Raw genomic sequence first — 144,179 nt, forward strand, 5'->3', positions numbered from 1 at the left:
AAGCTATCATACATGTGTTATAACTTAATTGTTTCATTAATAAAGATTCAAGAACCTATCAAACATTTTGTTTCTTTTTAGAGATGTGAACTGCAAATGACTTTATACATTATTATTTCATTCATTAGAGGTTCACTCACCAGGCAGGGGTGTTGCTCCACCTGCACTTGCTTTTATGACACTGCAAACATAATCATCAAATCTAGCTATTGCCATTCATGCAATGCATCAACAATCAAAGCATTGATGCCAAGGAGGCTCGTTGTTGGATGGAATAGACTCCTTGCCATCAATTATTTAGGTGTTTGAAATGCCATTTCATTTCTCATGTACCAAATTTTCTATTTTAAAAATTTAACTCATAATATTTCATATTCATTGAGTTGACGCTATGTGGCCTATGTGGTGCTAAAGAAAAACATACCTAAAAGATTTGATACAAGAGTTTCTGTATTTAGTTGTATAGGGAGACTCATCCCTTCACTTGAATAGTTTAACCCATCTAACAATTAAATACTAAAAACATAACCTTCAAATATAACTTCTATCATTTGTTCCATATATCAACTATCAAAACATTAATGCCCAGTGGGCGTCTCAATTGTTCAGGCCAGAAACCTAGATGATTGAAAAAGTGACCCGATGGGTTTGAAACCTTTCCTTTTTAGCTAGAATCAGTGCCCATTCATAGAAATATCTAGGAAACAAAAGGATTTATGTGTTTTATGAAGAATTTTGTAGATACTGTAGTCACGACTCCAAGACTCCATAAATGTCCAAAATGATATAGGAGATACTTTTGTTCTTCTCAACCATACATGAGCCTGGAAGAGTTAGCAAAGTTTATGCAATAGGTTGATTAAGCGAATTGGGTGCTCATACATAGGAAAGCATCAATTGGTAATGAAGCATGATATACATGTGGCAAAAATTGCTAAAGAGATTGCAGAGAAAAACTTTGTTCAAAATGACCTAATGGGTGCCATGGCTAAGATTGAACAAAAAATGGCAAAAAAATGTGATAAGCACCTTGATTCCTTGCCTCTTCCTTGATTTCTGCCTCTTCTCCTAAATTGCTTGTGCACGCTCTGTAGAATCTTTGAAACCGGTGGAGATGAAAAAGATTCTGTTGACCTCGTTGCTCAAGCGTATTCACATCCAAATCGATATGCACATGCCCTACGAGCGATATACCTCCCACCCTCTGCGCTAATCTACCGCCTCCCAATTTAACAGAACAATGAAATGGGCGAGCGTTAAACCCTATTTAACAAAACAATGAAATGGGCGGGCGCAATGCCCTTTTTCATTTTGTCATGTTCAATTAAGTGTTGGTCAAATTTTCGACCAACACGGGCATGGATTTTTTTTAAAAAGAGATTTTTCCTTCCATATTGCGACCAATCTAAGACATTTTAATAAATGATCCCAAAATCACCTCAAATGTACTAGTGAATTATTGCTGAATAGACTATCTTCATTTCTTCTCTTCCTTTATTAATTGCCAACAACTATGTTTTTATGCCTTGTTCTTTTCCTTATTTGAACGCATAGTAATCTTCATGGGTTGGAGATCTGGTGTGTCTGGCAGTAACGATACCCACTAATTGAAACTAAAACCAATAGACTGAAAACATATCAGCAGAGACAATATAATTCCAATTCGAATTGTAAGATTTATAGAAGTCACTTCCAACAAATTTTGTAGGATGTGGCCCAAATGAGCCTACGATATATAACGTACATCCTCAGAATGTTCAACCAAAACATCCCATAAAGATGCATTTGATATTTGTAGTGTTCATAAAATTTAGCACGAATCATTGATAATGCAGTTTCGTAGCGTATTATTCGACATCTTGATGTTGCGATAAATTGAAGAATGAAAGCATTCGATGAACTCAATAACAATTTCCTTCAGGCCTGAGACTTCAAGCCCTGTGAAAAGTCCATATTAGAGATTCCAATTGTGTCCCAAGGCTACATGGGTTTCTGCAACGAAATCACCTGTTATCTGCAATGAAAGTTAGGACATTGCAATGAGTTTGACTTGTGAAATTTTTGTAGGTTCAAGTGATTGAACATTTCAACATGACTAACTCTGCAGAGAATGCAAAATGCATACGTTATGAAATGGATCAACATGTACTTCATTGTGTATATTCCCAGGGAGATGAAATATGTTAATAAGTTATTGAACTTTTCATAATAGTTAATGTTTATCAGAATAAAAACCACATGAGGACACTCTCTATCTGCTTACCTGCAGGGGGATTGGCACTATTGATCAAGGACCTGGAGTTTCGTTGGGGCAGGATTCGGAGGGACGCGATGTATTGGGGGAGAGAACAAGCCGGGGGAGCTCCACACCTCCTCCCCTCTGGCACCGATACTATCCATGGAGGAGGGACTATAGTTTAGAGCCCTAAAATTCTATGGGCTTCTGTCTGATCCCTATTCAGTCAAGAAAGGAAATGTGGAGAAATCTGAATTGGCAATCTGTTACTCATGGATTTGAATTATATTTGATGGTGACAATGATAATATTCAAAACCGCAGAAGCAAAAGTTCTAAACTTTGCTTGGGCACCAAGCGTAACAAAACAATAATGCAAATTATTATATTATATTATTTTCTAAATTTTTTCCTTATAAAAAAATTAGTATTTTCTTTAGGTACATCCACCTTATGCTATCATTCTAACTCAGTGTGTTCAATTGTATGCAAAAGGATGTGGGGCAAAGGTTATAAATGGTACATGAGTGCAGTTTTCTAATCTTTGTTCATACATTATTTTTATTTTTTATAATATTAATTTGAAAGTTCATTTAATTTTTTTTTCTAACAATGAAATATTTTTAAGTTATTTTTTTTAAAATTATTTTAAAGTTTGAGTTTGTATTTCTTAATAGTTTGAGTTTGTATTTTTTTTATGAAATGAAAATTTGTATATTTTAAAATGTTTATTAGTTTTTAGGTGCAAGATGCACTAACAATTCATAAATTAGATTTTATTTTAAACTTTATTTTTTAATAATTAGAACATGTTCTTAATTTATCTCTTATTCAACGATTACAACTTTAAACTTTATTTTTTAATAATTAGAGCATTTTCTTAATTTGTTACAATTTTTTTTTTTTGTTTTGAAATTATTAATTTTTTTAAATGTATTTCTTTCAACCCTTAATTTTAATAAGGCTTGGTTTGTTATTCATCTCTCCGTAATTTCTATGCATAATAATATGAATAGAGAGAATTTTGGCTAGAGTCACATTTGGTTACAGGAATACAAAAATGGGAATAGGAATACCTATTCTGGAATACTTATTCTCGAATAGAAAATGGGGTTACGTATTCCTATTCTTGTTTAATTCACCCAAAATTTGATGCGGAATTCACAAACTCAAAAAATTATATTTTCTAAAATAAAAAATTGAAATAGGAATACGTATTCCAATTCCATCTATTTAGGTGGAATAGCAAATGCTCATTTTTTGGCCAAAATTGGAATACATACTCCAATTTTATTCCTATTTCAATTCCAATTTGGTGCATCCAAATAGAGAATTTAAAATTTTCAGAATATACATGTGCCTATTCCACTTGTATTCTCATACAAGTATATTTGAGTATATTTTTCTTGCAATTGTACATATCTTGTAATCGTACTAACCCATGAGACAACATGTACCATCTTTCAATTATACAAAAAAACATATCTTAGAGACATTTCAACTAAATTTTTAGATTTGACCCAATATATATGTCTAATGTGTTTGTAAACATATTTACCTATTATATAAAATTACACACCTCTCATGTCTCCCATTAAATGTTTCTGTGACTAAATCTTAACCATTAGTATTTCGTCCATCACACATGTTTATTTTTCCTCGCCATTAATTATATTCTTCACTTAATGCATGTTTACCTTCTTCTCATAAAATATCTAACTAAAAATATATATTTTACTTATAGCTTTGAAGAAATGAAATCTTCAAGAAGAAAACATCTTTGAAGAACTCCACCTTTAACTACAAATACTCTTTCAAGAAGAGAAACTCAACCATTTAGTCTACACAATTTGAGGAGTTCCAGAAATGATTTCTTGAGGTCTCTAACATAGTTAGTAAGAAACATTTAAGGATCAAGATGAATGCATGTAACATTTGCATTTGATTTCTAATAGTATGACCACACTTATAGCTATTCCATACAAATATGAAAAAATGATTGTTCGTTAATTAGCAATCAGCATGAGCCTTAGACCTATTAGGTACAAGTGTTAGTAATAGTGTTTGGACTCCAAATGAGATCTAATAATAATGTTTATATTCTCACGATTCACTTACACGACTAGGGAAGAGGATCCAGTACTTGAACACCCTAACTTCACGCTTATCAAAATCCTACATAAAAATTTCAAATCGCTTCCAGTTTTTTATAGCAGCTTACTTGGTAAGTCACCTAATTATAACTAAGGTTTCAAGTCCATATCAACGCATTATGATGCCACATCAGCATGCTTTTTTCCAAGTTGTCCAAAACAGCCCAAAAAAAAAGTGAGACCAATGGTCGTGCATAAAGGGTACCCATTGTTGAACAACTGGTGTGGCATCACATCATTGGTTAATTTTTATAACTAAGAGTACATTTTATTCAATTTTGGGTAGTTAGCATAGTACCAACAACCTTAAAGTCACAAAGATTGGTACAATGTTGTCAAAAAAATTGAACATTAAATCAATAAGTGAAAGTATCAAATGAACAACTCCATTCACAATTATTGAACCGCGTTCAAGTAGTGGGTCCTGTCCCCTATATCATCATTCCATTCTTCTATTTACAACTTATAAACACCAATATTACTGAGCAAAGTTCTTGCATTAAACTATGTAAATCTGAGCCCGAAATAACATGAATTTCTTAAACTCGTAGGTACTTACATCTCTTTGCGACCACTGTGATCAATCTTTGACAATGGTTCTTCTTCATCTTCAGGAGAGTCAGTCACATTCTCGCCTCTACTGCGAATTCTTGCATCGAGAGCATCGACAACAGCCTTAATTGCAGCCTCGGGATCAGATTTATTCTGAACAAAAATCTCACATATATCTGCCGGAGTAATACGCCCACCAGACTTCATCCTCTCTTCCACAGCCCCAAAAAGCTCATGATCCTCCAGACCCAAGTAATTGAAAACCAGCTGCTTGAAAGCCTCAAACCCACAGTAAGACAGATGGATGTGCATATCCATCCTCCCACTTCTCAACAACGCAGGATCGAGTCTCTCCTTGTGATTAGTCGTAAAAATCATGATCCTTTCTTCTCCACAGCTCGACCACAGCCCATCCGCAAAATTAAGTAGACCAGACAGAGTAATGGTCGAAGAAGAAGAAGAAGAACCGCGTCGAATCTCGTTATGAGACACAGCCGGCCTCATGCCCATTTCCCTGGCGGTACCCAAATCGACATTAAACCTGCCCATTTCCCTCGCGGGCAAATTGACAGCACAGTCGATGTCCTCAACGACGATAACAGATTTGCTCGAAGTCCCAATCAGAAGCTGACGGAGAACAGAATTGTCGGACACCATGGTGAGCTCAAGATCGCACACGTCATAATTCATGTAGTTTGCAATGGCGGCGATGAGACTAGACTTCCCCGTACCAGGAGGACCGTAGAGAAGATAACCCCGTTTCCACGCCCGTCCTGTTCTTTGGTAAAACTCTCTGCTCTGCAGAAAAGAGTCGAGGTCGTTTTGAATCTTCTCCTTGAGCGAGCGTTGGAGGGCGACTGTGTTGAAAGTGGAAGGGTGTTTGAACGGAACGGAGCTCCATCTTCCACGGCTCTCGATGTTGCTGAACAGCTTCCTCTCCTCGCTCCGCCTCTGCAGGTCGTCTGCGAATCCCGAGATGTGGTCGATGTACGATGATAAAACTCTGGCCTTGTCAATGTTGGAGATTTTCAAGACATTTTTTTTCAGACCCATCTGATCCTTTGCCGCTGCTGCTAATTGGTCTCCTCGTGCGGGCCACTTTCTTTGTTTCGTCGATGTTTGTGTCGACAACGTGCGTCCACCGCAAATGGGCTCCGTGGAATTCGTCATTGACGGAGTGTTGAGAGGGCAGGCTGAATACTGGCTTCGAGTTTCTGTTTGGGCGGGCAATGGAGACGGTCGGTGCATTTGCTGTGGCGTCGAGGCTGCTCAGATAAACTCCCACGGATCGGTAGATTTCGTTGCCCGATCTGAGGGAGAACCCTTCGTATTCAGGGATTTCTATGTTGGAGTATTCGGTTGAATTGTCTCGGTAGGTCTTCCAGAGGTTGCAAAGTTGTTGGAGGAGGTTGGGGAGAGTGTTGGATTGAAGGGAGAGGAAACCCATCATGGAGAGCAGCATGGTCTTGTCTGACTCCATCTGATCTGCAATGGAGAAGATTACCACGCGACGATCGATTAAAGGGTAATAAGATCAGCGAGTATAAGGATAAACCATACTCACAAGACAAACAATCTTCATAGTTTCAATTCGTTGCCAACGAGGGATCTTGGAAATTACGTCATTTATCTTTCTTTGTATTATTCTAATGTACATCAATGGAAACGATGCGAGACCATTCAATTGATCCTCACCGCACAGGTGTTTTCTTTTGGGGGCAATTTCTAGGTAACTCAACGTCTGTTTGCCAAGGGGAATAGAGTGGAAGAGTGCAATAGGCATTTGTAAATTCTTAAAATTTCAAATTTTTCGTTTGGGTGTTTCAAATTGAAATTGGGAATAGGAATACATATTCTAATTTCGGTCAAAAATTAAGCATTATTTTTCTACCTACATAGGTGGAATTAGAATACATAGTCCTATTCCTATTTTATTTTTTCATAAAACATATTATTTTTGGGTCTATGCTCAAGTTTTCATGCGTTATTTTGGTCTTTGTCATTTTATTTTGCATCAAGCCAAGGAATTTTTCATGGGATTTTTTTCTTAGCCATGCCAACCCTTTCCTATAGTGTGTCATAATTGATCTTGTGACCATGCCCTGACAAATAAAAATTGCAGATTTCTAAAATATGCCACAAAATGCCTACGGATTCACTAAGAGGACAAAGTATTTCTTCGCACGACCCAAATTTGTCCATGTATTTCTTTGCGAGAATACCATAGTTGTAGAAATTGATTGCTAAACACAGGTTCCGGAGTGTCGTTGAATTTTTTGGTTCAAAATTTTCAATTTTGTTTAACCAAATAGATAATTCCTATTCCCATATTCTTAATCCTTACTAATTTGGAAGATGAGTAACTCTATAGTTAAGCGCGCTCAGGCTGGAGTAGTACTAGGATGGGCAACCTCTCGGGAAGTCCCGGTGCTTCACCCCTGTGAGCATCACCTAGATTCAATGAGTGCTAAGTGTTCCATTTATTCTCATGAGAGATGGATTCATTTTGAATCACTACTCATGAAACATGGGTCAATGAGTTTGACTCAAAATCACACAATTAAATCCTGATAGCAATATCTCAATTTGACTTGTTGTGGAAATTATCTCCTACTTATCATTAGATGGGTAATTGATTTGGAAGACGGGTAGATTTTTTTATGGAGACCATTTGCTAAATCATTTTAGCTAAAAAAATCTACTAAGAAGTATTCTCTCAAATTTGTAGGGAGAAAGATCTCGGCCTCATCCCTTTACACTCAACACAACTTGATGTATAGTGGGTTCTGTAAGAACTTTTCAATTTCACCAATCAATAGAGCAAGAGCCCATTGATGATGCATGGCTTTTCAAAACCATCAGATAGAATTATCAAAGTTGTCTATGAAGAAGAGATTAAGGGTTGAGCTCACAGTGGGATGATTTTTTCTTCGTGGCTATATAAGTATGCTCAAGTGTGGGTCTGGGTGGCAAGATTACGTAACTCTTTGCCCAGTGCTTCCCTTAGAAAATGTGGAGGTATTTCTTTTCTACGATTATCATTTCTTTATCACATTACTCAAGCATAGGAGCCCTATGATTTTGGATTGGTAGCTTTGTTCTTGTGGTTTATGGCTTTCACTCTCACAATTATTTTCCACCATTTCTTGGCATCAATTATTTGTGAAGGCATGACTCTTTTCCTTTTTGTTGTTGTTTTCACTTAACTATTCACCAACCCTTGTCTTTCAATAAATTTAGATGGATGGATACAGTCCTTTGTCATTATGCAATTTTTTTAATTATGAGTTATCAGTTTTTTTGTGTTGAATTTATTTGTAGACATGAATCATATGATCCTCAGCATTATTTTTGCTAGATTCTTGGAGTAGTGATTCAATAAGAACTTTAGATTTATTCATGCATTTTTAGGATAGAATTATGGATCAACTCGATCTGTGAGTAATAGTATGAAAATTTTGGTGTTAAGGATCACATGCAATCCCTACTTGCAATTAATCTAGATACAAGAGTGATGATCATTCTATCCTTCAAGAGTCATCGAGAGGCTAAAATATTTGGATTGTTGTAACGCCCCGCCAAGGGATCCAAAAGAATTAACTTAAAGTTTCACTAAGTTTGCTAAACATTTTTTTAAATTTTTTAAAGTAAGAAAGTATAACATACACATCAAACACATAGTAGCGGAAGCAATAACATGTAATCATCGACAACCATACATCGCAAGTTACATTTCTTAAAGATCCCAAGACGTTGAGTCACGTTTAAATTTAATTAATTCTAAGTCTAACAATTACCACATACATATGAAAGAATAATCAGAAAGTCCCATGTCCATAATATACATTTGATCCGAATGCCTCTTGGCAAATTAATTCGAAATGCTCAATCATCCACTGTACAAGTCATAGGATATGAAAGGCTTAAAAGAATATACATATGTAAAAATAGAAATACATCAACCTCCATGATACAAAGTACAGTAAAGATATATACAAAACTATTCACCATACTTGATACATCCATACATCCATAATGATAAAACATCTATCATAAAATCTAACCATCCATCATAATAATCCAAGAAAATAGTGAAGATAAATGCCAACCAAGAAAACTCCAGCCACGGTGACCACGAAACGAATCTCAATGGTAAGAGTAAAAAGCACTACCACCCGACCACGTGGAACCTAAATGGTCCACTCCCACCGCGCTGAGGAGATAGTCTCAAGTCCCAAACAAGGTATCAAAACACAAAACACAAGTACTCTCTAAGTCTAGGAAATCCTAAAAGTATACTAACTCAAGGGTTCTAACATAGATAGACATCTAGACCCAGAGACACCACAAAGACACGTAGGAAACCTAATATGCAAGTGGGAAAGTGTCATCGCAAAAGTCACGTAGAAGTTACCCAAGCAATCCCTTAGAAATCTCGGGTCCCTACTGATCTCTGCGGCCACTAGTATCCTCTCGTACTGACGAGGCATACTATGGAATGCAAGGTCGTAACCAAGCGTTCTCTCTACCCCATCCTAGTCTGTACTAGCACTCAAGGCATGGGAGAGAACATACAATTATCTTATTAGGTTCATTTTAATCCCCATTTAGTGTAAATATTTTCACTTATTAAAACAACTTACAATGGGTTACTCCAGGCAGCCTCTTAGGGCCCCGATCCCCATTGCAAGCCACTTCCCGACACTACACATAGATAACCTACCCTAGGCTCATGAAATCACAAATCAAAGAATCAAAATAAAATTGCCTCAGTCCTATACAAGCGACTGAAAAGACATCATAAAAGATAAGCCACAAAACTACATCAGTTCTTCATGAGCAACAAATAATCACCAAATAATAATCATATGACCACGACAGTTCTCTATCAGCAACTGAAGGCATCAATGATAAATCACAAAATCCAATGGTTCTCCAATGAGCAACCAGAAAGTATCCCAATAGTAAATTTTAATACTGATCGAAGACTCCAAAATGGTCGAGTCAAAACATGACATCATCAAGAACATAACCACCACTTCAGTCCTCTCAAGCGACCGAAAAGCAATCCAAGTATAACTGATCGAGACTCAAAAATGGTTATCAAATATAACTGATTGAGACTCGAAAATGGTTAAATCAGGTATCTTAAATACATACCTCTCAGCTTCACACAAGGAAACTGGAAAGCAATAACAAACAGTAAATACAATCATGTCATAGAGCACTTCATCACATTACCATGGTCAGGTTAAGAAAGATCGAGACCAAATCATCATGACATCACATTCACAACCCCGAGCCTCTGGTAACAACCTAAACTGGTCAATACTAGAACAACCCCAAAATACAGAGAACACATAGAAAACATCAAAGTCTCAAAGATTGGATTTGAAAGTATATAATTGAGTTAAGGTAAGGTTTATGTTTCAATTTAATGTCGAATTCAAGTTACTAGGTTTTCACAACTACCCTTTACGATTAACCCATTTCTATAATAACTTTCATTAGATCAATAATCCAAATCTATAATTTAGTCAATTAATATTCATTATTAATTAACTTAATTAAACTAATTTTAATTAAATTAATCAATAATTGCTTGTTCTACTAGTTATCTTAATCTATTCATTAATTAATATTTAACCAAAATTACTAATAAATTAATATTCACAAACTATGTTAAATGTATTATTATTTAATAATTAAATATTACTAAAGATTAAAATATTTATTAATTAAAATATATTAAAAATTTATTAATTAAAAATTTTAAATAATAATAAAATTTGTTTTTTATAAATAATAAAATTATATTAAAAAAAATGAAATAAACAAAACTTTAATACCTACGTTTAAAGCCTGTCGGCTCTGCCGCAGGCCCTGCAACAGGTACTCTGTACCTGTCGTCGCAGTACCTGCGACGCAGGTACTATCGACCATCGGCAGTGGGGGTGGGTACGGGTGATTCCCTTCCCCCCCACTTAAAACATTAATTTATATATATATATATATATTTTTTTTATGAATATTATTTTTTTTATTTTTATTTATAAAAAAAAAATAGCGATTTGTTTTTAAATCATTTTATATATATATATATAGATATATATATATATATTTTAAATGAAATTTAATTTCGTTTATATATATATATATATTTATAAATAAACTAACTCAATTCCTCCTTAATATATAATATATAAATATATTAAAGAATTGCCTCTTTCATTAAATTGGTATAGAAATATAGTCAATCCAAACTTCTAATTTAGAATTTCGGTATTAGATTCAACCCTTTCCCATTTAAATCTCATGTATACAGAAGTTTATTGACAAACATCTGATAAATTTCAATATCGTAATGTTTAAACATTCATCACAGAGAATTCAGATTTACAAACCCCAGACACAAAGAAGACAAGAAAGATAAATGCGTATTTAATCGATAAACAAAAACACAAGACCCTACCTGATCCTGATGCTATTATGAAATCTCTAGGAATTGTAAGAGAATTTGCTCCTCTTAATAACCTTCTTCTGGAAAACTTTCTTGGTATCAGCCTTCTGAAATTCGCTTCCAAAAGTAGTCTCCCAAAAATTCCTGTCCAAAAATGTGTCCCAATTCATCCCTTTCAAGAATGAACCCCCAAAGTTGTGATAAGCAATTTTCTCCTCAAATCGGGGCACTAATTGTGCGTTCACCCGAGAAGACTCTTTGCACAACTGAGTTAACTCCAAATTAACCTTTATTATCTTTTCTTTTATTTTGCATTCATCTTTCATGCACATTAAGTTGATTTATTAAATAACTTTATTTAATATTCTACTTGACTTCTATTTTAAATTAATTTATTACTTTAATCTCATGTGCACTTCATGAAATTAAAATAACATTATTAATTTCTATTATTTAATCTTTTAATTTAATTCTCATATTTAAACTCATGCTTAGATCATGCGATCTAGAATTCTTAATAATTTTATATCTTTCAACTTTTTAAATTAATTTTAGAAACTTAATTGATAACATATTTAATTAATTTAATTAACAATAATATTTAGCATTTATTTAAAAATGAACTCTAAATATATTATTATTAAATTAAATAAATATTATCCTGTTCTAAATTTATCTTTGAACTTTAATTTCCAAATTTAATTCTTTTATTTAATTAATTTCTCAATTAATTAAATATTAAAGATATCATATTAATTCTCCATTAAATTAAATCTTTAATTAATCTTTTTAATTAGACTTAATTAATAGAAAATACACCAAGGACTCATAAAGCAACATATGAAAACCCTACATAGAAAAACACATATTAAACCAAAACAAAAATGGTTATAATCCTGAAATTACATCATTTGATGCATTCGGAGGGTACTTAACTCAGATACATGTCCTAATTATCAATTAGGACAATTGGCTACAGGGTTTAGGAATTGGACTTAAGAGTTTATCTCCCCTCTCTTACCATTGAGACAATGTGATAGGGTACGCTCATCCTGGCAATTCAGGGAAGTCGATACCTGGTACCTGCAACCTGCATAAAATCCACGCATGTACAAACACAATATTCTAAGCTAAATAGACAATGGCAGGAAGTGGTGCATCGTATAGATCCCAACTAGCAGGTGACTACGACTCCCTTCTTTAACCACATCAGAAACACCATACATAAATAAAACAAACACGCACACCATACACATGCAATATGGGGTAAGTATCCATAAGAAGCACATGGAATAATAAACCATCTAACTAATCATCATCGATAACTGAAACCATTGAATAATCATCATACATGCATGAAATATAGAGTACCAAGTAATCTCATCATATAATAAATTGAGTGTAAAACAACATCTGATAATCTCTAAAATAATAATACTAATCATCAAACATAAATTGGCCTAAAAGAGTTTGGCAAGGATGACAAAAATGCGACTTAGGGGCAGGCACTACAATTGTCTAATCTACATATATAGATGATTATTATTTTTCCTTTTGAATTAGAAATGGACAGTCATATGAAAGCTTATTTATTTGAAATTTTATAAATGAGATTACCCTAAGTTGATATGCATTTGTGCTCTTCATTGGAACAAATTAAGAAATAAAACTTGCATTATATGTGTTAGAGAAAAGACATTTAAATTATATGAAATATCTAAAACTATTAATAAGAAATATTAGATCTGAATGCATTGAAGTAAATGTTATCTTGGTTGAATAATAATGATGTTCTAGATTGGAATTCTCATGATCATATGGGGAAAGGGGGTTTGTAATACTACAAGAATGCCCATAATGACATTTTCTTGTTCCCTAAAGCACTGTGTTCAGTAACGAGTAGTATGTGGAACAACCTAATCTTAATAGATTGATAAAGGACTTTCAACTTAGAAAACATTTGATCTTAGAGGAGTTAGTATGTGGAACCTAAAGATAGATCAACTATCATCTGAATGATGCATTCTTGAATCCATAAACTATTTAATTGGCCAATCCTAAGGATGGGGAAGTGTGTTCTCTTATGATTGAATAAAGGCATGAATCCTTATGTCCAACAAAGTCATCATGATGTGGGTATTTGATTAATAGGCCTCTAATACTCTAGATGAGTTTTGTGGTGACTTTGATTGCACAAGGATTGTACCTATACTTTTAAAGCCTTGGTTAAGGTGGTACTCACTACAGGTAAATATTCATTAGTTTGTAGAACTAGTAGTGCAATGTTAGGCTAAGAAGGTCGCTTAGTAAGCAAAGATATTTGTAGGATGATTAGTTATGAAAATTGAAGTTTCTACACCAAGTCTCACATGACAAATAAATGCAAACTATATATGTATGATCTTTGGAAGGGTTGGACTACTTCTATGTGTAAATATTCCAAGTGATTGTTAGGTCCTGATTGAAAGATCCAAGTTAGGGTGGTCAAAACCCCTAATGATATTATTCTCACCCATTGAAGATGTTATTTATCTTCCACACTAATTAGAATGACATTAATGCAATCAGATTTCCACAATCCATGATTTATAATGCTAAGTTTTTGGAATAGATTGTGTGGAGATTTTTCATCAACATTTCAAATCACACTACGTAATCCATCATCAGGAAGAGAGAGAAATAATGACATTCTTAACTAATTTCTTATGATGCTTGAATATTGAAATGAATTAGATAGATTTAGTTTCATGTAAACATAGTTAGTAACTTCTATCTGGTTAGCTAGCGTAGCTCACCTTTCACATTTATGGGAAGTGAAACGTAGTAGATTTGGTTATATTGTTATTCTATAGTCTTCCTTTTCTTGTAAGAAAAATTATTTCCTAATTTTCTATTATTATTCTGAATATAATGTGTGCACCTTTACCAAGTGTGTCATCACTAGTTTAAGACATGTAGGAAGGATTGGGAAACAGCTATCCAGCTAATTAATTAGACATCATTGGATGCCCATGCTCCCTTTATCATATCATAAACATGGCCCCATTTTCCATCCTTTTCCACCGACTGGGCCCTCGCATCTTGTAGTGCCTGCCCCTAGGTCGCATTTTTGTTATCATTGTCAAACTCTTTTAGGGCTAGTTTTATGTTGATGGTTAGCAACATTGTTTTGAGACTATTAGATATTATGCTATGGATTCAGTTGATATGTGATGAGATTACTTAGACTCTACATTTCATATATGCATGATGATTATTACATTATTTTTAGTTATTGATTAGTTAGATGGTTTATTATCACATGTGTTTTCTTATGGATACTTACCCCATACTTGCATTTGTATGATGTGTGTGTTTGTTCTTGGATGGCATTTCTGATGTGGTTAAGGAAGGGAGTCATAGTCACCTGCTAGTCGGGATCTACACGATGCACCACTTCCTGTCATTGTTTGTTTAGCTTAGCATACATACATACATACATGTATGTATGTATATATATATATATATATATATATATATATATATATATATAATATGTACATGCATGGTTTTTATGCAAGCTGTAGGTACCGAGTATCGACTTTCCTGAATTGACAGGATGAGTGTACCCTATCGTATTATCTCAATGGTAAGAGAGGGGAGATAAATTCTCAAATCCAAATCCCAACCCTTTAAGCCATTTGTCCTAATTGAAAATTAGGACAAGTATCTGAGTTGAGTACCCTTTGAATGCATCAAATGACGTAATTCATGATATTAACCCTTTTGGTTTGATTTTGTATGTGTTTTGCTATAGTGGGTTTTTTGTATTTTACTTTATGAGTCTTTGGTGTATTTTCTATTAATTAAGCCTAATTAAAGATTTAATTAATGGTTTAATTTAATAGAAAATTAATATGATATTTTAATATTTATTTTATTTAATTATTTGAGAAATTAATTAAATAAAATAATTAAATTTGAAGATACAAGTTATAATTTTAAAGTTGGAAGGTGATAATATTTATTTAAGTTAATAAATATTTTATCAATTAAGTTTTGAAAATGAATTTAAAAGTGGAAAAGATATTAAAATTATTAAAAGATTCTAGATTGCATGATGTGTGCATGTGATTAAAATATAAATATATTAAGATAAAACAAGTGGAGTTATTAAAGTGAGTGCATGAGATTTGAAAGATTAATAAATTAAATTGAAAAGAGTAAAGTGAATATTAAATTAATTAATGTGCATTATTTTAATATTCATTCACATAGGAGTATGGAAACTCTCATGAGTTGTCATGTTGACAACACAGGAGTTTGCACTCTAATTATGCACATGTTGTGAACAACACAAGAGTTAGTGCACAAATTAAGCACATGGTGTCTACAACTTTATGACTCATCTAGAAGGTTGGAAAAGACTCATGCTTAGTTGTCAACACCTTCTGGTTGTTTCTAGAGACATTTTAGGTGCTTCCTGAGAGTTCTTTATATTCAGGCACTCCTAGAAGCTTAGGGAGAGCGTTTGGGATCGTGTTTGGAGGACCCGAGAACGTTGGAGAAGGAAGGAGCTTGCTCTGTAGATTCTGAGGAGAAGTGATTTAGCATCAGTGTTCGGGTATACACTTGTGACTTTTCTTCTGTTATTTCTGCTTCTTGCACTTCCTGTCTTCTTCGTATCTTCTGAATGCTTTTTGAGAATTTCCATGTCTTGGTTGTATGCATTTTTGTTGTGGGTAGTTAAATTCTATATAAGAAATTTTCATATGCATAGATCTGAGGAAATTATGGGGTTAGGGTTTTCAGATGCCTATGGACAACCTATTAGAAGGATCAATTAGGCAAATCTAGAGAACAATCATTAAAGAGAAAATTCTTAATTTATAAAATTGAAAAGCCCTATTTGTTTTTTAAAAAAATTATGCAAGCGTTATTGTAAATATTTTCCTTGTTTAAAATATATATATATATATATTTTTTCAAATATGCATACATACATACATACATACATACATACATACATACATACATACATATATATATATGTTTATTAATTAAATGTTGTTGTGTTTATAAAAAAATTCTGCGTGTGTATATATATATATATTGGAAAATCGAATATTACATCGAAGTGGGAAATATGTTTATAAAATTTGAATTGTGTTTCGCGACTAAGAATAGCCATTTTGAAATGTTTTTTTTTTTAAAATGATTTGGGGAGGGGCGGGCAGTCACATCCCACCCCCACCCCCGATGGCCATTGTCCATGACAGTGGACCCGTCGGCAGTCATTTATGAGTACCCGGTGGCCATTGTCGCAGCAGCCCTCCCATACGGGACGGAGCTGCAGTCACAGCAGACTACGATTCATTTTTTATTGCAAAGTATGGCATAATATAATGTGTATTGAAACATATGTTATGTTTTATGATTCGATTTTTATATAATGAAGTTATTAAATATTATTTATTATATGTGTATATATATGTATGTATGTATGTATGTATAATATTGTAATTCAATTTTTAAGAATGATGAAGTTATTGAATATTAATTATTATTATTATATATATATATATATATAATATTAATAAAATTTTATTTAAGTAATTAATCAAGTCAATAAAATTTCAAATAAGTGATATAGTTAGAATTTATTAATTAACTTAATTAAATTTAATTTAATTAAGGCTAATTATTAGAGTGTATGCAATTATTGTTATCAATGGTATTGGGATTTAATAAAATTGCACATTGGCTTATTGGGAATCAATGAATTAGTGGAGATCAAATTTAATGGAAAAGAACTCATAATTTGTTGAGAAAATTATCAAATTATAAATTTAAAGATTTAAGTTATTCAAATGCTTACCTTAGTCGATTTTAGAAAAGAGTCTTCTCGCTTGAAATATTCATTAAGCTAACAATAAAGTAATGAAATTATTAGATAATTTAAATAATTGCAAATTATTTGATGATTAAGTTATGCGATAGAATCTTAATTGAAATGATTATCGATAATATGAATTTGTTAAGGAAATATTAGTATTCATTGAAAAGAATGATGAATGTGGTCATTATAGATTTATTAATAAGATTTCCAATATAACTTGTTATTAAATAATAAAAAATCATTATTGAACAATTAATATTGGAGAATTGGATTATAGTTGACATTTAACTTACAAATTATAGTTAGTTATTAATCAACTGATATTCATTGGGTTGTTGGTATGGTTATGTAATTATTAATTTAATTAATTAATTAATTAGAGTTAATTAAATTTAATTAATAATTAAGTTATGTAATAGAGTTTTAGTTGATATGATTCTTTTAATGAAGTTGTAAAGTATCTACATCGAAGTTGATAAGTCTTATTCTAATGACTTGAATAATGACTTTAGATATTTTAATGGTTATTAGTGATGATTTAATTATTATAATGATTAAATTAAGAGACCTTAATTTTAGTAATGTTTAGTTGAGTTTTAATTAAGTATTGTTAGAATGATAAAGAGTCATACCTATTTTTGTTATTAATTGATTTAATTAAGATTAATTAATAAAGTGAATAATACTAATTAAAGGACAATGAAGATTAGTGTAATGAGTAAATATTTATCCTTCAGTTATTCTTAGAATGTAATTTTAAATAATGGAAGGATAATGTTATCAAGGAAACAAACGGGTTGACTTGTAGGTCAAATGATTAATCTTATATACTTGAAGTATACTTGCAAACTAAAACTGAAACCTCCACACTTAATTCAACTATGTGATTTTAGTAAACCAAAACATGTGCTTGCATTGTGTTTTCTCTATGCTTCTTGTTTTGGGGTTTTGGGTTGACTATATTGTTGACCAATTATAGGATGTCTACCAGAGGCTTGGGGGTTATGATTTTGATGTCATGATGATGTCTTTTGATCTCAATTCTTTATAAACTCAACCATGGTAATGTGATGGTATTCTCTATGAGATATTTGTATTTATTGGTTGTTATTCCTCATCAGTCTTCTTGAGTGAAGCTGAGTTATATGTATCTGAGACACTTGACTTAACCATTTTTTAGTCATCAATCAGTTATCCTTGGATTACTTCCCAGTCGCCATGATGGGACTAAAATGTTGATTTATTTCTTGATGATGTCATGTTGTGACATGTTTTGACTCAACCATTTTGGAGTCTTCGATCAGTATGATTTTGAGATATATTTTGGTTATTGAGAACCAATGGATACTTTTGATTATCAGTGATACCTTCAGTTGCCAATAGAGAACTGTTGTGGTCATGATTATCTATGGATGCTTTTCATGTGCTCATGGAGATTTAATGCTCTTATTGTGGATTATCTTTTGGTATTTTTCCAATCGCTTGTATAGGACTGTGGTGATTTTGTGATTTATGATTCCATGAGCTTAGGGAGGTTATCTACTTGTAGTGTCAGGAAGTGGTTTGCAATGGGGGCCGAGGCCCTAAGTGGCTGCCAGGGTAACTCATTGTAAGTTGTTTTAATAAGTGAAAACATTTACACTAAATGGGGATTAAATGAACCTAATAAGATAATTGTATGTTCTCGCCAATGGCTCGAGTGCTAGTACAGACTAGGATGGGAGTAGAGAGAATGCTTGGTTACAACCTTGCATTCCATAGTATGCCTTGTCAGTATGAGAGGATGCTGGTGGCCGCACAGGGATCACTAGGGTGTCGGGGTCTATTGAGAGACTGCCAGGGTAACTCTAGCGTGATCCGTGTGATGACACTTTCCTACTTGCATAGTAGGTTTCCTACATGTCTTTGTTGTGCCTCTGGGATTAGATGTCGATTTGTGTTGGAACCTTTGAGTTAGTATAATTTTAGGATTCTTGGACTTAGAGATTATTTATGCTATGTGATTTTGATAACTTGTTTGGGACTTGAGATTGTCTCCTCAGTGCGGTGGGAGTGGACCATTTAGGTTCCATGCGGTCATGTGGTAGTGCATTTCACTCTTATCATTTGAGATCCGTCTGAGACACCGTGGCTGATGCATTCTTTGTTGGCATCTATCTTCATGGATTATGATGGTGGACATGTATCCTCACATTGATGATTTGCATATGTTAGATGATGTTATCTTATGCTTTACTTGCATGTTAGATTTCTTTATGCATATGTAGTAGCATGTTTTAGGAGTGACATTCCTACTATGTCAATATCAATGATCTCTTCGGTGATTTGGAATGTTACGCATGGAGGGATGGCTAGGGCCCACAATGGTCTAATGATGCTATTTACGATTGAGAGGAACCATGCACTTAGTTAGTGATGTTTGTGATTTATGGTTATCTGTTATGATGGATGTTTATATCTTTTTTGATGATGTATCATGTATGACATGTGGTTTCATTTTCATCATGGATTTAGAATAGGATGATGTACTTCATTTTTACATGTGTATATTCTTTTAAACCTTTCGTACCCTATGTCATGTACAGTGGATGATTGAGCATTTCAAATTTAATTTCCAAGAGGCATTCGGAACAAATGTGTAATTTAAGAACATTGGACTTTTCATTATTATTTTATGTGGATGTAGTATTAGATGGAAACATAATTAGTTATGTTAGATGTGATTCAACGATAAGGGATTCTTAAGAATGTAACCTATTATGTATGTCATGTTTACTTTCACTTGAATTGTTGCTATTGCTTCCGCTATCATGTGAATGATGCAGATGGATTTACTTCATGTTTCAAAAAAAAAAAAAAAAATGCTACCAAACTTAGTGAAACTTTAGGTTAATTCTTTAGATCCCTTGGCGGGGCATTACACCTCTCGCCTCTTGCCATATTTTTCCACCTAGATGTTCAGGATGATTTGTGTTTTTGTTTTGATAAATTATTTTTGTTTAGTAAAGGTTTTTATTTGTTTAATTTTATTCTAGGCATTTTTAATTTCTTGTTTCAAAAAATGAACAAAATTTATGATATTTTACAAATTTACTAGTTTTTTTAGGAGGGCCATTATGTATGGACATTATTGGCTTGTTTTTTCCATATAATGTTTTTCTTGATTTCTTTTTTTTCTGTTTTCTTTTTCATTTGTGGTGGAGGAATTGAAATTAGATTACTTTCTTTCTATAATTATATTTTTATTATTATATAAGTAATAAAATTCAAAAAAAAATTAAAATTAATTGAATATATATATATATATAGTTTTGAGGTATATATTTTTTTATAGTTTTATTTTTAATAAAATTAACATTTTTAAATGTAGAAAAAATTGCATAGTTAAATATATTAATAATTTTAGATACTTCATAATTTTAATTAATAAAGATATATAATAGATTTCGAGAATGCACTATGAAGAATTTCATTATTACTATATTATATTAAGATTAATATTTTTAATTCAAAGATAATAAATTTAAAAATAATTATTTTAAATTATAATGAATCATAAAAAGAAGATAATAAATTGTTTTAACTTGAAGTTTTTATTAATAATTTACCTATTTAAGTTATAACATAAACACTTCCAATTCTATTAATTGATAGAGTACTTCTAGTCAAAAGAAATTGAGTTTAAATTGATAATTGATATTTCTATACTTAAGTAATAATATATTAATTAAATAAATACAAAATATATCTTTACTTTTGTTGTCAAAGTTATATTAGTTCATTTTAGAAATTAATTTAATATGTTAGTTTTGATATTTAGAGTTTAAATTGATGATATTGTTATACTTTAGTAATAATATATTAATTAAACAAATATAAAATATATCTATACTTTAAAACTTGTTGTCAAAATAATCTTAGTTCATTTTAGAAATTAATTTAATATGTTAATAGAAAATTAAATATCATTTAATGATCACATTCAAAAATTAAAAAGTAATTAGTCAAGACCTTATAATATAACATTAAATTGTAAATTTCTTATATGAAAGGTCCTAGGTTCAAGTCTACCCAAGTTTAACTAGTAATATAATTAAGAAGTTATTAATTATCTTTTGATCAAAGCCTTATATGAACTAATTTAATGATTATGTATATGGATAAATAACATCAAAGTAATATATAATATCAAAATAATGATCTGAGCTCCTGGTACAATTATGATACCCTTTTCAATGCTCTTAGGTGCCATGAAAATGGATTACAATCCAAATGAAAATTGAAAGGTTTCAAATATATGCTAATATCATGATACATCTAGCTCACTTCAACACATATGAATTAGAATAAGGGTAATTTGAATGGTTCGTATCATTATTAGGTCAAAGATTTTGGGATTCGTTGAGATGAATACAGATAGGATAAGGCTAAATTTTCTTACCATGACATAAAAGATATGATAAGTGATATATTATTTTGATAAACATGATCTAATCAAATTGGCACAAAACAACATGGGTTTGCTATTTTTACTATTAATAATTCCCCCACTTTATTAAGCATGAAAATATCACGAGTTTCCATTATAATATACAAAAAAAGGTTAAAAGATTCACCAATGGAATCAAGTACTTAGGATCACCTAGCTAGATAGTTACCTTTGACGAGATATATAAGTAAACAAAGGCATGTATAGAAAGATGCAAGGATGGTGAGTCATAGCTATTGGATCATGTTAGTTAACAACATAATCATGTTAGTTAACAACATACTGTTGGAAATATAAGATGAGTAACTAAGAGGGGAGGGGTGAATCAGTTACCACAAAAATGAATCCCAGATCCCTTAGATGTCAATACAAATCAAAACTTTGTGTAAATTGTATTCTATTGTTACTTGGCAAACACACAGGGACTCAATTTATACTAACAAATGATGTAACTCTATAATCACTGAAATAACTTAGCAAATGCTTATCATTAAAACCTTAAGATACTATCTATGATTAATCTTACTTTAACTTAGTTGCATACACATAAAAGAAATAGCGTGAACACAATTGACACCAAGATTTAACATGAAAACCCAATTTGGGAAAAACCACCAATTGCAACTAATTATGATTTTCACTCTTCTGAAGTGAGCCCTATTAGGAACCAACCTTGTTAAAGGTTACAAAACACATTGTTAGGTGTGACTCTGTTAGAGGATTTAATCACCATGTTAGGAGTGGCCTTGTTAGAGGTCTTTAGACACTTCAATAGAAATGCCACCTTGTTATAAGATTTACAAATAGTTGTTAAGCCAACTTTGTTAAGAGATTTAGATCACTACTACAATGGTTAGAAGGTAACAATGAGATAACCTGATTTCTAATGCAACTGAATTGTTGATTACAAATCTCAATTTTGGCTTGAATACTTGATCTTTCTTGATCAAATGTATCTTTGAAAATCAACAAGGATATTTTTCTTATCCTTCTAATTCACTTCCTCTAAGCACCATCAAATCTTCAATCATGTTCCACACATTCAATCCTCAACTTGACCTTATATTTATATCTTACACATTATCAAGTCAACTTGAATGCAACTTAGAATAAATAATATTCATCTCTTCAATCGGCTAGAACCAACAAACTATTCAATTAAACTCAATTTACCAAAACAAGAAAATCCTCCATTAGCCGACCCTGCTCGATAGATAGTAACTCAAAGTGATTTTCCTATGTTAACCAACTAAAATTAGTTAACACTACATATTCACAAAGTTCCTCTAGTAACTGAGTCATCTCAGTTAACACTGGTTTCATCCAACATCTCCTTCATTAACCGAGTGAGCTTAGTTAACACTCAACTTCTTCAAACTTTTCTTTGTTGCTTGAGTGAACTCGATAGACACTATCTTCTGAACTAGGAAAACTCTAGAATGCTCGGCAACACAGGAAACTGTCTTCAATGCCCGAGTGAGCTCGGTATACACTAACTAGTAATGATATGACATTTTGTGTAACATGAAAGACAATACACAATTAATCAATTATTTCCAACAATCTCCCTCTTTGGCATTAATGGAAACACAACATGTCATAATGCAATGAAATTTTAGAGCATGAATTAAATAAGGAACATATCCTTAGTTTCATTCTAATTCTCATCCATGAGAACTCCCTCTATTAGTGTGAAATCCCTCTACCTTTAGTTTCTCCCTTTATCAACAAAACTCTATCTTCAACATCTTCTTCTAATAGCAAACTTTGTCTTTGATATCAGACCAAGTTCATTCTCCCTCTTTGACATCTTTTTTTTTATGAATGACTGAACTTTCACTTTTAAGAATTTTTTTGTAATATGATAGTAAACTTCTCCCTCTTTGACATCTCATGCCTAAGATAATATTTAGTAAATTTCAATGTACCTTATGTACGGATTTATTTACAAACATGCCCTTGCCAATACTACATCAACTGACTGATCTTTAACATGCTTTGGTTGAAGCATCACTAAACTTCATTTAGTGAGCTTTAGATAGGGGAATGACCCCTAACTTACCTCTCAAATACATAAATGCATCCTTAGGTAATGGCTTCATGGATATATCTACAATTTTTTGTTTAGTATTCACATATTCCAATCTTACCTCTTTATCTTGTACCAATTCTCTCAAAAAATGATATTTTATAACAATGTGTTTTGTTTTGGTATGCATCACAGGATTCTTTGATATATTAATTGCAGTGGTGTTATCACAGAAGATAACCACTAGATCCTTGATTTCTATCTTCATACCTACCAACAATTGCTTGAACCAAACAACATTCAAACAATTAACTACTACCGCCACATATTCTGCCTTTACTGTGGACTAAGAAATACAATTTTCTTTCTTTCTTATCCAAGACAGTAGTCTTTTACCAAGAAAGAATGTTCCACCATTGGTGTTGTTTCTATCATCAACACTTCCTACCCAATCAACATCTGTGAATGCTTTCAAATTCAAATTGCCTCCTTTTGTGTACCATAATCCATAGTCTTTAGTACCTTTCAGACATCTCATGATTCTTTTGATTGCCATTATGTGGCTTTCTTTGGGATTTTCTAAGAATCTTTCCACCATACCTACTGCTAATGCAATATTAGGCATTGTGTGCACTACATACTACAATTTTCCAATCATTTATTTGTATGTGGTTTGATCTATCTCCTTGGAAATCATCATTTTTGGAAAGCTTATGTCTAGTAGACATAGGATTTCCAACTGGTCTTGAATCTTCCATTCCAAACTTCTTTAATATCTCCTTAATATATTTGGATTGAGTAATGTAGATACCATCTTTCTTCTTCTTGATTTGCAATTCAACAAAGAATTTTATCTCTCCAAACATAGACATCTCAAATTATTTACTCATTTCTTCTAAAATGCTTTGTACAAGTTATCATTTCTTGTAAATAAAATGTCATCCATAAATATTTCTGCCAACACAATCTTCTCGTCTGGTCCTTCTTTGATATACAGACTGTTGTTATCATTTTTCTTTGAAAACCAACTTTTATCAAGTAGTTATGATGTCTTTCATACCAAGCTCTAATAGCTTGCTTGAGACCATACAATATTTTGTGTAATTTTTAGACCATATCTCTTTTGCTAGGATCTATAAAACCTTTAGGTTGTTCTATGTAGACTTCCTCGTTAAGAATTCCATTCAAGAATGTAGATTTTACATCCATTTGATAAAATTTGGATTCTTTGTGAGCTGCATATGCTACTAAAGTTCTAACACTGTCTAATCTTGCAACATGAGAAAAAGTTTCATCATAATCAATACCTTCTTCTTGAGAATAACCTTTACAAACTAACCTAGTTTTGTTTCTTGAAACTTCTCCATCTTCATTTAGCTTATTTCTAAAAACCCACTTTGTGCCAATTACATTTTTATCGTTGGGTCTAGGAACAAGAGTCCAAGTCTTATTCTTCTCTATCTGTTATATTTCCTCATTCATAGATTCAATCCAACTTTCATTATCCAAAGCATCTTTAACATTTCTAGATTCAAATTCAGCAAGCAAACATGTACTTTTTAATTTGTTTCTTGTCATTGTTCCATCTGACTTGTCTCCAATGATCTGATCAAGTGCATGATGCCTTCTGACATGTCTTGCTAACATAGGTACTTTAGATTTGGAGTTTGTTCCACCAACCTCTTCATGATCTTCTATATTAAGCTCAGGTCCCACTGTTTATGACTCAGGTCCATCATACTTGGTTTGCTCTATCAACAACTTGGTAGCTTTTGACTGTGACTCGAGTCCTTCAAACTATGACTTAATTTGCACTAGATGTAACTCGGTAGCTTTAGGAGATTTTGAGGACTCGAGAGGTGAAGCTTCCTGACTTCCAGATAGATTTGATAATGTATCATGTTCATAATACACAAACCTTTTGTAATCCTCATGTTCTTTGCTACTTTCCTCTTCACTCTTTTCTACAAAGTTATCAATTCTCACATGTGCACTTTCTATGATTTTATGAGTAGGAAAATTCAAGCATTTATATGCTATACTTCTGCAGGAGTATCCTAGAAATATGCCTTCATCACCTTTGACATCAAATTTACCTTTCTTGAATTCTTTCAAGATATAAAATTTGCTACCAAATACTTTCAAGTAACTTATATTATGTTTGTAGCCATACCATAGTTCATAATGAGTTTGATTTTAGTCTTTCTTCAACCATACTTTGTTTAAGGTATGAATTGTAGTACTGGTTGCATCCTTCCAGTATTTGATTACAACATTCTTTTCTATCATCAATGTTCTCGCACAATTCATGATGGATCTATTCCTTCTTTCAACTATACCATTCTGCTGAGGTGTACTAGGTTCTTTGCAATTTTTCCCTACTCTTGCCAAATACCACTTAAATTTTTGAAATGCTTCAAACTTTTCTTTTAGATACATTATAGTCATCATTCTAGAATAATCATCAACAAAAGCAATGAAGAACTTATCTCCACTGTAACTCTCTATTCCAATAGGTCCACATAAGTCTGTATGTACAAGCTCTAAGACTTCTTTAGAATAATAGTTCTTGCTTTTGAAACTAGTTTTTCCCATCTTACAAATTTGACAATTTTTGCATAGACCCATATTAGGTTTCCTCAAGCTAGGAATACCTCTTACTCTTGTGTTTTTTCTTATCTTGACCAGATTATCAAAGTTCACATGCCATAATATTTTGTGGCATAACCATCTTTCTTCTACTTGAACAATAAAACATGAACTTTCACTAAGATCTAGGTAGAATAGATTACCTTTTTCTTGTTTGCTAGGCCCAACTAGATTACCTTTTCCATCGAGCATTTTGGCCTTACCATTCATGAATTCTACCTTGAATCAAATTTTATTCAACTATGCCACACTCAGTAGATTATTCTTTAGTCCTTCAACTAAATAAGCATTTTCACATCTAAGTTTATTAGTTAATAAGATACAACCTTTTCCCTTTATGCAACAAGTTTCATTGTTTCCAAATATCACACTACCACCAACATAATGTTCTGCATGTTCAATTTTTATTTTGTCTCCAGTCAAATGATATGAGTAGTCACTATCTATAATCCATGTATCATTTTTTCTAACATGAGAGATAAGTGCTATTTTATCTCCTTCATCATCAGATTCATCTTTTATAGCAATATATACCATTTCATCTTCACTGTTATCAGAATCTTTAGCCATAAAAAAAGATTTCTTACCTTTGGCCTTGTAGTCTTTGTAGTTCTTGAATTCCTTGTTTCCTTTGAACTTATTTCTTTTCTTTTCCTCTCTGCTTTCTTTGTTGGGACATTTTGCAATGATGTGACCAACTTCTTCACAAGAAAAATAGATTAGAGGAATCTTACCTTTGTACTTTCCTCTACCTTTTGGAATATTTTCTTACAAGTAGGGCTTCAAAAACTTCAAGATCACTCTCCAAAATTTCTTCCTCTTCTTCACTTTTTGATTGATTGGCTTTTGATTTCTTACCCTTTTTCTTGAGTGAAAGCTTGGCTTCAAATGCGGACTCAATACCTTTGGAACTAGGGACATAGTTATTATAGTTATCCAACTCAAAAGTTGTCAATCTTCCAACTAGAGTATCCAAAGTTATATTGATATTTGGATCACACGTCATCTCTTGAATAGTAGACACTCTAATTGCATAGATAGGAAGAAGGATTCTGAGTACCTTTCTTACAACTGTTTTGTCATCAATGTCTCCTCTAGATGCTTGGATTGCACTCATGCTTGCTTTAATTTGCTCAACATATTTTTCAATGTTTTCATCTTCATCTGATCAAATCATCCTCTGAGACTTCCAGCTTTATTTCTTCTTACATTATCATCTTCTCCATATATGGCTTTCAATTTGATCCAGATATCATAAGTTGTAGTGCAACTTTTCACTTCATCAAATTCAGCATAATTAAGAGCTGAAGCAATGTCAATCATCATGATGTTATGATTTTTCTTTTTATCAATTTCTTCAACTAATAATGTTCCAGTAGGAGTCTTTTATTCACTATCAAGATATTTACAACCTGAATCACTGATAGTTGCCAAATGTAACCTCATAAGTCCTTACCATGCTACAAAGCTTTCTCTATTTAACTTGAGAATCTCTCATCTGTAAGACATCCTGATCTTTAGCTTAGGTCCTTGAAACCTTCTTTACAAGCACCAAAAGCTCCAATACCAATTGTTGGAAATATAAGAGGAGTAACTTATAGGGGAGGGGTGAATTAATTACCACAAAAATAAATCTTAGATCCCTTAGATGTCAATACAAATCAAAACTATGTGTAAACTATATTCTACTGTTACTCGACAAACACACAAGCACTCAATTTATACTAACAAATATTGTAATTCGGTAAATACTGAAATAACTCAACAAATGGTTATCATGAAAAGCTTAAGATATTATCTATTATTAATATTACTTTAACTTAGTTGCATACACATAAAAGAAATAGCATGAACACAATTGACACCAAGATTTAATGTGGAAACCCAATTTGGGAAAAATCACCAATTGCAACTAGTTACTGATTTTCACTCTTCTAAAGTGAGCCCTATTAGGATCCAACCCTGTTAAAGGTTACAAGGCACATTATTAGGTGTGACCCTTTAGAGGATTTAATCACCCTATTAGGAGTGGCCTTGTTAGAGGTCTTTAAACACTTCAATAGAAATGCCACCTTGTTAGAGGATTTATAAATAGTTGTTAAGCCAACTCTATTAAAAGATTTAGATCACTGCTACAATGGTTAGAAGGTAACAATGAGATTACCTAATTTTTTATGCAACTGAATTGCTGATTATAGATCTCAATTATGGCTTGTATACTTGATCCTTCCTAATCGAATGTATCCTTCTAACTCAACAAAGATATTCTTCTTATCCTTCTAATTCACTTCCTCTAAGTATCATCAAATCTTCAATTATGTTCCACACATTCAATTCTCAACTTGACCTTATATATTACACATTTTCAAGTCGATTTGAATACAACTTAGAATAATTAATATTCATCTCCTCAGTCGGCTAGAACAAATAAACAATTCAATTGAACTCAATATTCCAAAACAAGAAAATCATTCATTAGCTAACCTTGCTCTGTAGATACTAACTCAAAGTGATTTTCTTGTGTTAACCAAGTGAACTCAATTAACACTGCATATTCACAAAGTTTCTTTGGTAACCGAGTGAGCTCGATTAATACTAGTTCCATCCAAAATTTCTTTCATTAACTGAGTGAGCTCGGTTAACACTCAACTTTTGCAAACTTTTGTTTGTCACCCGAGTGAACTTAGTAGACATTGTCTTCTAAACTAGGCAAACTCTAGAATGCTCGATAGACATAGGAAATTGTCTTCAATGCCTAAGTCAACTCGACATACACTGACTAGAAATGATATGACATTTTTTGTAACATCAAAGACAATACAGAATTAATCAATTTTTTCCAACACATACAAATGTAAAATTTTGCAATTAGAGAAAACATAAAGAGACTTGACATGACAAAAGTTTTCTCCAAAAGAGAGAAATTAATTAGCTAAAAGAAGAAAGAAGAATGACTAAATGTGACTCTTTCAAGATTACGCTTTTCATCAAGATATACTCAATAATATTTTCATAAGAGAGAAAATAAGAGGCTTTGTAGGACACCCCCAATGTTTTATATCATGTAGTAATGGACAACTATTGAAGGTAAAAGGTTGTGCAATGCATGCAAAAGACATTCCTTCCTCTAGCAAAACATAAAACTAAGTATAGATGTGGAAACCTTCCCTTTCTAGATAGGAATTGGTAGGAGGCAATATCAATGTGTATGATGATGGTGTTTTTGAAATTTACTCATTTATCACCATCTTTGTATAATATGATGAAATAAGGTACCATAGATATAAGGAAAGACATAGATATAAGGAAACGGGGTACCATATATATCCATCTTGGGAGGGTCATCCCATTGGGGCTCCTTTGGAATTTCCTATGAAGATTAAAGTAGTGAAAGACTTCTCTCACCATGATGTAAGTCCTCCACTAGGTTTGAGTCAAGTTCAACTTATCAACCAACTCCTGCTAGCTAATAAGGGAATCACCCTTGATAGTGTCTACAAAACATCTAATTCCTTTATTAGCCTAGTTTTGGATAGAACATCCTAATTCCTTTATTATTAAAAGGTTATTGATTAAAAGCTAAATACATAATAATTTAATAATAATCTTACTATCATAAAAGTGATATGCTTTTTTTTAATGTGAAATGTATCCTTGCCCATGTCTTAGCTCGATAACCAATGACCAGTATCCTGGATACCTGTGTGAGCTAAGGTAGGACTAGCCCCCTGCTAGATGAAATTAGTCATCTGCAAGATGTTGTGCCACTTAAAACTTGGAACATATTCAAACCCTAGACCATGGGAAACTACCCACAACCTCAAGTGAAATCTCTTATCCATGCGCTAGCTATAAAGTGATATACTTACTTGAACACAAACTTAAATGCACTAGATAAATTAGTGAGAAAGAAAATCACATGAAAATCATGCCATGTAAATATGCCACCAATACTTCAATGACAAAAATCTCAAAACTCAATACAACTTCACATGCTCCAAAGTGATAAAATATGCAATTATTAAAAGCACCTAATTTAACTTTGTGGATAAACATAAATTTCTATAAAGAAAGTGAAAGTTAAAATAAACACTTATATAAATGACAACCCTAAATTCCTCCAACCAATAAATGCTAAAAAACTTGTGCTCATGGAAAAAAAATTATTTCTATGAAACGTGCAAGGGTACGAAGTCGTCACATTTTTGGCAACATAGCATTGATCCACATTTCATGAGTAGTGCTTCACAAGAACCCTTCACTCATGTGAATGAATTAAATACTTAGCATTCCTTGTGTCTAGTGATGTTCAAAGAGGTGAAACACCAAGACTTCATGAAAAGTGTCCCGTTCTAGTACTACTCAAATTTAAATGCACTAAGAGAAAAAATTTCTCTAAGATTAACCCCACTTTTCTTGCAACATCATTTACCAATTGATAAATCAAATAATGATAATAAATGGATGATGTAAGATTCCCATTTTCAAACACAACCCTTCCACCAAAATGAATTAATAATAATAATAAGTGGACAATTTAAGAGTCCACTATGCAAAATAAACTATACTTTCCCAAACATATAGGTAGTTTCACAAGCAAAAAGGAGCAAATTTCCAGAGCCCCCCCAATCGAGTCCTCTTGCAGAGATGGAGCCAAACAAGACAATGCTATGGTTGATGATGGGTTTGATGTCCTTGTAATCCAATGGCATCCCTTCCTATCTCTGCCAAATCTACAATCTCTAAAATCTCTACAGAGACAATTTGAGTGCATATGCCCACATAGAAATCCCCAAATTTGAAGAATCCTCCATGAGATCTTCCAACGAGATATACTTCTCCATGGGACTCTATCTTAGCAGCCTCAAAGCAATAGCAAGCACCCCAAGAATCTCAATCTCTCACCCCAATCGAATCAATAAACCAGCCTTCAATATCCCACCTGAGCACACAATCAAATACAAATTCATGGGGATCCAAGTATGGTGCACACACTAGCTAAAAATAGAGGGCCAACCCTATAGCAAGATTGACAAAACACACAGAAAGCTAAAAATGCTAAAAAGAATGTCACGTCATTGAATGCTAAAATAAAAAAAGTCAAGCATCTATGAATTTAAAAGGTAATCAAGGATAACAGGTTGTTAACTTAAATTACAACTCATCATACATTGTTGTTCGTAAACTTGAGTATACAATAATCAAAGAGAATTTCAGTGTAAAATTAACTTGCTGATTTTGACGTGAAAATACATTACAGCATAAAACTATGGTGCAAAAGTACCATGTATATGTACATCATATGTTCTTCATAAACTTGAGCAATGATACATTACTAACTTTTAAGTTTACAATATCTAGTAATCAGAATTTCATCAATAGATTAATATCGTTCATCATCACAAAGATGAAGTTATATGACCATATGATATGTTCTTAAAATTGACAAGTGTTCTGAAAGTGTATCTGATCTCCAAATCCCTCGAATGTCATCCTTCTGCTATTTGAGAACAGGAGTGTGGCTCAGGCACTTTTACCTCACCAAGCACAGAGTGTTTACTCCCTCGGGATCCTTCCTAACAATGAGGAATACCTCGACCCTAGCACGAGAAGCCTAGCTTCCCAGAACAAGACAGATTAGATGGATCTAGTGCAGTTGTGAAACATACTATGTGCATCCATGTGCCTAGCATCCTAATCATGGAAAGTGGCAAGGAAAAGAAAAGAACACTACACATCTACCCACATGTAGTGAAAGAAAATTTGTAACATAACTACCCACATGTACATTTCTTTATTCTATGCATATCTACACATGTGCAAAAATATAAATAAGCATAGTCACACACATATGCAAATGTCAGAAACAACATATTAAAATGCATAAATCAAATGGCTTGGCCAAGCACTGAAATTTGTCAACAATATTGAGATAGAAACAAACCATAATGAATCCTATTCTCAGAATTTGATAGGGTGAGAGAAGCAAAAAATGATGCATCCATCTCCACCCTCCCCATTTGCCACAATGCACCCAACCATCAAAAGAATAAACATTGTTACCCAAGAATAGCACAAATTTAATTTAACATGGAACAAAGGATTGTTCAATTTTTTTGTCTACCTCCTTGAGACAGAATCTCTCTTGAACATTCTATTGAAAAAATTGGAAGTCCAAGTTCATACAATATCAACATTTGTTTGTATAGGCATGTTGATCATAACATAAAAATTTTCTCAAGAAAATATACTTTACAATAAATTTTATTTGCAAGAAGTTTATCATTTACAAGTCAAATCCTAAATGAAACATGACCAACATTGTAAAGAAATGACAATCCAAAAATTTTAAATAACAACTGCACCGCATACTCATACCATTTAGTATATGACATTCACCAATAAAAATATAAGAAAGAGTTCTTTAAGCATTCCTTTTTTTATTATAAAACAAGTTGTACTAACTACGTTAAATCATTGATTAAGATTATCATGATATAGTCTTAGTAATAATCCATGGATGTAATCTTGTGCTAAGTTTAATATACTCTCAATAGTAGGGATTTATCAATTGACAAAATCTATTCAAGCTCACTGTCTGCCACAGAAGAAAATTCTTATAATAAATTTGTTTTCATATCCATGGTTGGTTTTGACTAAAAATCTAAACAGAGTTTACTAGACTAAATCATATAGGTTTCCATGATTGACAAAATGTCAAATAAAAGAGAATCCTTCCCAATATTTGTTAGCTATTTTTAAAAAAAAAATAAGCTATAGTCCTAAGAACTTCTCCTCATAGTAATACGATGTCTTACAAAATCCAGCTTCTAAATAAAAAAAAACAATTAAATCTATCTTCCAAACGTAAGCACTAATGTCTCAAAAACATGGAGGTTTCACATACAACTGGACAAAAAATCATTTAATGCAAATATATTGTTGGTTTGAACACGTAACTACAAAAAGAAATGTAACAAAACCAAAGCAAAGAAACAAATTGACTCCTAGTACAAAGGAGTGTGTTGCTAACAGAAGATATGTTTTTCTAAGGAAGTCAAACATTTCATGGAAATGAACACATGATTTTATTTAAAATGGAGATAGATTACTAACAAAATCGGTGGATAAAATAAAAGAGATCTAATGGAACCCACGATAAAGGTGGAAGACAACTAGTACAAATACTCAATTTTCATTCCTTTCAAGCACACAAGAGCAGAAATTAAATCATGACTTCCACATATTTTTGTTCAAGTAGAAATGTTCATACAAATTTTAGTAATAAATTTTATTCCTTTCAGCACATATACACTCAAAATTAACTAACAAAGAACAAGAACAATAAAAGAAACCTAGAAATTGTTGAAATCAAATCTGCCTAGTAGTCACCATTCCCCAACTCCTTCCTTCCCCTTCATTATTTTCTAAGGCTTAGCAACATCAACCAAGTGCAAATTATTTCGTGAACTTAGTACTTCACCTAGCTCCTAATGTTTGTAGCCATCCATGCCCTCTTAGTTCTCCCCTTTCTCCTTAACTTATTTCTTCCCTTGTACTTGATTTGGGTATTAGTATTAAAAGTCTTCTCCTCCACTCCATTTCTTGTAACTATTTTTCCCTCCAATTGAAACCTCTATTCTCTCCTCAATCTCCTCCCTTAGTTATAAATCAATATCATTCAATAATCACAATCGATGCAAGAATCATTATAATTTTGTGTGTGTGTGTGCATGTGTGTGTGTGTATATATATATATATATATATATATATATATATATATATATATAAAACTTAAGCAAATGCATTCCTCAATTACTACTTCAAACAAAGTAATAAGAATTACTTCTATATGATTATGTCTATTAATTAAACAAAATAGCATGTCGCATTAAATCAATTCATCATAAAAATACTAAGTGTGTATGTGTGTGTGGTTGTGAGACCATTCGATGCATCCCCTTACGAGAGGCTAACCCTCTCTACCTCAACCACACTCTCATCCCGTCGATCCTACATCCACTGAGACACTCACAAATAAGATAGAGTTAGTATCCCTCATGAACAATTAAATCGATATTGAAAACATCATGAATATCAAAGTAATATCACACACATGAATATCCACTATGCATCACCATCATCACGAAACATAACTTATACATTATCATTTAGAAATTCATTACTTTTTCATAAAATAATTTTATAATCCTAATCATGATTAACATAGAAAGATATAACCAAAACTTCCAATGCATTAATCATCCATTTACTCACACTATTAATCACATCATAAAATAGTAGTTAACTTAGTCATCATCTAAATCCAAGTTATAACTAGATTTGACCAAGTCAAAAGAAATAAGGTTGCCACATAATAGCCACATAGGAAAAACAATGAAAGTCATAAGATGGGTTGTGGCATCCCTCCCCTCTAGGAAAAGACATCATCCCGATGCCAATCACAACAAAATTAAACACACAAACCCAAAATTGAGATCTAACAGAAATAAAGCAAATTATTCAAAAAGATGGGGAAAGGATTTCTATAAATCCTCGGCATCCTTCCAAGTGGCACTATCCACACCAAATTGGTCACATTGGACCTTGTGGGATGTTCATGTCTCGTACCCTGATGGTACGTTGCTCAATGAGTCGTGTGGGCTGAACTACCATCACCCCTAGATCATGTACCTACAATGCATGCTAGTCAAGCACATGAGATATCTCAGGATGACATAACTTAAGAAAAGAAACATGGAAGAAATTATGAATATAGGCTAAAGTAGGCGACAGAGCAAGCTAATAAGCAATTGGGTTGATAACTTTTAAGACCTCAAACGGGCCGAAAAATCTTGGGGCAAGCTTTGAGCTCTTGCCAAATGAGATTGAACTCTTATGTGGTCTAACTCTCAAAAACACCTTATCCCCAATCTGGAACTATTGGAAAGTGTGTTTCTTGTCTGCATAACTCTTATGTTGATTTGTTGCCTCTTTCAGCTGACTGTGGATTAAGATTTCCTGATCTTCCATCTCTTTTAGCATCTTAGGACCTACAATAACCTTGTCTTCTACCCTATCCCAACTAATAGGAGTCTAACACTTTCATCCATAAAGAGCCTCGAATGGAGCCATCCCCAAAGAAGAATGGTAGGAATTTTTATAGGAAAACTCCACCAATGGAAGATACTCCTCCTATTTCTACTATTGATCCATGTAGTACATGCACAACAAATCTTCAAGTGCCTGATTCACCCTCTCAATCTGACCATTAGTCTTAGGGTGGTAAGTTGTGCTGAAATTCAAGCGTGTACCCAAGGTGGAGTTCAAGGTTTTCGAAAACCTTGAAGTTGTTCGGGTATCCCTATCAAAGATGATGGTTTCTGGAATACCATGTAGTCGAAATATGTCTTGGACAAACTTTCTTGCCAAAATTGGTGATTTGTCCTTAGACTACTAGGAATAAACTGGGCAACTTTGGTTAATTTGTTGACTACAACCAAGATGACATCATTCTTGTGTCGATTCATGAGGAAACCCTGAACAAAGTCCATGCTAATAACCTACCATTTATATTGTGGAATATCATGTGGGTACAAAAGTCCTTCCAGATGGACATGCTCAGCCTTGACATGTTGACATTCCAAACACTGGGCAACATACTTTGTCACATCCTATTTGAGTCCTGGCCAAAAGTATAAAGGTCTCAAATCAACCATCATCTTGTTTACCCCTATGTGCCCTAAAAATGGAGTGCAATGCATCTCCTCAAGAACAACTTTACACAACCCCTCATGGTTGGGAATATAAATCCTATTCCGGTACTTAAGCACACCATCATCATCAAAAAAATAATCATCAAATCATGGATCAAAGGCATCGGTGTCCAAAACTAACTTCACCCATTCATAATGGATATCTCTAGGAAGGTACTAAAGAATATGCTCCCTCACATGAGTTCAAGATGAAGTGATAGTGGTGATATGCCTCTTGCAACTAAGTGTGTTCGCTACCCTATTCTCTTTGCCTTTAATATACTCTATGCCAAAATTGTACTCACTGAGGAATTCAAGCCACTGCCTTTATCTAGCATTCATATTAGGTTGACTAAAAATATATCTCAACCCTATATGATTAGTCTTAAGCTCAAATGGATTTCTAATAAGTAATGCCACCACATCTGCAAAGCATGTACTATCATAGCCAATTCTAAATCATGAGGACCATAATTCACTTCATGCAATTTGAGCTTCCTAGACTTGTAGGCAACAACCTTACCATCCTACATCAGTACACCCCCAAGCCCATCTCCTGATGCATTTGTTGTGACAACAAAGTGTCCATTAAGATCTGATATAATCAAGATAAGAGTAGTAGTAAGCCTTTGCTTAAGCAACTGAAAGGCTTTCTCACATGTTTCTGTCCACTCAAATCTTTTACCCTTGCACTGAAGAGATGTAATCAATGTTGCTATGCTAGAAAATCCCTTAACAAATTTCCTAAAATACCCAACAAGACCCATAAAATTCCTAAGTTCACTTACGTTCTATGGAGTGGGCCATTCAAGGATAGTTGTAATCTTTGTAGGGTCCACTGCTATGCCATCAACTGATAAAATATGCCCCAAGTGGTGGATCTCCTTTTGATAAAATGAACACTTAGAGAGTTTCCCATACAACTTCTTCTCTCTCAAACACTATAGAACTATGTGCAAATGCTCTTCATGCTCTTCCAAATTCTTGGAGTATATTAAAATACCATCAATAAATATCTCCACAAATTTACCGAGATAGTCTCTGAATATGTTGTTCATCAAATTCATGAAAGTGGCAGGTACATTTGTCAATCCAAAAGGTAAGACTACAAACCCATAATTCCCATACCTTGATCTAAATGTTGCCTTAGGTATGTCTTTCTCCCGAATCCAAAGTTGGTGATATCTAGATCTCAAATAAATTTTAGAGAATATGGTTTCTCCCTTCATTTGATTAAACAATTCATCAATTCTTGGGAGAGGCTACCAATTCTTTATGGTTACCCTATTTAGCATGTGATAATCAATGCACAACCTTAAGGTACCATCCTTCTTCTTGATGAAGATTACAGGAGCTCCCCAAAATGATACACTAGGTCAAATGAAACCTTTATCCAAGAGTTCCTATAGCTAAGTGTTCAACTCATACATCTCTATGGAAGTCATGTGGTAGGGAATCTCATATTGTGGTTCTACTCCTGGCACAAGGTCTATGGAAAAATTGAACTCCCTCTTAGGGGGTAGTTTGGGCAAATCATGGGTGATCCTCTAATCAAGGTGGAGTCTCTTCTAGATTCTTGACATGAGCAAAAAAAACTGGAAACCCTTCCTCTTGGCCTTCTTCAATTACATTGCTGAAATTTTCCTTAATTGTAATGGTCGTTTGACACGATTTACACTCACTGAGTGACCTATGTCATCGACACATTCAATCACCTTATCTTGATAGTTTACTAAAGCTTTATGCTCACTTAACCAATTGATACCTAGGATGACATCATATGAGCCCAATGGCGCTACACATAGGTTGACCTCTATTCGAAAGCTAGGGAGTTCCAACTCACTAAAAAATAAGCATTTCTCTACCTTGTGTTTGGTCTTGTTACCATATTCTACAATCCAAGGTTCAGCCATAAAACTAGCTCTAACATGTATCTTAGCAACTATCTTAGGATCTACAAAGCATTCAGTAGCACCAGTATCTATAAGAATAGAAACAGGGTATTCAAAAAGTGTACCAGTCATCTGAATAGGAGTGGCTTGATAATCTACTTGCCTATGATCAACTACAACATGAATGAGGTGTTGTGGAGGAAATTCCTTCTTGGCAGATCACTATGGACACTTAGTGGAAAAATGTTTACCGCCAAAAATAAAGCATCCTGTCCTAGGGCTTCACTTGTCATCATTCTTGTTTTGATCACCTCGGTTGTTTCCATTCCTTCCATTTCCATTTTTGTTATTTTGGTTCTTTTTGTTGTTCTAGTTTCCCTTGTTCTTGTTTCTATTAGAATTGTCTTGTCCCTTATCCTTCATGTTTCTGATTTTTTTCTTTCAATTTCCCTTTTGTCTATTATCTTGATAAGACCTATTATCCTAGAACTTTCTTTTATAGTTCTAGTTGGAGGATTCAGATGAGGAAACATCCTTCAACCTCTATTCCTACTTAAGGACCTTACGTAGTGCAAATTCCATGGTCTTAGGCTCCTACATTTTGACCTAACTATAAATCTAAAGTTTCAAATCCATCACAAATTTTTGGGTTCTAAATAGTTCATAATGTTAGTATTGTAGAACATACTTCACCAAATGACAAAAGAACTCATGATACTCTGTGAAATTCATGTTTCCCTGAACTAGCTTGTATAAATTTGATGATTTATTGACATAGAATAGTTGTGGTAACCATCATTTGTGAAAGAGTTGCAAAAATTCTTCCTATGTTACCTCCACATGCTAATATTTCTTTTCAGCCATCACATTTTCCCACCAAGTAGCTACCTCACCCATCAGCTGAAATGTGGCCCAAGCTACTCTAGATTTCCCTGTATAGTTTCAAACTAGGAAATATGTCTCCATGCTGGTAATCCATGCCTCGGCATCTTACCTAGAAGTTCAACCATGAAATGTGGTTGGAGTCACCTTCTTGAGATCTTTTCTCAAGTTAGTTGTTATCTATACCCTGTCAATATTAATAAGAGCAACCCAACAATCAACTTCAGCCTTCTACTCTACTTCAAATCTCCTAAGAGCCTCAGCCAACTATTCATCCTCACGTTTCTTCCTGAGTTCCTCCTCTTGTTTACGCAAGGCTTCAGCGCGCTAATCTTCATCATGCTTCCTTGCCTCCTCTTTAGCTTGTCTACCTCGAGTCCCATGCTCAAGGTTATCCATCCTTTGACCTTGTTGTTGTAAAAAAACCTCTTGGTGGGTCAATAGTGTCATTATCTGATCTAACCTCTCATTAGATTCCTCAGCTCATGCACCACTCTTGGACCCACTTCTACAATTAGCTCTTGTGGCCATGATGGTAAATTAAACACCTGGCACACATTGGCGCAAGTTGGCATAGTAGCACAAGGGCCTAGGGCTAAAACATAACTCTGATACCATATGTAAGAACCAACCCCACACAAGATTGCCAAAACACACAGAAAGCTAAAAGTGTGAAAAAGAATGCCACGTCATTGAATGCTAAAATAAGAAAAGTCAAGCATATATCAATTTAAAATGTAATCAAGGATAATAGGTTGTTAACTTAAAGTACAACTCATCATTCATTGTTTTTTGTAAACTTGAGTATACAGTAATCAAAGAGAAACTCAATGCAAAATTAACTTGTTGATTTTGACATGAAAATGCATTACAGCATAAAACTATGGTGCGGAAGTACCATGTGTAAACTTGAATAATGATACATTGCTAACTTTTAAGTTTACAATATCCAATAATCAGCATTACATCAATAGATGAATACCATACATCATCACCAAGATGAAGTTACATGACCATATGATAGACCTCTAAAAATTGACAAGTGTTCTAAAAGTGTATCCAGTCTCCAAATCCCTCAGACATCGTCCTTTTCCTATCTGAGAACAAGAGTGTGACTCGGGTGCTTTTACCTTGCCAACCACAGTGTTTACTCCCCCCGAATTCTTCCTCACAATGAAGAGCACCCTAACCCTAGCATGAGAATCCTAGCTTCCCAGAACAAGATGGATCGAATGGATCCGGTGCAGCCGTGAAACATACTACGTGCATCCATGTGCCTAGCAGCCTAATCATGGAAAGTAGTAGGGAAAAGAAAAAAACACTACACATCTACCCACATGCAGTGGAAGAAAAATTGTAATATAGCCACCCGGATGTACATTTCTTTATTCTATGCATATCTACACATATGAAAAAATATAAATAAGCATAGTCACACACATATATGCTAATGTCAGAAACAACATATTAAAATGCATAAATCAAATGGTGTCACCAAGCACTAAAATTTGTCAACAATACTAAGATAGAGACAAAACATAATGAATCCTATTCTCAGAATTTGACAGGTTGTGAGAAGCAAAAAATGATGCATCCATCTCCACCCTCCCCATTTTCCACAATGCACCCAACCATTAAAAGAATAAAAATCATTACCCAGGACTAACACAAATTTAATTTAACGTGGAACAAAGGATTGTTCAAATTTGTTGTCTAACTCCTTGAGACAAAATCTCTCTTGAACATTCTATTGACAAAATTAGAAGTCCAAGTTCATACAATATCAACATTTGTTTGTACAGGCACATTGATCATAATACGAAAAATTTCTCAGGATAATATACTTTAGAATAAAATTTATTTCCAAGGAGTTTATCATTTGCAGTTCAAATCTTAAATGAAACATGACCAACATTGAAAACAAATGATAGTCCAAAAATTTTAAATAACAATTGCACCACATACTCATACCATTTAGTATATGACATTCACTAGTAAAAATATAAGAAAGAGTTCTTTGAGCATACATTTTTTAATTATAAAACAAGTTGTACTGACTACGTTAAATCACTGATTAAGATTATCATGATATAGTCTTAGTAATAATCCATGGATGTAATCCTGTACTAAGTTTAATATACTCTCAGCAGTAGGGATTTATCAATTCACAAAATCTATTCAAGCTCACTGTCTGCCATAGAAGAAAATTCTTATAATAAATATGTTTTCATATCCATGGTTGGTTTTGAGTAAAAAACTGAACAGAGTTTAAATCCATATATGTTTCCATGGTTGACAAAACGTCAAATAAAAGAGAATCCTTCCTAATATTTGTTAGTTATTTTTTTATTAAAAAAAGCTACAGGCCTAAGCACTTCTCACAACAATACGGTGTCTTACAAAATCCAGCTTCTTTTACAAAACAATTAAATCTATCTTCTAAACATAAGCACTAACCTCCCAGACACATGGAGGTTTAACATACAACTGGAAAAAAATCATTTAATGCAAATATCTTGCTAGTTTGAACACATGACGAGAAAAAAAAAATGTAATAAAACCAAAGAAAAGAAACAAATTAACTCCCAGTAAAGAGGAGTGCGTTGCTAGAAGAGGATACGTTTTTCCAAGGAAGTCAAAATGTTTCATGGAAATGAACACATGCTTCTATTTAAAACAAAGATAGATTACTAATAGAGTTGGTGGATAAAATAAAAGAGATCTAATGGAACCCACGACAAAGGTGGAAGATGCCTAGTACAAATACCCAATTTTCATTCCTTTCAAGCACACAAGAGTAGAAATTAAATCATGACTTCCACATATTTTTGTTCAAGTAGAAATGTTCATACAAATTTTAGAAATAAATTTTATTCCTTTCAACACATATACACTCATAAAATTCACTAACAAAGAACAAGAACAATAAAAGAAACCTGGAAGTTGTTGAAATCAAATATGCCTGGCAGTCACTATTCCCCAACTCCTTCCTTCCCCTAGACATTGTTTTCTAAGGCTTAACAACATCAATGAAGTGCAAATTCTCCCCTGAACTTAGTACTTCACCCAGTTCCCAACGTCTGTAGCCATCCATGCCCCCTTAGTTCTCCCATTTCTCCTTAACTTATTTCTTCCCTTGTACTTGATTCAGGTACTAGCATTAAAAGTTGTTTCCTCCACTCCATTTCACATAACTATTTTCCCCCCAATTCGAACCTGTATTCTCTCCTCAATCTCCTCGCTTAGTTATAAATCAATGTTGTTCAGTAATCACAACCAATGCAAGAATAATTATAATTTTCAATATATATATATAACACCATTGTTATGTTTACAAACAATCAACAACAAGGAAAATACATTTTTATTCGATTTCTATGTGCTTGTCCATTAGCATAGTTTAGTATTGAACATTATTCGCATATATATCAAACACAGTAATAAGAATTACTTCTATACGATTATATCTATTAGCATGTCGTATTAAATTAATTCATCATAAAAATACTAAGTGTGTATGTGTGTGTGTGGCTAGGAGACCATTCGATGCATCCCCTTTCGAGAGGCTAATGCTCTCTACCTCAACCATACTCTCATCCTATTGATCATGTATATACTCAAACATTCGCAAACAAGATAAAGTTAGTATCCCTCACAAACAATTAATTCAATATTGAGAACATCATAATATCAAAGTAATATCACACGCATCAATATTTGTTGTGCATCATCATCATCATCATGAAATGTAACTTATACATTATCATCTAGAAATTCATTACTTCATCATAAAATAACATTATAATCCTAATCATGATTAACATAGAAAGATATAACCAAAACTTCCAATGCATTAATCATCCATTTACTCACACTATTAATCACATTGTAAAATAGTAGTTAACTTAATCATCATCTAAATCCAAGTTAAAACCAAATTTGACCAAGTCAAAAGAAACAAGGTTGCCACATAATCGCTACATAGGCAAAATAGGGGAGTGGCAGAGATAGGGGAGGAAAAAGGATGAAGAGAAAATGTGTCATGAAAGTTTTGAACAAAGACAAGGCAAAGATATTAGCTCCATATATTGACCACATTTCAAAATATACAGAGGATGTGCAGAGGAGTCAAGAGAGGAAGCTTTTCAATAACAATGGTAGGTGAAAGTATTCACAAAAGCAATAAAAGCATTAAGTGGCATAATACCAAATGCATTCTCCCCACAATTTTCTCAAAAGCATGCATTCATTTTCTAACACATAAAATGATAGACAAATTAGGACAATTTTGGTTAGATATTGGTCACCGAAAATGTCTCACCCATTAAAGTTGATAAGACTACAAGCCAAAATTATTTCGATGACCAAAAATATTGAACACAGTAGTGGACAATAATTGTACATTCAACCACAATGTTTTTTTATCGATAAAAGGCCAAAGCCATTAATTTGTATATTTATTATTTGAGAAATGACATACAAGATCCTTCATTAAAATAGGCACTAATAGGAAAGAACAGAGAAGAAAACCTCTAGTCTTGCCTGGGACCGTAGTCCAATATTATTACAAATTTTAAAAGGGGCATACCCTAGTTTACAAAGTCTCAGTCTTGGAGATCTTTATATTTATAATAGAAATACCTTTGTTACAATAAATCTATTGATGGCTTCCTATCATTTTGAATTTTAATGATAGAAAGATTACAAGATGAATATTGAATTGCATTTAGTTCTAAAGAGGGATCAAGCAGGGGAGAGAACAAAAAAATCCATACATGTCAGTGAGTGAGTGGGAGAGAATACTAGAGGAGGCATGATTTTATAACCCTGTCAATGACCTGCAAATATAAAGGAAAACTCTACTATGCTGCAAAACCAAATTAGTTCCTAACAAAACAAGTTCATTGATACCAAATCCATTTGAATAGTAGACAACTTCCCAGTTTTACCTTTTAGTTATGTTAGACCATTCCTGGGTTGTGAATCTATCTTTTGGTTGGAAAGAAGGCAACAAACAAACAACCTTCACAAACATGTTATCCTTGTATAGCAGTATACCTTTTCACATGATGAATGCATCTAAAATATAATAATTAAAGTTTATAGTAGTTGTTAATATAAAATAGTATGTTGTACTCCCTAAAACAAAATGGGAGGTCATTAAAATTATAAGATTGTTTAAAAACTTAGAACATAGCCTAAAACCATAGATCTTGGTCAAAGATTTAGCTTTGATAGTGAATTTAACTACTTCAAATCTTCCTCAACCTCCTTTCGCAATTGTTGGACCACTTCCTCCATTGCTTCATCTTCCAAAACTTCATCCTCTGCTATGTAATCTTCTACCTAGTTAAAATTGGTTGGGTCAAAAACCCCATGATTATGGGCCAAGAAGCTCAGATTTCTTGCAAAGATCGGTCGAGTTGCCTAGAAACCATCTTCATCTTTTGTGAAGATGATTGGATATGTAGGGGCTTTTTCTCCTCTGATATAGAGCATCCTATAGTTGGCACCTGATGGGATAGTTAGGTCCTCCCTAATATTTCATAATGCTTCTTCAAGACTAAGCTAAATACTTTGAATAAAAATCTTAGTATAGAGCTCCACAACCATATCATTATCATCATAAACATGGCAGGCTATGGTTGTAAACATTTTCACTATGTCACAGTTTGATCTCCATTGATTTGGGCACTTGATGTATTGTTCTCCCAAAACCCTCATGACTGCCCTTATTATAACCTTATTGCTTTTGATCAACATCAACCTTAATCGTTCTGCTTTGATTGGTTCATCAAAGCCATAAGCCTTGAATTACAACATAGTTTAATGGGGGTGTCCATCTCGTACTAAATTCAGAGAGAATGCATGAAAAAGACCCTAGTTTGAGGGGTTAATCTATCCTTGGTATTGAAAGTTAATAGCTAAACTAATAAGGTTACAGATTCACGTGTTAATCACAAACTTAGGAATAATCTAAAAAATCTAAAAAGGTTTCCTAGGGGCAGAGTGATAGGTAGTGGCGGTGAAAGGATTTGAAAAGACCAATGAGTCAGATCAAGGGAGATTCCTCTATGTCAGATAAATATCTTTTCCATATCTCAATACCATTAGTACCTTCAAAGCAAGATCATTAGCTAGGGTGTTGCCTTCCCCTAAATGCCAGGGTTCAAGTTACCAGGGCATGTAAGACTACTACTATCGATAATTAGTTACAGAGACTAAATATGATTACCAGAAAAACATGCAAGATAGATCAAATGAAGATAAGGCCTTTTTTATAGAGGATACCCTGATCGAGGGATCTAGAGACTACTAAATATTTCAAGGCAAAAGTTTCATGATTGCCAACTGTCGCAAACCTGTTGAGTTATTTACCATACTCTTCACTGATAATGATAACAAGATTAAATCTAAAGATAAGTGAGTTTAGAAGGGAATGAAAAAAGTTGATAAAACTTAGGATAAAATTTAAATGCAAGGTCAAAATTTTAAGAGTCTTAGTGAATTATAGTAAAAATTAGAAGAGGCTGAAGCCAAGATTAATTATTGTGCTTTGTGATTAATTATTATTATTTATTAAGCACGAGCGAAAGTAAATTCAAACCCAAGAGCTCTTTGACAAGAGGCTCACAATTTATCATTGTATTGTAGGCTCCTGCCTACTCAACCACAATGTTAAATACTAAAAATTACAAACAAATAATATTTCTCTACAAGATGTTGAAATTATTATGTAAATACACCTAAATGTGAAGTAGAATTTAATTTAAATAAAGCATTAGGAAGCTTTATGGTGTAAAAAAGCTTTGAAACCCTACTGTACACTATGAGGTCCAATTAGAATCGAATAAGAAATATTATCATTGTAAATAGTAATAAAAATTTAAAAAGGCATATAGGAAGTCACCAAAAAATAAAGTTTTCCTCTTGGCCACAATTAATAGAGAAAAGAAATCAGCATAGATTATTTATTTATTATGTATTGTGATTAATTATTATTATTATTTATCAAGCTTGAGTAGAACCGAACCCAAGATCTCCAACATAAGAGGCTCACAATTTACCATTATGTTGTAGACTCTTGCATAGCATGGATGTTATAGTTACCTGTGGCATGAACTACTAATAATTTGAAGGGAGGCTCTATTTTTTGGAATAGAGGTCCCATGAGAATTGTTTTGGGGGGCTAAAGGATAATTTAGAATCTTTTCCTCCAAAATAGGAGCCCCTATTTTTCAGCTCTCTTAAATTGAGCACATGAAAAAGAGTTAGGGCGTAGGAAAAAGTTGTACCACATAACAAGTTATGCCATTTTTTTACTTATTTAAAATATTTAAATTCTTCTCAACTTCCACAAATTTAGAAACTGAAATTTGATACATGGCTCCATGGGACACCAGCCCATTACTTTCTCAAACATATAGTTTCCCAAGCACAAACGAGCAAATATCCAGAGCCCTCTAATTGAGTCTGCTTGAAGAGATGGAGTCGGATAGAACAATGCTATGGTCGATGATGGGTTTGATGTCCTTTCAAACCAATGGCATCCCTTCCTATCTCTGCCAACTCTACAATCTCTAGAAGCTCTACAGAGACAATCTGAGTGCATACACCCACATTGAAATCCCTGAAATCGAAGAATCCTCCATGGGATCTTCCAACAAGATATATGTCTCTGTGTGACTCTATCTTAGCAGCCTCAAAGCAACAGAAAATGCCCCAAGAGTCTCAATCTCTCATCCCAATCGAAACAGCAAGCCCGCCTTGAGTCTCCCATCTGAACACAACAACAAAGATGAATTCTAGGGGACCCAACTATGGTGGATGCACGAGCTCAAAATAGAGGAAAAACAATGGAGTGACAGAGACATGGGAGGGAGAAGCACAGAAAGAAAATATGTCCTAAGAGTTTTGAACAAAGACAGAGCAAAGATCTTAGCTCCATATATCGACCACATTTTGAAGTATGCAGAGGTCATGCAGAGGTGGAGCCAGGAGAGGAAGCTTTACAGTAATAATGAGAGACATCCAAGGTGGAGCTCGGTGGTGTTCAAGCATCTGTCCATGTTCGAATCCCTGGCCCTCGATCTTGCCCTGAAGAACAGGGTGAAGAATGATCTCGACTATTTTCAGCAAAACAGGGAGTTTTACTGAAGAACGGGGTGAGCTTGGAAAAGGGGGTTTCTTCTCTACGAGCCTCCTAGTATAGGAAAATTGAGCCTCATCACTGCCCTTGCAAACTACATGAATTATGATGTTTATGATCTCAAGCTCACCAAGGTTTTGGACAACTCTGTTCTTCATCATTTGTTGATGGGGACGTCGAGCAAATCTATTATTGTCGTTGAGGACATCAATTGTGCCGCAGATTTTCCCACCAGAGAAATGGGCAAGTTTAATGTCGATTTGAGGACCGCCAAGGAAATGGGAAGGAGGCCGACTGAATCTCACAAGGACGGGTATAGTGGTTCTTCTTCGACCATTACTCTTTCTGGTCTGCTGAATTTTGCAGATGGGCTGTGGTCGAGTGATGCAGGGGCATCATGAGATTAGCAATTATTCAATTATCCAAGATTCTATATGCATTTCTCATAATTTATTTTAATTGTTGGGTTATGTCTTAGTTATAAAATGATTGTTTTAATGATGTAATCAGGGGGACAAACATTAGTGTCATTGATACAATAATGAGTTGTTTAGAAGTTAGGGTTAGTTGAGGAGCCAGTTATGGGAAGTTATTGGGTCTATTTAGTCTTTGCAAAGTTATATATACAAGGGAATAAAATCTTTGATAGTAGGAGGGTAGGATAGGGAAAAATAAGAGGAATGAATGAGAATTGATGAATAGAGAATGTAATCTGAAATGGAATAATGAAAAGAAGAATTAAGTTTCTGGTTCATATCTTGTGGTTTCTTCATTTTCACAGTTATAATTCTCTGTTTGTGATTCTCTGTATTGTTATGAACTGAGTATATTAGAAAGCTTTATCATTTACATTTTCCTTCTGCTATGTGCTCTGCATCAGATTGGTATCAGAGCACAGTAAAAAGTCTGGGAAGAAGATCTAGGATTTGGCAGGTTGAAGGTCCCTTGTTGATGCTTGGAGTTGAATTATCCTCTAAGAGTGTTCCAAGGTGGTGGTTGGATATCTAATGAACCCTAGATTGATTTGAGAAGATGGTTTTGACAAGGAGTGAAAGAGAAATAATTAAGGTGTTGAAAGAGTACTTGTACGAGGATAAAAAAGAGAGAGAAGAAAGAGAAAGAAAGAAGAAGGAAGAAGAAGCAAGAAAAAAATAAATAGAATGGATGAGACGAGAGGAGTTGACAAGCCTAAGAAGGATTTTGGAAGAACAAGAAGAAGATAGTTACAAGAATCTTAGAGAAGAGTTAGATAAGAGTATTGCAAAGTGGGAGAGGATAGCATTGCTTTTGGAGCAAGCAATAGATGAAGATGAAGTTGTTGATGAAAACAAGGATCAAGAAGTGGTACACATTCCATTGGAAGGGCATGTACAGCAAATGAATGCTAGTGTAGAGAGTGAGAGTGAGAATGAAAAACAAGAGGTTGTTGTTGAACCTTGTGAGGAAAAGGTTCTTGCAGATGAGGAAGAGTTGGTGATAGGTATGGTTGAAGAAATAAATTGCTTGGATGATGGAGCTGTTGACAAAAATGATCAAGACAGAATGGACATAGTCCAAGGATTATAGGCTGAGGAGAAGACTATTAATGACAAGGATGAAGTATTTGTTGATCACTGTTATGCTCTAGAGATATATAAATAGGAAGAAGATCAGATTGTGTATCAAGTTGATTGGTATTTTTATGCAGGTGATATGCGGCTGGCAAATGTATTTGTTCTAAAATTCCATAAAGCTATCATTACACATGCCAAGAAGGGCATTTACCCTACAGATTGGAACCAGCATGTTATGGCAAGTGGCATCAATTCAGTCATCATTGTGATACCATATAATTGAAAAATCCGGAAGAAGGTCATAGCAATTCAACGGGACTTGAATTTTTCTGTCCCTGGAGTATGATGCAGGGGCATCATGAGATTAGCAATTATTCAATGATCCAAGATTCTATATGCATTTTTCATAATTTATTTTAATTTTTGGGTTATGTCTTAGTTATAAAATGATTTTTTTAATGATGTAATTAGGGGACAAACATTAGTGTCGTTGATACAATAATGAGTTGTTTAGAAGTTAGGGTTAGTTGAGGAGCCAGTTATGGGAAGTTATGAGATCTATTTAGTCTTTGCAAAGTTATATATACAAGGGAATAAAATCTCTGATAGTAGGAAGGTAGAATAGGGCAGAATAAGAGGAATGAATGAAAATCGATGAATGGAGAATGTAATCTAAAATGGAATAATGAAAAGAAGAATTAAGTTTCCAGTTCATATCTTGTGGTTTCTTCATTTTCACAGTTATAATTCTTTGTTTGTGATTCTCTGTATTGTTATGAACTGAGTATATTAGAAAGCTTTATCATTTACATTTCCCTTCTACTGTGTGCTCCGCATCATCAAGCTGTGAGGAAGAGAGGATCATGATTTTTACGACTAATCATCGGGAGAGACTCGACCCTGCGTTGTTGAGAAGTGGGAGAATGGATATGCACATTCTTCTGTCTTACTGTGGGTTTGAGGCTTTCAAGCACCTGGTTTTTAATTACTTGGATTTGGAGGATCATTTGTTGTTTATGTCTGTAGAAGAGAGGATGAATTCTGGTGGGCGTTTGACACCGGCTGAGATTTGTGAGATTCTGATTCAGAATAAATCTGATCCTGATTCTGCAATTACGGTTGTTGTTGAGGCTCTTGAAGAGAGTATTGCTAGATTAGTTGTGGATGCAGGGGAGTCTATGAAAGGCGAGAGTGAAAGTTAGTCTTCTGATGAGGAGGAGGACGAAGATAGTTCATCAGAGGAGGAGGAGGAATTGTTGGCGGTAGTTAGTAGTATTAACTTTTGTCATTAAAAGTAGACAACCAGCCCACGTCCAGCCCACAACTCAGCCGTCTATCCACCATCCATAATAAATTACATAGCAAACACTCTGTCATTCCAGCCGCCCATGTTTTTAATATATGTAATATTATATTTAATATAGTGTAACATGTGTAAAATGTGTCGTGTGTAGAGAGTTCTCATACCCTCTATAAATAGAGGTCTTATGTAATGCATTTGTGCAAGGCAATAAAATCAGTTATTATCTCTGTGTATTTGTCTCTCTTTACCTTCAAATTGGTATCAGAGCATGAAGAGCTGGGCTTACGAAGAAAAAAATTATGTGTTGATATGTATAACTGCTGTAGCAGTGAATGAAGCTTCTAATGTTTTCTTGATTGCAGATAATTATCAGCTTCTAAAGTTGGAGACTAGTGGCTGCCAAGATTGAGAGAAGAAAATATCCCAGTTTAATGTTTGAAGAAGGTATGAGCTGATTTTTTGGAGTGAAGCTTAATGATAAAAAAAAAAATTGTTAAAAGGGGAAAATAAGCATTATAATGTTGTTTTTTTAAGCTATATGTCATTGGCTTAGACTTGTTTGGTGGATTTTCTTTGTAAAGCAAAGTTTAAAATTGTAAGGTGCAGTTGTAATTGTGTATTAATATGGCTTCAGGAAGTAGTATAGCTCAACCACAAATTCTAATATTTTCTAGTAAAAATTATGAATTTTGGGCTATAAAAATGAAGACACTATTTTGTTCTCAAGGCATATGGGATCTTATTGAAAAGGGTTTTATTGAACCACAAGATGAGTCTACATTAACACAAGATGAAAAGGATAAATTACAAGATAATAGGAAAAAGGATGCTAAAGCATTGTTTCTAATTCAACAATCTTTAGATGAATCAATTTTTCTTAAGGTTTGTGTTGCTAAAAAGTCTAAAATTGCATGGGATATTTTAGAAATAGCATATCAAGGGACATCAAAAGTTAAGATTGCTAAATTGCAAACTTTAAGGCGTGATTTTGAAAATTTGTGTATGAAAGATTCAGACTCAGTTGATCAATTTCTAAATCAAGTAATGAATGTGGTTAATCAAATTAGATCATATGGTGATGATTTGACAGATCAAAAAGTTGTTGAAAAGATACTTCGTTGTTTGCCTAGAAAATTTGATGTCATTGTTGTTGCCATTGAAGAATCTAAAGATTTGACAATACTATCTATTGATGAATTGATGGGCTCACTTTTATCTCATGAATCAAGAATGAACAGAAATAACAATTCTTCTTTGGAGAATGCATTTAGATCGCAGGTATCTTTTGGCAGAGGAAGAGGAAGATCAAACTACAGAGGAAGAGGAAGAGGTAGAAGCATAGATGGACGTGGAAGTCCAAATCAAGAAGAGAGAACAAATCAATCCATTCAGAGTTCTAATAGAGGATGTGGCAGAAGTTCATTCCAACACCCATCATCAAGGTTTGATAAATCTTGAATTCAGTGTCATTATTGTAAGAGATTTGGTCATATTGCAAGTGAATGTAAAAAGAAACAAGAGGATATTGAAAAGAATGGTGCTAATTACTCAGATGTATCTGATAACAATTCAGGAAGTTTATTTATAACTTGTAATGTTGCTCAAGAAAGCTCTAGTGATATATGGTTCCTAGATAGTGGATCTAGTAACCATATGACTGGAAATAAAGATTTGTTTGCTAGCTTGGATGATTCTGTAAAATTTGAAGTAAAGCTAGGAAATGATAGTAAAGTCTCTGTAATGGGAAAAGGTGTTATAAATGTCTTGACAAAAAACGGAGGAAAAAGATATATTCCTGATGTGTATTTTGTGCCTGGATTAAAACACAATCTCATGAGTGTTGGTCAACTAGTACAAAAGGGTTACAAAGTTTCTTTTGATAATGATGTTTGCACAATCTTGGATAGAAATCCTAGTGGCAGGTTAATTGCAAGGGTCAACATGACACTAAATCGAATGTTCCCCCTTCAGATTCATTGCATTCAAGGAGGAAAAGAAGTTAGTTTCAAGACAGTATACTCAGATCAGTCGTGGCTATGGCATTTGAGGTATGGTCATCTTCATTTTGATGCTTTGAGTTTGTTACAAAAGAAGAATATAGTGAAAGGATTGCCTCAAATACTGAAACCACCAAGTTCATGTGAAAGTTGTATTTTGGCAAAGCAACATAGAGAAAGCTTTCCGGTAGGAGGTTCATATAGAGCAAGAGCACCATTGGAATTAGTTCACACTAATATATGTGGACCTATGCAAACTCCATCTTTAGGAGGAAGTATATATTTCCTAACATTTATTGGTGATTTTAGCAGGAAGATTTGGATATACTTTCTCAAACAAAAAGGTGAAGCTTTTGAAAAGTTCAAGGAGTTCAAAAATTTGGTTGAAAAACAAAGTGGTCACTACACCAAGGTATTGCGATCTGATAGAGGTGGTGAATTCAGTTCTAATGATTTTCTAGAATTTTGCAGATTTCATGGAATTAAGAAACAATTTACCACAAGGTACACACCACAACAAAATGGTGTAGCAGAAATGAAGAACAAAACCATAATGGAAATGGCAAGGAGTATGTTGAAGGCCAAAAATCTATCCAATGAGTTTTGGGCAGAAGCAGTAGCATGTGTTGTATACATTTTGAACAGGAGTCCCACAAAGAGTGTTAAGAACACAATTCCACAAGAAGCATGGAATGGTAAGAAACATACAGTATCCCATTTTAGAGTTTTTGACTGTGTTGCTTATTCATTAGTTCCATCTGAATTGAGAAAGAAATTGGATGATAAAAGTGAAAAATGCATCTTTATTGGTTATAGTGAAGAATCAAAGGCTTATCCTGTTTCAAAGAAATTGATCATTAGCAGGGATGTTAAATTTGAAGAAGAAGATTCATGGCATGAAAATGATAACAAACAAGTCACAAGAGGAGCACCAATATTACAAGATGATGATGAATTAAAGGAACAAGGGACTCAATCAACACCCAATACTCCACCAAGGAACTTTGTGCAAGGTGCCTCACCTCCAAGTTCAAATGTAAGTAATAAATCTGATTCAACATTCTCAACACTAGGTTACAAAGGTAAGAAGACAAGAAGCTTAAAAGAAATATATGATCAAGAAGAAGAGAATGTAGATATTTACTCAAATTTTTCTTTATTTTCTTGTGATCCATTGTATTTTGATGAAGCAATTAAAGAAGATAAATGGATCAAGGCAATGGATGAAGAAATTGACTCTATTGAAAGAAATAACACATGGGAATTAATGAATTTACCTAAAGGAAAAGAATGTATAGGAGTCAAATGGGTTTACAAAACTAAATTTGATGAAAAAAGTGAAATTGTTAAGCACAAGGCAAGACTAGTTGGTAAAGATTTTTCACAACAATATGGAGTTGATTATAATGAAACATTTGCTCCAGTTGCTAGACTTGACACAGTTCGAACTATTTTAGCAATAACAGCACAAAATGATTGGAAAGTGTATCAAATGGATGCAAAATCAGCTTTTTTGAATGGTTTTCTTGATGAAGAGGTATATGTTAAACAACCACCTGGTTATGAGGTTAGTGGGCATGAAAACAAGGTATATAAACTAAATAAGGCACTTTATGGTTTGAAACAAGCTCCTAGGGCTTGGTATAAGAGGATTGATTCATACATGATAAGTAATCAATTCAATAGAAGTAACAATGAGCCCACGTTATATGTTAAGACTAATAAGGAAGGTCAGATTTTGATTGTATGCTTGTATGTTGATGACTTAATATTCACTGAAAATCTATCAGTAGACATGTTCAAGTCAGAAATGATGAAAGAATTTGAAATGACAGATTTGGGGTTAATGAGATATTTCTTAGGTATTGAAGTTATTCCATGTGACAAAGGTATCTTCATTTGTCAATCCAAGTATATAAAGGATGTTTTAAAGAGATTTAAAATGATGAATTGCAATCCAGTTGCAACAGGAACAAAACTTAGCAAGGTAGAAAAGGGCTCAAATGTTGATCCAACTATGTTTAAAAGACTTGTTGGAAGTTTAATGTATATGACAGCTACAAGGCCAGACATGATGTATAGTGTCAGTTTGATCTCAAGGTTCATGGAATCACCACAAAATTCTCATTGGCAAGTTGGAAAAAGGATATTGAGATATATTGCAGGAACAATGGGATATGGAATCCTATATTCCAAAGCTAACAATTTTGGTTTAATTGGTTATACTGATAGTGATTTTGCAGGTAGCATTGATGATAGGAAGAGCACTTCTGGATATATCTTTCACCTTGGATTAGGAGCTATATCATGGGCATCAAAGAAGCAACCTATAGTGACGATCTCATCAGCTGAAGCAGAATATGTAGCTGCCACTTCCATAGCATGTCAAGCAGTATGGATGCGTTGAATTTTGTTCGATCTTCACCATCATCAGGAGGAACCAACACCAATTCTTTGTGATAACAAATCAACAATAGCATTATCTAAAAATCATGTATTTCATAAGAGGAGCAAACATATTGATACAAGGTACCACTTCATCAGAGAATTGGTCAACAATGAAGAAATCTACCTTGAGTTCTGCAAATCTGAATACCAATTGGCAGATATATTCACTAAGCCATTGCCAAAGAATAACTTTGAATATTTGTGAGAGAAATTAGGTATTACTGATGCAAAATTTGTTAATGACAAAAATTAAGGGGGAGTGTTGGTGGTAGTTAGTAGTATTAACTTCTGTCATTAAAAGCAGACAACCAGCCCATGTCCAGCCCACAACTCAGTCGTCTATCCACCGTCCATAATAAATTACATAGCAGACACTCTGCCGTTCCAGCCGCCCATGTTTTTAATATATGTAATATTATATTTAATATAGTGTAACATGTGTAAAATGTGTTGTGTGTAGAGAGTTCTCATACCCTCTACAAATAGAGGTCTTATGTAATGCATTTGTGCAAGGCAGTAAGGCAATAAAATCAGTTATTATCTCTGTGTATTTGTCTCTCTTTGCCTTCAGGAATAATCGCAGGTACTTCATAAAATCGTCTACAGTAGCAATTTTTTTTTTTTCGATGAAATTGTCTACTGTAGTATGTTTTTTTTTTTATGAAATTGTCTATCATAGCGAATTTTAATGGAATTCGGTAAGTCATGTTTGTATTGGGTGGAAGGATCATTCAAGAGAGTTGGATGATTCAGAATTTCAACAACTTTTTAAAGATTACAAATAAATGAACAATAGAATCTCAAAAAAAATAATCTATTGTGGCAAATGTTAATGAAGATCAAGTCACTGGTACACTGTTTGTATGAAAGATTCACTTAAGCACGTTGATTATTCAGAATTCCAAGAACTCTTTAAAATTACAAATAATAAACAATAGGATTTCATGAATTTTTGAAATCGTCGACTGTATGGCAACATTTTTTTTCACATAGTCTGTATATGCTTATATATTATATATATTATATATATATACACAAATCTACATATGCTTTTATATATATATATGTGTGTGTGGTGTGACGCTTTTATTTTTATAATTTGAACAGTTCCATCAATCATATTTCTCGAAAAAATCATACTTATACAAATCCTTCTTCGAACCGGAAACCAATATGAACAACTCATACAGATTTAAAAAGCCAAAAACCAAAAAAAATTAACAGATCGAGGAATCATTCAAGCTTCATTGTCCATTTTAAATTTGTACTGCTGTATTAGAAATGACTGTGTCCCCATGTGCGTCACGTTCTTGAGTACTTAGCGGTCTATTCTGTCATCTTTGTTGTCTGTTGGCTCAAAATGTTTAACCTATTTAGCTGGCCCAGCTTCTCAAGCTTTCTTTGCTTAATAGAGACCAATGTCTACAGGAATGAAAGTAGCTCCTGCTTCTGTATTGGAAAGGTAATTTCCGGTATAATGTTCAATTTTAAAATTTTAAAATTATTTATTTTTGACTATGGTGTAATGGAATTGAGTTCATCTTCGTATTGGGTGGAAGATCTATTTAAGAGAGTTATGATATAGAATTTTAAGAACTTTGTAAAGGTTACAAATAAATAAATAATAGAATCCCTTATGTTATGAGCATTTAATATATTTTTGTACCATCATAAATTATAAGTACCTTATATTTTTTTACAATCTCATGATTGTTTAGCATCCAAATTAGTATATTTTCAAAGTTGGACTTCTTATGTTAATGGATACCAAAATTCAAATATGGGTCATCTTTCATTGCAGCCTTGTTTGAAATCAAGGTAAGCTCTTGTTTCTAAGTGTGTTCTTCTATTTTTTTCTCTAATCTAAATATTTATTTCCCCATATAGAGCCAAATTACCATTTGTGGTCTTATTGTTCTGTCGCAGTCTCATAATCAGATATACTCTAAGTTTAATGGTTGAAATGGGATTTAATAATATAAACTATGTGAGATGAATTCATTAACTAACCATTCACACATTAAGCCATTGAATGCAAGAGAGATATGGGCTTCCAAACATAACTTTCAATACAACCCAAGCTAGATTATCAAAACCAAAGTAGGATGAAGGGATGCCAATCCTAAACTCAAATTATATCGAGGAAGTATGTAAGCATGTCCTCTTTCATGCAATGCTAATCGACTTTAAGATGTGCAATGTGGATGTGAAATTGAACTAATGATTTAAGGACACAAGTAAGATAGATATAGGCACTAAATGTATGTAATCAACCCAATTAAAATATGGAAACATGTCTATGCTAAGGGAAAAAGTAAAGGATGAAAAACTTACCTTGAAATACACAAGAGGAAATGCATTTTTACTCCAAAAATTATAGACCTGGAACTGTGACTGTAATTCCAACTACAAATATGTGATCAGGGCATAAAGCCCTAATTTTCCAATATCTCTAGGAATATGTCAACGTGGATGAAAAGTGCCTGAACTCTTTACGGGATGGTGGACACATGCCCAAAACATTGTAGAAAAATTAACCCAATTTTTTCACAAAGCTCTCAATGAATAGTTTTTGGATCTGTAATCACAATTTGGATACCCTACCCACATGTACAAGAGAAAATGGTTTTTTTTTTCTTTTTTTTTGCAAGGGGGCAGGAGAGCTTGTCTTGGTAAAGCCCTAAGTTGAGGAATCAACCTAAAATGAAATGAAATGTAAAGCATGAAAGGAAACAAGACAAATGTAAATATTCACCTTGCTTGATAAAACTCTTGTTAATAAAGATTTTGCAATACTTGTATGTTGTGGATGTTGAATTTTTTCATGTCCCATTTTCAAATAATTAAAAAATAATAATCTTTGCTAAGGCAGGCATGCCCAAGAAAGTGAAGTTTCGAAAAAAGGGGGTTAATCTTTGGAAACCGTTGGACTAATAAATTAAAATTATTATTAAAATATTTTTCATTAACCTCTCTTGGACGTGAGTTACGGTTATGCCCACTTTTAAGGGGTTTGGAGGCATTTTGGGGGATTCCAGAACTTGATTTTTGCTTATTTCTTTGTTGTTCTTCAGAGGCTACCAAACCTGTGGAGAAAGAGACCCAAGAACGGGAGTTTGTAGGTTTTCAAGAAGGCTAAGGATGGGAGTTTGAGGTCATTCCATGTGCATGCTCATACAGAGTTTGCCTTTGTGCTTAACAGTGCAGATTTGTGGGTTTTTGGGTGTGTTTTTTGTATGAGTTTGGTGTTTCCAGTTGAGTATTTCATATCAGTTTGGGTTGCTATTGTATTTCAGATTTTAATATATTAAAATAGAGCTGAATATATGTATTGGGACATGATTAAACTTTTGAGGTAGATTATTAGTGTTTTGTGGTGTTTCCGGGCATTTTTGTATTAATTTCGGGAGCCCGATGAGCATAGTTTTTGTCCTACATTTGTGAACTGTTGTGTAAAGGCTTTACAGATTTGGAAATGTCATTTTGTAGGCTGTTATGCTGCTGAAATTTTTGTAAAAATTTCCATTTTTAGATTTATTAATAATTTGTGAAGTTGTGAAGTTTTTGGCACTATTTTGGACATACCCGATTTGGGTTTTATTGAGAAATTGGTGGATCTTTGTAATATTGGATTGTTTGATTTTAAAGATCTGATTTGAGGCTTGAAATATCATACAAAATTAGTAAAGGGACATTTCAGTGGTATCAGAGCCATGATCTTGCCAGCCTGAGGGTTTGTAGAAGCTTGCAAGTCAATTTTGACAACTACCCAGATCTTGCATGTCAGTTTTGACACTACCCAAATCTTGCATGTCATAATTTATGATTGCATGTTGCTTCTAATCAGTTGCATGTCAAAATTTATGGTTGCATGCTACTTCTAATCATTTTCATGTTAGTTCTTGGTGAATTTGGTGGTTGCATGTTGCTTCTAATCAATTGCATGTCAAAATCTATGGTTACATGCTACTTCTAATCATTTGTATGTTAGTTTTTGGTGTTTGAAGAAGTTATATCCTATTGGGGTTACACTCTAATTTATCTAGAATGGACAGGTATAGTACAGAGTCTCAGAGGACACGATCTTGGACAATTGATATCCAGAGTCAAAACAGTAGAAAGGATGGTTATTTAGACATTCGGGATAAACTTATAAAAATAAGACATGACATGTCTGAACAGTTGGTTGAGCACCACCGTATAATGAATGACATGTTGTTCGACCCAGCTAAGGTGGATAAGTTGATTGGATTTCTATTTGGCAGATTTTCTCACAGGGCAGATGACACAATTACCAAGAACTTGCATGAGGAGTTTGAGAAACTAGCTTATAGCCAGACAAAGATCTCATATTCTACTCTGCCACAGGAGGTAGTGGGTTTAGATGATGATTATGAGGATTTTGTTGTGCATGATGGTGAGATACCTAGTAGAGATGAGCAGACATTGAGCATTCATGACTTTGTTGAGAAAGAGTACCAGGCACAGTTAGATGCTTCATCGCATGAGGTTGAGGCAGGTAGTACTTCACATGATTTGTCCAGCCAGCTGAAGGTGAACAAAGATAGTATTGTGACTTCATTATCTTATCATGATAGGATGTAGGATATGATAGAGGATCACATTCAGATGATTCAGTTACAGAGTAGACATAAGGGAGTTCAGGCAAAGTCTCCTTGTGTTGACTTACAAGCGATTAGGGAAGCAATGGGAATGATGAAGTTGAGTTATTTACATCTTCTATCAGATCATGACCATCTTCTTAGCCTTGTCGGAGACTATTCAGATGCCTTGAGGAGGAAGGAGGAGGAAGTTGACAGGCTTTCTCACGAGCTTGAGGACACTCAAGCTTCTTTGCTGAATACTCCATTGGCATTACAAGACTGGGAGAGACATGGGGATAAGCATGGCATGGAATTGAGTTTAGTTTCATCTTGCACTCCTAATACTCAGCTTTCTGCGAATGGTAGATCATATGTGGACATTGATAATGTTGCGAGTTCATCTTGCATTCACATCCAGGATATAGGGATAATGTCAGACAGGTATGTGGAATTAGTTGGTATTGGTCATATTACTCAGGTGAGGATTTTGCTTGAATTACCAGCTGATTATAGTTTACGAATATGGACTCAAGATTGTTGTATTGGCATTTGGGATTCAGTTGACTGGAAATCTTTAACACTTTTTGGTAGCAGTGATTGTTTGGGTGCTATCATGGATTTGATTAGCAGATTACACGGTGTTGTCTTTTCTTGTGCCAGTATCTTGTCCGATGTTGGTATTAGTTTTTATACACTGATGTTGGGCTTTGTTCATATATCTAGTCGACCATACTTGCTGGAATGTGTTGATGATATTTCATATTTGGCAGTGTGTATAGATGAGTCCCAGGATCATATTGGCATTGATGACATCCAGGAGGATGCAGTGGGCAGTTTTGAAGACTTAGTTTCCTTGGGTATAGAGGAGTTGGACAGCAATGCTAATTTTTTTGATACTCTGTATGTTGATATGAGCTTTAGATTTGATTCACAGGATATGGATGGTAATACTCTAGAGACTAGTAACTTTGAGGATACTCCTTTAGACAGTGCATCAGAGGAGGTTTGTAGGAGACAGTCAAGCCAGTGCCATCATGTGTCTAATCAGTTGAGAGTTAGTGACCGAAACATTGCTATCACTTGCCAGCATTTTGATGATGCTTGTCAGTTGTTAGCAGTTTATGGATGGGGTTCTCCTACTAGTGATGAGCAGGAAGGCAGTTATCTTTCCTTGACAGAGATCCACTCTTTATGGGAGGCTATTCAAATTTTGAGACAGAATTATATGCAGTTGCTAGCCAACAGAGATTATCTTATGGAGTGGGGCAGTACAGCATATGATGCATTGTTGGCCAAGGAAGATGAGGTGAGTGAGCTTACTGAGCAGCTTGAGGTGAATTATGAGATTCTTGAGAGTACACAGTTGGCTTTCAAGGAGTCACAGTTTCATTTGGCTAAGGTGACCATGGAGTTAGAGCGACTACAGTCTTTACCTGATTCTATACAGTCACAAGCTGTGGTGTTTGGTGATCCGAGGATGTCCATGGCCGAGATTGTCAGAGACAGTGGAGATGGGGATGCATCCATCCTTGATACTAACATTGGTATATCAGGTTCATTCCCGCTAGAGTCAGGTTCAGTTGAGTTGGGTGTTGTAGCAGATTGTTGTATGCCTGACATAGTGGTGGCCTCTAGTACTGATGGCACAGAGACTAGAGATGTATCAAAGATCATGTGTGATGCTGGTGAGTCGGCAGTTGGCATGGTTCCTGCTAGTAATACTACTCCCTTGGTGATATCTTCGAAGGTAGTAGTCAGTTCCAACATGGTTAATGATCAATTCCAGTTAGTTTCATCTAGATTACAGTCTGAGCCACTGACTGAGATTGGCGAATTCTATCAGCATTACACTGTGAGGTACGCTCATCAATTTACCTTTGATGACCATGTTGATGAGATGATGATACAGAGATGTACTTTGGTTCCTAGTGCTTATCATTAGTTATGGGATAGTTTGATGCCTTGGGATGAGAGTTGTGTTGGGCACAACATGGCGATAGGTTCTACAGTTGATAGCTTGATAATACATGACTTAGAGCAGGAGTTTTGGAGTGATGTTTCAGCGGGTGTTGTTATTAATTCTACTCCTTTGGCTATGACATCTCCTGACTTAGCTGGTGATCAATCACAGTGGGTTGTATCACTTGTTCATGATGAGTTGTTGACTAAGGTTGATTTTTTTTATCAACATTATATTGCAGGGTATGTACATCAGTTAGCATTTGATCCTTGTGTTGAGGAGTTGATGGCAGGCAAATTTGGTTTGGGTTCCATTTCTTACTGTTTATCTTGTGATGGTTTTTTACCATCAGGGGTGCATGGGAGTTATGGTTATGAGACAGTGGCTGGTGATTTGCAGAGTTGTGTTGATCGCAAGAGTTGTACAGTGTGTGGATTCTCCATACTTGGTACAGTTTCATTCGAGAGCATTCACCATTGTTGTAGAGTTGGATTGTACATTTTGTATAGGCCAATGGGATGCGTTGATGGTATTTATTGTGTTGGTGGTTTGATTTGTCCACTTTACTTGGGTTTTGATGTTCTAAGAGTTTGTGTCTCATGGGTTTCTGACTGTGGAAGTTGTGACTTTGGAGTTTGGTTGAGCAGTAATTGTCAGTTTGATTACAGATTCCTCTTGGTTATATTGCAAAGGATATTGCAGGAGCTTGTGTTAATTGACAATAGTATAGTTCATGACTACATTTGGGATCCAGGTGGATTTTGGGAGGGGAGGACTTTTCATGTTCCCTTTTCAAATAATTAAAAAATAATAATCTTTGCTAAGGCAGGCAGGCCCAAGAAAGTGAAGTTTCAAAAAAAGGGGGTTAATCTTTGGAAACCGTTGGACTAACAAATAAAAATTACTATTAAAATATGTTTCATTAACCTCTCTTGGACGTGAGTTATGGTTATGCCCTCTTTTAAGGGGTTTGGAGGCATTTTGGGGGATTCCAGAACTTGATTTTTGCTCATTTCTTTGTTGTTCTTCAAAGGCTGCCAAACCTGTGGAGAAGGAGACCCAAGAACGGGAGTTTGCAAGTTTATAGAAAGGCTAAGGATGGGAGTTTGAGGCCATTCCATGTGCATGCTCATACAGAGTTTTCCTTTGTGTTGAACAGTGCAGATTTGTGGGTTTTTGGGTGTTTTTTTTGTATGAGTTTGGTGTTTCCAGTTGAGTATTTCATATCAGTTTGGGTTGCTGCTATATTTCAGACTTTAATATATTAAAATAGAGCTGAATATATGTATTGGGATGTGATTAAAATTCTGACATAGATTATTAGTGTTTTGTGGTATTTTCAGGCATTTTTGTGTTAATTTTGGGAGCCCGATGAGCATAGTTTTTGTCCTACATTTGTGAACTGTTGTGTAAAGGCTTTACAGATCTAAAAAATTCATTTTGTAGGTTTTTATGCTACTGAAATTTCTGTAAAAATGTCGATTTTCATATTTATTAATAATTTGTGAAGTTGTGAAGTTTTTGGCACTATTTTGGACATACCCGATTTGGGTTTTATTGAGAAATTGGTGGATCTTTGTAATATTGGATTGTTTGATTTTAAAGATCTGATTTGAGGCTTGAAATATCATACAAAATTAGTAAAGGGACATTTCAAATTTTTAATGAAGGATGTATGAAATCTTCACAAATACAATGGAGACCAAAACCACATCATGGATCCATAGATGTGATGTAAATGTGCATAAAAGAAGAATAAGATGAATTTCACAACATAGATCTCCTCCATTAATGGCTAACACAATGCTAGATCTTGAAGAGGAAATGCTCATAAAGGATTCTTAAATTCTTGATGAATGCTTCAAATGTCTTAAGAAATTTGCTAGCTTGAGTGTCCTTGTACAAGTAATAAATACATTATGAATTGCTAATGGATTATGGATATCTCTTGGATGTGAAGGTGAGGTGCCTAGGCTTCTTGTTATACTAATTTTTTGGCACAAAAATAACTTGCAAGCTGGTGGGGTCACCCAATTTTCAATTTTAAAACTCTAAGACAAAGGTGGCCATAGGACCTAAAGTCCCTAGAGAATAGGTCAACTTGGTTCCACCTATTCTAGGGTTATTTCATGAAGGGTAACCCTGAGGTCTCAAAAATTGTTTAGATGAAAATGGAAGAAACAAGACTAAATGGGAGAAAGAGTCAATTCAGCACAAATATATCCATAATCCCTAAGGTCACTAAAGGGTGGGAGCTAACAAGTCTTTAATGATGAACGCTTCTATTTTAAGAGTACACTCCATAATCTAACATCCCTTATCATGGTCATAACTTTATCTTTGCTTGGGTAGAATATTGTTGGTGTAAATAAGTATTTACTATTTACACTTTACTTAAGTTTACTTAGGTTAATGCATTATTTTATTATTTTGCATTGTTTTATTATTTATTTAGGTGAGACACTAAGGAGTTTGTGTACTCTCATGAGTTATGCAACTCTTATTATGCACATGGTGTCTACAACATTGGAGTTGCATCATTCATTGAGTTGTCATGTTGACAACATAGTTATTCGCACTCCTAATTTAGCACATGTTGTCTACACCATTGATTTGCATGCTACACCATTGTAGGCTCATCCTCACATCATCGCACTTACTTCCATGCTTAATGGAGGATAACCCATAACTGGTGGATATGTACCTAGCTATATGACTTATCATAGTGCTGACTTCTATGCATTCTAGAAGCTCTCCTAAGGCCTTTATATATAGGCACTCCTAGTGCACTCTTGATGTGGCATATATTACATACTAAATGAATATATCATCATTTTGATCATACTTTCTCTCTTTGTCTACTCTTGTGCTTGTGTTTGAGTTCCTTGGTCTTGGGTGAATTCTAGCCTAAGCCAAATTCTTACATGGTATCAGAGCTCGGGGAGATTCTCTACACATATCCATTCGAAACCATTCATGCTTCAGTACCTCAGCTCGAATCCGAAAGATCTGTAGAAATTTGGAGCATCTAGAGCAAGATCTGACCTCACCGTTGCGACCTCACCATTGCGTCTAGAGCATCAATTCGATGAAGATCAACTATAAATTTTCCTATGCTAGGTGAAAGTTGATCATGAGGCAAAAAAAATTGCAAATTGGAACCCAAAGGCCTTGATTGGTAGTTCGGGTATGATCATTTTTAGACCTATTTAAATTATTTTTTGGATATGAATTATTTCTTCTCTGCATTTTATTTTCTGAACTGGTATTTTCAGATTTTTTAGTTGCATAAGCAAAGAAATTTTTTTTGCAGAACTAGGTTGTCAGATCTTGGCTTTGCAATTTTAGAAGATTATTCTGTTTACTACTAGGAATATTTAATTTTTTATTAGCAAGCATCTGCAATTATTTATTCTATGCATATTATATCCTTTTTCGGCTATACAATGCATCACATCTGGGCAAAGCAGTGCATAACCTACCACCGGCTCAGCCTGAAAAATTTTCGGCCAAACAACACCAGAATCTGGTGGAAGCCAATCCACAAACTCCTCTGGCGAGTTTCATTATTTGAGTTGTGTGCGCTAAGTGTTTTATACACTACGCAAATCCCATTTCCCACGCATGTGAGATAAACCTTTATAAATTTCACAACATTATTCCCACTTCTGGTGAGCACATAAAACATTCTCAACGTAGTTTAAAAGTTTTTGGCCTCTACAAATTCTCGCCCAGCAGCGCGAATATTCTGACGGGTGAAGCGAATACTCTGATGGTCAAAGTTTGCAGCTCATGCAAGAACTTTGTGGTGTCAATATAGACACATGATACCATACCATTCCCGCCCTGACATGTCACATTTGACTAGTCACCCACCAACATGGTCAGTGTACAATAGGTCAAAGAACACCTCAGTAGGTGACTGGATGCCATGCAAGCCTCCCTACATCAGCATCCACCAACGTGTCACCTAGTCAATGTACAAATTTTTGCACAATCAACGTATAGATTTTTCCATGCCACCCATCTATACAATGCATACAATTTTGTATGGCTAACATCATCACTAGGCTTGGAGTCACTGATGTCATCATGTTCATGACTCTAAATTTGATGGTCATCTGAACATCATTCTAGGGCCAATTTGAACTACTCTGATGGTCGTATGACCATCACATTTAACCCCATCTTTTTCTGATGCAACCCCTCTTCAGATTGATTTTCAATTTTGTAGTCCAAATTTGAGAGGCCATAACTCGGACATCCAGACTCTAGATCTGGTGCAATTTTTTTTGAAATTGGGTAAAATTTCCTAAAAATTTTAGTAGTGTAGTTTTTTTCTAGTTTTGGTGCATGGATTTGTAAAAAAATTCATTTTTTAGTGACTATACCTACATAATCCTGCATTTTGCAACTTCAAATGCTCCGTACGGGCACATCTAGAGTTGAAAATAGGTTCTATTTTTTTTTGAAAGTGTGTTATTTTTTGTCTACTTTCTACATCCTCAGTCAAATTGTAGGGTGTGGACAAAAGTGTCACTTTCAGCAGTAGGGCCTTTCTTTACTTTGTATTGCTTCAGAATTGTATCACATTGTAAAGTTCTAGATTTGTAATCTATTAAGAGGTTGTAACAAGAAAATTAGAAGTTCACAAAGGCCAAAATTGGCAAGTGGCCCATTGTAATTGCAGTACTGATAAAGTGCCCAAAGCATCTATTTTTTGGGGGTTTCTTGATTTAGTGAAAAGGGCGGGTGTTCTTGGTGTTGTGTTCTCTCTTTTCTGCACTTTTCTTTCATTTTCTGCATTATGGGAAACTTTAAGTTTCCTAAATTAACTCCTCATAACTATGCTACATGGTCCATAAAAATGTGGTATCACTTAATGCATAATGGAGTTTCACAATATGTAGATGGTACTCTTCCTAAACCAGTAGGTGATAATGTATCAACAAGTGATATTTTAGCTTGGGTAGCAATGGATAGGAAAGTCCTAGGTGATATATGTTTAGGGGTTGATGATAAGATCATGTATCAAATTAAGAAGTGTTCTACATCCAAGGAAGCTTGGGATACCCTCGAAAACCTTTATCGTAATGTCTGAAGAGGATGTGTTCAATATGATTCAATATTGATGAGCTTGTCTCCTTAGATCCTAAGTCATATGATTCAATATAGGATTTCATCATCAAGCTGAATGAACTAAGGAAAAATCTTACTGATTGTGGGAATTCCATCAAAGATGACAGACTGGTCTATCTCATACATAACAAGCCACCATCAAAGTATTCCACATTTGTATCTTCTTTTAACACCTCTAAGACTACCTTAGGGTCTGCCTATAAGAAAGTCACTTTTGATAAATATGTTGATCTGTTGGATACTGAAGAAAAGAAGTTGAAGTCAATGGGGATTCTCAAATCACCTCAGTCTAAAGCATTGGTGGCCAATAATGAGGGTTCTCAAAATTCAGCCAGACACTCTTCAAATAAAGGAAAGGGTAAGAAGAAGTGGAAGAACAAATCAGAGGATGCAAAAAAGACAACACCACAATCAAATCAACAAGGCAAGTCCTTGAACTCCAAGAAGAAGAGGGGCAACAATAAGGAGAAGAAGAAGTGCACTTATTGCAAGAAATCAGGTCATGAAGAGCATGAGTGTTATCTTAAAAAGATTGATGAGTTGACCAACATCATGAGGAAACATAATGTTCCATTTCCTAATGCTTATAAGGATAAATGGTCTTCTTCAGATTCTAAGGGCAAAGGGCAAGCACTCATGGAAAATTCAAATTCTTCAAAGGAATGAATATTTGACTCAGGTGCCTCCTATCATATGGGTTCTTCAAAGAAGGATTTTTCTTCAATGAAGCAATCAAAGGTACCGCACATCTTCATAGGAGATGATACGAAAATGGAAGTTGAAGGGAAAGGAATTGTGGAGATGGAAAATGGAGAGTTTCAAGATGTTCTCTATGTTCCAAACCTAAGTTCAAATCTCCTATCAATCTACCAAATCACTCACCTTGGAGATGGACATAGAGTTGAGTTCCTTCTAGACTCAGTACAAGTGCACAGTCTTAAAGATGATTCCTTGGTTGCAGTGGGGAAAGTTAATCATAACAAAAGGTTGTATTCTTTCTCCCATTTTGTGCCCAAGTCTCCTTCAAAGGCCTTGTTATCTCAATCACATTCAAACATACAATTATGGCATAAGCAATATGGTCATCTTGACTTCCGCTACCTTCAGCAACTTTGCACAAACCAAATGGTCAAAGTTCTACCTCCAATCAAATTTTCCCACGATGAATGTTCAACAGATTCAATGGATATGCATCCAAAGGGGAAGTTGTAGAGAGGGAAGTCTTCAAGAGCACCAAGTGTTCTACAGATGGTTCACATGGTATTAGAAGGTCCTTTTGCATTCAGCCAGGGTTGCTACATACTTACCTTTGTTGATGACTTTTCAAGATACACTGGGGTTTACTTTCTTCATAACAAGAATGAAGTGTTGGACAAATTTCTAGCCTTCAAGACTCATGTAGAACAGAAATCTAAGAAAGCCATCAAAGTTCTTCAAATGGATAATGGAAGCATGTATGTGAACAGAAGACTTATGGACATTTGCAGACTTGAGGGAATTGATCTTCAAACTCCTCCAACATTTAGTCTACATAAGACAGATGTTTTAGCATTGAGGATCGAAACTCTTAAGTCTATGGTAAGTTGCATGATACAAGCCAAGTCTCTAGATCCATCATTAGAAGTCGAAGCAATCAGTAGTGCCACTCACATTCTTAATCAATCTCCTCATCCAACCTTAGATGACAAGACTCCTTTTGAGGCATGGTGCGGTAGAAAACCTATTGTGACATACTTTAGAGTCTTTAGTTGTCCTACATGGGCAAAGATATCTTCCAAATGATGCAAGGCACAATCATTTTGGCCTTTTACTTTCATTGGTTATGAAGACGGTGTGAAGGCATATGGACTTCTCGATCCAGAGACACATTAGATTTTTGTGGTGAAGGATGTACACTTTGAGGAAAGTTCACCAAGCTTGTCCTCTAATCCTCTTCACACATTATATTATGTGGAAACTAATAGTGACACCAGCAATAGTGTTTCAATAGATTCAGACACGTGGGGTTCTATCGATAGTTGTAGAAAGAGGTCACTACATTAGTCCACATGCATATATTGCCACAATGATATGTCCAGCAGAATAGGGTACATCCAGTCTTCCAGGTACAGGTTGAATGACAGATTTGGGGGACAATATTGATCATCTGCCTCTTCTCCTTGATGAAGCAGGTCCTTCTTTAGTTATCATGAGGGCTCCATCTAACTCTCTTGTTCATTCTATACATGATCAATCATCATAGGTTGAAGTGATTGTGGATACTTATGATTAGCAATTGCAGCAAGGTTCTTCATCAGTTGTAGAGACAGACAGTTCTTTGAGACAGGTTCTTCAGTCAGTTGAGCAAGTTTTAGAGACATCACTTATCCATGAGATTCTTTCCACACATAGCAGAAGCATCTCATTTGTACACTTGGCATTGTTTCTTCCTAAGGGGAGGAACACCATTCTGCAATCTTGGATCAACTTCTTCATTGGAGAAGTCACTGTTTGGCATTCTTCTTTTGGGGGGGAGCCTATCCTATCTCTCTTCCTCTTCTCATCATTCTCTTATGTATATACTAGATGTATGTCGTAATGGGGAGGTCTTGATTTCTCCATCCATCCATACATCGTTTCATCTCTCTTTTTGGGGGAGGGATTTCCCCACGAGGTTTTCCCTCTTTTTCCACTTTATGAGAGATTTCATATCATTATGTACATGGGTACCTAACATGACCTAGTATCCAAGGCCCATCATGCATTTCATCCTAGATTTTATAAGCTTAAGGGCATTGCCCTAAGTTGCACTTAAGGGGGGGTGTTGGTGTAAATAAGTATTTACTATTTACACTTTACTTAAGTTTACTTAGGTTAATGCATTATTTAATTATTTTTCATTATTTTATTATTTATTTAGGTGAGACACTTAGGAGTTTGTGTACTCTCATGAGTTATGCAACTCTAATTATGCACATGGTGTCTACAACACTAGAGTTTGCATCATTTACTAAGTTGTCATGTTGACAACATAGTTATTCACATGCCTAATTTAGCACATGTTGTCTACACCACTGATTTGCATGCTACACCATTGTAAGCTTATCCTCACATCATCGTACTTACTTCTGTGCTTAATGGAGGATAACACATATCTGGTGGACATGTGCGTAGTTGTATGACTATCATGGTGCTGACTTCTATGCATTATAGAAGCTCTCTAGAGGCCTTTATATATAGGCACTCCTAGTGTACTTTTGATGTGGCATATATGGCATATTGAATGAATATATCATCATTTTGATCATACTCTCTCTCTCTTTGGTTTACTTTTGTGCTTGTGTTTGAGTTCCTTGGTCTTGGGTGAATTTTGGCCTAAGCCAAATTCTTACAAATATAACTCCTTGGGTATTGTATTCTGAGGGGGAAATGCCCAAGGTGTTGTATTCCATAAAGATCGGGTTGAAATTGGAATTAGGACCCTGACTTGGTAATTTAGTGGTGTGTTTAGATTTAATTTTAGTCTTCCTGAGTTTTAACCCTTAAGATGTAGTGAGAGGTATATAAGCACCCTATCTCTCCTCATTTTTGACCCTATCTCTCCTCATTTTTGTATCCATTATCATTCATAAGAAATAAAACATAATATATTATTGTCAAACATTATCATTCATGATCAAGGTATTAAGGAAAGCATTCAAAATATAGACTTTGTTAGGATTAGAGACAAAAATAACAATTACATGCAAATATAACCAATATCAAAAAATTAAAGAACACATAAGAGAACACAAGACACAAAGATTTAACATGATTCACTCAATCCCTAGGCTACATCCACCAAACAACGAGTCTAATATTCTTATTATCCAATGATTTCAACCTTATTACAATTTGCAATCCCTTGTAACTCAATATCGTCACAAGAAGCTACTAAATCATCATGCTTACTAAAATCCCTAACTCTAAGCCATTTTATACAAGGTTTTTTCCAATTACAAATTTAGGGATAAAATAAGTCATCATATAGAAAAAAAAAAAAAAACTCTTGACACCTTTTATAATAGTAAATTCCTTTTTGGCTTCTAGGGCACTACCCCTCAACCCCACCCTATATCATGACAAGGAGTGCACCTGGGGTTGTACACCCCAAGAGCTTGCAAGGGTGATGCCCCTTAACTATGCCTAGGGTTCTAACCCAAGACCTCACAATGGGCATTTACCCCAAGTAGAACCCCCATAGAAAAATCTAGGGAGAAATCGTGCTAAATAAAGTGGGGAAAAATTAACCGTTGAGTCTGATTAGGCTCCACATAACAAAAACCTCTCAAACTATCATTGTGTTCTTCTCAATTGATCAATCTTCTTTCCCCTATTCAAGCCTAAGTAAAGGATTTTTCTATCAAGGAAATAGATACACATTCATCCAAGTCTTACTTATTATCATCAATCAGGCATGATAGAAAACTACAATATTCGGCATAGTAGAGTTTTTCTTTCATGAATTCCTTTTGGCTTTTAATGCTAAGACAAATATATTCATCGACATATTTGATAAAATTCAAAGTAGCACTTTTATTTTAAAGGTATGACATATTTTATTTTTAACTTATAGCCTCTTCTTTATGAAAACATACTTTCATTTCCTTTATTTCCTTTATAGGTTGATTTAAAATAGAATTTGACTAAGGAAAATAATGAGGGTACAACCCAAGACAAAATGAAGACAACATGAAAAGGAGAACTTTATTATAAGAAATGATATGCTATTAAATTTAGTACAGTGAAAAATAGACTCAACTACATGCCCTGTGGGCTTACAATGTTATCACATTCTGGAGAAAAACCCTTCTCACAGTACCTTCTCCCAAACTCCACAAAAATTGCCTTTACAATGCAGGAAATGGTCTTAAGTAACCTGAATTAGGCTTAGGGTTAGGAATACATTTTATATTGTTTCATTTGACATCCACTGCCAAAGAAGTAGGTTCTATAAGACACGTTAGAAGTCGGCAAAAAATTAGAAGAATCCAAAAATGTTAGTCCAACTTCTGGGAGAAATAACTTTTAATCTGGGACTATGCTTGACGAATTACTTACATTTTGGGAAAGCTCTCAAAGTTCTCTATAGTCATAAAGACCAGAAATTATTGTCCCTCATTTTTTGGGCTCGTACAAGGCTATTTAAAAAGTCAAATTTGACTTTGAAGTATTCTTAGGGGGTATCCAAGCAAATTAAAACTGCAACAAATTTCAAACCATAAAGCCTTTTGACCTAAATCTCTTTTGGGAATGTTTTAAATTACAAATGCAATCATCCCTCCAACTTACACCCTCTAACTCATCATAATTATGGCTCAATTACAAAATAACCTATTTTTTTGCACTGGCACATATCTCAAGGTGCTCAAAAACACAAACCTAGAAAACTAATAATGAAACTATGAGAGTTGGAATCTCTATTTGGCCCAAATGGGTATCTATAAATACAAAAACATTAAATAGAAACTAACACTAAACATATTTTTGGGTGATACAAGATTGCCCTTACACCACTAGATGCTCCTACATCAGGGTAAATTGAAAAGTGACCCTATCACTTTAGAACTAGTAGAGGAAAACCCAAATGGGCAACCTCTATCTTGGATAACTAGGTTGAATCTTTTAATGATTGTCCCTTCCACTTCACTAGGTACTCCTCATACTGCATGTTTTTAGTGCTCTTCTCGACACAACTATCCAGAATTTCTTCAATCTCCTCCTCCTCAGAAGTAGGAATGTGACATGGATCCAATATCAACTCCTCCTCTACACAATCTTCATAATATAATGTTATGTTTGCAATATGGAAAATAGGGGAATATGTATCCCATCTGGCAACTCTACTCCATATGCATTTCCTAAGTCATGTTTCTTCAAAATCTTGCAAGGACCAAATTTATTCATCTTCAGCTTATTGTAGGTTCCTACTAGAAATTGTTTCTTCCTCAAGTACATCATAACCAAATCCCCAACTTGGAACTCCTTATGTCTCCTCTTTTGATCCACTCTAGCCTTGTATTGTAGGTTCATCTTGGTAATATGTGTACGTACCTCCTCATGTAGGTTTTTGGCATGTTCAACAAAGTCTTTTTCCTCAGCACTAGTCCTCTCTCCTTTCTCTATCTTTTTCAGCTCTGGTGCAATCTTTGGATTGCTCCCATACACAATTTAGAATGGTGATGCACCAATAATCCTATTCATAGAATTATTATAAGCTAATTTCACTTGTGGTAGAATCAAATCCCATCCCTTGGGCTTATCTCTAACTAGACACCTTAGCAAATTGCCCAGACTTCTATTCACCACTTATGTTTGTCCATCACTCTATGGATGATGTGCAAAACTAAATTTCAATTATGTCTTCAACTTCTTCCAATCCTCCAGAAATACCCAACAAATTTAGTATCTCTATCAGAAACAATATTTTTTGGGAGACCATGTAGCCTTGCCACCTGTCTTAAAAAAAATCTACAATATGCACTGCATCATGAGTCTTGTGGCATGGAATGAAATGTGCCATCTTGGAGAACCTATCAACCATCACAAATACTATGGCATTACCCCTTTGTGTCCTTGAAAATCCAAGAATAAAATCCATACTTATGACCTCCCGGGGTTTTCATGGAATAGGAAATGGCTGATAGAGTCCAGTATTCTGACTGACTCCTTTGGTTGTTTGACATACTTGACAACTTTGCACAAACTTCTTCACATCATGTGACAATTGAGGCCAAAATAATGTTCACTAACAATGGAAATGGTCTTATCACAATGATAGTGTCATGCTATCCATCCACTATGTTTCTCCAATTCTCCCTCATGGAACCCCTTGGAATACATAATTGACTGCCCTTAAACAACATACCATTCGAGATCATGTAATCCAACCACCTGTTCCTATCTAGAGTAATAGGTTCTTTACAAGACTTCCAAGCCTCTGCAAAGTTAGGATCCTCAGGTTGCATATTCTTGAGTTCGTTAAACCCAACCACTTCAATATGCATTTCTATCAACAAGAATTGTCTCCTACTTAATGCATCTACAACCCTATTAGACCTTCCACTTGTATGTTTCAATAAAAATGTATAGCTTTGCATGAACTCTACCCATTTCAAATGTCTCTGATTCAATTACCTTGGCTATTCAGGTTTTATAATTCTTGATGATCAATATACAAGAATTATTCTTTTAGCAACAAATAATACCTCCATTTCTTTAAGGCTTGAACTATTCATAAAACTCCTAATCATAAACAAAATACTTCTTCTTTGAATCATTCAATTTTTCACTAAAATATGCAATAGGCTTACCTTCTTGGCTCAACACAGCCCCAATAGCACTGCCACTAGCATCACAATCCACATGGAACACTTTGTTAAAATAAAGAAGTGCTAACACAGGTTTCTCTATCACCTTCTTCTTTAGTAACTCAAAACTCCTTTCAGCACTTGTAGTCCACTTGAACTCTTTCCTATCCCCTCTCATTGTTTCAGTTAGGGGTGCACATATACTACTGAAATTCCTAATGAACTTCCTGTAAAAACTAGCCAAACCATGGAATGACCTCAACTAAGTAGTAGACCTTGGAGTAGAGCATTCCAAGATGACCTTCACCTTCTTTGGGTCCATTTTGAGACCTCCAACTAATACAACAAACCCCAAGTAGACTAACTCCTTTTTGAAAAAACTACACTTCTTCAAATTAATCAACAATTTCTCTTCTCTCAACCTTTCAAGAACACTAAGAATGTGCAAAAAATGTTCATCCAAAGACTTATTAAAAATCAAAATATCATCCAAATAGACAATAACAAAAAATTTCAAAAATTTCTTTAGTACCTCATTGATAAGTCGCATGAAGGTGTTTGATGCATTGGTTAGTCCAAAAGGAATGACTAAGCACTTGTATAGACCATCCTTGGTCTTGAATGTAGACTTCCACTCATCTCCCTCTCTTATCCATATTTGGTGATAACCACTCTTGGTATCTATCTTTGTGAAGTACTGAGATCCACTCAAGCAATCCATAAGATCATCCATCCTTGGCAAAGGAAACCGATACTTGATGGTTGTCTTGTTTTTAGCCTGAGAGTCTACGCACATCCTCCACTCTCCATCCTTCTTTAGTGCTAGTACTAGAGGTACTGCACATGGACTCACACTCTCTTGAATCAGACCTTTCCTCAATAGCTCTTGAACATGTATGTTCAGCTCCTCAGTCTTGGTAGGAGTTGTTCAATGAGCAGCCTTGTTAAGAAAACTAGCTACAAGGACTAATAATATTTGATGACTGATTTGCCTTGTTGGTGTTTTATTTTGATGTTAACAGTACTAAACCTACTAGGCGACAAAAGGCTTAGTACCTAGATATCAGTACATACACAACCTAAAGAATAGCCAATTCTCATTATCACTTGCATATGCAAAGTACTAGGGCCCAACTTCAACAAAACCTTAGACGGTTTTCTACTCTTTTGGCTCTGTAAAACCAGGGCGGGTGCACCCGGGGATGGTTCAAAGATGGAATAATTATATGAGACTTATCCTTAGTTTCATTTTGATTCTCATCTCTAAATCCTCAAACATATAGGTAAATAACTGATAAACACATCCCTTGAACAGATATGGCCAAGAAATCTTCTATAGCTCTGCAGATGTTTCCAACAACAATGGCTAAATGAAGCTAAAACAATCCAGGCAGGCAAGTGCTGGCCAACTTTGAAAATCTTACAGGAAAGATAAATGAAAATTGATTTTATGATGTATTTTGAAAAAGCTAGTTATAATATAATTCTCTTTTGGCTGAGATACTTTCGATCAATGCCTAATCCATTGGGCATTCAGAGTCAAGTAAATTCTTAGATCTAATTTGTTGCCTTGCATCGAATTTTCATCAGCAATTCTTACCAGAATTTATCATTCAAAAATCCTTATTAACACCTGAGAAACCTCATCACATTCATCAAAGCCTTTACTTAATCCATTGAATTAACAGCAATAACAAATGGATGTACAGTCTTACTAAATTGCAATCAATTGCATAAGCTTTTACTCATACAACATCAAGGTATTTCAGTATTAAAAAGGAGACAAAATTTAGAGAAGAACAGATATGGGGACAGTTCATAATTTGTATTCATTTCCTTTGAAAATGATACATCCTTTACAAAAGACCCAGAAAAACCTTCAGAGAAGAAGCACAGTTCTTTCTACATTCATCCATATCTCAGAAATTTTGACAGAAAAAGTATACTATAAATTTCTTTCCAAAAATGTTTGGACCAAAAACAGAACTAAGCATAATACTTAGTGAAAACCAAATTCGGACCCATCTTTAGCCTTGGGATCTCACTTAAATAATGTGAGATGCAACAAGCTTCAGGCTACAGAAGGTGACAGGTGTCCTTCTTTTGAAAAACAAAAAACAAGAACAACAGAAAGGTTGATTACAACAGCACTTCTTGGTGGGTCCCTTTCTGTTATGCTTCTTGGTTGTTATGATCTGCTCTCGCAATCATTCCTCATCTTCAGAGTACATACCCATAAGGTCTGCAAGTGATGTATCATCTTCTGTTACATGCAAAATCACTTTAACCTGGGGATTTTCTATGTCATCATTGCTGACTACAAGAGTAACTATTACTCTTACATCTTCCTCGTCATCTTCTCCTGACATCTGTTCACTAAACTGATCTTTCCATCTGTTGAAAGTATCATCATCTGGCCAATCAAAACTTAGGGTTTCTCTTTGTATCTTTATTAAAGAATTGGCATTTTCTTCTAAATCATCGAATTCTTTTCTTATATCAGCATAATACAATTGCATTTTTACCAGCTCTTCATTTGTCTTTGCCCAAAACCAATAGCCAGTCTCACTGATGATGTTTGTTATTCTGTTATCGAATAATTCATCCATTTCCTTTTTCCATTTGTCCTTTTCCTTTACTGTATCAATAGATTCTAAGGCACAAGGAAATAGGGTGAATTTTTTAGCAAGATATCTTGAAAAACAGAGTATCAATTTCCTTTGTAAAGAATCTCTTTTATTTTCAAAATTATCTAATTGATTCAATAAATCAAAAATCCTCTCAACCTGATGATAAGGCATTTGAACTGTAGATATACAAATAATTGTAACATCATTATTCCTCTGTCTCCACTTCTGTGCAAGAGAGTCTAGTCCATTCTTTTCTTTATTTAACTCATCTATGAGGATTACAATCCTTGTCAACTGATCATAAAAATTTGACCATTGTATTTTATCCCTCAAGTATGTCACACCCTACCTCCATTTCTCTTCCTGCTGATTTCTAAATTCTATCTGCCACTCATGTAATTTGGTTTTTTCTGCTTCAAATTCCTCTGCAGTATAGAATTGGGGTCTTTCAAGGGTGTCAGTTATCTCAATAATAGGGGTTAATCCCACAGATGACTGTGGGGGATATGCAATTCTTAGTGTACTGGATTCTCCCACTTTTCTCTTTCCAAGTACCTTTTCCAATTGAGATACCCTGTTTTCTAACTCAATTCTCCTCTTTACCTCTTGATTATAGGCTTCCACCACTAGTTCATATTTATTATGCATATCCATCATTTCCCTCTCTTCTCTTTCCGCAGTAGCCAGGGAAAATTTAGAATAATCCACATTCATGTGGGCTGCCTGTACATTTGAAGTGTCAGCAACTCTTCTTACAATGATATTCCCTGTTAATCCTGAATCATCAGGCTGTGATGAAGTAACTCTGGATCCTCTTCTCAGGGACCACATAACAAGGGAAGCTTGATCATTGCTGAATGCTGTACCCAAGAATTCCTCTTTATTTGGATCCTGGAGTCCTAAATTATTTGAAACAGAATTAAAAATTAATGCGTCAGCAATGTCCCAATTGGGCAATAATAAAACATTAGCATTTTTTACCATCTGTCTTCCCTCATCAGGGGTTATATTTTGGAACTCTTGAACCATTTGTTCCTTTATTAGATTTTGAATGGAGGTCTCATCCATTTCTGGATGTTCTGCTCTCATATTATTGCACCTTTGCTCAAAAATGTGCATGTTTACTCTCCACGCAAACTGATGAAAAGCCCTAGATCTTACAAAATTGCTATCAGACAAAAAATGCTGACTGGCTTGTTCCAAAACAGGGTCCAATTCCCTTCCTCTGAAATCTGCTGTAGTTAATTCAAAACTTGGTATAGGGGGTTCCTGAGGGTTCCCTTCATCAATCTCTGCTTGTGTAACAAAAATTTCTCCTTGTGACCCCATTTGTTCGAATTGCTCATTGGTGAGCTGTTCTTCCTCAATTCTTATTGGGGTTTGAGAAGGTGAGCCACTTTCATCAGGGGATTCTTCCTCCCTTATTATTCTCCTTCTTTTGGGGGAAGGTTCAGGGGGTCTTTCTTCTAGGACAGTGCTGGAGGATCCCACAATCTGTTTTTCTTTATGCACAACGGGCACCTGCTGTCGGACAATAGTATATCCTATTTTCTTCTGTACCACCAGTGGACCTATTCCAATGTTGGGAGTGAAACCCAATTTTCTCATAATTTCTCTGGCTTTATCTGGAAAAGAATTAATAAAATGCTATTTCTTCTCATTCATTACCTCCATTATCTCAGAGAAATTACTCATGAGCTTATGTATTTTATCTGCATTGTTTGCAGCATTACTAAGAGGACTGAAATTTTTATCAAAACAATTAATGAATTCCAAAACTTTTGAATAGACTCTCCATTTTTCTTTCTTTATTTCTTGCTCATGGAGAGAATATTCATTTCTTATTATATCTTCAGGAAAATAGAATTCATGTTGAACTGGACGCAGCTTGATTCTCAATCTAAGGGCAGAGTTAAAGAAACCTTCTGTATCACAAAAACGAGAGTGAGACACTGCCATTTTGTATTGATCCAAAAATTTATGGAGAAAGACCCACCCTTCTTTAGTTATCACAAACTGGTGGGCTATAGTACAAGTAGGAAAAATTGATCCTGTCCCCCTTTTGTGCAAAAAGGCCTCCTCCACTCCTCCCAACTGCCACAAAAATTCAGCTATCCCTACCTTTAAAGGTACCTGACAGGGTAACACATGGGGTGTTCCTTTGAAACCATAGACCCTGATGACCGTTGAGACTGAATATGGGATAATATCTCCCCAATTATGTGAAACTTTTAGATTATGGATTTTGTCCATAGGCTTGACAAGGTGCATTAATGCCTTAGGGATTCTGGGATTATCACTCAATAAGAGGCACCTTAGTTTGGAGGCAAAGTGCCTATCAAATCTAACGAAGCTAGCATTTTCTGCTTCCCAGGTCATGTCTGCACTCCATAATTGGACTGGTAGTGCTTCCCCTTCTTGTTCCCTATTTAAAACCATTTCTTTACCAAAATAAGTGGCCCCTTTAAAAAGAAACATATGCATCAGTAAGGAATACTGACCCCAAACCTTTTCCACCTTGCCCTGTGCAATCCCCACCAATCTATGATGAATCTCATTTGCCAAGTAAGATGCAAAATCAAAAATTATTTCCACACCAAAAGAAGAGATTTGGGTGATCATATACATGAAGCTCACTGGAATAAAGTCTTCTTCGCCCTCTCCGAAGACTCTGCACAGGGTCCTATATATCTCCACTACCCTGGCATTAAAACATGATTTCTTGAAGGGCTCTTTAGAAGATGATGTTATGGTTGGGAGGCCTCCAATTCGGCCTATGTGGGCTTTCAATGCACCCTGTCTAACTACATCCCTCTTGGATATATATTCTTTTTCTAAATCTATCAGATTAATGGGCACATGATACATGGTGAGGGGTCCCAGACTAAAAACCTTCCTAATCTCCTCGGGACTGATGGTAACTAAAGCCTCACCATCTATTCTCCTCACTACCTTAGTGGCTTGGTCATAGTTTTTTGCTATGGCTTCAAGTAGGTCAAAATCCATAAACACGCTGGGGACAACAAGCTTCCCAAGATCAAAATTCCAAATGTTGGCATGAGGGGCATATAACTTTCTCTCTGCAAACCATTTCTTGAATAAACTCAAACCAGTTTGAGCAGTTTGAGCATCCCGGACCCAATTACCCTTATCATACAATCCATCAGCTACCCTAAGCCTAGGGTTGAGTGAGGTTAACCTCTTAACTTGCACCGTTTCTACAGTGGACTCAGGAAGTAACTCAAGCAAATCATCATGCACATTTCTATCCAGGTAGTTTACTGCTCCTGTAAATCCCTTCTTAGGAGGCATCTTGGGCTATCCTTTTTAAAACTTAAAATCTCACAAAGATGATGGCAGTTTTACTTACTTGAATTCTGTCTCAATTCTCCTTTGAATTCCTGCAAAATTTCAGCGAACAGATAACTTGACAATTTTTTATCAACCTTGGCACGCTTTTCTTTTAGTAATAGCTTCTGCACAAGAATGGCTTCAAATCTTTTCTCGCGTGAAATGAAACTGATGCAATCTCTCTGTATTATACTCTGTTTTTTCTCACGGATGAAGCTTTCTTGTCTAATTAATACAGAGAGTGGCACTACATTTTTTATTTAAAACTGCGCCGTTGATCTTCAAAGATCCTACGATCATGCGGTACAAAGAGAACAACTAGGAGTTATATTTGCCATGTCAGTTATATTACCCAATGAGAGCTTGCCACGTACATAATTCTTTCTTTTGATGGTGCTTACATTTAGACCCACTGACGTCGGAGAACACGTGTCAGCATGTCGCTACTTCGTTATGCATAAAGAACAAGCACCTTGCCATGACGAGGCGGCAACAACCGTTGATCGGATCAAGAAATGATCGAAAAATAAGCTACAGGACTTCTTAAGAAAGAAGGCGGTGGGCCCATCTCGCTATGTCGCTGTAATTATCTTCCTTGCAACTCTTCATAGTGAGGTAGCGAGCTCCGTTGATTCACTTCAAGCTGATGTTCCAGATTTCTTGTACATTTAGTCAGGTAGGTATTAATGAGAATCGGATCTCTGCATAGCTGGCACATGTCAAAATTTATCACAGTCATCTATCATTACACGTCATCATAGATCTTGCCGATCTTTTGCCATTTTACGGGGCCTCGCTAACTCGCTAACGGTGAAGCACCTCAATTTTCCGATAGCGAGGTAGCGAGCTTCGGCACTTTAAAGGATTCCGTGCCAGAAAATGCAAGGGGTACCCAATAATTACTTCTGTTAATTAAAACTGATTCTGACAACGGTATTTATGACTGGTCATGCCATCTGGTGTAATTATGATACAAGCAAGATGCAATGTCATCATTTTTAGATTTTTACGTGGCCTCGCTACTTTGCTAACGGTGAAGTGCCTAAATTTTCCGATAGCGAGGTGGCAGAACTTTCGGAAAGATCAACATTCTGGCTCTGATGTCAGATATTCTAGTGGGTCCTTCTCCTTCCTTTTTTTATGGCGAATTGCAAAGTGTACCTGCACAATAAAGCATTTAATAAGCAAATCTCAGATCGCCGCACCTTCACTTCATGGTCCCACCGCTTAAAAACTCAACACTCGCTATCTCGCTATACTTAATGAGCATGCAACTCTCAAAAGTGAGGTAACGCCAGCGGTAGATCTAATCGGATCTGACGGTTGGGACAAAAAGGAAGAAAGGTAACCCGGGAGAAAGGATAAGGAATATGAAAGCATATTCGCTTCTTTTAAAATTTGAAAATTTCGCGCCCGACCATTTATGAATAGGGATGAATATAGGGCTTATATGGCAAATATTTCTTATAGATGGTTTATCCAAAACCTTATACTTCACTTAGACATAGAACATCTAACTTTTCTATGGTTTAACTGAAAAATTTTTTACTGCAGAAAAAGTCAGACCAACAGTGACTCTGTCTGGGGATGATAGACTACTTGAGTCTATACAAGGATTCAGAATCTATGGGAGAGCAGACCACACATCTGGGAAATGACAACTTCTTCAGAGAGCACAGAGCAACACACAAAAACAAAAACTCAAACTGTACAAGGATTTACAGAAAACAGGACGCTGGGAAAACCTAAAACTAATGTTCATGGAAGAAAATAAGTATTTTTTCAAGAAAAATACCTCTTCAAGAACTGTCCATGAACTGGCAATTCAAGAATATTATCAAACATATCTTTGATTATGTAAGAAACTTCACCCCAAGCATTCTCAATGAGATATGGGCCTAACCAAATGGGATCAAATTTGCAATGTTTTCCTTTATCTTCAATTCTGGCGTTCCACATTAAGACTAGGTCTCCATTTTCAAATTTCTTGTTTACAGTTCTTTTATCATAGAGTGTTTTGACTTGTAACTGTAATTTTTGATTTCTCAGAGATGCTTATCTTCTGGCTTCGGTCAATCCTACCAATTCATTCATTCTTTCTTTCATTTCATCAGTAGTATCTTCATCATATGACTGGATGTAATTGTATAATCCCATCAAATTGTTCTGGGGCATTCTAGCTTGAATTCCATACACTAAATCAAATGGAGCCACCCCAATTGCCTTCTTTACAGTTACTCTGTCAGCCCATATTGCCAACTGTAACTTGGAATCCCATGCCCTTTTATTATCGTCCAAGGTTCTCTTAATGATTTTCAACAGGCTTTTATTTGTGGACTCAGCTTGTCCATTCCCTTGTGGATGATATGGGGCAGACGTTGTTCTTGTCATTCCATATTTATCACAAAACTTGATGAATTCCTCAGACCTAAAACACATAGCATTATCTGTGACAACTTTTTGTGGACATCCAAATCTGGAAATGATATTATTCAATAAGAAATTATTTACCACTTTACTCGTTGCATTTTTGGTAGGGATAGCCTCTACCCATTTTGTAAAGTAGTCAGTAGCAACCAGAATCCAAGAATAGCCAGTACTGGACTTGGGAAAAATTTCTCCTATGAAGTCCAGACCCCATTGTTGAAAAGGTGCTTTAGTTTCAACTGGCTTCAGTGGAGTATTTCCTGAGAATTTCAGCTTCCCAGCAAATCTCTGACAAGGATCACATTTCTTAGCCATAACTTGAGCATCTTTGAACAAAGTAGGCCACCAAAAACTAGCTCTCATTATCTTATGCGCAGTAGTTTTGGCCATGTAATGTCCTCCACATACTCCAGCATGCATTTCTTTCAAAATCTCTTTTGCCCTTTCTCTGTCAACACATTTCAAGAGAACTCCTTCAAAGTTTCTCCACCATAAGTTATTTTGAACAATTACATACCTGATGGCTAGCAATTTAATATTCCTTTTTTCAGTATCAGGCAGATGGGGAGGAACTTCCATGTGTTGCAAATAATGTATAACATTAATGTACCAGTCACACTGGTCCATGTCGCATAAATCAGTTCTGAAATCATCATTTACTAAGTTTATCTGATTAGCTTCCAGGTTAGTTTCGGCCATAAGTTTGGCCAAACCTTGACCTCTTACTAACTTAGTTATCTGCATATCAATGTTAAATTCTTGGATTCTATTGATCCATTTGCATCTCTTTCTTGACACTTCCTGCTGAGAGAAAATATCTTTAACTGCAGCACTAGGTACAAAGGCAATAATAGTAGCACCTACCAAATAACTTCTGAATGCTTTTACAGCCTTTACCAAAGCATATGCTTGTTTTTCATTTATTTCATACTTCAGTTCAGCATGCTGCAGGGATTTGCTAAAAAAGGCAATAGGCTGTTCATACCCTTCTTGGTTTTTCTGTAATAAAACTGCAGCTACAGTATGGAATGATGCAAAAGAAAAAATATGCATGGGTTTTGTATAATCTGGGGTCCTCAACACTGGAGCATTTTTTATCGCAGTCTTTATATCCTGGAATGCCTATGAAGGTTCACCATTCCAATCTATAACAGCTCCTTTCTTGAGCATTTTTGAAATGGGTCTACTGATTTCAGCGAAATTGGTAACAAACCTCCTCAGAAAATTAACCTGGCCAAAAAAAGACTGTATACCTTTCACGTTTTTAGGTTTAGGGACTTTATCAATAGCTATTACCCTTTCTGGGTCTATTTTTACCCCATCCTTGGACACTATGTGTCCTAATAACTTTCCTTCTGTGACCCCAAACGAGCATTTCTTTGGGTTTAGGGATACCCCATATTCCAGGGCTTTTATAAAAAAAATTTCCAAATGTTTGCAGTGATCTTCAGCCTTGTTAGAATACGCTGTAAGATCATCCTGGTACACAACCATAAATTTGTCAATATATTCATGAAATGCTACATCCATGGCTCTTTGGAAAGTAGCTCCTGCATTAATCAAGCCAAAAGGCATCCTCACATACACATACATTCCCCAAGGGGTTGTGAAGGCTGTTTTGAACTGTTCACTTTCTTTTACCAAAACTTGATTATATCCAGAAAAGCCATCCATCATTGACATCAATTCAGAGCTGGTCACTTGTTGCAACATGGCTTCCATATTAGGTAAGCCATAATTATCTTTTAGAGATGCAATGTTTAGATTTCTAAAATCCACACAAAGCCTAATATCTCCATTCTTTTTTCTTACAGGAACAAGGTTTGAAACCCAAGTGGAATGCCTAATTGGTTTGATTATTCCACCATCTCTCAGTTTTGTCAGTTCTTCCTGCATTTTTGGGGCAAGGGTAGGATTGATTGGCCTCTGTTTTTGCCTAAAAGGTTTTACATTTTCTTTCAACGGTATGACATGCTGGAAAAGGTCCTCCCTATAAGCTTTGAGGTCATCATATGACCAAGAAAAAACATGCCTGTACTTTCTAAGTAGGTCAATCAATGCTTTTCTGATTTGAACTGGCAGATCTTGGCCGATGTAAACCTTTTTAGGGAATTCATCTGTTCCCAAATTCATTTCTTCTAGCTCCTGCGGTTTGGGGTCCTTTATTCCCGATTTTACTCTGTCTTGGTTATCAAAAATATTCTCCAAGACTACCAACCCCTTAGGCATCTTATTTGTTTTTAATTGCATGATTTCTTGACCAAAAATGGTTTCCTTCCCATTTATGGTTTCAATCAGTCCATTGCAATCCATCTCCTGCCCATGGTATTTGTCTTCATTTAGCAAAAAATTTGTGATATCTTTGTCATCTTCAAACACCTGCCAATTGTCAATGTTGTCAGGTATAGAAGGTCTGTTTTGAATCTCAATCTGGGAGATTCCTGCAAATGATATTTCTTTTGGTTTGATAGCTACATTGGCCAGAAGATCAGCCATTTTATTCTGGGTTCTATCTCTCCATGAGATCCCAAATGCATCAAAGAATTCTATTTGATCCCAGACCGCGTTTCTATATTGTTTTAATCTCCTATTTTTTAAGGAGTATGTTCCTTTAATCTGAGAGATGATCAATTCAGAATCCCCTATGACACACAATTTCTTAATTTTGTGGTGTGTGGCCACTTTGAGACCTAGCAACAATGCTTCATATTCAGCAATGTTATTAGTGCAAGCAAACTTCAAGGTGAATGAATACCTGAAGGTGTTATTTTCAGGGGACACAAAGACTACACCTGCCCCTGCACCCTCTTTAGAACTAGCCCCATCAAAGAACATTGTCCACAATTTTGGTGAATTCATGCAACATTCAACCTCATTTTCAATGATATCAGGTAAGTTTTCCACTTCCTGAATAATTAATTCAGCCCTGAAAGCATTAATCCCAGTGTCTAGGAAACAGGTGGTATCTTTGTCAATTTCTTCACCTAAGATGTGGTTAACCCTTGGTTCCCTATTTACCCTGACAGCTTTGTCCCCTATATGGAAGGTGGCATAAGTAAGGTCACATTGTAGGCTTCCCCCCATGGCGGCACTCCATTTTCTGGAAAGTAGCATCCCGTAATGTGGGGGTATATCCACTACAAGGACAGACATGGTTAATTCTACCTCAGGAAATGCAGCCAGTTTGAATGGTAAGGCATTTATAGTACCTATTACTGGAACCTCTCTAGCATCCATCCCTCGGCATCTACCTTGCTTAGTATCCACCTTCAATCCTAGGGCTTCCATTACTTTAAAAGGCATTATAGTGTTGGAAGCTCCAGAATCTATCATACAATTTTTCAAGGTTTTCCCTTTTATGATTAAACTAAGGAAAAAAGGATCAATATCTTGTATGAATGCAACTGATGAATCATCTAAGAACATCTGAGGAATCTGGGATACAATACCATTGTCCTCTATTATTAATGGGGTCTGTTGGGCTACAGCTTGATTATCAATACTATTGTTGTTTTCTATTCCACCCAACCATGCCAAAGCCTTATTTTTATGCTCTTCAATTCTAAAAAGCTCAGACAAGGGTACTTTCACAGTAATTTGAGATAACATGGCAATCATATCAACAGGTTCAACCACAGTAGGTTTTACAATAGTACCTGGGATCAGAGTCTTTTGAGTAGTGGGCACCACTTTTAGCTTGACAACATCCGGTTCTGATTTCTCTGGTTGCACTACGGTCTTTGTTGCTTCACCTTTCTGAAATTGAACCTTCTTTTTTGGTTCCCATTTTTGACCCTTGTTCTCCTTGATCTTAGACACATCTATACTGGCTTTCTTGTGTTGATCATCTGTCTTATGAGTGGTGTCTTTGATGAACATACTAGATGGCCTTCCTGCCTCATTATTTATTGCTCTATTTCTCAAATTGTAATTACTGTGGACTTGTGAAATCATTTCGGCTGTAATTCTATCAATTTCCTCCTTGGAGGGGATTCTTAGGTTTGTGAAACCTACTTCAGAAAATGTATTGCATACCTTATCTGTATCATTCTTTTCATCATCTGAAAATATTTGCTGATGATGTAACTGGTAAGCAATTCTCTGGCTGGTAACATCATTCTCAGGTTCTTCTAAATCAGAATCTATCAAATCATCAGATGTGTTCGCCATATTGCAGCTTATATCATCATGGTTTTTTTCTTCTGTTTCTTCTTCTGCTTGCACTCCTTGAGCTTGGGCGAACGACTGGGCAACAGCACAATAATTAGCAGAATGAGGTGATTGGCATATAATGCACCAAGGTACATCATCATTCATATTTACAGTGTTCCTTTGCAGGGGGTCTGGGGTACCCTTATCTTTCATATTTTTGATATGGTTGGGAACTGGTTTACCATCTTTCCATTGGGTGGTGTAAGGGTAATTCTGCATCCTAGGCTGTCTATTGAAATTGTTGTTATTCACAGGGGTTCTCTCAGTAACATTTGTCTTATTGAAAATAGTGGGATTCATCTTCTTAAGCATTTCTAAAACATGGCCTATAGTAGGTTCTTCAAGCCTTTTTCCTATGGGAGTTTTGTCACCTTCCCTTTTATTATTATTCTTAGGGTTGAAAAGCTTAGGATCATCCCTCCTTCCTAATTTTCCAGAGGCCTTTCTATTATTTTCTATATTCACTACAACTCTATAGGCATCTCTGAGAGTTTTAGGATCCTTATCTCTTAGTTGGTAGGCCATTTTGCTATCAAAGGCATTGAAATAGGTTGTAACACAGACGTCTTCATTTAACCGCATAAACTGAAAAAGTTTGTACATCCCTTTCTGAAATCTCACATTGAAATCAAATGTGGATTCATTTGGATTCTTCTTGATATTGTTGAACTCATTCAACATGAATCCTGCATTAGTATTGTCCCCATATTGTTCTTTGAACAATTTTTCCAAATCACTCCATGAAGTAATACTATCATCAGGCAACCTCCTGAACCAATCCCTTGCATCCTCTGTGAGTGAATGCACAAATAATTTCATCACCATGTCCTCATGTTCAACTTCATAATCATTGAACATGTCAATGAAAATTCTCAAATGTTCTTCACCAGTAACAGCATTATTTCCAGAAAACTTGATCACTTTATCCCTTAAATCAAAAGATATGGGATGGGGGGCACCAGGAATACCGGCAAATGATATTTGTCTATATTTTTTGAGGTATATAGGCTTCTTCTGGAAATCAGGAGCGTTAGAGGTACTAGCTGCATTAGCTTGAGTTAGGAGAGCAGCTTGGGATAGCTGTGGTAGGACAAACGGGACTTGAGTGCCAATATTGGAAGATGAGGTAGGAGCAGATTGGGGTGCTTTCTGAGTCGAGATTATGGGTGCAGGATTTGTAGGTGGGATAGACAAACTAGGCCATGAATTCAATGCAGAATTAGACTTTATGAATTGGATTTTCCTTTTGGTTTCTGCGGCCTGAGCTTCATTTTCAACCTTCTCAATTTCTTTTGCAAGGTCTTCCCTCTCCTTTCGAGCCTTCTCTAGTTCTAGATCTAATTTTGATATGGAGGGTTGTATAGGTTTGCTCGGTATGGCTTGAGGCTCATTTATTTGGATTCCTATAGCCTTGCCTTTCCCTTTATCTGGAACTGTTCCAGTGGGCTCTATTGGATTAACTTGAATGGGTTTATAAGCTTGAACTTGAGCAATAATTGGTTCTTGCCTTTGATTTAGGAGTTTTTCCTGTTGTTGAACTTTAGCTCTTAGATTATAAATATTTCCAAAGACGTCCTGATGGAGAGTGGGGGTATTCTCTTCTAATTTTTTATTTTGCTCTTTCAAAGAAGCCATCCTTCTTAGCAGAGTATCTCTTTCTATTATTGCATCCAAAGTGGCTCGCTCCCTTTCCTTTTCAAGACGGATGCGCTTAGCTTCTTCCTCAGCAATCCATTTCTTCAAAAATCCTATTTCAGATTGCACTTCTTTAGAATCAGCAGAGGTTGCCTCGGAATCAGCAGGATCATCTAGATCTATAAGATTCGGTTCCATATATGGGGCTACTCTGGGATTAAAAAGGGTATCAGATGAACTCCTGAATCCTAGCCTACAATTTATATCTGCTACAGGCCCTGGTCTTGGTGAAGCAATTCCCATAGTAGATACGTCTTTATCTTGAAAAACTCTCTGATCTGGTAATGGGGTACTGAAGATACCTCCTAAAAGTCTTGTATTTTCGGATTTAGAACTAAGCGAAGATGATTCTCTTGCTATTATCGGTTGATAATGGGAATTTACAGAGACATTACCTCTAGGCTTCCAAGTAGGATTTGGATCTATTCTTTTCTTATTTTGGTTCTTCCTACCACCTTGGGGTAAATCAGTATACATTGATACATCGGGATTGGCTCTCATATAAGCCCTTGTGTTTTTTCTCTTGTCAGCCATATTCTCCTTTTGTTACAATAAGCACTAGCTTCAAAACCTTGACTGAGTCGCCACCCTTTTTTGGGAAAATATAATAACACTCCTTACTGACAAAAAGAAAACAATACACGAGCGGGAACAAAAATACGGCACAAAGAGATCAATCACTGATGTTGTAAGACTGCAACTCTTGCTTGTTAGATAAGACACTCGGATAAGCTGGATGCGTCAGTGTGTAGCAATGGTACTTGGGTTTATATCTTCTTTAGATTCTCAAGTTTTGACACTAAAGATTCCCCAGCAGAGTCGCCATTTTTTTGGTGACTCGGATGGGCAAAATCCAACTGAGAGTAGGACTGAAATTTTCAATGAACACTAGAGATTCTTGTCCTTTCACAAAATAGATTGCCATCTTATCTCCCCAGTAGAGTCGCCATTTTGTTGGTGTTTTATTTTGATGTTAACAGTACTAAAACTACTAGGCGACAAAAGGCTTAGTACCTAGATATCAGTACATACACAACCTAAAGAATAGCCAATTCTCATTATCACTTGCATATGCAAAGTACTAGGGCCCAACTTCAACAAAACCTTAGACGGTTTTCTACTCTTTTGGCTCTGTAAAACCAGGGCGGGTGCACCCGGGGATGGTTCAAAGATGGAATAATTATATGAGAATTATCCTTAGTTTCATTTTGATTCTCATCTCTAAATCCTCAAACATATAGGTAAATAACTGATAAACACATCCCTTGAACAGATATGGCCAAGAAATCTTCTATAGCTCTGCAGATGTTTCCAACAACAATGGCTAAATGAAGCTAAAACAATACAGGCAAGCAAGTGCTGGCCAACTTTGAAAATCTTACAGGAAAGATAAATGAAAATTGATTTTATGATGTATTTTGAAAAAGCTAGTTATAATATAATTCTCTTTTGGCTGAGATACTTTCGATCAGTGCCTAATCCATTGGGCATTCAGAGTCAAGTAAATTCTTAGATCTAATTTCTTGCCTTGCAACGAATTTTCATCACAATTCTTACCAGAATTTATCATTCAAAAATCCTTATTAACACCTAAGCAACCTCATCACATTCATCAAAGCCTTTACTTAATCCATTGAATTAACAGCAATAACAAATGGATGTACAGTCTTACTAAATTGCAATCAATTGCATAAGCTTTTACTCACACAACATCAAAGTATTTCAGTATTAAAAAGGAGACAAAATTTAGAGAAGAACAGATATGGGGACAGTTCATAATTTGTATTCATTTCCTTTGAAAATGATACATCCTTTACAAAAGACCCAGAAAAACCTTCAGAGAAGAAGCACAGTTCTTTCTACATTCATCCATATCTCAGAAATTTTGACAGAAAAAGTATACTATAAATTTCTTTCCAAAAATGTTTGGACCAAAAACAGAACTAAGCATAATACTTAGTGAAAACCAAATTCAGACCCATCTTTAGCCTTGGGATCTCACTTAAATAATGTGAGATGCAACAAGCTTCAAGCTACAGAAGGTGACAGGTGTCCTTCTTTTGAAAAACAAAAAACAAGAACAACAGAAAGGTTGATTACAACAGCACTTCTTGGCAGGTCCCTTTCTGTTATGCTTCTTGGTTGTTATGATCTGCTCTCGCAATCATTCCTCATCTTCAGAGTACATACCCATAAGGTCTGCAAGTGATGTATCATCTTCTGTTACATGCAAAATCACTTTAACCTGGGGATTTTCTATGTCATCATTGCTGACTACAAGAGTAACTATTACTCTTACATCTTCCTCGTCATCTTCTCCTGACATCTGTTCACTAAACTGATCTTTCCATTTGTTGAAAGTATCATCATCTGGCCAATCAAAACTTAGGGTTTCTCTTTGTATCTTTATTAAAGAATTGGCATTTTCTTCTAAATCATCGAATTCTTTTCTTATATCAGCATAATACAATTGCATTTTTACCAGCTCTTCATTTGTCTTTGCCCAAAACCAATAGCCAGTCTCACTGATGATGTTTGTTATTCTGTTATCGAATAATTCATCCATTTCCTTTTTCCATTTGTCCTTTTCCTTTACTGTATCAACAGATTCTAAGGCACAAGGAAATAGGGTGAATTTTTTAGCAAGATATCTTGAAAAACAGAGTATCAATTTCCTCTGTAAAGAATCTCTTTTATTTTCAAAATTATCTAATTGATTCAATAAATCAAAAATCCTCTCAACCTGATGATAAGGCATTTGAACTGTAGATATACAAATAATTGTAACATCATTATTCCTCTGTCTCCACTTCTGTGCAAGAGAGTCTAGTCCATTCTTTTCTTTATTTAACTCATCTATGAGGGTTACAATCCTTGTCAACTGATCATAAAAATTTGACCATTGTATTTTATCCCTCAAGTATGTCACACCCTACCTCCATTTCTCTTCCTGCTGATTTCTAAATTCTATCTGCCACTCATGTAATTTGGTTTTTTCTGCTTCAAATTCCTCTGCAGTATAGAATTGGGGTCTTTCAGGGGTGTCAGGTATCTCAATAATAGGGGTTAATCCCACAGATGACTGTGGGGGATATGCAATTCTTAGTGTACTGGATTCTCCCATTTTTCTCTTTCCAAGTACCTTTTCCAATTGAGATACCCTGTTTTCTAACTCAATTCTCCTCTTTACCTCTTGATTATAGGCTTCCACCACTAGTTCATATTTATTATGCATATCCATCATTTCCCTCTCTTCTCTTTCCGCAGTAGCCAGGGAAAATTTAGAATAATCCACATTCATGTGGGCTGCCTGTACATTTGAAGTGTCAGCAACTCTTCTTACAATGATATTCCCTGTTAATCCTGAATCATCAGGCTGTGATGAAGTAACTCTGGATCCTCTTCTCAGGGACCACATAACAAGGGAAGCTTGATCATTGCTGAATGTTGTACCCAAGAATTCCTCTTTATTTGGATCCTGGAGTCCTAAATTATTTGAAACAGAATTAAAAATTAATGCGTCAGCAATGTCCCAATTGGGCAATAATAAAACATTAGCATTTTTTACCATCTGTCTTCCCTCATCAGGGGTTATATTTTGGAACTCTTGAACCATTTGTTCCTTTATTAGATTTTGAATGGAGGTCTCATCCATTTTTGGATGTTCTTCTCTCATATTATTGCACCTTTGCTCAAAAATGTGCATGTTTACTCTCCACGCAAACTGATGGAAAGCCCTAGATCTTACAAAATTGTTATCAGACAAAAAATGCTGACTGGCTTGTTCCAAAATAGGGTCCAATTCCCTTCCTCTGAAATCTGCTGTAGTTAATTCAAAACTTGGTACAGGGGGTTCCTGAGGGTTCCCTTCATCAATCTCTGCTTGTGTAACAAAAATTTCTCCTTGTGACCCCATTTGTTCGAATTGCTCATTGGTGAGTTGTTCTTCCTCAATTCTTATTGGGGTTTGAGAAGGTGAGCCACTTTCATCAGGGGATTCTTCCTCCCTTATTATTCTCCTTCTTTTGGGGGAAGGTTCAGGGGGTCTTTCTTCTAGGACAGTGCTGGAGGATCCCACAATCTGTTTTTCTTTATGCACAACGGGCACCTGCTATCGGACAATAGTATATCCTGTTTTCTTCCGTACCACCAGTGGACCTATTCTAATGTTGGGAGTGAAACCCAATTTTCTCATAATTTCTCTGGCTTTATCTAGAAAAGAATTAATAAAATGTTGTTTCTTCTCGTTCATTACCTCCATTATCTCAGAGAAATTACTCATGAGCTTATGTATTTTATCTGCATTGTTTGTAGCATTACTAAGAGGACTGAAATTTTTATCAAAACAATTAATGAATTCCAAAACTTTTGAATAGACTCTCCATTTTTCTTTCTTTATTTCTTGCTCATGGAGAGAATATTCATTTCTTATTATATCTTCAGGAAAATAGAATTCATGCTGAACTGGACGCAGCTTGATTCTCAATCTAAGGGCAGAGTTAAAGAAACCTTCTGTATCACAAAAAAGAGAGTGAGACACTTCCATTTTGTATTGATCCAAAAATTTATGGAGAAAGACCCACCCTTCTTTAGTTATCACAAACTGGTGGGCTATAGTACAAGTAGGAAAAATTGATCCTGTCCCCCTTTTGTGCAAAAAGGCCTCCTCCACTCCTCCCAACTGCCACAAAAATTCAGCTATCCCTACCTTTAAAGGTACCTGATAGGGTAACACATGGGGTGTTCCTTTGAAACCATAGACCCTGATGACCGTTGAGACTGAATATGGGATAATATCTCCCCAATTATGTGAAACTTTTAGATTATGGGTTTTGTCCATAGGCCTGACAAGGTGCATTAATGCCTTAGGGATTTTGGGATTATCACTCAATAAGAGGCACCTTAGTTTGGAGGCAAAGTGCCTATCAAATCTAACGAAGCTAGCATTTTCTGCTTCCCAGGTCATGTCTGCACTCCATAATTGGACTGGTAGTGCTTCCCCTTCTTGTTCCCTATTTAAAACCATTTCTTTACCAAAATAAGTGGCCCCTTTAAAAAGAAACATATGCATCAGTAAGGAATACTGACCCCAAACCTTTTCCACCTTGCCCTGTGCAATCCCCACCAATCCATGATGAATCTCATTTGCCAAGTAAGATGCAAAATCAAAAATTATTTCCACACCAAAAGAAGAGATTTGGGTGATCATATACATGAAGCTCACCGGAATAAAGTCTTCTTCGCCCTCTCCGAAGACTCTGCACAGGGTCCTATATATCTCCACTGCCCTGGCATTAAAACATGATTTCTTGAAGGGCTCTTTAGAAGATGATGTTATGGTTGGGATGCCTCCAATTTGGCCTATGTGGGCTTTCAATGCACCCTGTCTAACTACATCCCTCTTGGATATATATTCTTTTTCTAAATCTATCAGATTAATGGGCACATGATACATGGTGAGGGGTCCCAGACTGAAAACCTTCCTAATCTCCTCGGGACTGATGGTAACTAAAGCCTCACCATCTATTCTCCTCACTACCTTTGTGGCTTGGTCATAGTTTTTTGCTATGGCTTCAAGCAGGTCAAAATCCATAAACACGCTGGGGACAACAAGCTTCCCAAGATCAAAATTCCAAATGTTGGCATGAGGGGCATATAACTTTCTCTCTGCAAACCATTTCTTGAATAAACTCAAACCAGTTTGAGCAGTTTGAGCATCCCGGACCCAATTACCCTTATCATACAATCCATCAGCTACCCTAAGCCTAGGGTTGAGTGAGGTTAACCTCTTAACTTGCACCGTTTCTACAGTGGACTCAGGAAGTAACTCAAGCAAATCATCATGCACATTTCTATCCAGGTAATTTACTGCTCCTGTAAATCCCTTCTTAGGAGGCATCTTGGGCTATCCTTTTTAAAACTTAAAAGCTCACAAAGATGATGGCAATTTTACTTACTTGAATTCTGTCTCAATTCTCCTTTGAATTCCTGCAAAATTTTAGCGAACAGATAACTTGACAATTTTTTATCAACCTTGGCACGCTTTTCTTTCAGTAATAGCTTCTGCACAAGAAAGGCTTCAAATCTTTTCTCGCGTGAAATGAAACCGATGCAATCTCTCTGTATTATACTCTATTTTTTCTCACGGATGAAGCTTTCTTGTCTAATTAATACAGAGAGTGGCACTACATTTTTTATTTAAAACTGTGTCGTTGATCTTCAAAGATCCTACGATCATGCGGTACAAAGAGAACAACTAGGAGTTATATTTGCCATGTCAGTTATATTACCCAATGAGAGCTTGCCACGTACATAATTCTTTCTTTTGATGGCGCTTACATTTAGACCCACTGACGTTGGAGAACACGTGTCAGCATGTCGCTACTTCGTTATGCATAAAGAACAAGCACCTTGCCATGACGAGGCGATGACAACCGTTGATCGGATCAAGAAATGATCGAAAGATACACTACAAGACTTCTTAAGAAAGAAGGCGGTGGGCCCATCTCGCTATGTCGCTGTAATTATCTTCCTTGCAACTCTTCATAGCGAGGTAGTGAGCTCCGTTGATTCACTTCAAGCTGATGTTCCAGATTTCTTGTACATTTAGTCAGGTAGGTATTAATGAGAATCGGATCTCTGCATAGCTGGCACATGTCAAAATTTATCACAGTCATCTGTCATTACACGTCATCATAGATCTTGCCGATCTTTTTCCATTTTACGGGGCCTCGCTAACTCGCTAACGGTGAAGCACCTCAATTTTTCGATAGCGAGGTAGCGAGCTTCGGCACTTTAAAGGATTATGTGCCGGAAAATGCAAGGGGTACCTAGTAATTACTTCTGTTAATTAAAACTGATTCTTACAATGGTATTTATGACTGGTCATGCCATCTGGTGTAATTATGATACAAGCAAGATGCAATGTCATCATTTTTAGATTTTCACGTGGCCTCGCTACTTTGCTAACGGTGAAGTGCCTGAATTTTCCGATAGCGAGGTGGCGAAACTTCCGGAAAGATCAACATTCCGGCTCTGATGTCAAATATTCTAGTGGTTCCTTCTCCTTCCTTTTTTTATGGCAAATTGCAAAGTGTACCTGCACAATAAAGCATTTAATAAGCAAATCTCTGATCGCCGCACCTTCACTTCATGGTCCCACCGCTTAAAAACTCAACACTCGCTATCTCGCTATACTTAATGAGCATGCAACTCTCAAAAGTGAGGTAACGCCAGTGGTAGATCTAATCGGATCTGACGGTTGGGACAAAAAGGAAGAAAGGTAACCCGGGAGAAAGGATAAGGAATATGAAAGCATATTCGCTTCTTTTAAAATTTGAAAATTTTGCGCCCGACCATTTATGAATAGGGATGAATATAGGGCTTATATGGCGAATATTTCTTATAGATGGTTTATCCAAAACCTTATACTTCACTTAGACATAGAACATCTGACTTTTCTATGGTTTAACTGAAAAAATTTTTACTGCAGAAAAAGTCAGACCAACATGCCTTATTGGCAGAAATCCTTCTGGGACATTATTAGATATTATATCTCTATGCTCACTTAATAGACCCGAGACCTCAATTAGAACTTCACTACTACCTTTCTTATCCTTTCTAGGAATTAAAGCATAACACGTATGTTGATGTTTCATTCCATCCAAAAAAATTCTTCTATCAACAAGACATACCCTAGCACTATTGCATACCTTTTCACACTCCTTTATCAGGGGCTTCAACTTCTGACAAACTCTATCCTTTTTCAAAGAATAGTTGTTTGCTTGACCATCATGTATAATACACCTATCATATTGCCTTGGCCTTCCCAAAAAAAAATGGCATACATCCATCAATATAATGCCAGAGAGAACCTCATCATCCTAACTCCCAATCTTGAACTTTACCAAACATTGTTCACTAACTAGGACCTTATGATTATCCTACACCTAGGCAATCTGATATAGATGGGGGTGTTTCTCCCTCTTAAGCTTTAGCTTTGAGAGCATCTCCTCTGACACTAAGTTTTTGGTGCTCCCACCATCAATAATCACATCACAACATTTACCTCATACTTGCACCTAGTAGGAAATAGACTCCTCATTTGTCCAAGTTCAATCTTACTACTCAGCAAGACCCTTTCATTAACTAGAACTTTTCCTCTATCTACATCCTCTAAATTCAATGATTTGGCATCACCATCCACATGAGCAACCCTTGCTTGATCATCATCTCTCTTATCTATCCTTCCTTGGCATTGAGGGCACTCATAAGCATGGTGAACTTCTTCATTGCAATGAAAATAGGTACCACAAAAGCCTCATCTTCTTGAACCTTGTCCACATCCTCTACCTCTTCCTCTTTGGTCTCCAAAGTTTTGATCATAGGAGTGATTGAAACCCTCATTCCTCTAGTTTTTGCTAGTACCCTTACACCACTAGATGCTCCTACATCATAAAACCCCTCTATCCAACGTTATTCCCTATTTTTCTATGTATTTTGTGGATACATTGAAACTAAATTTGGATTGAAGCACAAGATCTAACATGAAGATTACAACTAGACTTAGGAAAAACCCTTGGATATAGAATTCCCTTTCCTATCTATTCCTGAGAACAAAATCCCCAAGATATGATGTTCCCTATATATTTTGCATAAATTCAAGCTACATGTTATTATAGTCTTATATACCCAATCTCAAATGATTACAACATCCTATCTATTTATCTTTATCAAATTGTATTCTCTTAATCTTGTTAATTCTTCCTCTTTATCCTTTTATTATGCATGATCATATCATATATCATCTTGTTCATTAGTTCTACTATCATAATCAACAAAGGAACCTAAACTACTTAGAGATTAAGTCCTACTCAAGATAATTGTGCATTAGAAAAAGAGAGCAATGCATTTTGCATTGCATTAACCTTTTACGTATTATATTTTCATGGGAGTCCTTCCATATCATAATTCATAAGATGTCTTTATGATATTTCTTACAGTATGCACTCTATTAGGTATGCAAACAATAGTATGTATTACCTCTCTCCATTAGATTTCCATTATATTTGATTCATACATCATTGTTCTAGAAGCTTCATAAATTATTCTAATATTTCTCTCAACCACACCATTCTACTAAGATGTTCTAGGAGAAGACAAGTGCCTCTTTATCCCATGATCCTCACAAAAATTATTAATCTCATCAAAATTATTTTCTCCTCTATCAAATCTTAAGCTTTTTGTTTGCTATGTATCTTATTCTCAACCATGGCTTTGAGTATCTTGAACTTTTCTCTAGCTTCTAATTTTTTTAAAGAAAGTAAGCTAAGTCAATCTATAATAATTATCAATTAAAACCACAAAATACCTATTACCACCTTGACTTCTTATTCTAGTTGGACCACAAATTGTTGACATATCAGTCAAGTTTGTTATTAGTGACATACATTTATTCAGATTGTAAGTATATACTAAGCTTATTGTACAGTTGACATTGTTAACCAAACATTTCAGTTGTTACTAAGTTCTATAGTTGCTACCAAGTCCTTTGGAAAAATTTCAGTGTATATCGAGAAACTAAAATTATTGTGAAGATCAGCAATGTAAATCGTGCATCTCAGTACATGCCAACTTTACCAGTGCAAATCGAGTTGTGAAATGCTTACTAAGTTCGTAGTTGATGTGATGTGAGTCCAGTGTTAACTGAGCTACTCAATGTTAACCAAATGACTCAATTTATATTAAGCTCGAGGTGATAGTGTCTACCAAGTTATACAGTGTGAATCAAGTGATTTAGTTTATATAACGAGTTTCATTGTATTCACTGAGTCACTAGTCTAGACTGAGTTCAAGACTACTTGGAAGTGATCAGTATGGAATGAGCTTCTATGTCTATCGAGTGCATGACAATACCAAGCATTGACAGTGGATGTTGAGTATTAGAACCTCACTGAGTCAGTCTTCAAAACCCAAGTGTCTACATTTGAGCTGACTTTGTAATATTTTCGTAAACTTGTATTGTGGTTGATTTTGTAATTGTATAATTGGATTGATATATATGTAATGCATTGCATCACATCCAATGTATGCATGAAATAAATAAGGAAGTAATGTAATCATCAGAGAAGAGCAAAAAAGTGAATTACAAAGGCTACAATAGTATAAGGAGTAGCAAAGATTTATCTATCACAACAAGGTGATTTGTACACTCAAAGAAATCTCATTCAGCAAACCAAGTTACCAATCAAAGATTAGCTACTGCTTCATCCTAGCAGGTGGATCAATCAAATCCTTTAACAAGGTAGACCTAACAGTCTTATGTCAATCTCTTTACCAAGTGCATACTTCATTGTATGTTTGTAAATCCTTTAACAAGGTGGACCTAGCTATCCTTATTGCTCCTAACAAGGCAGATCATCCAAAGTGATCAATGTAAGCCTTAACATGCTACCTTTATACTACAATACTAAAGTTTGTGGGAATCATCCCCAACTCAGTTTTACTTTCTATATGGAAGGTTTTTGGGTCACCAAATCTATTTGTCAAAATGTTATGAATGCTTTCATGTTTTCAGTTTCTTATACATGCAATTAGATCAGATTATATGTAAAGGATTACAAGCTAATTGGGTTGAAAGATTTTAAAGTTTTAGACGTTACTGATTCACCCCTCCCTTCTTAGTAACTTAGCCTTTAAGAATATTTCCAACAGTTGGTATCAGAGCATTGTGGTTCTCAGGAGAAAGTTTAATAGCTTGAGCAAAGATCAAAGACCACAGAGATATTCAGACTTGACAAGGCTATTGACAATGAGAAGCTAGATTTGGAAGTGGCTATTGCCCAACTCAAGAAAGTAAAGGAGCAACTCTCTCAATCCCTGAAAAGAATAAAATATCTTGCAATTCAAATGAATGATCATCTCTACATTGAAGAAAGAATTGAAGACCTTCATTTAGCAAGAAGCTCAGATGAAGCAAACGAAGTAATCAAAGAACTCCTAGAAAAGAATGGTTCACTAAAAGAAGATGTAAGGAAGCTAAGAAGAGAACAAGAAATCCAGTCAATGAGGCCATGTGAGTTATGGAAGAGAAGAAAAAGATAAGAGAAGAAATAGAAGGAAAGAACAATGAAATCTAGCACCTATCCCTTCAGCAAGCAGACTTCATTAATCAGCTCACAAATGCAAATGAAGTAATCATGAATCTAAGGTCAGAAAATGAAAGATTGTAGAATGGCCTAAACTCTGAAATGTAAATCAACGGAAGAATGATGAAATCTTAAGTAGGCATGAATCAATTGAATAAGAAAAATCTCTATAGAGAAAAAGGAAAAGCAGGAATTGGATATACAGAAGAAGGAGAATCATCCAAGCAAGGAGCTCAAAAGAATCAAAGACTTACTTGTAATCACTATGGTAAGATAGGTCATACATCAAATAAATGTTAGAGCAATGGTAAAGCTAAATTCAATGGAAAATGTTACAATAGTAATCAGCATGGTCATAGAGCAAACGAATGCAAAGAGAAACCAAGATTTGAAGGCAAATGTCACAAATGTAAGAAGCACGGACACAAGTCATCAGAATGCAAAACCAAGACATTGAATCCAACATAAAAGATTGTGAAAGCTATATTTGGTTGGACTACAACACCTAGTGCAGATGTCATTACTGTGGAGAATTTGGACACATTGGAATGAATTGTTTAAGGCATCATATGAGGAAAAGAGATACTACCAAAAGACGTTTTATCTGTACAAAAATGTTCATCTTGCCAAGAATTGTATGAATGCTAGTAGAATTGAAGATGAAAAGAAAGCAAAGGCTGATAACATCTGAAAATAGATGAGATAGCAATGGGTTCCAAAGTCTACTGAGAATGCAAGTACAAACAATGATGAACAAGTCACTCAAGAATTGGGTGACTCTACCATTTCTACTTGATTTGTCAAAGGTGAACTGGAACTAGGCTACAAAAAGAAAATATCCAAATCAGTTCCAGTTGAAAGAACGAAAGGATCCAAATCAGTATTCAAGATACAAAGGGGATCACCAAGTAAAAGGGTACCAGTTACTACTAAGTTACTTTCCTTACCAAGTGAAGTCGAGTCACAGAATCTATCAAGCAAGGTCAGGAGTAATCAAGATGCATATGGTTACTAATTCATGAGGACTTTACCAAGTGTTCAAAAAAAGGGAAGTGGATGATAGTCTATCACTTTGATCTACCATTCATACCAAGCATTTATGGTGAAATATTGATAAAAGGAATGAAATTGAAGTCATTTTCGCCGTGAATTTTTAAGAGCTATTGAACAGTGTGATCTTCAAGAGCATCCAAGTGATTTGAGTGAATTATTACCAAAAGATTTCAAATTCTCTCAAGCCCTACTGAGTGAAGATGGCATCCAACAATAGCAAGGTAAAATGAGATTCTGACATGGTAGTTCGTGGTGTGGATTAGAACGCTCTAGACTACAAGCTCACTCCAGCAATTGCTAAAACCATAGATCCGAGTGGAGAACAGTCGCACATCCCTCCAAAGGTATTGTTGATTAATGACATTCATTCTCATTTCAAATGTGTGATTCAAGAAATTGGTACTTTGGAAATGGATGAAGCCCTAGAAAAGTTGTGTGTGAATGGCATTTCGAAACCCGAGCATCAACACCTTAAAACTAAAGGGTTAACCCATATTCCTCATATACCCCATGAATTCCAAGTGAAATGGATTAGGTTTATTCTTAGTCGGGTGCACAATGGATAGTTATGGTTGGAGCAACCAATATTGATCACGAAGAAGATGATTCATAGAATTACTGATCTCCCAATGTTGGTTAAAGTTAAAATGACCAAAACCCTTGGTTGGGCTAAACTAGAAAATAAAACCCTACCAGAATGGGACAGTAGAGGCATGAAGATAAGTAGTTTCACAAACATGGAATTAAAGTTTGGTATTCATATCATTACACACAAGGTCTATAGTTCAAACAGGTTGAATAGTGTGTTGTGTGAAGCAGTTGACCTTGCATACAAGGTAGTGAAGAACAATATTTCTCTTGACCTTGCTGAGCTATTCTTAAATCAATTTAACAAGAACATGGAGAGCATTGGGATGTCAAGGAATAACCCATGTAAGTTTGTCTCTCTGTTGACATGTTTATTCTTTTATGCTCAAAAATTCTTCCCTTCAAAAGGCGTTATTGTGTGGAGAAAAGATGTGTGTGTACTTTATCAAATTAATGAGTACAGTGCTAAGATGGTAGAGAACTATAATAGTATCATGGATAACTATTTTGATGCATTTAAAGAGAAAATGAATAATACATTTAGGATTCTAAGGAAATTAGATAAAGACTACAAGGATGATGTGTGTTTCATGGTAGATAGTGATAAGGTATACATTCAGGCAGTCGGGCCTAGAATTGCATGGGTGAAATCTCTTGGATATGAGGTTAATATAGATGAAACTAAGGATATAATTGAGGCACTTGTAAATGAACTAGTTGATCCCAAGGCTGCATATTTTGGTACATATGATGAAGCCAAAGCCAGGATAGAACTAGAGATTAAGCTCCCTCAGGCAGTAAACAAAGGCAAGAAAAGAATTACCAAGTTGAAAACTAGTTCTACTCTTTTGTTGACTAAGGGAAAAGGTGAGGATGAAGAAGTAGAGGATGAGGAAGAATCAGAGGAAGAGGAACAACTGAAGAAGAAGGGCAATGTAATCATTACCAAGCCTGCCAAGCCATCCACTGTTGTGTTTACCAGGAGATGCTCAAAGAAGAAAGTTGATAAGGAAGGAGGAGATATAATATTTAGAAAACCTCCACCCACCTTCCAATACAGAGTGAAAGAACTACAGGAAGGGGCCGGTATAACAAATCTTAAAGCATTAAAGTATTAAATCAGGACTGAGGAAGAACAAAAGAAAATTGAAGATCTGGTACTGGACAAAATGGGTAAGTGGAAATACTCTCCTGACCAGCTTACTTCTCAAATTCCTAATATTTTGATGGACAAGATTAAGCCAAGATGGGAATTTTCCATGCAAACTATTAAATACATCTATGGGAAAACTTTGAGGCATCTTATTCTGAGTGTAACAAACAACGAGATTAAGGAATCTCTAAAGAAAAATGAGGAGAAATTAACTCTAAAATTCAACACTTGTCTGGTTCTGATAAAAGATATTGAGCATGTTGTAAGAAATGCAACACATACATGGAAGAATATCTATCTTCTTCATAAACCAAGTGATTTTCCTATTGAGGTGAAAGATGATAATGATGATGATGATGATAAAGAAGAGAGATGAAGAAGGAAATGATGAAGAAACAACACATTTTGATAATATTGATTATGAAGAGGAAAAGGAGCAAGAGGCTACCAAGGAACAAAGGATGATGAGGAAATTGATCTAGTTAAGATTGTTGCAGTAGTTATTGCCTCACTTCTTCACTCTCTAAGAAAAATAGTAACAACATCAAGCGTGGAGATAGCCTCAATAGGATTGATTGTGACTACCACTGACAACACAAACACCCAATCAATTTTTGCACCAATTCATCTTAGCACATCATTGACTAAAGTGACCTCCTCTTCATCTACTAAGCTACAGACTCTTTCCTCTTCTACCATGTTGAATATAACAGTTTTAGACACATCAATTTTGGCTACTACAGGTATTGCTGCTAGTATTTCTAAAATAAGTACAGTATTAATTTTTGCAGCCAGTCCTATTATGTCTACTATTGTTTCCATTCCTAGTAAGCAAGAAATAATTGCAAGGACAATTGAGACCAAGCCTCAATCAAGCGCAAAATTTTTGGGCCAAGAAAAAGAAAAGGAGGAGGAAATAGACCTTGATGAGGAAATAGTGATCCCAAATTAGGAAATTTCCAAACTCAATCTAGATCAAATGCAGACATTTGGTGAACTTCTACAAAAGAAAGCCAAGAAGTAGAGGCTACAAGAAGAAAGAGACAAATAATTCAAAATCATTGAGGATGCCAAGAATATTTTGGTGGAGGCTATAGGTATAGAGGTTGATTAATCTCAACCAATTTTGTATCAACTAGCAGAGGTAGTCTAGAAGTTCAATGAAGATTCAGATGGACAGGACAAGTTACTGTAGAAGGCAGAGAAAAAGTTTGAGAGCAAGGTGTTAGAGCACATTGCTCAATAGACTGCCATCTATCAAGTAGAACTCTCTACCATTTTGGGTTCTCTAGAAACCTCTTGTACTAATGTATCATTACTTTTTGGTAAATTGTGTGATGTTTAAGATTTTACCAAGGAAATAAAGGACAAATTGTCCAAGATAGATGAAGATCTCAAGGCAAGTGCTCAACAGTTGTAGCTTGACCATAGTTCAAGCTCTGCTTATTTCAATAATATTAATTTTTTTACTGATATGCATGCAGAATTGCTTAGAGAAGAAGAAAAAATTAGATCTACATTGGTAGATATCGAGAATATGGTACTCCCCAACATGGATGCACTGCAGAAGCATATTGCTTATTTAAAAACTCTCATCCATGATAGCAACTTCTCCATAGAAGACCACATGATTGAGTTGTCAGCAGAAGTGTTGATTGCACTACACACATGTAAGTCTTGCAGGATAATTAGGACAAAACTTTGGCTATCATACTCAAGGTACATTTAGAATTTTTGTCTCATTTTGGCATTGATATGTAAATATATAGAATAAATCTTTGGCATTACTGTCAAAAAGGGGGAGAAGATATGGAATTGATGAGTTACGGGGGAGAAAGATGTAAGAATTAATATATAAGTTGTAAAGAAAATGGGGGAGATAGATGTTAGATAAATGTAAATAATGATTCAAAGAAGATATAGCAAGTTTATATTATATATAGAAAGGATATGTATTCAAATATATAGTATATTGTATAGGAGCATTACCGTATATAGAAACATATCTTACAAAACCAATTTTGAAAATTCTCAAAATAGTATACTCTACCGAGCTAGAATCACAAGGTGATGGGTAAACATATTCAAGAAACATTTTGAATTCAGTTTTGGATGATAAGAGTTTTTGTCACTAATGATAAAGGGGGAGATTGTTGACATATTAGTCAAGTTTGTTATTAGTGACACACACTTATTCAGATTGTAAGTATCTACCAAGCTTATTTTATAGTTAACAGTGTTAACCAAGCCTTTCAGTTGTTACTGAGTTCTACAGTTGTTATCCAGTCCTTTGGAAAAATTTCAGTGTATACCGAGCAATTACAGTTATTGTGAAGATCAGTAGTGTAAACCATGCATCTCAGTGTATGTCAAGTTTATCAGTGTAAACTAAGCTATGCAATGCTTACCAAGTTCATAGTTGATGTGATGTGATTCCAGTGTTAACTAAGCTACTTAGTGTTAACCAAGTGCTCTAGTTTATACCAAGCTCAAGGTGATAGTGTTTATCAAGTTATATAATGTGAATCAAGTGATTCGGTTTATATGACAAGTTTTGTAGTATTCACCGAGTCACTAGTGTAGATCGAGTTTAAGACTACTTGGAAGTTATCAGTATGGATCGAGCTTCTACATCTATCGAGTGTATGATGATGTTGAGCATTGATAATGGATGTTGAGTATCAAAACCTCACCAAGTCAATCTTCAGAACCCAAGTGTCTACATTTGAGCCGACTTTGTAATATTTGTGTAAACTTGTATTATGTGTGACTTTGTAATTGTATAATTGGATTGGTATATATGTAATGTATTGCATCACAACCAATTTATGCATGGAATCAATAAAGAAGTAATGTAATCATCAAAGAAGAGCAAAAGAGAGAATTACAAAGGCTATAGTAGTCTAAGGAGCAATAAAGATTTATCTATCACAGTAAGGTGATTTGTACACTTAGAGAAATCTCATTCAGCAAACCAAGTTGCAAATTAGAGATCAGCTACTACTTCATCCTAATAGGTGGATCAATCAAATCCTTTAACAAGGTAGACCTAATAGTCTTATGCAAATCTCTTTACCAATTGCATACTTCATTGTATGTTTGTAAATCCTTTAACAAGGTTGACATAGCAATCCTTATTGCTCCTAATAGGATAGATCATCAGAAGTGATCAATGTAAGCCTTAATAAGCCAACTTTATACTGTAGTACTAAATTCTATGGGTATCATCCTCACCCTAGTTTTACTAACTATTTGGAAGGTTTCTGGGTCACCAAATCTATGTGTCAAAATTTTATGAATGCTTTCATGTTTTCAATTTCTTACACATGCAATTAGATTAGATTATATGTGAAGGATTAAAAGCTAATTGGGTTGAAAAATTTAAAATTTTTGGAAGTTACTGATTCACCCTTCCCCTCTCAATAACTTAGCCTTTAAGAATATTTCCAACACAAATATCATTATGCACTAGTTTCGGCAACTTGGTAGAAGATTGTTCTTTAACCATAAAAGTTATCCTAGTTTGTTTTCCAAATGGACTCTATCTAGATATAGTATTAGAAGTATTTGCAAGTTTCAGTAGATATTTCATAGATTTAATTGAATTAATCCTCATCAAATTATCAAAATTTATGTGAAATATCCTCTAGTGCCATAACTATTTCTCAATTATCTGATTCAAACATTGTTTCCACTAGTATTCTCAATCTAAGAAATGTTCCCATCTATCTTCTTTCTATTAGTAACCATAGTTCTAGGCATTTTCCTAATCTCAAGTCACCATCTTAAATAAAAATATCATATCCATTTACACACATTTGACCAACACTCAAAATATTATGCCTTAAGTGTAATGTTCCCCTCCTCCTCTAGGATCAAAATAAACAATAAAGTGATGATGTATGGTCTACTATGTAGGTGGTGTACGATTGTTGTATGGCATCAAAGAATGATTACTCAGGTAATTTCATATAGAGGTCATAGGAGGTTTTACGGTGGCCAATAATGGTTGTGCATAAGATGCTTGGTCATACATTAGAGAAGATAGTATGTACGGTGTTTGGAGGAGAGAATCTATGTACGAAGTAAACACACAAGGTTGTATAGGATAATTCAAAAGGTCATATGGTGGTCACCAAGCATGATCATATGAAGGTTTTAGAAGGTCATACAAGGGATATAGAACATGGTCATACATAGATTACAGAGAGTTGTATGGTGTAATGAAAGTTGTACAATATAGATGTATGTGTCTGAGGATGTGGTGCAGATGAATTCGATGTTGGTAAGGACCAAATTACTAATACAACCAAGGTAAAAATTGAAACAAGAAATAGAGAGTGAACACAATAACATTCAATTGACATTGGTAATATGATGGTGCTCTAATTTGCCAAATCTGAGTGAAGTATTGCAGACGACAGAATAGGGTGAGCATCAAATCCCACTAAAACTAAAATAGCCAAGTAGGGAAGATCTTCCACTTCCAAAATGGTGAACAAAAAAGAACTCCAACATGAATTCATAGCATAGAGAAAATAATCTAAATTTCCTACCTAAAGACTACTTACAAGTCGTGCTTAAATACTTGTCGAGAAACATTATGAGGGTGCACAAAGATAGCCAATGGTGGCACAAACTACATAAACAAAATAAAAATAGGTCTGAGATATATTAAATCAATAAGACCATTAACAAGGCTTAATTAAATCCATTTATTTTATAATGAGGACATTACAGTCCTCCCATCCTAAAATTTTCTTTTCCTCGAGCAAATACAAATCTGGTTCTAGGAAACCTTCTATAATTAGCTTCTTCAATTCTGAGTTAGGCACTAAGTAGATCTTTCTATTGGAGTAATGATGTCATCAATAACTTTCTATCTTTCATCGCATATATAACCATCCATCAACTCACATGCAAAAGTGTTCTTGGAATACTTGACCAATAGATGGGCCCACCAATTATCCAAGGAATGTGGTGAGCTGTTGACTATCCTATTTTTACTTGCAGTGTTTGGGGCCAAATCCTGTTTAAAAATTGCCTCCATCTTCTTGATTGTGACTTCCCTCGATCCTTTACTTGACATTCCTCTTAGCAACACCTTCTTGCCATCCATCTCGAATGAAAAGTCCATCCTTTTGAAACTTTGGGTGTACTAGCCAAGAGTTTCCAACCACTAGATGCCCAAAATGATATCAATATCAACCAAATCTATGACAAAGAAATCATCTACCATGGTATAGTTTCCCATGGAAATTTGTAGATGTGGGATCATGAGTGCAAAGTAACAAGGTTCCTCCTACAACCTTAACCTCAAATCCTCTATGCTCAATTGTGCCCAAGCCTTTATTAGTGACCTAAGATGAATTGATGAAATTGAGTGTGGCACCACTGTCAATCATTATTGGGACTCATTTTCCATGAAGTGTGTCATGAACCCTAAAGATAAACCTCCAATCGATGTAGTGAGGGTAGCAATGGAACCCCCTTTTTATATGAGGGCATTTATTCTCTCCTGTTGGGTAATGTCTTCATTAGTTGCTGCAGGTATTTGTCCTTTGTTGTCATCAGACATCACCTCAATGTAATGAATCTTTCCCTTCCCAAGGTAGTGATGACCAAGTCCCCATGGTTCTTTGCATGCTTGCCAAGAATCTTCATCAATTTGAGGTTTCTTTTGAACTATCTCCTTGCCCTTGTCTTCTTGTGGGATTGTGTTGGTGTAGTTGCATGAGTTTTGGAGGTAGATGCAGCCATGTCATGCACCTTCTTAATAACTTTGTTGAGTGCACATGGGTTGAACCCTTTAATCAAACCTCTGAAAGGCTCTCCCAACCCATCCATGAATAACACAATGTGGCATCTTTCAAAGATGTTTGTGACTAGTACTAATAGCCTTTGGAACTTAGTGATGTAGATGCCTATCATGCCCATTTTCTTTAGCTAAGCTAGATCTTTGAAATTTAGCTCAAGATCCTTCCCATCAAAATGGTCAATGAGTCTCTCAGTGAACTTGACATAAGAGGTCACTTGGTCATGATCAAGAGTGACCAATCCATGATGCCACCACTCATGCACCACTCCTTCCAGATGAAGTGTTACAAACTTGATTGCTTCCTCTTCAGGCATTACATTGAGTTGGAAATAGGTATCTGCTTTTAGAACCCATGATTGTTTAGTAATTACTCCAAATCCATCAAATGGTGATAAGTTTACCTTTTTGATATTTCTCCTAAGATCATCATTAAAATAATTGTGATTTCCTCTGCTAGAATATTCCATTCTTAGATCAACATAGTCTCTATAAGATATATCACCTTCCATATTTGTGTTCCACCGATCTTCCCAAAGTTTTTCTTGTATTTCCTCAAAAGTGGGCCCTCTTTTTATCCTTGGAAGGAAGATGGGTAGCGAGGGTCAAGAGTAAGAGGGTTGAAAGTTTGTCCTTCCCGAAATAGAATTGTCACTATGCCCATTTCGTTCTCCTATTGTCTTTCCCTTGGCCAATTTTTGTAGAGTTTCATGCATAAGCATTTGGGTTTCATTGATTTTCATTTGGTTTTTGTTTAGCTCTCTTAAAAAATTCATGTGTTCTGTCATGGAATTCTGATGATCTTCCATTCTATCAATACGGTTATTTTTCCTTCTCCTTCAAGTATAAACTTGCTTTCACTTCCATAGGCAAGCTGGATCAAAATCTCTGATATCACTATAAATGTTCCCCTCCTCCTCTGGGATCAGAATAAACAATAAAGTGACAGTGTATGGTCTACAATGTGGGTGGTATATGAATATCATATGGTATCAAAGAATGATCACTCAAGTAAGTCTGTACAGAGATCATAGGAGGTTGTACAATGGCCAAAATTGCTTGTGCAGAAGATTCTTGGTTGTACATTAGAGAAGATAGTCCATATGGTGTTTGGAGGAGAGAATCTATTGGTTGTATGGAGTAAACATGTACGGTCATATAGGATAATTTAGAAGGGCGTACAATGGACACCAATCATGGTCGTATGAAGGATTTAGAAGGTCATATGGTGGGCACCAAGCATGGTTGTATGCAGGTTTTAGAAGGTCATATGGAGATTGCAGAGAGTTGTATGGTGTAATGAGAGTAGGACAATATAGATGTCCGTGTCCAAGGATGTGGTATAGATGAAGTCGATGTTGGTGGGGACCAAATTACTAATACAACCAAGGTAAAACTTGAAACAAGAAATGGAGAGTGAACACAATAACATTCAATTGATATTCACAATATGATGGTGCTCTAATTTTCTAGATCCGAGCAAAGTATTATAGGCGATGGAATAGGGTGAGCATTGAATCCCACTGAAATTATAATAGCCAAGTAGAGAAGATATTTCACTTCCAAAATGGTGAATAACAGAGAACTCCAACAGGAACTCACATTACAAAGAAAATAATCCAAATTGCCTACCTAAAGGCTACCTATAAGTCATGCTTAGATACCTGTTAGGAAAATTTTTGAGGGTGTACAAAGATAGCCGATGATAACACAAACTATGAAAACAAAATAAAAAATGGGTCTGAGATATATTAAATCAATCAGCCCATTAAAAAGGTTTAATTAAATACATTTATTTTATGATAGGGACATTACATTAAGCCCTTGACATAGCAAACATTGTCAATATTATGCTTTCCATCAGAACTGATTGAGCCTATTCAAACTATCTTAGCAGTTTGATCATCTTCAAATCTAACAACATATCTATCATAATTCTCAAGCATTAAAAACATACTCTAGTGGCATGCTCACAAATGTGAAGAATCTAGACTTCACAAAAGTTCTCTCATTCCAATAGTACTCAAGTTCAAACAAACTTAACTACAAAGTTTTCTCTGAGATTAACCCCACATTGCTTGCACCCCCATTTGTAAAATACAAGGTCTATTCTACCAAAAATCAAATAATGATAGTAAATGGGTGATGTAAGATCCCTATTTTCAAAACACAAACCTTCTGTGAAAATCAATTAGTAATAACAATAAGTGGGTGTTGTAAGATCATATTATGCAAAATAAAAAATGCGATGAAAGAGAATCAAAAAGAAATATTAAATAAAGGGATACAAAAGCAAACAAAAAATAAAACAAAATCTAAAGGAACACAGATAAAAAGGAGAAATTAAATAAATAAAATCAAATAAAGTGGAAAAGAATCGAACATTAGGGAAAAAGAGAAAGGAATAAAAGGAAGCAATAAAAGAAAACCAAGAGAAAAATGACCATAAAAGAATAAATAAGAAGAAGATCAATAATAAATGTAAATAAGGAAAAAATACAAAAAGAGGACAATAATTATAACAAAAATTAATAAATAATAATATGACAAATTAAAATAATAAATAAATAAAAGAGAAAATAAAGAAATAATATAAAAAAAAGATAAAAATTGAATGAAATAAGAAAAAATAATGATGCAACAAGACCCAAAAAAGAGGAAACAAGATGACACGAAAAACAACCCAAGGGAAAGAATGGAATAAGAATGAGAGGGAAGGTTAGCCTTCCTGCATATACTTCTTTAGGCACCAAGCACGACCAATATGGAAGGCTTTTGGAGGGGGTTCACTACCTTCTTGTCTGTCTTCCTTCTAGTGCACCAGTAGGTTAATAGGTTGAACTAGTCATGATGATGTCCTAGTAATGATAATGATATTGATGATGAGAATGTTACTTCTAGTTAAGATTCCCTTAGAATAGGTTAAACCCTCATTTATTGAAATAACCTCTGATTGAACTAGATGTAACATTCTCAACAAATATAAAGGATGGAATAATAGAATTAGGGCAGATAGATGCATGGGAAAAAAAGGATGGATCTCTTTCCTCCAACTCCAAGCTAGTCAGGTGAAGACCTTCCCACATTTGACTTTATTTAACTCCCTCCCCCTTACCCTCCTACAAGAAAATATGCCCTAACCATAGCCTCCACCCACCCCCAGTCATCCAATTCTAGTTAGGTGGGGGTTATTGTGTGTGGTGCAACTACTTTTATCGATGAACCATCCCACCCTAAGGACCCTACTTGGGGCCTCCCACCCACAATAATAGAAAAGAGGGGTCCAAATCCTTACTATTTGAAATCCACTGTAATTCCTTATTTTTCCTACTATTCTAAAGGGCTAGCAGTCTAATAACTTGGTTAATGTTGATTAATGGTGCACATTAGTTAGAAGGGACTATAGTTGGAGGCTTTTACTATACTGGGGCTAAGGGGTGATTAATTCGAGTGAGAATCAATCTCTTTGCATGCAAAGGAGAATATTGAGAGCCCTACAATTCTATAGCATAGATTGATTCAATGTGGAGGGTGTATTGAGCCCCTATCTAATTCTCAAGACAATCCCCCTTTTGTACCACCCAAAAATGAGATTATCGATGAATCTGAGTTTGTTGCTCCAACCATTACCGAACTAATACTCATTCTATTTAGTGCTTTAGGTTCTTTTTTGGTGTATCATGTCAATCTCATGGAGGATCAATTCCAATGAGCCTTTCAAACTAGTACTATGGTGTGTTTGTGGCATATCATGTCAATCTCATAGCAAATAGATATCCTCTCCTATTCCACTTAAATAGAAATAGGAACTACATGAAAAAGTGAACAAAGCAAAGAGAGATCAACTATAATCTAGAAACTAAAAAATCTACTAGTCTAGGAAGTCAATTCAGATTGTAATGCCTACCCCTACTTGACTTTTCTATTCTAGTGTCATATTCTTTTAGGTCAGTTTTCTAATTTTGTTTTATGATTATGGGTACTTGGTTACTGGATTTGATTAGATGTTTTTTACACTCAATTGTTTATATGTGATGAGTTACTAGTTATTTAATATGTTTACGATTATTTTGTTGATGATGTATGTATTTTCAATTAGTGATTTTAGTTATTTCATGATGTTAGTTAGGGGAATGCTTTATATGTATTTTCTATAGTTACTTACCCCATACTTATATGTTTATGGTGTACGTGTGTGTTTTCTTTATGTTTGATATTTCTGATGTGGTTGAAGAAGGGAGTCGTATTCACCTACTAGTTGGGATCTACACAATGAACCACTTCCTACCATTGCCTGTTTAGTTTAGAATATTGTGTTTGTACATGTGTGGATTTTATGTAGATTGTAGGTACTGGGTATCGACTTCCTTGAATTGCCAGGACGAGTGTACCCTATCGGAGTATTTCAGTGGCATAAGTGGGAAGATAACTCTTGAGTCCAAATCCTAACCTAACCCAATTATCCTAGAAAGTAGGATAAGTATCTGACTTAGTTTACCCGTCTGAATTCATCAAGTGATGTGAATTCGTGATTATTTTCTTTGTCTTCAGTCGAGTTGTCATTTTTGGTTTTATGGGTATCTTATGATTTTCTATTATAACTAAATCAAATTAAAAGGTAATTTAATGGAAATTTTATAAAGAAATTTGATATTTAATTATATTTAATTAATTGAATAATTAATTAAATAAATGAATTAAAATTAAAAGATTTTATTAAAGTTCTAATTTAGGCATATTTATATTTATTTAATTTACTAATTATTATTTAGGAGTTTTATTTTAATAATGAACTCTAAATAATATTATTAGTTGAATTAATAAATATATTACTAAAAATGTCTCACAAATTAATAAGAGAGAGTAAGCAATAATTTAAAAAGTTATTTTAATTAAATTGCATAAAGCTTATGCATGAAATTAAAATATAATAAATTAATTAGAGAGAGATAGAAACTTAATTTAATAAATATATTTTAAATTGCTAAAAGTGTGCACGAAGATGTAAAAGATAATAAGATAATAGAAATTGATCAGCAAGTTCCCTCGTGTGATTGCATGATTAGAGCCCTAGTTTAGGGGAGAACTCTTTATCAGAGATCTAGAGCTCATTTTGTAGAAGTCGAGGATTTGGAGAATCAATTTTTAGAGAAGGAAGTTTTCAAAAGAAAGGGGTTTTCTCGCATTCTTTGTGTGATTGCGTGTTTGTGTGTTAGCATTAGATCTAGGTAGGATCTTGTGGGTTTGTGTTATAGTTGCTCGTTCTTCAAATTCCTATCTTCTCCGTCTCTGTTGTGTTTTTGGGTTTTAGAATTCCTCTAGGTTGAAACCCTTGTTTGCATATTTATTGTTCTTTATTTTTAAAGACATTTGTAAATGAATTTGGTTTGAAACTCTTATATGCAAACTATCGTTCTTCAATTGAGAAAAATCTATATATTGTTTGTTAATTTGAAACCCTTGTTTTGTAAGTTTAGAGTTTCGTATTTTGATTTAGGATGAGGTTTGAGAAAGAATACTAGAAATTGGAATTAATAAATTTGATTGTTTTAATTTCATTTTCCTACCAGATCTATGGTAAAAATTGGTTTATATATATATATATATATATATATATATATATATATATATATATATATATATATATATATATATATATATATATATATATATATATATATAATTACAAAGTAAATGGAAATTACCATGTAATTGTATTATTATATATAATATATATAAAAAGGGAGAATTTGTAATGCATTGTTGTATGGAAAGGGGGAAGTATTTCATTATTTTTAAGTATAATATATATTTTTTAAATATGTTTTAGGTGGGCGGGAGCCACCACCCCTTCACCCCCTTTTCTCCTCCCCATTTCTCTTTCCCTCCTAGCAACAATTTTGGTCATGGCTACTCATAGCATGTGCTGCAGCAGTAGCCTTTAAGGGACGGTCGGTGGGCCTTAAAACACTATTTTTTTTTAATTATTAAATTTAAAAGTTTTAAATTTAATAAAAAATTTAAATTATATTATTAAATTTTAAAAAAATTATTATATATAATTTTATTTTAATAAAGATTTTTAAATTAGTTTAATGTTAAATTTAATTTAATAAATAATTATATTTATTAAATATTTTAATTAAAGTTTCAAATTATTATGATTAATTTTATTATTATTATTATTAATTAATTTTTTATTGGGTATTAATTGGTAATTTTTAAATAAAATTGTTTTATTATAGGATAATGAATAGGTTTATTAGTAAACTTGTATTATTTTATTAATAATTTGTTAGTTATAACAATTATTATTTGATTATTTAATAATTATTATTTAATTTTGTCTTATAGTCTTGATCCAGACATTGATTTAGTGCTAGTTGTGTGTTCGAGTTTAAAAAGAAAAATGGATTCAATTAAAGAGGAAATTTATAAATCTTTCTAAAGTCAAAAACTTAGAAATGACAACATGAACCTTACTATTAAATCAAACTATGTGTTTTCAAAATCAAACATAATTATGAAACTACACTATCTGTTGTATGTTTACTTCTATGTTAAGTTTTGGGTTGACTTAGCTTTGACCAATCAGAATGTTTACTAGAGGCTAAGGAGTTTTGTTTTGCAATGTCATGATGATGTTTTGATCTCGATCTTTTATACTCAACCATGGTAATGTGTCTTGTATGCTCTATGATTGTTATTGCTTTCCAATATCTCTTGTGTAGAACTGAAGTGAATGGTGTGACCTTTCTGGTGTAACCTTTTGAGTCTTCAATTAGTTATTTGTGATTGTTCCCTAGTTCCTTGTATAGGATTGAATTGATTAAATGATTTGTTTTTGGTGATGTCATGTTGTGACACGGAATTTTTTTATGTGTACTTGATTTTGGGACCTGTCCTGTTAGGATGATCATATTGGTGGAATATGTGATTATGATCAATGTTTTTTAGTACTTGTCAGTTGCTTGTTTAAGTACTGATGTATGGTATCTGGTCTTTTGTGATATTCTTCTTTTAATGAGCTTAGGGTAGGTTATCTATATGTCATTTGGGGAAGTGGCTTGCAATGGAGGTTGGAGCCCTAAAGAGGTTGCCTAGGTAACCCATTGTAAGTCGTTTTAATAACTGATAATATTTCATTAAATGGGTTTAAGATGAATTAACAAGATATTGGTACTATATAAAGTCACTAGGGGTGGAGGATTAAAAGACTAGCCAGGTAACCTTAGAGTTGACTCATTAGTATGCCTTGTTAGTACAAAAGGATACTAGTGCCCCATAGAGTCACTAGGGGGATGGAGGATTAAAAGGCTAGCCGAGTAACCTTAGAGTTGGTTTGTGTGATGACACTTGGCCACATGCATAATATATTCCCTATGTGTCATTGTTGCCTCTGGGTTTAGTTGATACTTGTGTCTTGGTACGTTGAGATAGTTTGCTTTTAGGTGAATCCTTGAACCTAGCTATTGGTTTTGACTTTTCAGTTTGTTATCCTATTTGGGACTTTACTTTTTCTCCTTAGCATGGTGGGAGTGGACCTTTTTGGGTTTCACAAGGTTAAGTGGTAGTACTTTTTCTTATACCACTGAGTTCTGATAGTTCGATTGTCGTGGCTGGAGTTCCCTACTCTATATCTCTTTCATTATATTCTTGTGTATTATGATGGATGGTTATACCATTTGTATTGTATTTGATTTCATGATTCTTATGAGATGTTGTTGTATTATATTTTTATGATGTATATTCTTTCAACCCTTCATGCCCTGTGACCTGTACAGTGGGTGATGGTGCATTATGATTATTGCAAAGTGACATTTGAGATGACTGTATATTATTTAAATGGTTTTGTACTTGTACATTATTCTTTGATGTGAATATATTATATATTGGATTTCATGTTCATTAAAATTAAATGTGATTCATCATCATGGGGCCCTTAAGAGTTGTAACCTGTTTATGTGTTGTTGATGTATGAGTGTATGTTATTGCTTCTGCTATTCTATTACTATTGTGTATGTTATCTTTAAAAAAAAGTGTTTGGAAAACTTAGTAAAACTTTAGGTTAGCTTCCTTTGGGTTCCCTGGCAGGGCGTTACACATATTATTACAATTTATATTTTTACACATCTTTTCATCTTGAGTGGATGACCCTCTTGAACATCTCTTCCAAGTTCAGGCTTACCTTATTTCAGAAAAAACATATCCACTTATACCCCTTTTTTTGTACACCACCTTGGTGCGCTTACGTAGAAGTAGATGATGAAAGAGCCCATTATGAAAAGTGAAATATATTTTCCCAATATATATAGGCTTACAAGTATAAAAAAGTTCCTCATAGCTCAATGAAGCATGTTTGTAGAGATATAGCCCAAGAGAAAAATCATATGATCAATGATGAGTTTCATGTCCCTAAAATCCAGTGGCCTTCTAAGCTAACTTCGCCAACTGTATAATCTCTAAAATATCTACTAAGACAATCTAAGTGCATACACCCACATAGAAATCCATGAATTCGAAGAAGCCTCCATAGGATCTTCTAATGAAATATACTATTCCACGGGACTCTATTTGAGCATCCTTAAGAAACACCAACTTTCATAAGAGTTTCTATGATTTTCCCCAATTGAAACAACAAACCAGCCTCCAATCTCCCATCTAAATGCATCATTAAAGATGAGTTCCAAGAAGTAATGGTGACTATCATATATAAAACAACTCTATTTGAAATCAATGGGATGAAATCAACTCTATTTGAACCGTACAACCTAAACATCACACACTAAGGTTTGATTGTTAGGATAAAAGTGTTAAATAGTCAAAGTTGACTTATTTTCTCAAGCTTAATTTCTTCCTTAGTGTGTGATGTTTATATACAGTTTGTTGATGAAATATCCACCATTATTTAATTGAATGAAGATAATCTTACATGTCTCATGAAAAAACATGATTTTTTTGTGAGGCTTCTAGAAGTAAGTTATCCCTTCCTAATTCTATCATCTTGGGTTGGGAGCACTCTCAATAGTGTAATAATTAATCCCTTGCATGGGGATGACCTAACCACTCGGTTAGATACCTTAGCATTCCCTTTTTCGGTTGATTCTAATTTAAAGGAAATTAATGTGGGAATGGATTATACAGAATATTGACAAGAAATTGACTAAAGGGGATAACCAATATCTCTTGTTGACGAGGAGGTTTCAAACCTTCCAAAATATACTCTCTTTGCAGACTATTTATTGAACTTCTATGTGGTTGTTTAGTTAGACCCAATATAGTTATGTGTAGAAGAAAATAAATAACACTTTTATGTGGTTGTATACCTAGACCCAATATAGTTATGTGTAGAATAAAATCAATAACTTCCTCTGGTCAGATGTAAAGGGGTTTAAAAGAGGGATGGAGTTAGATGCTCATGGTGTGTTATGGGAAAGGAGATGGGTGGTTTGGGCTTGAAGGACTTGAAAAGTTAGGGTATAACTCTAGTTGTCAAGTGGATAGAAAAGGCTACACAAGGTGAAGAGCCTTCAAAAGTTCTAGTGAGATATAATATTTCCAAGGCCTTCCTAATGGGTGCTTCTTCTTAGAAAGGTCTTCAAACTAGTGACCTTCTTTCTAGGAAGCTTGATACCAAAGTCACAGGGTCCATTGTTTTTACATTTGTATAGAAGATTTGGGATAAGGCAAGACCATGTGGTTAGTGAACACATCATTTTTGATGAGCTCAATCATATTTGTGGTGATAAATCTATCTAGTGGAACTTGGTGCATGGGGAAATGTCACTTTCTCTTACTCAAGGATTTTTTATTATTATGAGGAGCCTAATCAAACTTGGAGGTTAATTTTTTCTCCACTTCATTCAGCATGATTTCCCCCTAGATTTTACTATAGGGGTTTAGGGGCAGTTTCCCCATGCTCTATGGGTCAAGGGGTAATGCCCCTTTTGGGGTCCTAGAATAGCACCCTAGGTGAGGTCAAGGGGAAGCACCCCTTGTAGGGTCCTAGGGTCAGTAGCCCCAGATGAGCTCCCTGTCATGATACAGGGCAGGGTCTAGGGGAAGTGCCCCAGAAGCCAAATATGAATTCATTATTGTAAAAGATGTTGGGAGTTATATTTTTCTATTTCTCGACTTATTCTATCCCTCATTTTGTAAGAAACAAAAAACTTATATAAAATGGCTTATGGTTAATGATTTTATGGATGCATGATGAGATTGTAGCTTCTTGCAGTGGTATTAATTTGAAAGGGATCACAATTTGTAATCAAGTTGTAATCACTGGATAATAAGAATATTGGACATAGCCCAAGGATTGGCTAAACCACATTCAATCTTTGTATATTGTGTTCTCTTCTGTGTAACTTATTATTTATGATATTGTTTATATTTGTATGTAATTGTTATTTCTATGTTGTTTAATCTTGATATGTTCTTTTCAAAAACAAGCTAATAAATGAATTAGGTATTTTTGCATACATTATCAAGGGTGATTCCTTTATTAACTAGAAATAATTGGTTGATAATTTTAACCTACCTCAAACCTAGTAGAGAACTTACACCATGGTGAGAGAAGCCTGCAACTTCTTGAATCTCCCTAAGTAATGCCAAATGAACTCCAATGGGATAGCTCTCCTAAGATGGATAGATGGTACTATGTTTCCTCATACAAAATCCAAACTTATCCATAAGTTTCTCACTTTCCATCATGACAATCTTCACAAACATTACTTTTATTTGGAGGTTCTCCTTTTATTCCTTACCATTCCAAACATCTATTTCCTCTCTGGCCCATTCCAAACATCTCTTTCCTCTCTGGCACAAACTTGTTGAGCCTTTATCCTTTATTCAAGAAACCTAATAGAGATTATAACATTTTTTCTCTATTTAGGTGTGATGGAACCTTCTCCAATATCTTCTTTAAGCATTTTTTTAATAGGACATATGGAACTTGTTTGGTCTTATCTTGAATAAAAACTTCACCATATATAATTTATTTTCTGGGAATTTCTTGAGCATGAACAAAATAATCTATAAATTTTGTTGTATTCTATTTGTTCATATTTTATGGTTTATTTGGAAATCTAGAAACAATAATCTCTTTAATGGTAAGAAGAGACACCTTACTAAGTCTCTTTGGAGACTCGTATTAAATAACATCTTTGTGTAAGTTACAATCATTTTAAGATTGGAGGAGTTCTTGGAACTTCTTAATGAGGTTTCTTCCCTAGTGATGAAGAAAGACATTTCTTATGGGTATACTATTATTACACAAATAAAGGATCCTAATGATTTTGATATTACTCTAAGAGAACTACTTGATCAAAAGAGAGAGAGAGAGGTAGCAACGAGACATATTTGATGAAGATGCCTCTAAGTCCTCCCATTATGGACATATACATGTAGCTCTTACAATATTTGGTCCACCACAAGATGATGTTTTTCTCACCTATGCTGATTTGGAGGATCCTTATGTTGTCTTTCAATTAAATGGGAGGTTTCCTAATTGGAAATTCAGACCTATGGGTTGGACTACCTAGGTTACTATTGCTGAACCAAACCAAGATAGCTAAAATCTTTTGATATGCATCTTTCCATCATTTTGATCACATTTTTGTATCTACTATTTGTATTCAGTCGAAGTATCTTGCCTCTTTGTTTGCACTATTCAACTGTAGATGCTCAAGATAACTTCAATATGTTAACTTTTTTCTTGTTATTCAAGGTTGTTTTCTAGTACAAAATGAGCTACAATAGTATGCCTCTCAATGGTTGGATTTCATCAAGGTAATGTGATAATCTTACTTGCTTCTTTAATATTAATGTCACAAGTTTGAGTTTATGGACCTTTCCTTACATTTGGAGTCCTAGGTTTTCTTTGGCTCTCAATATGGGTTCCAAATATTTGCAATGATCCTTAGTTTCATTCTAGAATATCAAAATTAGAGCTATTGCTTATTCATGATGGAATTGAGTATTCTCCAATGTCTACTAAAAATTCCACTGTCCAAACTACTGAATGAATGCCTCCTTTTCATCTTTTATTTTCTAAGTTACCAACATGAGCAATAATAGTTGCAAATGTTATAAATAATCGAGTAAGCTGTATAGAAAAGGATATCTTTACTTGAACATCACAAGTCCATCTTTTTTATGTCTAATATATTTTTCCTTTTGTTGTCTTTAGGATTATTTTATTCTTCTCTCTTGGATGCTAGTATATTTCAAAATTGTAAGCTTTCTTCTAATTGCAATGCGTACTCTTTTTTTAAAATAATTTTAATCAAGGAATATGTCAAGCCAAAATCACAAGAGTCATGAATATAGTTTTAGTTCATTCATATTAAAATTTTTGCTACATTTAAATTCAAGCACGGATATGATAAAGTCACTTTCATCTTTTCATATATTTAATGTAAAATTGAAGCAAGTTGCATGGTTTAGTGTTATTACATGGGGGACAATGGTAGTTGTAGGGTATGGTGTTGGTGCTATTTCAAACTTTTTGATTCAATATGGCTATTTAGTCACTACGGTGCGCAAAATCATGCAGGTCATTTAAAGTTATTTTGGTTATAGCTAAATTGCTTATGTAGTCATAAGATTTTCAAGTAAAAACCTTGAATTGTGACAATTTTAAATAATGCTTTTGTTGTCAAATTTTGCCTCAACTCCCAATACCATGTTTATCATCAATCTACCACTTTTGCAATGGGTTTGGTTGATTTACACTATTTTTAAAAAATAGATTAGTTGATTTGTTGGATTTCATTAAAAAACCTCGGCGAACACTTTATTGATTAGATTTTCACAAAATCTTGAGCGTTCATATAGCTCCATGCCTTCAAATCTTATGTCCATTTTTAGTTTTTTGAAATGGAGAGCTCCACTAAGTGTTTTATATATTTAAAATTACTCCATAAGGCCATACCACCATATGACAAGCTCTAACTTAAATTTGATCCTTGAGAAGTTTTTCTCCTCAATTAGCTTATTTCTTTTTAATTTTGAACTAATTACATTTTCTGATATTGAGCACAAGGCACACTTACAAAATTTTTGTTTCAATAACAAACAATGTTACTTGCATTTTTGTTGTAAACATCTGCAGTCAGTCAATTTTCTGGCTTCAAGAATAACACTCCTTGGTCTAAATGTTGCTCAAAATCCAACTATTCTAGCAGTGCAGCTAATAAAATCGCTTAGTTTGAGTTTGTTTAGCCAAGCTAGTTTTCTTCTAAATATGCACCTAGGTCTCTATACCAGTGTCTTCATTTTCAAACATATTATAGTTGATCTTTGTAGCTTACTGAAGTATATCATTCTGCCATTGATTTAGAATTTCTTCATTTTAATTTTATGTGTGTCAATAGCTTTAAGAAACTTGAACAATGATATCATGATTTTCTCTACTTAGAAAAATCACTTTCTGAATATTTGGATTCTTCTTTTTTTGTTGTATAATTAGGATATAGCACCACAGTATGCAAGAGTTCTTCATGGTATGATGGTTGATCCCTTTTTTATCCTCAAGTTTCAAGGCAATGGATTGATTTCTTATTAATTGGATTCATTCATGACAACAATCTTATTCTTCATATCTATACTAGACAGGTATCACAAATTCAATTAGGACATTTGCAACCATTGTGAGCACAATTGGAATAGGGTATTTTGTTCAATGGTTGGGTTCATTCCAGTGTTTCTTGAGGCTTACTGTCATTTTTTATTTTATTTCAACCATCTTTTGGAATATGTAGGCCATTGACAAAAAGGTATTTGACTTATTTGAGAAGAATATATATTTTCATTGACAAACAAATTTGTTAGTTTTCTTCCATCTACACTAAATACCAATATAGTATTAGGCTAGCAAGTAGATAGGCCCACATCCATCCAAATTATCTTCTTTTAGGTATCCTAAAATAATGGATTGACATCAGAAGGCTCGAGCTTCATCATATGATTTTACTCTGAAGTGTTCTAATAAGTGTGTATTCACATGTTTGTAGGCCATGAGAGTAATTATATATTTGATCTAAGGAATCCTAACAAGTGAGAAATCAATTTTGGCATATTTATTATATCTTTCCACTAATAGCAGATGATTAAACTTTATTGTTTCAAGTACATTTTGTGTCCAACAATGAGACAAAGATGAGAAACAATTTATTAGTCCTCTAAATGCAGATGCAATACATGAAAAATTTCACAACTTGTATTCCTCCCGATATTTGGATTATAAATTCTCAAAGACACTTGAAAGTGATTCCAATGTTAGAGTACCAACCACAACACTTATTGGATTCTATCCAATGCTCCCATAATATCCTCTATGTTGTCTAGTTGTTGATTTTGTCATGCAAACTCTTTCTCAAGTTGCTCCTTCTCTTTTTGGCATATTGCCACAGACTCTCTCTCTCTCTCTCTCTCTCTCTCTCTCTCTCTCTCTCTCTCTCTCTCTCTCTCTCTCGCACGCCTTAAATTCTAATCAAACTTTTGAATATCTGCCTCTACCATATCTAAAATCAACTTCACATTGTGTTGTAACTTTGGCATAGGTGTTTGACCCTTGATAGCTTTCATTTCAATATTTCATCATTCAAGTTTTCTCTTCATTATATGTTTGGTTTATCAATGATTTCCTCCAATTTGATTATGGTGCATCTCAACTAGCTACTCTAATTATGCAAACACCCATCTATCTCTAGATTGTGCAAGTACTTGTTGTTTTACAGGATCTAGATAGAATATGATATTTCAAAGCCATAAAACTAAAGACCATCATGTGTGCATCCCACTTTAGGGAAAAATTGGATGTCATGTTCTTGTGCATATGTTTCAATCACTTCCTTCAAACTCAACTAAGGTGCATCCATGGAATTATTCAAGTGAATCTTGTTGCCCATGGAAATTGGGGCTTGCTATTGAGCATATGTTATTGTTGCTTCTTGTTGTTGAAGTGCCTCAAATTGGCATTGCTCCATCACCCTTAGATAGCTTACATTCTCTATAGTCCCAGGTTACTCCACAGTCATACCCTCTACAACATGATTCATCATTTCAAGGGCTACATTTAACTGACTTCTTATCCTATCATTTAGCAAGAATATTAGGGTGAAATAGTCATTTCCACCTAAAAAACCATTGTGTAACTTCATTAAAATCAAGATTTGAACAAAGCCAATGATACAAAACATGTTGCCACTTTGGAAAAAATGTTTCCTCCAACATTGCAACCATATGATAAATGTGAATAGTAGATGCCCAAGCCATAACCCAATTAAATTGGTCTAGTTTCTAATTAGCTAGGTTGATTACAAATTCCTGTAGAATTGTCATCAGATTAGGTACAATAAAATGAACAATCATTTGTTCCCAACTAGTAAGATTAAATACAATTTTCCAAGGTGATAAAATTGCATATACAGATGCATGACTTACATGCCAAGCATGAAGCACATTCCCCAACTTATAACAAATGGTTGGATATAAAGGATCCATACATTGGCCCAATAATGGAAGCCAAGGATGTAACCATGCATGTATTGGCACAGTCTCCCTATGAGGATCCCGAGTATCTACTACTATTGTTAGTTTGGGCATCACTATATGATCCAGAATGTTATGAAGTACTGAAGCCGGTAGTGACTTCTCCCGTATCTCCAAAAAATGTAGCATAGGTTCAAGGTCCCTTGACTCCCAAGAATTCATAGCAATTTTTCTAACTACAGGAAGAATAACTTTAGTCAAGAGTTGAGTGTAAGCAGTTGAAGAAGCAAGTTTTTCTTATGTGTAAATGTCATAATCATGAGACTCATTCTGTTATAGAAGCCTCTTCCACAATGACATTGCCTCTAAACCATGCAAAGGATGTTGAAGTGTTTCCCAACCTTGAACACTATTATAATTAAAGGCAAAGCAAATGCAGATGCAATACATGACAAATTGCACAACTTATAGTCCTCCTAATATTTGGATTGTAAACTCTCAAAGACACTTGCAAGTGATTCCTATGTCCTAGTACCTACTACAACACTTTCCTAGATTCTATCCAATGCTCCCATAATATCTCTATGTTGTCTAGTTGTTGTTTCTATCATGCAGTCTCTTTTTGAAGTCGCTCCTTCTACTTCTGGTATATTGCCACATACTCTCTCTCGTGCCTTGAATTGTGATCAAACTTCTAAATATCTAACTCTACCATATCTAAAATCAACTTCATATTGTGTTGTAACTCTATCATAGGTGTTTGATCCTTGATAGGTTTCATTTCATCATTTCAACATTCAAGTTTTCAATTTTTCTCTTCATTATATGTTGGTTTACCGATGATTTCCTCCATTTTGATTACGGTGCATCTCAACTAGTTGCTCCAATGATGCAATCACCCATCTATCTCTAGATTGTGAAAGCACTTGTTGTTTTGCAAAATCTAGATAAATATTAATAGTTCCAAAGCCATAAACTTGAAGACCATCATGTATGTGTGCCACTTTAGGGAAAAACTGGATGTCATGTTCTTATGCATATGTTTCAATCACTTCCTTCAAATTTAACTAAAGTGCACCCATGGAATTATTCAGGTGACTCCCACTTCCCATGGAAGCTAGGGCTTGTTGTTGAGCATATGTTGTTGCTATTGAAGTGCCTCAACTTGGCGTTGCTTCGTCACCCTAAGATATCTAACATTCTTTCTAGCCCTAGGTTGTTCCACAGTCATACAAGGACTACCTTCTCATGGATTGGATATTTAGAATGCAAAGTAACACCTGAAGATAACTATCCAGACTAATCGATGATTACTCTGGATATTTATCTTCAAGTGTTATTTTTTTTAAACCTTCTATATTCATTGAAATTTCAACCAAACTTGGTCAAAACCTAACCAAGCTTGGTCGAACTTTTGACCAACTATAGCCAAAATTTTGACCAACTCACCAACAATGACTCCATTGTGGGTTTGGCGTCTTGGTCAGATGGGCTAGGCTTTTCAACCAACATTGGTCAAAGTTTTGATGACCACATATAGAAAAATGTAAATTTCAATTTTTAAATTGTAACCAAGGTTGGTAGAGCTTTTGACCAACCTTCGTTGAAATTTTGACCAAATGACTGACTAGGATACTGTGTGGGTTTGGCATCCTGGTCAGATGGGCCACTCTTTTCGACCAATAATGGTCAAAGTTTTGACTACCACAATGGCCAAATGTAGATGATAATTTTGACCAAGACTTGTATGGGAAGTTTGACCTGAACAAGGATTCATTGAAATTTCAATGGGAAAAATATCAACAAGGCCATTTGTGGACCATTCGACCAATTTGAATAGAAAATTTGACCAATTATCATAAAAAAACAAATGCTAATTCTACTAATGCAAAGATATTGTTAGATTGCATGGATTACGAAAAAGTATTATTTGTGTTAGACATAGTAAGTTTGATGGTTACTTTTGGAGGACTTTGTTGAAAAAGATGGATACTGAATTGAAGTTTAGTTCTACATTCCATCCACAGATAGATGGACAAACAAAGATTGTGAATAGAAGCTTGGGTAATTTTTTGAGATGTTTAGTTGGAGATAAGCCGGGTAACTAGGATATGGTATTGGCACAAGCTGAGTTTGCATATAATAATTATGTGAATAAGAGTACTGGAAAAACATCTTTTGAAATTGTTACTAGAATACAGTCTAGCGGTATATCAGATTTGAGGGATGTTGTTGGTGATGAAAAGAGAAGTGTTGAAGGGGAAGTATTTCCTGATTTAATAAAGTCTTTGCATAAGGAAGTGAAGTTGAGTTTGGAACAAAGCAATTAGAAGTATAAGGAGAATGTTGATAAGTCTAAGAGACATCATGTTTTTGAACTTGGTGATGAGATGATGGTTCATTTGAAGAGAGGCAAATTTCCTATTGGAACATATAATAAGCTGAAAATGAAGAAGTTTGGACCTTGTAAGGTCTTGAGGAAGTTTGACAGTGGTAATGCTTATGAAATTATGTTACCTGATGACATATATATATATATATCCTATATTCAATGTTGATGATTTGTATAAGTATCATGAGTTAGATGATGAAGTAGTTATATCAAATGATTACCCTAAGAAGCATATTAAAGAGATTGAATAGATATTGGATCAAAGAGTTGGTAAAAGAAGAAGAGGAAAAGATTAATATGAGTATGTGGTGAAGTGGAAGAACAAACCAGTTGAAGATGTTGCATGTATTTCTCAATCTAAGTTGAATTTAGCTCAGGTTGTGACATCTCAATGATTTAGGAGAATCATTTCTTTCAACCTTGGTTATTTGATGCAGAAGCATCCTCGGTTGCCTTGCTATCCTGCTCATCTTTGTTCATCCTTCCTATTATTGTTGAGTTCCAGTAGTTGCCAAGTTGTTCAATGTTGGTAGAGTTGTTTAGTGTTGGTTGAGTTGTTTAGTGTTGGTCGAGTTGTCTAATGTTGGTCAAGCATTCCTTCATGTGTCAGTGAACCTAATATTTGTTGATGCTCAATTCCTTCTTTGACCAAGTTTTTTTTTATTGGTTCTTAGTTTGATCCGACTTATGTATTTAATATAGATTGTGAATTTAATGTTAGGATCTTTTCTTGGGATGTGCACCCATTTTACGGTTGGCCTTTCTATTATGTAAGGATCTATAATCTTCTATAAGCCATTTTTGGCAAGTATAAATAGGGGCATTTAGGTTTAGGTTAGAGAGGATTTAGAGAATTGAGAACATATGTTCTTGGAATAGAAAATTTGAAGCTGGATCATGGATTTTGAAGTTGTATTTTTTATTTAGCCATAACCTAGAATGCCTTATAGTTTGGCATGTATGTTGATAATTGATTAATCAATAAAGTATTTACAGTTATTTCTCTCCTTGGTGTTGTTTTGATGGAGACACGGCCAAAGACTAGAATGAACACACAAGAAAAGGGAAATATTATTATCAATGAAAAATGCCCTATGGGCTTACAACAGTATGATTCTGCATAAAGAAATCCTCTACATAGTACCTTCTCTCTAACTCCACTAAGAGTTTCCTTTATAATGCCAGAAATGTTCTTAAATAAGCCCCAAATGGTTTCGGGTTAGGAATAAATTCTAGAATATGCTAGTTGGCATCCACTGCCAAAATAGAAGGTTTCAAAAATCACGTTAGAAGTTGGTGTAAAATTAGAAGAATCCAAAAATGGTAGTCCAACTTCCGAGAGGCATAACTTTTGAACCGTAACTCTGATTGACGAATCGTTTACATTTTTGAAAAGCTCTCGAAGCACTCTATGGCCCTATGGACCAACTTCACTCGTCTCCCATTTTTTGGCCCCGTACAAGGCCATTTAGTGCCCCATATCTAACTTTAAAGCCTTCTTAGGAGGTCTCTAGGAAAATTAAAACTGCAATAACTTTCTAACTGTAAAGCCTTTTGACCTAATTCTTTTTCTAGAGTGTTTTAAATTACAAGTAAAATCATCCCTCCAAATTACACCCGCTAACTCATCAAAATTTTGGCTCAATTACAAAATAACTCATTTTCTACATTTACACGTATCCCAATGTGCTTAAAAACTAATAAAACTCTAACCCAAAAAACTAATAGTGGAACTGTGAGAGTTGGAACCTTTATTTGATCCAAATGGGTATCCAAAAATGAAACCACATTAAACAGAAACTATCTCTAAGAATATTTTTGGGTGATATAGGATTGTCCTTACACCACTAGATGCTCCTGCATTAGACACCTAGGTTAGATTGAAAAGTGACCCTATCACTTTATGGTAGAGGAAAACCAAAATGGGCAACCTTCGCTGCTGATATCCAAGTTGAGTCCTCTATTGGTTGTCCTTTCCACTTCACCAGGTACTCTTCATACTACCAATTTCTGGTACTCCTACCCACACAACTATCCAGAATCTCTTCTATCTCCTCCTTAGAAGTAGGAATTTGGACATGGCTCCAGCATCAACCCCCTCATCTACACCATCATCATGATATTTTGTTAAGTCTGCAATGTTGAAGATAGGAGAAATGTGAATCCCATCTAGAAACTCCACCTCATATGCATTTCCTAAGTCATGTTTCTTCAAAATTTTGCAGGGGCCAAATTTTTTCATCTTCAACTTGTTGTAAGTACCCACTAGAAACCATTTCTTTCGTAAGTGTACCATAACTAGATCGCCTACTTGGAATTCCTTATGTCTCCTCCTTTGATTTGCCCTAGCTTTATACTGTTGCTTCATCTTGGTAATGTCTGCATGGACCTCCTCATGTAGGCTCTTGATATGTTCAACAAATTCTTCTGCCTCGACACTTGTCCTCTCCCCTTGCTCCATCTTCCTTAATTCTAGTGGATTCCTTGGGCTACTACCATACACAATTTGGAATGGTGATCTACTAGTACTCTAATTTACAGAATTATTGTAAACAAATTCTGCCTATAGTAGAATCAAATCCCATCTCTTAGGCTTATCTCCCACTAAACACCTCAACAAATTGCCCAGACTTCTATTTATCACTTCTGTATGTCCATCAGTCTGCGAATGATGTGTAGAACTGAACTTCAATTCCATACTCAACTCCATCCATAAAGTCCTCCAAAAATACCCCACAAATTTAGTATGTCTGTCAGAAACAATACTCTTTGGGAGACCATGTAGTCTCACCACCTCTCTAAAAAACAAATCTGCAATATGTACAGCATCATGAGTCTTGTGGCATGGAATGAAATGTGCCATCTTGGAGAACCTATCAACCACCAAAAATACTAAGTCATTACCCCTTTGTGTCCTTGGCAATCCAAGAACAAAATCCATACTTATGCCCTCCCATGGCTTCAATGGAACAGGCAATGGCTGATAGAGTCCAGTATTGTGACTAAATCCCTTGGTTTCTTGACATACTCGACAACTCTATGTAAACTTCTTCACATCTTGTGACATTTGAGGCCAAAAATAATGTTCTCTAAGAATGGAAATGGTCTTATCTCGACCAAAGTGTCCTGCCATCCCCCCATTGTGCTTCTCCTTGATCAAACTTTCCCTCATGGAACTCCTTGGAATGCATAACTAACTGCCCTTGAATAGCATACCATCTTAAATCAAATAATCTAGCCACCTGGTCCTATCTACAGTAATAGGTTCTTTACAAGACTTTCATGCTTTAGCAAAATTAGGATCCTTAGGGTACAGATTCTTGAGTTTATCAAACCCAACCACTTCAACTTGCATTACTACCAGCAACAACTGTCTTCTACTCAATGCATATGCAACCCTATTAGACCTTCCACTTCTGTGTTTCAACACAAATGTATAGCTCTGCATAAACTCTACCCACTTCAAATCTCTCTAGTCCAATTTACCTTGCCTATAGAGGTACTACAATGCCTGGTGATTAGTATACAAGACAAATTCTTTTGGCAATAAATAATGCCACCATGTCTTTAAGACTTGGACGATTGCATAGAACTCCTTTATAAACAAAATACTCCTTCTTTGCATCATTCATTTTTTCACTAAAATATGCAATAGGCTTACCTTCTTGGATCCATACGACCCCAATAGTATTGCCGCTAGCATCAAAATCTACCTGGAACACTTTACTAAAATTAGGAAGTGCCAGCACTGGTTGTTTTGTCACCTTCTTCTTCAACAATTCAAAACTCCTTGCAGGTGCTATAGTCCACTTGAACTCTTTCTTATCTCCCCTTATTGTTTCAATCAGGGGTGCACATATGCCATTAAATTCTTAATGAACTTTTTTTGTAAAAACTAACCAGACCATGAAATGATCTCACCTCAGTAGCAGACCTTGGAGTAGGCCATTCCAAGATGGCTTTTACCTTCTCTAGATCCATTTTGAGACCCTCAGATGATACAACAAACCCCAAGTAGACTAACTCCTTTCTTACAAAGCTACACTTCTTCAAATTAATTAACATTTTCTCTTCCCTCAACCTTTCAAGGACTCTACGAATGTGCAATAAATGTTCATCCAAAGTCTTGCTGAAAATTAAAATATCATCCAGATAGACAATAACAAATTTTCCCAAGAATTTCTTTAGTACCTCATTCATAAGCCGCATGAAGGTGCTTGGTGCATTGGTCAGTCCAAAAGGCATGACTAACCACTCATATAGACCCTCCTTGGTCTTGAATGTGATCTTCCACTCATCTCCCTCTCATATCCATATCTGGTGATAACCACTCTTGAGATCTATCTTTGTGAAGTACTGAGCCCCACTCAAGCAGTCCATAAGATCGTCCATTCTTGGCAAAGGGAACCGATACTTAATGGTTATTATGTTTATAGCTTGAGAGCCTATGCACATTCTCCACTCTCCATGCTTCTTTGGTGCTAGTATTGCAGGTACTGCACATGGACTTAGGCTCTCTAGAATCAACCCCATCCTTAATAGCTCTTGAACTTGTTTGTTTAGCTCCTTAGTTTCAATAGGAGTCATCCTATGAGTAGCCTTGTTAGGAAAACTAGCTCCAAGGATTAAATCTATCTAATGATTGATTTTCTTTACTGGTGGCAACCCTTCTAGAACATTATCAAAGATGACGTCTCCATACTCACTTAATAGGCCTAAAACTTCAAGTGGAATTTCACTACTACCTTCCTTATCTTTTCTAGGAATCAAAGCATAACACATACGTTGATGTTTCATACCATCCAAAAAATTTCTTCCATCAACAAGACATATCCCAGCACTATTGCATACCTTTTCACCTTCCTTTCCCAAGGGCTTTAGTTTGTGGCGAACTCCATCCTTTGTCAAAGATTATGTATTTGCATGACCATCATGTACAACATGCCTATCAAATTGCCACGGTCTTCCCAACAATAAATGGCAAACATCTATTGGAATAATATCACAAAGAACTACATCATGGTAACTCCCAATCTTGAACTTCACCAAACACTATTCATTGACTAGGACCTTATGATCATCCTTCACCCAAGCAATCCAATAGGGTTGGGGGTGTTTCTCCCTCTAGAGCTTTAGCTTAGTGACCATCTCCTCAAACACCAAGTTGTTAGTGCTTCCACCATCAACAATCACATCACAACACTTATCCTCACACTTGCACCTGGTACGAAATAAACTCCTCCTTTGTCTAGGTTTAGTCTCACCGCTTAGTAAGACCCTTTCATTTACGAGAACCTCTCCTCTTTCTGCATCCTCACAATGTGATGACTGTGCATCCTCATCCACATGAGCAACCCTTGCTTGACCATTAGCTCTCCTATCTATCCTTCTTTGTTGTTGAGCCATTCAAAGGCACAATGACCTTCTTTGTTGTGATGAAAATAGGTACCACAGAAGCCTCCTCTTCCTAATCCTTTTCCACATCCTCTACCTCTTCCTCTCTAATCTCCAAAGTTTTGATCACAGGAGTGGTTGAAACCCTCATTTCTTTGGTTTCTGCTAGAACCCACATCTTCATTTTTCTTATGGGTCTCATTTTGGCCTCTAGGACCTACTGCCACCCCTTCCTCCTTGACCACACCATCTTTGCCTTCCTTTAAACCTTTTATTTAGCTTCTCTTCGACTCATAGGGAAAACTAGTATGCCTCTTCAATCCTAGTCATTCTAACTAGACTTAACTCCTCCTGAATGCTAGGTCGTAACCCACTGAGGTAATGGGCAACCTTATTATTTGCTTCTGCATGCCCTACCCTAATAAGAAGTCGGTAAAATTCCTCTGTATATTCTTGGACAGATTTTCCTGCTTGCTTTAATCCTTGCATTTTCTTGAACAAATCAAGCTTGTAGTCAATAGGAATGAACTATTTCTTTAGTTTATCCACCATGTGATCCCATCTTGTGATTTTCTCTTTTCCTCTTCTATTTATTTCCAGCTGAATCTCTTGCCACTAGATTTTGGCATGGCCTTTCATTTTGGCCTTCACAAACTTAACCCTATCTAGATCCCTAATATCCTCATACTCAAAATACTCCTTTAGTTCATTGATCCAGTCAATCAACTCATCCGAGTTTAGATTTTCTGAAAACATATCCACATCAATTTTAGGTCTTTTTCCAAGCTTAGAAATGGCCCTAAAAAGCCTCTCCTCTGCCTGATTTAGGACTTCCCCTTCCTGTCCAATATTTTCTTCTTCTTCTTCATTTTCTTCCTCACTTTCATTGCCTACGGCAACATTTAGTCCTTTACAGATCTCCTATTGCAATGCTTGAACTTTTCTCTGGAGGGCTCTAACCTCAGGAGTAAAAACTCCAGCCCTTCCACCATGTTCCCTTTGTGGAGGCATCTTCTTGTCTCAAACCCACAACCACACAGTCCTGTGCAAACTGCCTCACAGTCAGCACTCTGTCTACACACTCAAGAAAACCTACTTTGATACCACTTGATGGAGACACGACCAAAGACTAGAATGAACACACAGAAAAAGGGAAATATTATTATCAATGAAAAATTCCCTATGGGCTTACAACAGTATGATTCTGGAGAAAGAAATCCTCCACACAATACCTTCTCTCTAACTCCACTAAGAGCTGCATTTACAATGCTAGAAATGTTCTTAAATAAGCCCCAAATTGTTTAGGATTAGGAATACATTCTAGAATACGCCAATTGGCATCCACTGCCAAAACAAAAGGTTCCAAAAATCATGTTAGAAGTCGGTGTAAAATTAGAGGAATCCAAAAATGGTAGTCCAACTTCCAGGAGGCATAACTTTTGAACTGTAACTCTGATTGATGAACCGTTTACATTTTCGGAAAGCTCTCAAAGCACTCTATGGCCCTATGGACCAGCTTTGCTTGTCCCCTATTTTTTGGCCCTATACGAGGCCATTTAGTGCCCCATATCTGACTTTGAAGCACTCTTAGGAGGTCTCAAGGAAAATTAAAACTGCAATAACTTTCTAACTATAAAGCCTTTTGACCTAATTCTTTTTCTAGAGTGTTTTAAATTACAAGTACAATCAGCCCTCCAAATTACACACTCTAACTCATCATAATTTTGGCTCAATTATAAAATAACTCATTTTTTACATTTACACGTATCCCAAGGTTCTTAAAAACTAATAAAACTCTAACCCAAAAAACTAATAGTGGAACTATGAGAGTTGGAACCTTTATTTGACCCAAATGGGTATCCAGAAATGAAAACATATTAAACAAAAACTATCTCTAAGCATATTTTTGGGTGATACAGGATTGCCCATACACCATTGGATGCTCATGCATCATATTCTATGTGTCGTTTGCTTCTGTTGTGTTTACTCAGCAAGGTGTTTAGATAGTTAGGTGTGCCTCTGGCCCTATCTTTTCGAACCCTCCTTGCATCACTATTGTGCATTGTACTCTTGATCATTATTGACTTAATTAATTGATCATATGATTTTCCTATCTCCCTTGTATTATTAATTTAGGTTTTAGATCTTGGCATTATATCTATTGCCTTAGGCAAGTTCTTACATGTTGTTAGAGTTTTAGGTAGATTCTTACAAAGGAGAAGTAAGATTGAGGAAGATAAGCAAAAAATTGATGAGGAGGGGTCACTTTTCGATAATATTGTTTTGTGTGAAAAATAACTCTAGCTTTTTTCAAATTAGAAAAATAGAACCTTGTAATATTATTTTCACAATTTAATTATGTACCTTTTGAATCAAACTCATTTATCCTATAATGTTAGAGACAAGAAACGAGATACATATAGATAATTGCAATGTAAAGAGAAACAAAATTTAGAAAGGTTGAGTATAAATTTCACATAATTAAAAATGTTTTATGTTAAAGTTTGTAAAAGACAAAATATAATAAAATAAAAAATAGAGAAAATTATAGCCCATAATAATTTTTCAAGTAGAAAAGAAAATATAATCATCATTAGATATAAATTTAATATGTATTATTAACAATTTAGTTACTAAAAAGGTTATATAGATAAATTGTGTTTACAAAAATATATTTAGATAATTTATATTTATATAAAACATAAATATCATTTTAAAAGTGTTTGTAAAATAATTTAATTAGTAAAAAGTTGTTGATTAAAAATTATATGTAATAATTTAATAAAACTTATTGTCAAAAAGTGATATATATATATTTTTTAATACATGTGGGACGTATCCTTGCATCATAGCCCAATGATCAACAACCAATACTTTGAATACCTATACGAGCCAAGGCGGGAGTAGTCCCCCCACAAGTGAAATCAATTGCTTGCAAGATGTCCTACCTCATAAACCTTGGAGAGAATTCAAACCCGAGACCATGGGGAACTACCCACATTCCTAAACAAACTCAACTACCCATGTGTGGGCTATAAAGTGATATACTTACTTGAACACAAACTTAATTGCAATAGATAAATTAGTGAGAAAGAAAATCACATGCAAATCATGGCATATGAATATTTGACAAATAGTTTGATGAACAAGATCTCAAAACTTAATACAACTTCACATGCTCCAAATTGATGAAATGTGGAATTATTAAAACACCTAATTTAAATTTGTTGTCAACATAAATTTGTATAAAGAAAGTGAAAGTTAAAATAAATACTTAAATAAATGACAATCCTAAATTCCTTCAACCTGTAAACGTTAGCAAACTTGTTCAAAACACGTATTTCTCTGGTGGACACGATTTTCTTTCGTTGAAATGAGCAAGGGAACGAAGTCATCGCATTTCTAGCAACACAACATTGATCCATATTTTATGAGAAGTGCTTCACAAGAACCCTTCTCTCATGAGAAAGAATAGAACACTTAGCATTCCTTGCATCTAATGATGCTCACAGGGGTGAAACATCGGAACTTCGCGAAAGATCTCACAAGAACCCTTCTCTCATGAGAAAGAATAGAACACTTAGCATTCCTTGCATCTAATGATGCTCACAGAGGTGAAACATCAGAACTTCGCGAAAGATCTCCCATTCTAGTACTACTCGAGTTCAAACACACTTAACCACAAAATTTCCTCTAAGATTAATCCGAAATTGCTTGCAACCCCATTTACAAAACACAACCATTCTACCAAAAAAATCAAATAATAATCATAATAAATGGATGATGTAAGATCCCCATTTTCAAACACAACCCTTCCATCAAAATGAATTAATAATAATAACAAGTGGACAACGTAGAGCCCATTATGCAAAATAAAATATAACTTTCCCAAATATATAGTTTCCCAAGCACAAACGAGCAAATATCCAGAGCACCCCCATCGAGTCCGTTTGCAGAGATGGAGCCGGACAGAACAATGCTATGGTCGATGATGGGTCTGATGTCCCTGCAATCCAACGGCATCCCTTCCTATCTCCGCCAACTCTATAATCTCTGGAAGCTCTACAGAGACAATCTGAGCGCATACGCCCACATTGAAATCCCTGAATTCGAAGAATCCTCCATGGGATCTTCCAACGAGATATACCTCTCCGTGGGACTCTATCTCAGCAGCCTCGAAGCAACAGCAAGCGCTCCAAGAGTCTCAATCTCTCGCCCCAATCGAATCAACAAGCCGGCCTTCAATCTCCCATCTGAGCACACAATCAAAGACGAATTCATGGGGATCCAAGTATGGTGGACGCACCAGCTCAAAACAGAGGAAAAACAGGGGAGCGGCAGAGACAGGGGAGGAAGAAGCACGGAGAGAAAATATGTCCTGAAAGTTTTGAGCAAAGACAGAGCAAAGATCTTAGCACCATATATCGACCACATTTCAAAATATGCAGAGGATGTGCAGAGGAGGAGTCAGGAGAGGAAGCTTTACAGTAACAATGAGAGCCGAGCGAGGTGGAGTTCGGTGGGGTTCAAGCATCCGTCCACGTTCGAAACTCTGGCCCTCGATCCTGCCCTGAAGAACAAGGTGAAGAACGATCTCGATTGTTTTCAGCAAAGCAGGGATTTTTACCGAAGAACAGGGCGGGCTTGGAAAAGGGGTTATCTTCTCTTCGGGCCTCCTGGTACGGGGAAATCTAGTCTCATTGCCGCCATTGCTAACTACATGAACTATGATGTTTATGATCTTGAGCTCACCAAGGTTTTCGACAATTCATGTCTCCGTGAGCTTTTGCTTGCGACTTCCAGCAAATCTGTGATTGTAATCGAGGATATCGACTGTGCTGCGGATTTGTCGACCAAGGCAATGTCCAGGAGGATGCACTCCGAGGTCGACGAGTCGAAGAGCATTCGACGGGGTATTTCGACTGTTACTCTTTCTGGTCTGCTGAATTTTGCAGATGGGCTCTGGTCGAGCTGTGGGGAAGAGAGGATCATGATCTTTACGACTAATCACAAGGAGAGACTCGATCCTGCGTTGTTGAGAAGTGGGAGAATGGATATGCACATTCTTCTGTCTTACTGTGAACTTGAGGCTTTCAAGCAGCTGGTTTCTAATTACTTGGATGTGGAGGATCACAAGCTCTTTGGGGCTGTGGAAGAGAAGATGAAATCCGGCGGGCGCCTGACTCCGGCAGATATTTGTGAGATTTTGATTCAGAATAAATCTGATCCAGATTCTGCCATTAAGGCTGTCATTGATGCTCTTGAAGAGAGTATTGCTGGATTGGCTGTGGCGGCAGGGGAGTCTGTGAAAAGCGAGAGAGAGAGTGAAAGTGAGTCTTCTGATGAGGAGGAGTATGAAGATTCGTCATGCTCGTTAGAGGAGGAGGATGAATAATTGCAGGTACTTGATGAAATTGTCTACTGTAGCAAATTTTTTATGAAATTGTGTATACCTATCCCAAAAAAATTGATGATATTGTCTACTGTAGCAATTTTTTTGATGAAATTGTTTACAAGGAAAAGGGAAGAGAATTCTTTGGTAAATGTTTGTCTTTTAAGGAAATTTCTCTCTAGCAAGTTTTAATGGAGTTCAGCAAATCATGTTTGCAACTTTTTGTTTTTAATGAAATTGTGTACTGTTGCAGGTTTTAATGGAGTTGAGGAAATCATGTTTACCGAGTGGAAGATCCACTTGAGAGAGTTGGATTCGTGTTTGTAGTGGGTGGAAGATCCACTCAAGGGAGTTGGGTGATTCAGAACTGAAAACCCACTTAACGGAGTTGGATGATTCAGAATTCCAAAAACTTTTAACAAGTGCAAATAATAAATAATGATTTTCATGAAATTTTTGAAGAACTTTTAAGAATTATAAATAAATAAACAATAAATTTCGTGAATTTTTTTATGAAATTGTAAATAAACAATAAATTTCGTGAAAATTTTGATGAAATTGTCGTACTGTGCTTTCTATTATGTTTATGATTTTGTCTACTGTAGCAAATTTGTGATGAATGTCGCAAATTTATGATGAAATTGTTTACCGTAGCAAATTTTATTGGAGTTCAGTAAATCAGTGACCTATTGGGTAGAAGGCCCACTTGGGAGAGATGGATGATTCACAATTCCAAAAACAGTTGCAAAGAAATACAGTTCGAACAATGGAATTTCGTTCCATTTGCATTTTTTTTTAATGATGGTATGTTGAATTTTTTATGATTGTTGTGGCCATTATAAACTAGTATAGATATCTTAAATAAATCTATCTAAAGAAATGCTGATAGATATCCACTACGAAATGATTAAAATTTACTTTCCCGCACTCAAAACTATTTATATTTCATTTTATCTTCATTTACTTTTTTGCACCAACTTAAACTTTTTATTTTATTTTCTAAAAAAATTGACAATTTATATCTCCTAAGATTCAAACATTATAATTTTAACAAATATTTAATCTAGTGTTTATTGAATTATTTTTAAAAATATATTTTGTTTATAATTAAATTAAAAAAATTGACGTGTAGATGGTTGTCAAATTTAACCTTTTGTCTATCTAAAGAAATGTTGATAGATATCCACTACATAATAATTATAATTTAATTTACTCCATCTAAAATTATTTATATTTCCTTTATCTCCATTTATTTAGTTTTTTATTTTAATTTCTACAAAAAATGGATATTTATATTTCCAAATATTATAATTTAAACAAATATTTTATGTGGTATTTATTAAATTAATTTTAAAAATCTATCGTTTTTATAATAAGATTTAAACTTTTGACATGTAGATAGTTGTCAAATTTAACCTAGAAGAATAAAAGTTAACATTAACATGCTCACAACATCCCACTCCACCCATTCTACCATTGTAGAATGTCTATCGACATTAATTACGCATTGCTAATTTAATGATTTTAAGAGCTAGATTTAACAAGGTTTCATTTGTTTTTCGATATAGTTTGAATCTTTGAGAGTGGGCGTTAATTGGAATATGTTTATTGTTCTTGTTTTTTCATAAACTATTCAAATTTATATATTTGAGAGCTGGATTTAATAGGTTTCATTTGTTTTTTCAAGATATTTTGAATCTTTGAGAGTAGGCGCTAATTGGAATATGTGTATTGTTAGTTTCCTTATTTTTTCATATACTATTCAAAATTATATGTTTGCTTGTTGGCCTTTGCTTAAGTGGCTTGAAAAATTCTTTGAATACAATAAATTGAGTGCAGTTTAGAATTGATTTTATCCATTGGTGTATCTTACGTATTTCAACTAGGAAGTAAGTTTGATATTTAGAATTTAAATTGGTAATTGATATTAATATACTTTTGTAATAATATATTAATTAAACAAATTATATAAAATATATCTGTATTTTTTAAACTTGTTCTCAAAATAATATTAGTTCATTTTAGAAATTAATTTACTATGTTAATAGAAAATTAAATATTGTTTAATGATCACATTAAAAAATTAAAAAATAAGTAGGCAAGAGCTTATAATATAATATTAAATTGTGAATTTCTTATTTGAGAGATCTTGGGTTCGAGTCTACCCAAATTTAACTAGTAATTATATAATTAAGAAGTTATTAATTATCTTTGATCAAAATCTTATGTGAGCTAATTTGATGATGATGTATATGGATAAATAACATCAAAGAAATATATAATATCAAAATAATGCTCTGAGCTCGTAGTACAATTAGGATACCCTTTTCAATGCTCTCATAAATGCTCCTATGTGATGTGAAACTAGATTACAACCCTCATAAAAATTAAAAGGTTTCAAATATATATGCTAATAACATGATTCGTCTAGCTCACTTCAACACTGTGAATGGAATCAAGGTAATTTGAAGAGTTTGTATTATTATTAGGTCAAAGATTTTGGGATCTGTTGAGATGAATACATATTGGATACTTAGGCTAAATTTTCTTACCATGACATAAAATATATGATAACTGACATACTATTTTGATAAACATGATCTAATCAAATTGGCACAAAACAACATGGGCTTGTGATTTTTATTATTAATAATTCCCCCACGTTATTATGCATGAAAATATTACAAGTTTGCATTATAATAGACAAAAATGTTTAAAAGATTCACCAATGGGCTCAACTACTTAGGATCACTTAGCCAAATATTACCTTTGACGAGATATATATAAGTAAACAAAGGCATGTATAAAAAGATGCAATGATGGTGAATCCTAGCTATTGGGTGATGTTAGTTATCCATGCATCAAGTATAATATTTTGCAATTAGAGAAAACATAAAGAAACAACACACCAAAAGTCTTCTCCAAAAGAGAGAAATTAATTAATTGAAAGAAGGAAGAAGAATGAATAAATATGACTCTTTAAGGATTACTTTTTAAATCGATATACACTCAATAATATTTGCATTAGAGAGAAAATGAGAGGCTTTTTAGCACACCCACGATGTTTAATATCATGTAGTAATGGTAAATTGTTGAAGTTAAAAGGCTATGCAATGCATGCAAAAGATATTCCTTCCTCTAGCGAGAAATAAAACTAAGTATAGATGGGGAAACCTTCCCTTTCAAGATAGGATTTGGTAGGAGTGTAAGAATTTGCCTTAGGGAAAAATTCACCCAAGATCAAAGAACTCAAGCACAAGCACAACAGTAGACCAGAAAGAGTATGATCAGAATATCGATATGTATTCAATTCAATGTGAAAGTACACTAGGAGTGCATGTATATAAAGGCCTCTGGAATGCTTCTAGAATGCAAAGGAATCAGCAACATGATACATCATACAACTAGGCACATGTCCACCAGATATGGGTTACCCTCCATTAAGCACAAGAGTAAGTGTGATGATGAGAGCATAAGCCTACAAAGGTGTAGCACGCAAAATAATATTGTAGACACTATGTGCTAAATTAGGAGTGCAAACAATTGTGTTGTCTAAATGACAACTCGGTTAATTATGCAATCTTCAATGTTGTAGACACCATGTGCTGAATTAGAGTTGCTTACTTCTGTGTTGTCAACATGACAACTCATAAAAGTACACAAACTCCTAAGTGTCTCACCAAATAAATAATAAAATAATGCATTAACCTAAGTAAACTTAAGTAAACCAACACCCCCCCTTAAGTGCAACTTTGGGGAATGCCCTTAAGCTTATGAAAACTAGGATGGAATGCATAATGGGTCCTGGCTACTAGGCCATGTTAGGTACCCATAAAGCGAAGAAAGAGGGAAACCTCATGGGAAAGTCCCCACCCATAAGAGAGAAGAGGAAGAGAGACAAGGTAGTCCCCCCACCAAAATGAAGAGTGTCGATTAGTAATAGCTACTCCAAGGTAGAAGCTGGTCCACGAGTGCAGTATAATGTTCCTCGCCTTTGGAAGAAACAATGGAAAAGGTACAAGTGGGATGCTTCCCCTGTGTGGAGAAAGAATCTCAATGATGAATGATGCCTCTAAAACCTGCTCAACTGTCCCTGTGTTGATGCTGATGGTCGCTCCTTCCAATACTGTTGAAAAGAAGAAGTGCAGATCTAGCAAGGATGGGTGTAGAACCTGTCCCAAAGAACTAATTGTCTCCTCAAATGATAAAGAGACCTCCTTCAATTGCTATACATAAGGATCCATAATCACATCAACCTGTAAAGATCGATCATGTAGAGAATGGACATGAGGGTCAGAGTGAGCCCTTGCAACAACTGTAGAAGGAACATCTTTATCAAAGAGAAGATGTAAATCATCAAGAATGTCTCCCAAATCTACTATGTGTGACTCCATGAACAAGCCTACAATGTCTACCAAGAAGTCATCAACTAATGTTGGAGCTAGAAGACAAGGTGTACCCTGTTGTGTTGGACTTATCACTGTGGCAATGTAGGCATGTGGACTATGTTGATGTTGTGAACGCTCACTGCAACTGTCAATAGAACCCCACGTATTTGAATCTGTTGAAGCACTATCGCTGGTGTCAGTATCAATTTCCATAGTGTATGAAGTGCAGAGAGGATTAGAGGATAAGCTAGGTGAACTTTCCTCTACGTGAACATCCTTCTCTACAAAGATCTCATGAGTCTTAAGATCCATAAGTCTATATTCCTTAACACCATCTTCACATCTGATGAAAGTGCAAGGCCTAGCTGGTGGTGCCTTGCATCCTCTAGAAGATATGTTTGCCCATGTTGGACAATTGAAGACTTTGAAGTGTTTCACAACTAGTTTTTTGTTACACCATGCTTCAAAAGATGTCTTCTATCTAAGGCATTATGAGGAGACCTATTACGTATATGAGTGGCAATGTTGATAGCTTCGACTTCAAGTGTAGGATCAAGAGACTTGGCTTGTATCATACAACTTGCCATGGAATTAAGAGTTTGTATCCTTAGTGCTACAACATCTATCTTGTGCAGACTAAATGCTAGTGGATTCTGAAGATCAATACCCTCAAGTTTGCAAAATTCTGTAAGTCTTTTGTTCACATATCTGCTTTCATTGTCCATCTGAAGAACCTTGATGGCTTTCCTTGTTTGATGTTCGACATGACTCTTGAAGGCTAGAAACTTATCCAACACTTCATTCTTGTGATGAAAAAAGTAAACCCACGTGTAGCATGAAAAGTCATCAATGAAAGTAAGGATGTAGTGACCCTGGCTGACTAATGTCACTGCAAAAGGACCTACTAGTACGATGTGAACCAACTAAAGAACAACCAGTGTTCTTGAAGACTTCCCTTTATCATACTTCTCCTTGAGATGCATAGCCATTGAACATGATGAACATTCACCCTTAGAAAAGTTGATGTTAGGTAGACCTTTGACCATATTTTTTGAGTAAAGTTGTTGAAGATAGTGAAAGGCAAGATGACCATACCGCTCATGCCATAATTTGGCTTGTGAATTAGATTGAATTAACAAGGCTTGTGAAGGAGACTTGGGCACAAAGTGGGAGAAGGAATAAAGCCTCTTGTCATGATTAACTTTCCCCACTGCAATCAATGAATCATCTTTGAGACTTTACATCATTACTGAATCTGGAAGGAACTCAACTTTGTTGCCATCTCCAAGGTGAGTGATTTGGTAAATTCAGAGGAGATTAGAACTAAGTTTTGGAATATAGAGAACATTTTTTAATTCCCCATTTTTCATTTCCACATGTCCTTTCCCTTCAACTTCCATTTTAGTATCATCTCCCACAAAGATGAGTGGTACATGTGACTGCTTCAATGAAGAAAAGTATCCCTTCGAAGAACCCATATGATATGAGGCACCTGAGTCAAGAATCAATTCCGATGAAGAACTTGATCCAGCCATAAGTGCTTGCCCTTTTCCCTTTGAAGTGGTTGGAATTGAATCCTTGGAAGCATTTGGCACTTGAATTTAGTTCTTCTTGAGTAGGTTTTCCAACTCATTGATTCTCTTAGTCTTGTAATGATGCTCATCATGATTCAGTTTCTTGCAATATGCACAAAAAAGTTTGTCCTTCTTTTCATTACTTCCCTTCTTGTTGGAAGAAGAATTTCCTTACTATGAGGAGGATTGGTGTGTCTCAGATTATGATTTTTGCTTCCACTACTTTTTCTTGTTATTGCTAGAACTTTTTCCTCCTTGACTTGAGTAGTTCTCATCACTAGCCACCAATGCTTTGGTCTTTAATGATGTGACAAGTCCCATATCTATCAAGTGGGATTGTTCAAAAATTAGCATTTCTGCAAATGCATCAAATGTAGGCTTCTAGAAAGCACTTCCCATGGTCAACTTGTGAGTATTATAACTCAGAAGAAAGGAAGCATACTCTGAAGGTCGTCTCTTTAGGATGTGATGAATCAACTTATCATCCTTCATGGGATTAGCACAATCTTTAAGTAGTGCCCTATCCTCATTGGCTTTGTTTATATAATCCTAAATTGTGTCAAAATTCTTTGGATCCAATAGAAGTATATCATCCTCAAGCTGGTATCCCTTTTCCTCATCTGCCTTACCATAAAAAGATTCAAGTTTGTCCCAAGCAGGTTTGGCTTCCTTGAAACTGGAAATGTGGAAGAAGAGATCTATATGTACACAAGTCCTGATAATTCCTAAAGCTTATTGGTCTTTAACTCTCTAATCATCAAGTGTTGTGGCATTAGTGGGTTTTGCAATTAAACTATCAACATAAAGGCTTAGACCTTTTTCCATTAATCTACTCTATAAGAATTTGGCTTAGGCCAGAATTCACCCAAGAACTAAAGAACTCAACACAAGCACATAGTAGACCAAAATAGATAGAGTATGATCAGAATGACGATATTCATTTAATAACTGGATTCAAGAGTACACTAGGAGTGCCTGAATATAAAGGCCTCAGGAGAGCTTCTAGAATGCATAGAAGTTAGCATCATGATATGTCATACAACCAAGCACATGTCCACCAGATATGGATTATCCTCCATTAAGCACGGGATTAAGTGTGATGATGTGAGGATAAGCCTACAATGGTGTAGCATGCAAATCAGTGGTGTAGACAGCATGTGCTAAATGAGGAGTGTTGATAACGGTGTTGTCATCATGACAACTCAGTGAATGATGCATACTCCTGTGTTGTAGACACCATGTGCATAATTAGAGTTGCGTAACTCAATGAGAGTACACAAACTCCTAAGTGTCTTACCTGAAATAATAAAAAAATAATGCATTAACCTAAGTAAAACTTAAGTAAGTGTAATAAGTAAATAAGTAAGTGTAATAAGTAAATACTTATTTACACCAACACCCCCCCTTAAGTGCAACTTAGGGGAATGCTCTTAAGCTTACGAAACTAGGATGATATGCAGGATGGGTCCTGACTACTAGGCCATGTGAGGTACCCATGTACATAATGATATGCAATCTCCCATAAAGCAGGGAAAGAGGGAAAACCTCATGGGAAAAGCCCTCCCCCAAAAAGAGAGATAAAGAAGGATGCATCGATGGATGGAGTAATCAAGACCCCCCCATTACAACATACATCCAGTATATACATAAGAGAATAATGAGAAGAGGAATAGAGACAGGATGGGCTCCCCCCTCCCCAAAGAAGAATGTCAAACAGTGATTGCTCCGATGAAGAAGTTGATCCAAGACTATAGAATGGTGTTCCTCCCCTTAAGAAGAAATAATGCCAAGGGTACAAATGAGACGTTTCTGCTGTGTGTGGAAAGAATCCCATGGATAAGTGATGTCTCTGAAACCTGCTCAACTGGCTGAAGAACTTGTCCCAAAGAACTGTCTGTCTTTGCAACTGATGAAGAACCCTGCTGCAACTGTTGATCATAAGTATCCACAATCACTTCAACCTGTGAGGATCGATCATGTAAAGAATGAACAAGAGAGTCTAATGGAACCCTCATGACAAC

The 144,179-nt window shown here is 35.1% G+C and overlaps 4 pseudogenes across 1 annotated transcript; 3 read left to right on the forward strand and 1 right to left on the reverse strand.

Moving 5' to 3' along the window:
• Window positions 1-4,943: 4,943 nt before the first annotated feature.
• LOC149575396 (AAA-ATPase At5g57480 pseudogene) lies at window positions 4,944-6,420 on the reverse strand (annotated as a pseudogene).
• Window positions 6,421-46,459: 40,039 nt separating this feature from the next.
• LOC149575397 (AAA-ATPase At3g50940-like) lies at window positions 46,460-50,388 on the forward strand (annotated as a pseudogene).
• A 5,454-nt stretch (window positions 50,389-55,842) lies between these two features.
• On the forward strand, window positions 55,843-121,340 carry LOC149575398 (putative anion transporter 3, chloroplastic; annotated as a pseudogene).
• Window positions 121,341-134,734: 13,394 nt separating this feature from the next.
• Window positions 134,735-136,649, forward strand: LOC149575399 (AAA-ATPase At4g30250 pseudogene; annotated as a pseudogene). The gene is made up of 2 exons (XR_016359679.1): window positions 134,735-136,205; window positions 136,450-136,649. The product of XR_016359679.1 is annotated as an AAA-ATPase At4g30250 pseudogene (transcript).
• Window positions 136,650-144,179: the final 7,530 nt, after the last annotated feature.

The sequence above is a fragment of the Cupressus sempervirens genome, chromosome 2, assembly GCF_028749045.1.
Source record: "Cupressus sempervirens isolate cs-2001-9-10 chromosome 2, ASM2874904v1, whole genome shotgun sequence".
Lineage (NCBI taxonomy): Eukaryota > Viridiplantae > Streptophyta > Pinopsida > Cupressales > Cupressaceae > Cupressus > Cupressus sempervirens.